The sequence below is a fragment of the Triticum urartu genome, chromosome 4A (genome assembly GCF_056163025.1).
Source record: "Triticum urartu cultivar PI428250 chromosome 4A, HENAU_Tu73, whole genome shotgun sequence".
NCBI classification, from domain to species: domain Eukaryota; kingdom Viridiplantae; phylum Streptophyta; class Magnoliopsida; order Poales; family Poaceae; genus Triticum; species Triticum urartu.
In genome coordinates, this window is record NC_141876.1 from 258,637,329 (window position 1) to 258,781,507 (window position 144,179).

Here is a 144,179-nt window from a genome sequence, read left to right on the forward strand (position 1 = left end):
TAACTTGCTGCTTTCATCTCCATGTGTGAGGCTTTCTTGGGTTGTCGACCCCATTGGGGACTCTTCAAACACAACTTTACCTGCCGTTCTCAATCGGTCAAGAAGGCTAAGTCGAGTGACGAGAGGACGCAGGTGATCCAGCTATGCGGGGGCCTGGCGATCCAGACGAGGGGGAAGAGTTGTTTTCCATCTATCACCTTCCCGGAGTCGGTCCGTGGCTGGCAGTCGACCTAGTTCTACTGCAAGGACGAGGCGACCCCCGGGCAGTCGACTGGTCTTCCTCCTTTTTCCCTCGACCGAGCCGAGAAGCCTGCCTCTCTGAAAGTCGCGCCGGAGGAAAACGCCCAAGTCAAGGTGTTGGCAGGTCGAGTGGTTGAGCTTGTCCGCGAGGGCATGACTGGTATGGACCTGCTGGAGGTCTTTCTTCAAAGGCGCATCCAACCGCTCCAGGCCCGCGACCACCCGATGTGGCTGTATTCGGGTCTTGACGACACCACTCGGGTCCACCCGGAGGAGGTCACCGACAAGATGGTGGAGGGGTGGCTGTCGAGCATCACGGGGAACAAAGACAACCCCCGAGGAGCCAGGAGGGTAACCCCACTCGACAACTCGTATGAGGTGGACCAGTCTTTGTGCTCCCGACTGATATCTTGTCTTCTGTATTGGTCTTTTTTGAATAAGTCGATTGACTTTCGTCTTGTCTATTGTTTTCCAGGCGACCACCGAGATGTACTCGACGCCCAACGGGGCACAGGGGTCGACTGAGGAAGGGGAGGCGAGCGAAGGCGAGAGTGGGGACGACCAAGGCGAGTGGGAGTCCGACGGTGAGGGAGAGGGAGGCGACGACATCTTCTCCAGCGAAGGGGAGGAGGAGGAGGTTGAACCCCCCCCCCCCCCCCCCCCCGTCCGGAGGGGCGATCCAAGCTCAGCCACGATCCAGCGCGGGAATGTGGCAAGGCGACTGCTCCTGTTGGGCAGTCGTCGAAACGCCCTCGGACTTCTTCTCCTCCGCCGACTGGGAGGGCTCCCAAGCATCCACGAGCGACGCCATCCAAGCCGCCCAAGGCTTTGCCCAAGATGAAGATAGCTGTTCCTACCATTTCCGGGTAATAATAAGACTTGCTTTCCTTTGTCGGCCGTGGACGGATCCTTGGTCGATTCTCTGAGCCAACTGATTGACTTTCGGGATTTGCAGCGGTGCTACTTCTGAGGTCTCCGCCAGGAACGACGACCAAGAGATGGAGGACGCTGTTACCTCCAACCCTGGTACGATTGTTGACGTCCTGCCTTTGAGTCGACTGAACCTTTATCGCGACTCTATTCGATTGAATGTTTTCCTTGTAGCTCCTCCTCATGTTATCAACCTCCCAGACGATGAAGACAACGAACCGTTGAGAGTGACGAGGCACAAGAGGGCGTCGACTGACAAGACCCCCCACCAATCCGCTCCGGCGTCCGAGGCCGAGGCTCGGGATGGTGGTGACGCCACTCGGGCTTCAGTGACCTTCGCCGTTCCTCTGGCGAGTGAGCGGCCCTCGTCGTCGACTGCGGATCCGTCTTCACTTTTTGCCACATACCCAGTCCCTGAGGACCAAGCGGCTGCTGCAAAGGAGGCTATACGCCAGGCGGGGATCATGATGGAGCAAGTGAAGATGGCTCGGGATGCCAGCCAAGCAGCCTATGACACGAGTTCGGCTCTTCAGAGCAACGTCCAGGTCAGTCGACTCAACACTTGGTCTGTTATGATATGCTGTTTGGAGAGTCTCTTTTCCGAAGATCTTTGTATATGTACACCCGCTGGGTGTGTCTGCCAATCCTTGGACAAGTGGGGGCACGCTAAGTGCACCCACTGGGTGTAGTCCCCGAGACTACGGTGGACTGCTGGCAGTCGACTGTAGTCTTTACATTGTGTTGCTGTAGCTGTATTTCTTCACTCGGTTTGGTCGGGCCAGGTCGACTTTTTCTCTCTTTTTTTTAAAAAACCAGTGGGGGCACGCTGAGTGCACCCACTGGGTGTAGTCCCCGAGACTACTGTCGAATGTTTTTGATTCGGCTGTGGTCTTAGAAACATCATCATTGTCTCTGAGTTACTCGGAAGCAACTTATCTTGGACGTCTGTCGACTGATTTTTCTTTTTGTAGAAATCCTGCGAACTTGTAGCTCGCTATACTGAGTTGGAGAATCAGCAGATCCAGCTCAACCTTAACTTGCAGCTTGCTCAGGAGAATTTGAAGAAGGCGCAAGAAGAGGCAAAAGGTATGGCTGGTGAGGTTCTCCATTCTTAACAGGTGGCTTTTCTTTCCTGTCCATTCTTGATGTTGGTTCCACTCGACGCGCCGCAGATAAACTGGAGGAGGCTCTGAAGAAGAAGGATCAAGACCTTGCAGAAGCGCTGAAGGAGGCCTCGAGCAAAACGAAGCTCGCAGAAGAGAAGCTGGCTTCGGTCGGGACTCTTGAAGAGGAGAACTCCAGACTGAAAGCTGCTCTTGAGACAGCTAATCGAGATGCCAGTCGACTGAAGGAGAAGATGGCTCTGCACGACAAGGCGGGCGAGCTGGCGGGGAAGGCGAAAGATCTGGAGGCTTATCTCGGAGGGCTCGCCAAGAAGCTGTTCGTCATGCTCGAAGGTAATTATTCCAACCTGACTGTCTTGTAGTTGCCGAGCCCGCATACGGCCACTGTCTTATTCTTGAATCGTGTTCGCAGAATTCAGCCAGAACTTCGAAGAGGAAACCGGTCGAGTGGAGCCAGGCTTGGATCCCGCCAATTCTCTCGTGAAGGACGAGGCTGCCATGAACGTGCTCCGACTGGAGTCTCGTGTTACCAGCGTCGTTGATTATCTGGCTTGGCTGAAAGTTGCAATGTGCGGATCGACACATCACTCTGGCCTGGGACGACGCTTCAGAACGACCTCGAGTCTCTGATGGCTCGACTTAACGAAGTCCCAGGTCGAGTGGCGGAATGGAAGAAATCTTCTGCTAGATGCGGTGCTGATGTCGCTCTCTCTCTGGTCTGCGTCCATTGCAAGGAGGAGCGAGAAGAAAAGCTGGAGGCCATCCAAGTTGCAAATACCCGAAAGCACAGCTTTCAAGACTTCATGGAGACCTTCATCGCCGTTGCCACCCGTATTGCCGACGGGATCGACTTGGATGAGTTCGTCGCCTCTTCCAGTCCTCCTCCTGAGGAGTGAAAAACTTTAAATTTACCTCGGAATGCCGAGTGGATTTGTAACCGTTAAACTCTGCCTTAAATTTGCCTCGGGATGCCGAGTGGGCTTGTAACAGTTAAACTTTGCCGAGCCGCGGGCTCGAGTACTTTGAGGTCTGGGACCTTTTAGGCTTTATCCGAAATCGATTTCTCGTTGGGCATCTTCATGGTTTGATTCGTCGAGTGGAACTTGATCTTCACTCGGAATGACCTTGTATTTGCGGCGCAATTCCGAAGGGGGAGTTAGCAGTCGACTCGCGGATTGGGTCGAGTCTTGAACTTAGGCGAGCACTGGGCTGCAGCTAAGACCCTGAGTGGGAGGTTTGCTCTCCACTTGGTAGGATTTTTAAACACTTAGGCGAGTGCTGGACTGCAGCTAAGTCTCTAAGTGAGAGAATTTAAGCGAGTGCCGGACTGCAGCTAAGCCCCCGAGTGGGAGGATCGCTCTCCACTCGGTAGGATTTTTTCAAACTTAGGCGAGTGCCGGACTGCAGCTAAGTCTCTAAGTGAGAGAACTTAGGCGAGTGCTGGACTGCAGCTAAGCCCCCGGGTGGGAGGTTTGCTCTCCACTCGGTAGGATTTTTTCAAACTTAGGCGAGTGCCGGACTGTAGCTAAGTCTCTAAGTGAGAGAACTTAGGCGAGTGCTAGACTGCAGCTAAGCCCCCGAGTGGGAGGATCGCTCTCCACTCGGTAGGATTTTTTAAACACTTAGGCGAGCACTGGGCTGCAGCTAAGCCCCCAGGTGGGAGGTTTGTTCTCCACTCGGTAGGATTTTTTCAAACTTAGGCGAAACGGATTCGCAGCTAAGTCACCCACTGGGGGATTTCGTATGTAACCAAAAGTAACAACAATTAATGGAACACTCTTGCCTTTGATAAAAACGAACTGCAGGAACTTTTCTTATTACATCTCGTCCAAGGGAGAGCTCAAGTGTAAAAGGGGCGGAGTAGTTCCGCATTCCAAGCTCGTGGCTCGTCGATCTGGCGATCAAAATTGTAGAGGTGATACGCTCCATTGTGGAGGACTCTGGTGATGATGAAGGGTCCTTCCCAAGTAGGAGCAAGCTTGTGTGGTTTCTGTTGATCCACCCGGAGGACCAAATCTCCTTCTTGGAAGGCTCGACTCTTCACATTCCGGGCGTGGAATCGACGCAAGTCTTGCTGATAAATGGTCGATCTGATCATGGCCATCTCCCTCTCTTCTTCTAGGAGGTTGACTGCGTCTTGCTGGGCCTGTTCTGCTTCATCTTCGGTGTAAAGCTCGACTCGGGGTACGTTGTGAAGAAGATCACTTGGCAGAACCGCTTTGGCTCCGTAAACCAGAAAGAATGGAGTTCTTCCAGTCGACCGGTTAGGGGTGGTCGTCAATCCCCACAGAACTGACAGAAGCTCGTCGACCCAAGCACCTGCCGCGTGCTTGAGATCACGCATCAGTCGAGGCTTTAGTCCTTTGAGAATCAGACCATTTGCTCTTTCGGCTTGTCCATTTGACTGGGGATGGGCGACCGATGCGTAGTCGACTCGAGTGCCTTGAGAGGCGCAAAAAGCTCTGAACTTGTCCGAATCGAAGTTTGACCCATTGTCAGTGATGATGCTATGCGGGACTCCATATCTGAATGTTAGCCCTCTGACGAAACTGATAGCAGTGCAAGCATCAAGATTCTTGATAGGCTTAGCTTCAATCCATTTGGTAAACTTGTCGACAGCCACAAGCACATGAGTGAAACCACTTCTGCCTGTTCTCAGCGGACCAACCATGTCTAGTCCCCAAACAGCAAAGGGCCAGACGAGTGGAATGGTCTTCAGGGCTGATGCAGGCTTGTGTGACATGTTGGAGTAGAACTGGCACCCTCCACACTTGTCGACTATCTCTTTTGCCATCTCATTTGCTCTAGGCCAGTAGAATCCCGCTCGGTATGCTTTAGCCACAATGGTCCGAGAGGATGCATGGTGGCCACAGGTCCCCGAGTGGATATCATCAAGGATCATCCGACCTTCTTCTGGTGTTATGCACTTCTGACCGATTTCAGTCGCGCTTTCTCTATACAACTGCCCCTTTATGACTATGAAGGCCCTGGATCGGCGGACGATCTGTCGAGCCCCTTCCTCGTCCTCTAGGAGCTCTTTCCTTAGGATATACGCGATGTACGGTATCGTCCAGTCGGGAATGATTGCCAAGACTTCCATGATCACGTCGACCACAGCAGGAACTTCGACTTCAGTTGGATCTGTGGCACTTTTCGGTTGTGGGGCTTCTTCTGTGAAAGGATCCTCCTGGACTGACGGCGAGCGGATGTGCTCCAAAAACACATTGCTGGGAATGGCTTCTCTCTTGGAGCCTATCTTTGCCAGATCATCAGCTGCTTGATTTTTGAGTCGGGGGATGTGATGAAGCTCTAACCCCTCGAATTTCTTTTCTAGCTTTCTCACTGCATTGCAATAACCAGTCATAGCCGGACTTCTGACGTCCCACTCCTTCATCACCTGATTAACCACCAAATCTGAGTCGCCATAGACCATGAGGCGACGAACGCCGAGTGAAATGGCCATGCGCAACCCATACAGAAGTGCTTCATACTCTGCTTCATTGTTGGAGGAATCGAAGTGAATCTGGACAACGTATCTGAGCTTATCTCCTCGGGGGGAGACTAGAACTACCCCAGCACCGGAACCATTCAGCATCTTAGATCCATCGAAGAACATGGTCCAGTGCTCCGAGTGAACTTGAGTCGGATGCTGCTGTTCAATCCATTCGGCGATGAAATCTGCGATTGCTTGGGACTTAATAGCCTTCTTTGCTTCAAACTTGATATCTAAGGGAAGGAGTTCAATCGCCCACTTGGCCACTCGACCAGTTGCATCTCTGTTATGCAGAATCTCTGACAGTGGGGCGTCGCTGACGACTGTAATGGAGTCGTCAGAGAAGTAATGTGCAACCTTCTTCGTGGTCATGTAAATCCCATATACAAGCTTCTGGTAGTGAGGGTAGCTTTGTTTTGAAGGGGTCAAAACTTCAGACAGATAATAGACTGGGCGCTGAACTCTGAAGGCCTTTCCTTCTTTTTCCCGCTCGACCGTGAGTACTGTACTGACAACTTGTCCCGTGGCCGCAATGTATAGCAGCAGAGGCTCTTTGCTGATTGGGGCAGAAAGCACCGGCTGGGTGGAGAGCAGAGCTTTGAGTTCTGCAAATGCTGCGTCAGCTTCTGGAGTCCACTCGAACTTGTCAGACTTCTTCATCAGTCGGTAAAGAGGCAACGCTTTCTCACCGAGTCGAGAAATGAATCGACTTAGAGCGGCCAAGCAACCCGTGAGCTTCTGGACATCGTGTATACGCACGGGGCGCTTCATCCGGAGTATGGTGCCAACTTTCTCGGGGTTAGCGTCGATTCCTCGTTCGGAAACGAGAAAACCGAGTAACTTTCCACCTGGAACTCCGAATGTGCATTTTGATGGATTGAGCTTGATATCATATCTCCTGAGGTTAGCAAAGGTTTCAGCAAGGTCAGTCAGTAGGTCGGAACCTTTCCGTGACTTAACCACAATATCATCCATGTATGCTTCTACGTTCCGACTGATCTGAGTGAGCAAACACTTCTGAATCATCCTCATGAACGTGGCTCCAGCATTCTTGAGGCCGAAGGGCATGGTGACATAACAGAAGCACCCAAATAGGGTGATGAAAGCCGTTTTGATCTCGTCAGGCCCATACAGACGGATCTGATGGTACCCTGAATAAGCATCTAGAAAAGACAAACGCTCACATCCCGCGGTCGAGTCCACTATCTGGTCGATGCGGGGGAGAGGGAAATGATCTTTCAGGCAGGCCCGATTGATATGTTTGAAATCAATGCACATGCGAAGTGACTTGTCCTTCTTGGGGACCATGACGACATTGGCGAGCCACTCGGAGTGGTAAATCTCTCGGATGAACTCCGCTGCTATGAGCCGAGCCACCCCCTCGCCAATGGCTTTCCTCTTCTGGACGGCGGACCGTCGAAGATGTTCTTTCACAGGCTTGAACTTCGGGTCAACTCGCAGACGGTGCTCAGCCAGCCCCCTGGGAACTCCAGGCATGTCAGAAGGCTTCCATGCGAAGACGTCCCAGTTCTCACGGATGAACTGGATGAGCGCTTCTCCCTATTTGGAGTCGAGCGTCGTCGAGATGTGAGTCGGAGCAGCGTCGGGGTCGGTCGGGTGAATGTGAGCCGTCTTTGTTTCACCGGTCGACTGAAAAGCTGACTCTGAAGCAGGCTTCTTGGCCCGTAGCAATTCAGTCGGATCGGCAGTCTTTTGGTACTCTTGCAGCTCGACTACTGCCATCTGAGCATCTGCAATCTTTGAGCCTTTCTGAAAGCACTCTTCTGCCTTCTTCCAATTGCCTGTAACAGTGATTACCCCTTTAGGGCCAAGCATCTTCAGTTTGAGGTACACGTAACATGGTCGAGCCATGAAGCGCGCGTAAGCTGGCCTGCCCAGAATGGCATGATAAGCACTTTGGAAGTCCACAACCTCGAATGTCAACTTTTCCTTGCGGTAATTCTTTGAATCACCGAAAACCACATCAAGAGCAATCTGGCCGAGTGATTCGGCTTTCTTGCCAGGAATGACTCCGTGGAAGCTCATGTTACTGGTACTCAGTCTGGACATCGGAATGCCCATTCCTTTCAAAGTTTCGGCGTATAGTATGTTCAGACCACTGCCACCATCCATCAAGACTTTGGTCAGTCGAGTGCCTTCGACAATTGGGTCGACCACCAACGCTTGCCTCCCAGGGGTGGCAATGTGCGTAGGGTGATCAGACTGGTCGAACGTGATGGTAGTCTGAGACCACTTCAGATAACTGGGTGTTGCCGGAGCGACCATATTCACCTCACGGTTGATGACTTTCAGTCGACTTTTGCTCTCGACATCGGCAAAAATCATTAGGGTGGAATTGACTTGGGGGAATCCATCGTCACTGTCTTCCTTGTCCTCAAATCTGTCCGACTCTTTTTCCTTGTCTTTGGGCTGTTTGCCCTGAAACTGCTGGATCAGGAGTCGACACTGTCGAGTGGTATGCTTTGGGTAAATGAAATTACCCTCTTCATCTTTCTTGGTGTGGATGTGGCATGGCAGATCCAAAACATCATTTCCATCTTGATTCTTGACTTTCTTGGGCTTCCAGGGGCCTTTGGGTTTTCCCTTGAAGTTTCCCTGGGCTACGGCCAGGGCCTCCCCAGGAGCGGCCGGCTCGGCCTTCCGCTTCTGTTTCCGACTGGAGTTTCCTCCGGTTTCTTGGGCGACTGCCTTGAGCTTGCCGCTTCGGAGTCGGTCTTCGTCTTCACCATTAGCGTACTTGGTGGCAATCTCCATCATCCGATTCAGAGACATCTCTCCAGTTCGGCCGAACTTCAAATTCAACTCTCTGTATTTAACGCCTTCCTTGAAGGCACAAACTGCTTGATGGTCTGGCACATTCTCAACCGAGTGATGCACTGTGATCCACCTCTGGATGTATTCCCTCAGGGTTTCGTTCGGCTTCTCCACGCAAGACTACAACTCTATAAGGCCTGCAGGTCGCTTGCATGTTCCTTCAAAGGTTATGACAAACACTCGGGAGAGGTCCTCCCAGGTGTAGATGCTGCTGGGTGCCAACTGATTCAGCCACGCCCTGACTGAGCCCTCTAACATGAGAGGCAAATGCTTCATGGCCACCTCATCGTTGCCGCCGCCAATCTGTTCAGCCACTCGGTAATCTTTGAGCCAAGTGTCAGGCTTAGATTCACCGGTGAACTTGCTGACCCCAGTCGCCAGCCTGAAATTGGGAGGAATCACTGCGGCCCTGATGGCTCGACTGAAACACTCTGGCCCTGAAACACGTGCTCTGCTGCTGGCAGGCGCATCTCTGTTCTGGCCTTCCCGATGAGCCCTGTTCCTGTCAACCAAGCCTTGAACGAGGACAAACCTCGCATCAAAGCCTGGGTCCCTGGGGTCGAATGGAATCCTCTGCCCGACACTATGAGGGCGTGTGTCATCTTGCCGTCGAGGCGCATATGACCCACTCCTCGGGGGAGGGTTTGGCACTCGACGTCGATCATCACGATCGAATCGGTGATCATACTGCTCATTCCTCCTGTACTGATCATGCCGGTCGCCACGTCCCTCACGCCTCGGGGGAGATCTCGGGCTGTGAGCCGACTCGACTGTACCCGTTGCGACGGATCGACTGCAGATCTTGTTCCGCGTCTGAGAGACAGCAGAATTCTGGTTTCCCGCCGCCCGGAGCAGTGCTCTGATCTGCAACAAGCCTCTGCCCGCCTCCGACTGGGAGGGTTGAATTGATTCTGCTATGCGGGCCGCAGCGGCCAAATTCTGAACTGGGGTTCGGTATACCTGCGGCGGTGGGAAGAGCTGACGCTGACTGGACTTGGGAGCTTGCTGACGTCGACTGGAGTGCGTCCTCCAAGGCCCGGGCCTCGGGGGTTTCTCCAACAATAGGAGTGTGGAGCGCGTCCATGTTCCGACGGTGAAGCTCCTCTCGCTGTAATGATGTGAGAGGTTCGGGTAGATACTCATCGTGGGGATGCGACGGGTCGCCCCCACCCGAGCCTCCACCAGCGCGAGGGAAACCAGGAGGACTGTGCGTCCCATCAACCGCCAGAACCTCAGCCGCTGGGTTGCAGCTGTCGCACTCGGATGCGGTCTCCGCGGAGCCAGTCGAACAGGCCGCAGAGGGATTCGTCGGGCTCGATCGCCGCGACTTGCGGGGTGGCCGACTGGCGAGCCACGGCATGTCTCACCCACCTCTGAAGTCTCGACCGACCGGAGCGCTTGCGCCGGCGGGAGGCAGAGTGGGGAGATGATACGGGGGCCGACCGATATTGGGTCGACGGTTGCCGCAGGAGGACGCCACGAACGCATGCGCGGAAATGCGTCGCACCGCGGACGGGGAGCGTGTCGATGTCGAGTGGCGCCTCCTGAAGCCAGGCGGAGTCGTCGGCGATGAACGTGAGCGCGCCGAGACTGAAGTCCTCGCGGCCCTCCACCAAAACTCCGCACGAAACCATGATCAAAGGGGATCGGAAAAATCGCAACTTCTCCAATCAGGCGCTAAGACTGCTGCCCCACGGTGGGCGCCAACTGTCGTGGTTCTAACTCTGAAAGTGATGTAGGGGGGTGAATATGGAGAGGCTAGATCTTAGCTATTGGGAAGTTGTTACACACGAGGTTTACGAGTTCAGGCCCTTCTCAGAGGAAGTAATAGCCCTACGTCTCGGAGCCCGGAGGCGGTCGACTGGATTATGCCTGTATGGATATAGGGGTGCGAACCCTTCATACTGAGGAGGGGGGTGGCTTATATAGAGTTCGCCGGCCCTCTCCTGCCCTCAGTAATGCAGGGATTAAGGTACATTTAAGGTTGGGCGTTACTGGTAACGCCCCTAGTAAAGTGCTATAATGACCATAAAGACTACTTAATACCCGACCGTTTGCCTGCGGAGTGACTTCGTCAAGTGTCTTGAACCCGTCGAGTGATAGCTTCTTGGTCGAGTGTCTTGAACCCGTCGAGTGGGATACCTTCGAGTAGAGGAAAAGGTGACTGCTCCTAGCGGTGTCCTAGGGTAAGACTCTTTGGTCAGGTCCGTGTCCCTACCCTAGGTACATGTCTTCATCATGGTGCGCCCTCGTGATCCATAGATCGATCTTGAATGCTTTTCCTTGTCCTCCAATATGTCTCGCAGGTCTGGCGTATCTCCCCATGCCTTTTTATTTGAATGGCATTGGGGTGGAGGCTCAGCTTTTGGCTGGAATGCCTCTCTATCGCGGCCACGAGGTGGCCGATCCGCCGTATCATACGCTTCTTCCTCCAGTCGGGGTAGTAACCTGCGCCTTGGGTAACTCTTGGAGGGGCGCTCGAGTTTATATTCCTTGGCCGCGAGGACTTCAGTCCATTTCTCAACTACCAGATCTTGATCATCTTGAAGCTGCTGCTGCTTTTTCTTCAGGCTATTAGCCGTGGCCATAAGCCGGCGCTTGAAGCACTCTGGTTTGACGGCATCCTCTGGGACGGCGAATTCATCGTCGCCGAGGCTTGCCTCGTCTTTGGAGGGGGGATGTAATTGTCATCCTCCTCCTCTCCATCTGCCGCTCTCTTAGGAGAGCTGGCTCCTTCATCCTCCTGCTCTAAATCTTGATGGAGGGGATTGTTGTTGTCTTCGGCACTATCCGGAGTATTATTATCTCCTGTGCTGGTATCACCACTTTTGCTTTGGCGGGACTTAGAGCGGCGCCGCTGATGTCGGTGCTTGGGTTGCTTCTTGGAGGGGTCATCCTCCGCTATCTCGTTGCCATTGCCTTCGTTGGGTGTATCCACCATGTATATGTCATATGACGAGGTGGATTTCTAGTGCCCTATAGGTGCTGGTTCATGTTCGTCTCCTACATCGTCGTCCATACCGTCGATGTCTTCGGAGTCGAAGTCGAGCATGTCGGTTAAATCATCGACAGTGGCTACGAAGTGGGTGGTGGGTGGGCGTCGAATTTCTTCATCGTCGGCATCCCAATCCTGTTGGCCATAATCCGGCCAGGGCTCTCCTGACAAAGAGAGAGATCTTAGTGAATTCAGAATGTCGCCGAAGGGCGAGTGCTGAAAGATATCCGCGGCGGTGAATTCCATGATCGGCGCCCAATCGGATTCGATTGGCAGGGGCGCGGGTGGTTCAGAATCAGAAAGAGAGTCCAGCACCTTGGAGTCACGGGCTGCGTAGAGGATTATGCTGGTGTTTGGCTCGATCGCCGTTGAGACTGCAGCCCCTGAGGCGGTGTCTAACAACCCATCCTCGATTGGCGCAGTTGGCTCTGAGCTAAGGGTCGGAGCTGATGCGGGCGCGGCCTCTGGGGTACTGTTTGGCGGCAGAGCTAGGTCATACCCATCGCGATAGTGCAGCGCGCCCGGCTGTGGCTTGAATCCGTCGAAGATCAAGTCTCCGCGGATGTCGGCCGTATAGTTCAAACTTCCAAATCCAACCTGATGGCCAGGGGCGTAGCTTTCAATCTGCTCTAGATGGCCAAGCGAATTAGCCCCAGTGCAAAGCCACCGAATACGAAGATCTGTCCGGGGAGAAAAGTCTCACCCTGGACCGCATCGCTATCGATGATAGTAGGAGCTATCAAGCCTAACGGCGACGACACAGAGGAACTCTCAATGAAAGCACCAATGTCGGTGTCAAAACCGGCGGATCTCGGGTAGGGGGTCCCAAACTGTGCGTCTAGGCCGGATGGTAACAGGAGGCAGGGGACACGAAGTTTTACCCAGGTTCGGGCCCTCTTGATGGAGGTAAAACCCTACGTCCTGCTTGATTAATATTGATGATATGGGTAGTACAAGAGTAGATCTACCACGAGATCAGAGAGGCTAAACCCTAGAAGCTAGCCTATGGTATGATTGTTCTTGTCCTACGGACTAAAACCCTTCAGTTTATATAGACACCGGAGAGGGTTAGGGTTACACAAGGTCGGTTACAAAGGAGGAGATATCCATATACGTATTGCCCAGCTTGCCTTCCACGCCAAGTAGAGTCCCATCCGGACACGAGACGAAGTCTTCAATCTTGTATCTTCATAGTCTAACAGTCCGGCCTAAGTGGGTTTCAAAAAAAAAGAGTCTGGAGATCCCCGGGCAGTTTTTAGGCCAAAATTTCAGCGACGGAAAATATTTTTCCCTATCCTATTTTTAGGCTTTTCTGAGTCTTTTGAGCCACGTGCCATCACAATGATTTTTTGTTGCACTTTTTCATTGTCGCTGCCCTGATTTCCGAAAAATAGTCAAAAAAAATTCGTGCCCATCCTGTCAGTTTGACCTGGGAAGAGTTTTGAGACACTCGCCATTATAGTGATTTTTCACAAAAAAAAGAGGAGCGCAAAAAAAAGAGCACCAAAAAAACAATGCGATTTTTTTTCCGGAGTGTGCTATTCCCTTGTTTACGTGCCACGCCGTGATTTTGTTCCTGTTCTAGGCTGGCGTCTCAAGTATGGTCTAGCCTAGGACCAACACAGTACCGTCGTTGAGCGTTTATTCAACTTTGCATCTCTTAATTGATTATTGTTAACCCTCTTTGCTACCATATTATAAGCCTTCCTAGCTCCACATACATGTACGTCGTGCGTTTGACTCTCCGTGGTAATCGCTCTATCCAAGTTTTGAGAGTTTTGACTACAACGGTTGCCGATCACCGCCTGTTGCTCGGTAAGAATAGATAAGAATTTGAGATTTGCTTGACGGATTTGTGACACCCACCACCACCTCTTTGTAGTAGTCTGTAGGATCATATTCTTGTGTGTTTCTATTGCTGCTAACCATGGCAGGATCACAAGCCGACGAGATTGACTGGGATAACATGACGAACAAGGAGCTTCATGATAAGTTTCAGAAAATGATGAGTGGATAGGTGCAAGATGTGCTAAATAGATTTGAAGAAGCCACGGAGAAGATAGATGGCATGGAGAAGACGGTCGAAAAAAGCTCGATAACAAGGTTAATGAATTGCTCGCACGTCTTCCACCACCACCGGCTGGACCTAACGCACCTCTACAACAACAACAACAACATCACCATCCAAATCATGTGGGACGGGCACTGCACATTCCCCTTGGGCCTGGTAAAAATTCTGGGGCCGCTGTTGATGCTTTTGTAGCTCCTGCTACTCCTGCAGAGGTGGAGGACCATTACGAGGATGAGGTTGATCAAAATCAAAACTACGTGCAACCACCAGTGCCACTGCCACCAGGTCGTCCTCATGCATATCATCGCAATGGTAGGGCTGCACAACCACATGAGGTATGAGCTCATGACCATCTTCCTAAACTAAAATTGAATATTCCACCATTTGAGGGTAGATATGATCCTGATATACATATATATATATATATCTTACTTGGGAGTTAGAAACTGAACAATGTTTTACATGTTTACAATATCCTAAGGAGAGACGTGTTCCTGCTGCTGTTTGTGCTTTCACTAGTTTTGCATGTGTTTGGTGGTCCGAACATTGTAGATTATATCCTATTCCAGCTACTCGGGCTGCTTTGAAAATTGCTATGCATACTCGTTGGGTTCCACCATATTATCAACGTGAATTACTTGAAAAATTGCAACGCTTACGACAAGGAAAAAATTCTATAGAAGAATATTATCAGGAATTACAAACTTGCATGATTCGATGTGGTATTGTTGATGAGAATGAACCTATACTTGCAAGTTTTATGGGTGGATTAATCAGAGAGATTCGGACCATTCTAGAGTATAAGGAATATCATAATATCACTCGTTTACTCCATCTTGCTTGCAAAGCTGAATGTGAAGTGCGGGATCCACAGGCATTGGCGCGAAACTAACTTTTCTGCAGGTCGACCTTCATCATGGACACTGCATGCATCCTCTACTTCCACACGTTCTGCTGCATCGGTGTCTCCGTCAGCTGCCACCGCCAACCATGATATAAGAAAGCAGGCACAACCACCACTATCTGCCAAGAGCACACCTTCTGGGCCTGCACAGAGTTCTTCTTCACCCATGGTATCAACAGTGCAAACACATGATATTATTTCTCATTGTTGCGAGGGTGGAGGTCATTATGCGAGACAATGACCATCTAACGTGTGATGATTGTTACAGAGGATGCTGGGTACGAGTCTGCTAGTGACTATGATGAGGAGACTTTGGCTCTTATTACAAGTGAAGAACACGATGGAGATGATTATGATCATGAGACGCAATACATAGCTCCTGAAGATGCTGACAGGTATGAATGTTTAGTTATTCAACGTGTTTTGAGTGTGCAGGTTACACAAGCTAAGCAAAATCAGAGGCATAATTTGTTCCATACAAAGGGAGTTGTGAAGGAACGTTCCATTCGTTTCATCATAGATGGAGGGAGCTGCAACAACTTGTCTAGCATGGAGATGGTGGAGAAGCTATCTCTCACCACAAGACCACATCCACATCCTTACTACATCCAATGGTTCAACAACTTCGGCAAGGTTAAGGTAACACGTATTGTTCGTGTGAATTTTAGTATCTCTACATATGCTGATTATGTTGATTGTGATGTGGTACCTATGCAAGCATGTTTCGTATTACTTGGTAGACGGGCACCGGACGACCGGACCCTCGCGAGCCTCCGGACGACCGGTAACTACCGGACGTCCGACGCCTGTGTGCTGATTTCGTGTTGGGCCGAAGCCCATGTACCCCTTCGACCTCTAAGACTATATATAGACCTCCTCCTCCTCTTTTCTAGGGTTAGCGTTGTGATAGCTCATTTGAGACATAGATCCTCGCTCATCTATACGGATCTACTCCTTGAGAGAGACTGTGACCCCTCTATAGAGAAGATCCCCTTGGATTCAAGACCCCCTCTTGGGTGGCCCCATCAAGACTTCCTTTGGAGAAGGCCCGTTACCCTATGTATCGTCCCTTGTTGACTTTGGATCATGTATCTCTTATGTGTTTGAGGATCTAGCATATGTGTGATCATTCTTGTGGGTTTTAGTGGTTCCCTCGTGTTTCATCTCGTGTTCTTCGTGTTCATCACGGGATCCGCTCCTTTCGTGAAAGATCGGCGATCTAGGGTTCCACCCTACATCATCTTGGTATCTAGAGCCACGTTGATCATGATTTCGGAGCCTCCCCGTTGTGTTTTCTAGCCTTGTTTTGTCGATTTTGTCCCTAATTTGAAATTTCCCCACAAAAATAGCCTCCAGATTTATTTTTTCGTGATTTGTTGGTGTGATGAAATTTTGTTGGATTCGATCCGTGGATTTGCTTTGCCTTGAGTGGATCTAGCTTTTCCCCTTCTTCTCCACCTTTTTCATCCACAAAATCGGCTGGATTCAACGGATTTTGACCACTCCACCACGAACCCTAGCTGTTCATCCCATGCCCGAATTTCGCCCAAGTATCGGACGTCCAACAGCCTCTAGACGTCCGATGACCGGACGACCGTAAACCCCCGGACGTCTGTAGAACCCTGACAAAACTAAATCCCCCCCCCCCCCGAAAATTTTTCCACTGCCCCACTTCCGCATACGCATCCCAATACCACCACCACTTTTCCGCAACCACCATTGCTTACTCGTTTCACACTCCGATACGTTTTTGCCACATTGTGCTTTGAGAATTTGAGTTGCGGTTCCGTGTCCTATTGTGTTTCAGCTATTTAGGTATGGTTCGACATCAACATCACCGGCGCTCATCTTCGCCACAAACGCATCATCGACAACAACCACTTCACCATTTTGACACCATCATCCGTTCTTGCTTACAAACAACCAACATCGAACGGTAACATCATCTTTGGTATCATGATACATCATTCTTGCCATTACATTGATAGCCATCATAGCCTTACTTTTTGCGCCGCTTACCCATCGAGACTAGCCATTGAATATTGCCGGCAATGTGATTTTTGCACATTAGTGATCATACTTCCCATACATATCATTGGTTCATATGTTGGTATCATCTCTTGTGTCACAAAGTTGTCACCGCATACACAATTGCTATCTTGGTTCGTGAAGCATTGCATGAGAAAATAGCTCAAAAGACAAAGAGCCAAACAAGCTTTTAAGCAAAAGGGAAAGATAAGCAAAAAAGCTTTTAAGAAAGAACCATAGCATCATACAACATTAAGATTGTCATACTAGAGCATCTTGGATCATATCATCGAAACACCATACATAGAGCATACTTCGGAGAGAAATCATTCCATTTTTGCTTAGTTGGTTGTGCACAAGTCTTCGTATCCGCCTATTGTGCAATCGTGCTAGAGTCTCTCTAGTGTTGTGCAACAAGCGCATTTTCATGGACTCCACATTTTGGCTCACCCTTGGTTGCACGACCCTATTTATCTCTTTGCGTATGTGTTTCCGTGTACCATATTTTTCTATTGGTCTACTTGTTGCATTGCAAATTTGCGAATCTTTTCCAACATAATTGAAGGTCAATAACAATTGCATAAAATTTTATGCCACCATCCTAACCAAGCTCCACCATAAGCTTTTACTTGTGTAGGTGTGAGAACCGACAAGAATTGGTACCAGTTGTGCTATTTCCTTGTTCCACATTGAGTGATCATTGATCCATCTTCAACATCGGTCAAGGTACATTTGGTATAAGTTCTCCTCCTTCTCCCACTCACATATTTGTTTGGAATGATGGATAGGCCAAGTACTTCTACCAACACACTCTACATCGAACAAGACGACGACACGACCTCCTACGTCACAAAGAGTCACCTTTTTGGTGCACAACGTGCTTTGCATCAAGAGCAACAAGCAATGAGTGAACGCATCGACAACCTCGGCACCGGCTTGCGACTCTCCAAGAAACACCTATTTTTACCACAAGCTCGATGACCACAAGCAAGAGAATGACACAAGAATGTACGAGATTCGTGCTTGGTTGCTCAACCACTCTTCTTCCACTTCGTCCTCATCAAGACGGAGCCGCTCAAGTCGATACTTCGACTACACCATCTCCGGCTCAAGTACACTGACTTCCAATACTCTTTGACGTGCCACGTGCCAAGATCATCAAGCAAACTAAAACCCTCTACATGACAACAACTCTCAAGAACAACGACATCGCCAAAACCAAGCTACCTTTGCACAAGCACGGGAACGGTAACGCCAACACGAAGAGGAAGAGCGAGCGCGCCTACACCAAGATGAACAAGATGCCGAGGCACAATGTCAAGAGCAACAATTGCGAGAAGCTCAAGCACTTGAGGTGCAACAAGCCCTCCGAGATTCAAGTCGAGCCGTAGCGAACCGAGGCCGACAAGCTCGTGAGCATCAAGAAGCGCTCCTTGATGAAGTTCACGAACGAATATATCGAGCTCGCGTGCATCGTCAAGCTCGACAAGTTCCTCCACAAGCTCGCCAAGAACATCAAGTTCAACATGAGTAAGAAGACATTAGAAATCCTCCACGACAAGAGCAAGTTGTGAGACATGATCCTCCTCGTCAAGGACGTCATCATCCCCGACCCAAACACAATGAAGAGCAATGATGTAGCAAGTTAAAGTTCACCATGCCCAAGTTTAATGGAAGTAATGATCTTGAAGAGTACCTTTCATGGGAATTGAAGGTCAACAAAATATTCCATTTGCACAACTATGAAGAAGAGAATAAGATCGCAATGGCATCCCTTGAGTTCCAAGACTATGTCCTCATTTGGTGGGAACAAGTCACTGAGCGCCGAGGGGCAAGGTGAACCACCCATCACTACTTCGGCGCAAATGAAGGATGTCATGAGAGAACGCTTCATGCCATCCTACTACAACCGCGACCTCTTCAAGAAACTCCAACTCCTCAAGCAAGGAACAAAGAGCGTAGAAGAATACTACAAGGAAATGAAGATTGCCATGGTACGAGCCAATGTCACGGAAGATGATGAGCAAACTATTGCACGTTTCTTGAATGGACTCAATCACCCTATCAAGAAGATCGTGATTTCCAATGATACTCGAACCTCATCGATCTAGTGCATCAAGCCACCAAAGTGGAACGTCAAGTGCAAGATGACTTCAAGTATGCCAAGTTCTCATCCAAGTCCTAGGGCTTCTCCAACACCCAAGCTTCAACGACTCCAACACCGTCTACTTCAACCAAGCCTTCTACAAGCAACGTCGACAAGTCGATTTACAAGAAAGCTTCGACAACCTCAAGTCATCTTCCTACAACAAGCAACTTCAGTCCAAGAGCTTCATCATCTTCTACCCAACCGATGAGACCATCAAGAAAAGTTCCTTCAAATGCTTCACATGCGGAGGCCGAGCCCACAAGTCCTTTGAGTGTACCAACAAGCGAACCATGATCCTCATCGACGATGGTACATACGACTCCATGAGTGAAGGAGAAACGGAAACACTTGAGCAAGTCGCCATGCACCAGCAAGTGAACGATGAAGAGGATCAAGTCTTTTCTGACGAAGATTCAAGCCCCGCTCTCGTTGTCTCCAAGGTCTTGACTCTTCAACATCAACAAGAAGAAGACCAAAGATGCCATACCTTTCATACAAAGGCCGACATCAATGGAAGGTCCGTCAAGGTCATCATCGATGGAGGGAGTTGTCATAACATAGCAAGTGAAGAACTTTGCTCCAAGCTCCAATTTCCCAAGACGAAGCACCCACATCCCTACAAAGTTCAATGGCTAAGCGACTCAGGCACTATCCAAGTCGATCATAGAGGTCAAGTCTCCTACAAAATCGGAGCTTACGAAGTCAGTTTGGAGTGTGATGTCGTTCCAATGACCGTTTGCCACCTTCTTCTCGGACGACCATGGCAATTTGATAGAGGTGTCATCCACAACAGCCGAACGAACCACTATATCTTCAAGATGAAAGGAAAGGAGTACGTACTTCGCCCTATGTCTCCAAGCCAAGTGATCGCCGACAAGCAAGCCACCCATTGTGGAGAGAATAGTGAGAGAGGGAACCACAAAAATGAGAGTGAGCGCCACAAGCCCAAATCGAGTGCCTCCACGATGAGCGAAAAGAATAACTTATTTCTCTTTGCCACCAAAAGTGAGATAAGAGAAGTGTGTGAGAACCCATAAAGTGTCCTGCACTATGTCCTTTTGTGCAAGAACGAGGCACTAAAAGCTAACACCTCTCACATTCTACCTATAGTGTTGTCTTCTCTTTTGCAGGAATTCCAAGATGTTTTCCCCGATGAGCTACCTGCAGGTCTACCTCCACTATGAGGCATTGAGCATCGAATCGACCTCATCCCCAGAGCTCCCCTTCCTAACAAGGCCCCCTACCGCGTCAACCCTGAAGAAACCAAAGAAATACAAAGGCAAGTAAAACATCTCATAGACCATGGACATGTGCATGAAACTTTGAGTCCTTTTGCCGTTCCGGTCATTCTTGTGCCAAAAAGAGATGGCAGCTTTCGCATGTGTTCCGGTTGTAGACCCATCAATGCTATCACCATTCGCTATAGGTACCCCATTCCACGCCTTGATGATATGCTTGATGAACTTAGCGGTGCCACTATTTTTTCAAAAATTGATCTTAAAAGTGGTTACTATCAAATCCACATACAAGAGGGTGATGAATGGAAGACCGCTTTCAAAACAAAGTTTGGTTTGTATGAGTGGTTAGACATGCCTATGGGTTTATTTGAAGCACCGGGTACTTTCATGTGTCTTATGCATTATGTGTTTTGCCCTTACATTGGTGAGTTTGTTGTGGCCTACTTCGACGATATCCTTGTTTTTGGCAAATCTCTCAAAGAACATGTCACCCATGTTCAAACATTTTTGCAAACTCTTCAAAAAGATCGCCTCTATGCTAACATGGAAAAATACCTTTTTGGCATTGATAACCTCGTTTTCTTGGGTTTTGTTGTGTGCTCTAAGGGTGTTCATGTTGATGACTCTAAGATCAACGCTATTAAAAATTGGCCACAACCAACCAACATGCAACAAGTGCATAGCTTCCTTGGCTTAGCTGGTTTCTATCATAGATTTGTGAAGTACTTTAGCACCATTGCTTCCCCTTTGCATGCTTTGAGTAAGAAGAATGCGCCTTTTGTTTGGGGACCATCCCAAGATACCGCATTCAATGAGCTTAAGAATTTTCTTACCCATGCTCCCGTGCTTGCATTACCCAACTTTGACAAACCCTTTGAGATTCATTGCGATGTTAGTGGTAATTGCATAGGAGGTGTTTTAATGCAAGTTAAGCGCCCCATCGCATACTTTAGCGAAAAACTATCCGGAGCGCAACTCAATTACCCCATCTGTGACAAAGAGCTATATGCTTTAGTGCGAGTTTTGCGTGAATGGGAACATTACCTTTGCCCTCATGAATTTGTCATCCATACCGACCACGAAACGCTTAAATACCTTAAGGGTCAAACTAAGTTGAACAAGCATCATGCTAAATGGAGTGAATTCATTGAGTCTTTTCCTTATATCATCAAGTACATTAAAGGCAAGGAAAATGTTGTGGTGGACGCTCTTTCCCGCATATGCAGGCTTGTTACTCAACTTGAATTGGATGTCATTGGCTTTGAGCACATAAAACACATGTATGCGCATGACCTTACTTTTGCTATTCCTTATGCCAAGTGTTTGACGCATACCTCTTCGGATCGCTATTATATCAAAGATGGTTATCTTATGAGAGACAACAAACTATGCATCCCTGAGTCTTCTCTTCGTTTGTTGATTTTGCAAGAATCTCATGGAGGACTAATGGGGCATTTTGGACGCGACAAGACTTTTGCTACGCTCTCCAAGAACTATTATTGGCCCAAGATGTTCCGCGACGTCAACCGCTTCACCAACCGAGGCTCTACATGTCGCAAAGCTAAGTCTAAAGCTCAATCCCATGGTCTCTATATGCCTCTTCCAATTCCGTATCAACCATGGGAAGATATTAGCATGGATTTTGTGCTTGGTTTGCCTAGAACTAGAAATGAAAAGGTTTCCATGTTTGTTGTGGATAGATTCTCAAAACTGGCACATTTCATACCTTGCAACAAGACAGATGACACTTCACATGTTGCCAATCTCTTTTGTAGGGAAATACTTCGCCTACATGGAGTGCCAAAGACAATTGTCTCGGACCGTGACGTCAAGGTCTTGAGTTACTTTTGGAAAACCTTATGCGCCAAGCTCGGAATCAAGCTACTCTTCTCCACGGCTTACCATCCACAAACCGACGGCCAAATGAAGGTGACCAACCGCACACTCTCCGCTCTACTTCACGTGCTAATCAAGAAGAACATCAAGGAGTGGGGGAGTGTCAACCTATCGCCGAGCTCGCCTACAACCGCGCAAGACACTCAACTACCAGCAAGTCCCCCTTCGAGGTCATCTACGGATTAAACCCATTGTCCCCATTGGACATTCTCCCTCTACCACTACAAGAGCACATCAATATGGACGCAAGTGCAAGTGTGAACCATCTCAAGAAGGTGAGTGAAGATACAAGGCACACCATCGAGCGCCAAGTACAACGACTTGCGACCATGCTCAACGTCAACAAGCACCCCTTGGTATTCAACATTGGAGATCTTGTGTGGCTACACCTTCACAAGGACCGCTTCCACAATGAACGCAAGTCCAAACTTCTACCACGAGCGGATGGACCCTTCAAGGTGCTTGCACGCTACAACAACAATGCTTACAAGATTGACCTCCCGCACGACAACTACAACGCGAGTGACATCTTCAACGTCAAGGATCTCTTGCCCTACCATGGTGATGAAGATTTTGATCCGAGGTCGGATATTTCCCAAGGGAGGGGAGATGATGCGTAGCATCCCAAGGTCATCCCCATCGACCTACCAACATCTCCCATGACACCACTTGGACTAATGAAAAGAGCACGAGCCAAGGCTATCGAAGATAAGGTGAACTAGCTCCTCTCCGACCTACCACTTTCTATGCATGAGACATGGCTACTACCTCAAACGGAAAGCCTATGTGTGATCAGGTACATGGAGGAAAGCCACGGATCAGCTATAGCCAACAAACAAGACAGTGAGGACACCAAGCTCAATGGACAATAAGAAGGACTGCTCGAAACTCCCAGTCACTGGACGACCGGCGAACCTCGGACGTCCGACGAACTCCAGGCATTGGACGACCGACCCCCTCCGGATGACCGGCGCTACCACACCCGAGCCAAAACACCGGATTTGCAAATACCACCGGACGACTGACGCCCCAGACATCCGACCCTGACCGGACGTCCGGCCAAAGCACATCCGAGCCGAATCTATGCACGCCCGATGAGCACCGGATGTCCGGACCCTCGCGAGCCTCCGGACGACCGGTAACTTCCAGACGTCCACGCCTGTGTGCTGATTTCATGATGGGCCGAAGCCCAAGTACCCCTTCGACCTCTAAGACTATATATAGACCTCCTCCTCCTCTTTTCTAGGGTTAGCATTGTGATAGCTCATTTGAGAGATAGAGCCTCGCTCATCTATACGGATCTACTCCTTGAGAGAGACCGCGACCCCTCTACGGAGAAGATCCACTTAGATTCAAGACCCCCTTTTGGGTGGCCCCATCAAGACCTCCTTTGCAGAAGACCGGTTACCTTATGTATCATCCCGTGTTGACTTTGGATCATGTATATCTTATGTGTTTGAGTATCTAGCATATGTGTGATCATTCTTGTGGGTTTTAGTGGTTCCCTTGTGTTCTTCATGTTCATTGCAGGATCCGCTCCTTTTGTGAAAGATCGGCCATCTAGGATTCCACCCTACATCAACTTGCTACACATTTCTTTTGGACAAAGATGAGACTGGATGTTGACCGTTTTGTTGCTCGCTGCACTACATGTCAAAAAGTTAACTCATGACTCAATCCTCATGGGTTATATATGCCTTTGCCTATACCTAGTGTTCCTAGGGAGGATATATCTATGGAATTTATTTAGGTTTACCTCGAACAAAGAAGAGGAGGGATAGCATATTTGTTGTTGTGGATAGATTCTCTAAAATGACACACTTTATACCATGTCATAAAAGCGATGATGTTGTTAATGTTGTTGATTTTGTCTTTCGTGAAATTATTCGCTTGCATGGTGTGCCAAACACTATTGTTTCAGATCGTGATACAAAATTTCTTAGCAACTTCTGGAGATGTTTATGGGCTAAGTTGGGGACTAAATTGCTTTTTAGTACTACTTGTCACCCCAAACTGATGGACAAATTGAAGTAGTCAATAGAACATTGTCTACTATGCTTAGGGCTGTTTTGAAGAATAATAAGAAAATGTGGGAAGAATGCTTGCCTCATATTGAATTTTCTTATAATCATTCATTGCATTCTACTACTAAGATGTGCCCTTTTGAAATTGTGTATGGTTTCCTACCTCGTGCATCTATTGATTTTTTGCCTCTTCCATCTTCGGAGAAGGTTAATTTTGATGCTAAACAATGTGCTGAATTGATTTTAAAAATGTATGAGTTAACTAAGGAAAACATTGAGCGTATGAATGCTAAATATAAGCTTGTTGGAGATAAGGGTAGAAAATATGTTGTGTTTGCACCTGGGATCTGGTTTGGTTACATTTGCGTCAGGATATATCCTCCCCGCCGCCCCACGCCGCCGCCGACCGCCGCCACCGACCGCCGTCGCCGGAGCACCACCGCCGCCCGCCGGATCCGTCGCTGGAGTTGCCGGAGGTAGTTTTTTTAGTCGCCGGTGTTTCCCGAAAAAACCGTTCGGTTTTCCGACGGTTTTGCTCATTATTTTAGTTTCGGTTTTTTTAAATAAATCGGTTTTCTGGTTTATTTAAATAGCGAGCGTTCATCCATTCGTTCGTTCTAGCGAATGTTCGTCATTTTTCTTTTCTCGGATTAACTCCGCGATTTTTCTGATCGCGATTTTTGATCCGATTTTTGTTTTAGTCTAACTTTTCACTCGTTTATTGGAATCAGGCAATTCAAGCGCCTGGAGTTTCGTCTCGAAACCCTCTTTCCGATTAACCAACTTAAACAAGTTTTTGACACTGTAAAAATTGCTTTAGATTCATCATAGTAAACGAAGCCTGTCTCTTTTGCCGTTTGTCTTTCGTTGCTTCGTTCGATTTGACTCTTTTTGCCAACCAGAGTTCTTAAGTTGAACTTTCTGGTTTGATCTCTTATTTGAGTTTTACCTGTGCATTAGTTGAGTACTTATTGTATGCTTGTTTGTTTGTGATCGAGTACCCGGAGTGCGCCGCTTGCTACTTCGAATCGCTAGGTTTCCCGGATCATCAGCAAGGCAAGTAACACTTTGATCATGCTTTCCCACTACCCAGTTTTATTGCATTAGATCAATCCTCACACATTGCATGATTAGGATCTAATTAAATTGTGGGTTTGGGAAGTAGTTGAGGTAGTACCTATTACCTGTTTATTATCAAACCTTTGGGAGTTACTTCTACGTTGGCTTATTATGCCATGCTATGCTAGTAGACGTGGATTGGGTGAGTGTATCCATGACAGATGTGAGATTCTTAATTAATGGTTTACTTAAGGTGGCAACCTAAACACACATCTGGGTGGATTGAGGTACCTGGGTATTCCAGGATTGCCTATTTTTTTTATGGACCGCCACCCAGGCTCAAAGGGATCATGAGATTATTCATGCTAGAAACTTCCGTGTGTAGCCACAAGCTATTATGGGCTCTAGCATAGTTGATTAAGTTGTGCGAACTCTTACAGTGGTAGACTAGCAGATGTAGGGGAAAGTAGGTGTAACGGTCTAACCGATCGTAAGGTGCTAGCGCTTCTGAAATACTATGTCTCGGTCATCCGTCTTCTCAAACACCATGTAGTGCGAGAAACCAAACGGAGGCGATCAAGTCTTGTGGGTAAAAGTGCCCAAACCTCTGTAGAGTGTATAAACTAATCATGATTAGCCGTGTCCCCGGTTATGGACATCTTGAGTATCTAGTACCTGGATTATCATGTGAATCTCAACATGTTACTCTAAAATTAATTTGGCTGGGTTTTGTTTAATGATGATGCTTAATTGGGATTGAGAATGCTGTCAACCATTCTCAATGTTTAACAACTACTATGATAGTTAAATAAAATTTATTTCTTTGCAGTATGGAAAAATTGGCTTTACGCAAAACCGTAACCATAGAGCTTTCCACTAGCCAAATATGCATATAGAATAGCCTATTTCATTCCATTACTCTCTATGTGTTACTTTGCCAGCATATTCCATGTGCTGACCCGTTTCGGGCTGCAATGTTAATGTTGCAGACTTTTCAGACGACGATTAAGGAGTTTTTAGGTCGTGGTTCTATACTCAGTGTTGCCGTTGGAGTTGATGGACTCACTTATCTTCCAAGCCTTCCGTTGTTATCGTTATTATATGGCCTTGAGCCATATTTATTGTAATAAGTTTTGTTTTGAGACACTCGATGTAATAAGTGTGTGATTGCTACTCTGTTATAAATCCTTCAAGTACTGTGTCGTGTCAGCATTACTGATCCAGGGATGACACCGGAGCACAAAGATTGGACCGTTTGAGGTCTGGTCTCTACAAGATGGTATCAGAGCACACGCTGACTATAGGACACGCCACTAAGCTAAAGACCTAGATCACTACTCACTCTCTACTCTTTCTGTCTTCTCATCTTTTCTACTCTTTTAGGATGGCGGATGCAAGGAATAGGTTCACTCAACCGGATGAAGATACACCCTTTGGACGTCATTTGAAGGAAGTCACTAGATATCTGAACATAGGAGTACCAAGCTTCACCGGAACCTACAACGCCACTTTACCTGAAGAAGAGCGCTGGATGATTCAAGTTCAAGTTCCAGGAAGGATGTTCATGCCAGTCACTGAGCCCATAGAGTTTTCTTTTGATGCACCAACTTGGAGTCTAGGAATGAGCATGGCAGCTCACATCGCCATTGGACGCATTGGAGAAGTCTACCGTAATGATCTCAAGGATACTATCTACCAGATTTGTGGGCGCCGAGATGAGCACTGGGAGATGATCAGCACCAGGAAGGATAGATCAATTGCAGCTTTTATCCAGCACATTCGACGTCAGGAGAACCAGATGTGCGCCGACATGATAGATCTGAAGAAGGCAAAGACAAGAATCAAGGAACTAGAGGAAGAACTCAAGGATACTCGTGAAGATTATGAAGAGGAAATTGAAGTATTAGTGGATAATAATGACGACCTAACAATGAAGATTGGAATATTTATGGGAGGCCCTACACCAGTAGAAGAAGACGAAGAACCCAAGGAGATTCGCCCGGAAGACTACATCATCATCGACGACACCAACTCGGATCCAGATGATAGCGATGATGACTATGTTGATGAAGCTGGAGCAGATATCTTGGAGTCTGCAACCGAAGAATATTTCTAGTAGACCACCTCATAAGTAGTAGTAGTCCACCATGTAAATATAGTAGTTCGAGCACTTTTGCGATAGATTAGATCGATTGTATGCCCTTGTTTGATTGATTGAATGAAGTGAATTGTTTGCTTTTGCCTCATGTGCATATGGGTAGTGTTTTCTCTTTAGACCCCCCTCTATTCTTAAATCTCATCTTTTCTAAAACCTCAGATGCCTCCGAGACGTGACCCCGGATTTACCTTCCCACCAGAGCTCACCCAGTTGATCCAGCAATAGAACACATTGATGCAGTTGCCAGTCCAGAATCAGAATCAAGGGAACAACAACAACAACCCACCACCACCACCACCTGTTGACCACTTAGCCTGTTTTCTTAGGCTGAATCCGCCGGTGTTTTCCAGTAGCACCGAGCCAATAGTAGCAGATGATTGGCTCCGCAAGACAGCTAGAGAGTTGACCACATCAAGATGCACAGATGCGGAGAAGTTGAAGTTTGCCTCACATCAGCTTGAAGGACCAGCGGCATCATGGTGGGAGAATTTCACAGCCACTTTCCCTGTCGACACTGTCACGTGGGACCAGTTTCAGCAGGCTTTTCGAACTGCCCATGTTTCAGCTGGAGCTATGGCCATGAAAAAGCGAGAGTTTCGCATCTTGCGCCAAGGAGGACGGATAGTTGGCCAGTATGTAGAGGATTTTAGTAAGCTAGCACGTTATGCCCCAGATGATGTTGCTACTGATGCAGCAAAGCAGGAGAAGTTTATGGAAGGACTGAATGATGAGTTGAGCATGCTGTTGATGGTAGACACTTTCAACAACTACCAGGAGTTGGTAGATCGTGCCCTCATGATTGAAGGGAAGCAGCAGCAGATTGAGAACCACAAGAGGAAGTATGGATAAGGGAAGCACACTTCAGGAGCTCAACAGAAGCCACGTTTTACCCCTATACCAGGAGGACATTTTCAGCATACCCAAGGAGGAGGTAGCTCGGACAATCACAATGGCACCAAGAATGGTAATGGTAATGGAGGAAGCAACGGCCAGAACCGCACCAACCCATCGACCCCAGCCAAGAGAGACCTGAGCCAAGTTGCTTGCTTTAAGTGCCAGAAGACCGGACATTATGCCAATGAATGTCCGGAATCACAGAATGGAAATGGCAATGGAAGCTCTGCGAAGAAGCCGAACCCTTTCAATAGGGGACAGGTGAACCACGTTAACATGGAGGAGGTTGAAGAGCAGCCGGATGCAGTAATCGGTAAGTTTTTGGTTAAGTCATTTACTGCACTTGTTCTTTTCGATACTGGTGCATCACATTCATACATATCAAGGGGATTTGTGGATAAGTATAACCTGCCCACCAAAGTACTTAGAACACCTATGTTAGTAAGCTCACCAGGAGCGGAATATATGGCCAGCCAAGGATGTTTTCAAGTGCCATTAAGTATAGGTAGGCATGTGTTCCCCTCAGATTTGATAATATTGGAATCACAAGGTTTGGATGTAATTCTGGGTATGGATTGGTTGTCGATGTATGGAGGAAACATCGATTGCGCCAGTAAGTCAATCTTGCTTACCGCCCCAGAAGGGAGAACGATCAAGTATGTATCCCAACATGTGCCGAAGAGGATTCAAGTCAATTGTTTAACAGGAGTTGTGCAGGAGGAAGTACCAGTAGTGAAGGATTTCCCTGATGTATTTCTAGAGGAATTGCCAAGCATGCCACCGGATAGAGATATTGAGTTTTTGATTGAGCTTTTTCCAGGCACCGGGCCAATATCAAAGAGACCATATAGGATGACTGCAAAGGATTTGGTGGAAATTAAGACGCAAATTAAGGAGTTACTGGATAAAGGATACATTCGCCCAAGTTCATCGCCTTGGTGATCGCCAGTACTTCTAGTGGAGAAGAAGGATGGATCATTAAGGATGGTTGTTGATTATCGAGGATTGAATGAAGTAACCATCAAGAACAAGTACCCACTATCGATGATCAATGATCTATTTGATCGATTGCAAGGAGCTAAGTTGTTTTCCCAGATTGATCTGCGATCAGGATACCACCAGTTGAAGATTCGAAAACAGGATATACCCAAGACGGCTTTTACCACCAGGTATGGGCTGTACGAGTATACCGTTATGTCATTTGGTCTGACTAACGCACCTGCATATTTTATGAACATGATAAACAAAGTGTTTATGGAGTTCTTGGATAAGTTCGTTGTAGTGTTCATTGATGATATCCTGGTTTACTCGAAAAATGAAGAGGAGCATCAGGAGCATTTGCGTTTGGTTCTTGGAAAGCTCAGAGAACATCAATTATATGCCAAATTTAGAAAATGTGAGTTTTGGTTGAAAGAAGTTGGATTTCTCGGACACGTTATATCCGGAGAAGGTATAGCAGTAGATCCTACTAAAGTTGATACTGTGACCAAGTGGGAAGCACCAACAATAGTTGGAGAGATCCAGAGTTTTCTTGCACTCGCAGGATACTACCGGAGGTTTATTGAGAATTTCTCAAAGATTGCGAAGCCTATGACGGAGTTGTTGAAGAAGGATACCAAGTTCAAATGGACTGAGGAATGTGAGGCTAGTTTCCAGGAGTTGAAGAAACGTTTGGTTACCTCACCAGTGTTGATTTTGCCAGACCAGACCAAGGATTATGAGGTGTATTGTGACGCTTCACGTCGAGGACTTGGAGCAGTGCTTATGCAGGAAGGAAGAGTTGTTTCATATGCCTCACGACAGCTTAAGCCCCATGAGTTGAATTATGCTACGCATGATTTGGAGTTAGCAGTCGTAGTGCATGCACTGAAGACTTGGAGACATTTTCTGATTGGAAACCATTGCGAGGTGTACACATATCATAAGAGTTTGAAGTATATATTCACACAGAAGGAGTTGAATCTCAGACAAAGGAGATGGTTGGAGCTCATCAAGGATTATGATATGAAATTGCATTATCACCTCGGAAAGGCTAATGTAGTAGCTGACGGTTGAGCCGTAAGAGCCACGTCAACACCTTAATGACGGGAGATTTACCAAGGGAGTCAGCCGAAAATATTCGAGAGCTTTGTTTGGAAATAGTTCCGAGAGGCTATGTAGCAGCATTGGAGATTGCTGAGATAAAGGAGAAGCCCAAAAGACTGATAAGGAGATTGCTGAGATAAAGGAGAAAATGAGCAAAGGAAAAGCTAAGGGATTTCATGAGGATGAGCACGATACCTTATGGTTTGAAGACCGTGTTTATGTGCCAAATGATCCGGAGATCAGGAAGTTAATTTTACAAGAGGCCCATGGTTCACCATATTCGATTCACCCAGAAAATACCAAGATGTATTTGGATTTGAAGGATATTTTCTGGTGGACCGGAATGAAGAAGGATATTGCAGAATATGTAGCAGTTTGTGACGTATGTCAGAGAGTAAAGGTAGAGCATCAGAATCCAGCCGGATTGCTACAGCCATTGCCGATACCCGAATGGAAGCGGGATAAGTTAGGCATGTATTTTATTACAGGATTTCCTAGAACATGTTCAGGCTATGACTCGATATGGGTTGTAGTCGATCGTTTGACAAAGGTAGCTCATTTCATTCCAGTGAAGACTACCTATACCAGTGCAAAGTTGGCAAAGATATACATGACCAGAATCGTTTGTCTGTATGGAGTTCCAAGGAGCATAGTATCAGATAGAGGAACCCAGATTACCTCAAAGTTCTGGAATCGGTTGCATGAAACTTTGGGAACCAGACTGGAGTTCAACACAGCTTTCCACCCGCAGACAGATGGACAGATTGAGAGAGTCAATCAGATTTTGGAGGATATGCTAAGAGCTTGTGCACTAGATTACGGATCTAGTTGGGACGAGAATTTGCCGTATGCAGAGTTCTCTTACAACAACAGCTATCAATCCAGTTTGAAGATGGCCCCTCTCGAAGCCTTGTACGGAAGGAGGTGCAGGACCTCATTGTCCTGGGATGAAGTTGGAGATCGCCAGTTGTTTGGACCGGATCTGATAAAGGAATCTGAACAGAAAGTAAAATTAATTCACGACAGGCTGAAGGTAGCTCAATCCAGGCAGAAGAGTTATGCAGATTCTAAATGCAAGGAGATAGTTTACGAAGTCAGAGACCGAGTTTATCTTCGAGTATCACCACTTCAAGGAGTTAAGCGCTTTGGAGTTAAGGGAAAATCAGCGCCACGTTTTGTAGGCCCATACAAAGTTTTGGAGCGTATGGGAGAAGTAGCCTACAAGTTGGAATTGCCCGAAGGATTGTCGGGAGTTCACGACGTGTTCCACGTATCCCAGTTGAAGAAGTGCCACGCAGATATGGCTGACATACCGCTGAGAGATACGGTACCACTGGAAGCAATTCAGTTGGATAGTGATTTGACCTATGAGGAGAAACCAGAAAATATTCTAGAGTATGCCAGTGGAGTCGCCCGCAGCAAGGTTATCAAGTTTTGCAAGGTTCAGTGGAGCCACCACACGGAGGATGCAGCCACCTAGGAACGAGAGGAAGAATTGCTGAAAGACCACCCTCACCTATTTTCTAGCCAACCCGAATCTCGAGGGCGAGATTCATCTTAAGGGGGGTAGGTTTGTGACATCCCAAATTTTCAATTTGGAATGTTATACACTAGATCATCATTGCATATCATATTTATTGCATTTTGGTTGATCCTAGAAATTTCACGCAACTCAAGGACCCTCGGAGAGAGTTGGGGATTTCGTTATTTTCATATTTGAGTTGTCTCAAATTTTGAAAATAGGATCATTTGATTTTATTTATTTTATCTTCAATTATTTCTATTACAAAAATATGAGAGAGGGAATAAAATGACTTTCCCAAAATAAAGAAATATTGAGGATTTAATAAAAAAACCAAATAAGATTCATTTTGGTTTTATTTGTTATTTTGTTTGAATTTAGGAAAAATGCGCGTTTTTCAAAATTGCATTTAGGCCCCAAATAAATGTTCATCTTGTGCGCCTTGATTTTAGAAGCCGGGAAAAATTTATTTCGGGACATTTGGAGTCCGTTTAGTATTCCTTTTGTTTTTTTTCTAAGCGTAATTTTAAAAAAAACGCAACCGACCTACGGGTCGTGTCCGACCCGGACACTAGGCCCGTCCAGGCTTTATAAACCGGGGAGCCCCGCCCGGGGCCTCCCAAACCCTAGCGCCCCAGCCCCCGCCGCCCTAGCGCCGCCGCCGCCGCGTTGCGCCGCCCCCGCCGCTGCGCTGCGCCGCCTCGCCGCCCCACGCTGCCGCCGACCGCCGCTCGCCGGATCCGTCGTCAGAGTTGCCGGAGGTAGTTTTTTTTAGTTGCCGGTTTTTCCTGAAAAAACCATTCGGTTTTCCGACGGTTTTGCTCGTTTTTTTAGTTTCGGTTTTTTTAAATAAATAGGTTTTCTAGTTTATTTAAATAGCGAGCGTTCGTCCGTTGGTTCGTTCTAGCGAACGTTCGTCGTTTTTCTTTTCTCGGATTAAATCCGCGATTTTTCTGATCGCGATTTCTGATCCGATTTTCGTTTTAGTCTAACTTTTCGCTCGTTTATCGAAATCAGGCGATTCAAGTGCCTGGAGTTTCGTCTTGAAACCCTCTTTCCGATTAACCAACTTAAACAAGTTTTTGACACTGTAAAAATTGCCTTAGATCCAGAATAATAAATGAAGCCTGTTTCTTTTATCGTTTATCTTTCGTTGCTTCGTTCGATTTGACAGTTTTTGCCAACCAGAGTTCTTAAGTTGAACTTTCTGGTTTGATCTCTTATTTGAGTTTTACCTGTGCATTAATTGAGTACTTATTGTATGCTTGTTTGTTTGAGATAGAGTACCCGGAGTGCGCCGCTTGCTACTTCGAACCGCTAGGTTTCCTGGATCATCAGCAAGGCAAGTAACACTTTGATCATGCTTTCCCACTACCGAGTTTTATTGCATTAGATCAATCCTCACACATTGCATGATTAGGATCTAATTAAATTCTGGGTTTGGGAAGTAGTTGAGGTAGTACCTATTACCTGTTTATTATCAAACCTTTGGGAGTTACTTCTACGTTTGCTTATTATGCCATGCTATGCTAGTAGACGTGGATTGGGTGAGTGTATCCATGACAGATGTGAGATTGTTAATTAATGGTTTATTTAAGGTGGCAACTTAAACACACATATGGGTGGATTGAGGTACCTGGGTATTCCAAGATTGCCTGTTTTTTTATGGACCGCCACCTAGGCTCAAAGGGATCATGAGATTATTCATGCTAGAAACTTCCGTGTGCAGCCACAAGCTATTATGGGCTCTAGCATAGTTGATTAAGTTGTGCGAACTCTTATAGTGGTACACTTCGGTAGACTAGCAAATGTAGGGGAAAGTAGGTGTAACGGTCTACCCGATCGTAAGGTGCTAGCGCTTCTGAAATACTATGTCTCGGTCATTCGTCTTCTCAAACACCATGTAGTGCGAGAAACCAAACGGAGGCGATCAAGTCTTGTGGGGAAAAGTGCCCAAACCTCTGTAGAGTGTATAAACTAATCATGATTAGCCGTGTCCCCGGTTATGGACATCTTGAGTATCTAGTACCTGGATTATCATGTGAATCTCAACATGTTACTCTAAAATTAATTTTGCTGAGTTTTGTTTAATGATGATGCTTAATTGGGATAGAGAATGCTGTTAACCATTCTCAATGTTTAACGACTACCATGATAGTTAAATACAATTTATTCCTTTGTAGTAGGGAAAAATTGGCTTTATGCAAAACTGTAACCATAGAGCTTTCCACCAGCCAAATATGCATATAGAATAGCCTATTTCATTCCATTACTCTCTATGTGTTACTTTGCTAGCATATTCCATGTGCTGACCCATTTCGGGCTGCAACGTTAATGTTGCAGACTTTCCAGACGACGATTAAGGAGTTTTTAGGTCGTGGTTCTATACCCAGTGATGCCGTTGGAGTTGATGTACTCACTTATCTTCCAAGCCTTCTGCTGTTATCGTTATTAGATGGCCTTAAGCCATATTTATTGTAATAAGTTCTCTTTTGAGACACTCAATGTATAAGTGTGTGATTGCTACTCTGTTATAAATCCTTCAAGTACTGTGTGGTGTCAGCATTACTGATCCAGGGATGACACCGGAGCACAGAGATTGGACCATTTGAGGTCTGGTCGCTACAAGGATGACGATAACGAATAGTGATATAATTAATGCCTCTACAATCAACACACATACGCAACATACCATCCTTTTTTGGCACTAGTATAATAGGAACAACACAAGGACTAAGAGATTCATGTATATAACATTTGTCGAGCAGCTCTAGTACTTGGCGCATAATCTCCTTCGTCTCCTCTGGATTGGTACAGTATGGCACATGGGTTGGCAGCGAGGCACCAGGAATTAAGTCAATCTGATGCTCAATCCCTCAAATAGGTGGTAATCTCGGTGGCACGTCTTGTGGAAAGACGTCAGTGAACTCCTGGAAAATGTTAGTGACAGCAGGAGGCAAAGAGGAAGGTACATCCTCGAAAGAAAATAATTCCTCTTTGCACACAAAAGCATAGCAAACAGATTTGCTGAAATCTAGATCATCAATATCAGATTTGGTGGCAAGTAAGCATGCACTTTTCAATGTAATTTCAGAAGCAACACTGGATGGTTTATTATTAGGCTTCATTTGTTCCTCAAATTCTTTTGTCACAATCTGATTTTCACTCTTATTTCTCTCCTCTTTTGCTTTATTAGCTCTATTAATATCATCTTTCAAAATGGAATCAAGAGTCATAGGAAGCAAAGTAATATTTTTATCCTTATGAACAAGAGTGTACTGATTGTTTCTACCATGGAACATGCTTGCATAGGTACCACATCACAGTCAACATAATCAGCATATGTAGAGATACTAAAATGCACACGAATAGTACATGTTACCTTAACCTTGCTGTTGATGTTGAACCATTGGATGTAGTAAGGATGTGGATGTGGTCTTGTGGTGAGGGATAGCTTCTCCACCATCTCCATGCTAGCCAAGTTGTTGCAACTCCCTCCATCTATGATGACACGAACAGAACGTTCCTTCACAACTCCCTTTGTATGGAACAAATTATGCCTCTGATTTTCCTCAGCTTGTGTGGGCACACTCAAAACACGTTGAGCAACTAAACATTCATAACCTTCAGCGTCTTCAGGAGCCATGCATCACGTCTCATGATCACAATCATCTCCACCGTTTACTTCACATGTAATAAGAGCCAAAGTCTCCTCATCATAGTCACTAGCGGACTCATACCCACCATCCTCAGTAGAAATCATCACACACTTAGATGGGCATTCTCTCACATAATGACCTCCACCCTTGCAACAACGACAAATAATATCATGTGTTTGCCCTATGGATGCCATTGATGAAGAAGAGCTCTGTGCGAAACTGGAAGGTGTACTCCTGGCAGATGGTGGTGGTGGTGCCTATTTTATCGTATCTTGGTTGGAATTGGCGGCTGAAGTCAGTGGTGCTGCAGTAGGACGTGTGGGAGTAGAGGATGCACGCGGTGTCCATGATGAAGGTCGACCTGCAGAAAAGTTAGTTCATGCCAATGCCTGTCCATCCTGCACTTCACATTCATCTTTGCAAGCAAGATGGAATAAACGAGTGATATTATTATACTCCTTATACTCTAGAATGGTCTAAATCTCTTTATTTAATCCACCCATAAAACATGCAAGCATAGATTCATTATCCTCAACGATACAAAATCTAATCATTCCAGTTTGTAAGTCCTGATAATATTCTTCTACAGAATTGTTTCCTTGTCTTAAACACTGTAATTTTTGAAGTAATTCACATTGATAATATGGTGGAACCCAACGAGTACGCATATCAGTTTTCAAAGCATCCCAAGTAGCTAGAATAGGATATAATCTACAATGTTTAGACCACCAAACACATGCAAAGCTAGTGAAAGCACGAATAGCAGCAGGAACATGTCTCTCCTCAGGATATTGTAAACATGTAAAACGTTGTTCAGTTTCTAACTCCCAAGTAAGATATATATCAGGAACATATCTACCCTCAGACGGTGGAATATTCAATTTTAGTTTAGGAAGATGGTCGTGATCTCGTACCTTAGGTGGTGGTGCAGTCCTACCGTTGCGATGTTATGCATGAGGACTACCTGGTGGTGGTGGTGCTGGTGGTTGCACGTTGTTCTTATTTTGATCAACCTCATCCTCGTAATGGTCCTCCACCTCTCCAATAGCAGCAGGAGCTACAGAAGCATCAGCAGTAGGTACAGCGGCACCAAAATTTTGACCAGGCTCAAGGGGAACGCGCAATGCTTGTCCCACTTGATTTGGAAGGCGATGTTGTTGTTGTTGTTGTTGATGTAGAGGTGCGACTGGTGTGGCGGGCGGTGGTTGTGGAAGACGCGCGAGTACTTCATCGAACTTTGCGTCCAACTTGGTGTCAATTGTCTTCTCAACGTCATCAATCCTCTCAAGTGCCTTTCCGAATATGGCCATGACGTCTTCCACCTGTTGACTCAACATTTGCTGAAATTTATCATGAAGCTCCTTCGTCATGTTCTCCCAGTCAATCTCACAGGCTTGTGGTCCTGCGATGGTTAGCAGTAATAGAAACACACAAGAATATGATCCTACTAACTACTAGAAAATGGCAGTGTGTCACAAATCCGTCAAGCAAATCTCAAATTCTTACTAGTAATTACCAGGCCGCAGATGGTGATTGGCAACCGTTGTAGTCAAAACTCTCAAAGCTTGGATAGAGCAATTAGCAGGGAGAATCAAACGCACGACGTAGATGTATGTGGAGCTGGGAAGGCTTATAATATGGTAGCAAAAAGGGTCAGCAATAATTAATTCAAGGACGCAAAGTTGAATAAATGCTCAATGACGGTACTATGCTGATCCTAGGTTAGACCATAATACAGACGCGAGCCTAGAACACTAACAAAATCACGGCGCGGCACAGAAACAAGGGAAAAGCCCACTCTGGAATTTTTTTTCGCTCCTATTTTTTTTGTGAAAAATCACTATAATGGCGAGTGTCTCAAAACTCTTCCCAAGTCAAATTGACAAGATAGGCACAATTTTTTTGGGAAATCAGGGCAGCGACAATGAAAAAGTGCGAGAAAAAATCACTATGATGGCGAGTGTCTCAAACAACTCAGAAAAGCCTAAAAGCATGATAGGGAAAAAATATTTTCGCCTCCCAAAATTTTGGCCTAAAAACTGCTCGGGGGTCTCCAGACTTTTTTTTCGAAACCTACTCAGGCAAGGAAACAAAAATTGGAAAATAGATGGATCTCGAAAACAAACCTAATATGAAAAGAACTCGGATTGGTGGTAGATATATGGTGGCAGGATATGGCAGCGGTGGTGGTATATGGAAGTGTTGGTGGGATATGGCAGCGGAGGTGGTATATGGTAGCGGTGGTATGATATGGCAGCGGTGGTGGTATATGGCAGCATTGGCAGGATATGGCAGCGGTGGTGGTATATGGTAGAGGTGCTGGGATATGGCAGCGGTGCTAGTATATGGCAGCAGTGACGAAGATGGTGTGGCGGTGGCATGACAAACTGTGACAGAACTCGAAACTCTAAAGGACTAGACGCTAAGACCAGCAACTAGACACGATGATGCAACCGCAAATTCAACAAAGCAAAACCCTAAAAAGATTATGCAAAGGCTCAGATTGGTTCGGATATGATGAACTAACCCTAAATTTTTTGGCTTTTGCGTGGACTGTAGGTATGAAGAACAAACTCGATCTAAACTACGAAAAACTATAAAACCTCACCGAGTAACTTGGAAATATGATACCACTTGATGGAGGTGGGGGAGTCCCGATGTTTCGATGAGATAGCTATTGTTTTCTATGGGAGTTGACCTTGACGATCCGACTACGACGTGCGAGACGTCGCACCTTAGCAATCGCTAAACCAACTTCCGAGGGGTTATTGACCATGCAGGAGCACGATCAACCTGACCATGAGGGTCTATTTCATACAAGCAAATGAAGAACAAGCAAGAAACTATGATTGCAATCTGGATGTTGCGAATATAAGATGAAAGCTTTATTGATCAAGGTGCGGTTCTGTGACGTCTTTGTCTGGTCGTTGAACACAAACGAAGTACGCGAAGTTGCAGCTATGGCGAACTTTTAATCTAAACAAAGCCCACAATCTAAACGATGCCCTAAGGGTTGTATATATGGAGGAAAGAGAGGGGAATTTCATGGCCCTTGTAGGAGGGATCCGAAACCAACCCTAACTCTTGTTTCCCCACAAATACGGACTCTGAAAATAGCCTATAATCAAGTATTTCAAAATTACATGGGCTTGGCCAAAAAATAAGGTGACGCAGCACCTAGAATAGCTTCTAGACGAAATTTATGAAGTGGCATCTTGTATATTTCGTCCAAGGCTTCATGCACTCATTATGGTGGCATCAAAGTCCTGGAATCATCACTTGTAACTCCGTTCTTGTTCCCCTTGCGGATGCTATCATCTCCATGCTTGAACTTGCTCCAATGTTCATCTTTCTTGTCCAAGCTAGGCCCTTCATTTGTAAGAAAAACAAATTTATCCAATTTAGGCAGCATCATATTCTCACGAACATTAGAATCATTACCAAGAAATGAAAGTACCTGGTAATTCAATTGACGTGCACGAGCTCTATTAATTGGTCCAGTAGCAGGGGTTGTGGGTATAACAATGGTATTGATGTCCTCATCACATGGTTATTTCCATTTATGTTTCTCTCTTATATGACCACCCATATGACCAGCTTTGGTCGTATGTTTCGCCGTCTTTTCCTCTGTTGGTCTCTTTGTCAACTTCTTCCTTCCAATTTTTTCCTCCCTGAAAAGTTAGTGACGAAAACCCCCAGCTATGGACAGAAACTTCAATGATTCAGTCGCGAGATTAAACATGTCTAATTCAACAAAATTAGATTCTAAGCCAATATTTACATCTACAATACAATAGTACTCTTTCACAACTCTAGTTTTCTCCTCAGAGATCCGACTTCATCGATCATAATGAAACTTACCTCTTCCACTTCCCACTCTTCTCTTTGTTCATCGGCAAGGTATAGCTTCAAAAGTTGTCCATTCATTATCCAAGGTCCATCGTTTCCCCTTTTCAATCAACCAGCTTTGGAATTATAGACATATTCAATCACATAACGACCTTCCCAGCGAGACTTGAGTCTCCCTGGAAAGATTTAAATAGGAGGAATTTTCCTCCCCAGAAAATGTTCGTTTCAATATCTTGTGATTGTGGCACATCTCAACCTTCTCTTTAAACAACCGGGCACTCTCTTAGGCATTGTTCTGAAGCTCTCCTATAGTATGTATATCTAACAGTCTTTTCTCTCCTGCTTCCTTAGGATTAAAATTTATATTTTGACTGCCCAATAAACCTTATGTTCTAATTCTAAGGGAAGATGACATGCCTTACCATAAACCATCTTGTATGGTGACATACCCATGGGGTTATTGCAAATGATGCGATAGCCCAAACTGTTTCATCCAACTTCCTTGCTCAGTATTTCCCGGAGTTTGCACCATCTTCCGTAATATTGTCTTTATTTCCCGGTTTGAGAGTTCAACTTCACCACTTGTTTGAGGATGATAATTGGAAGCTATTCAATGAGTTGCTCCGTACTTATGGAGTATCCCCCGAAAATTTCCCGTAAAAAATGTGATCCACCATCAGTAATGAGAACTTTAGGAACTCCGAACCAGGGAAGGATAATGTCCTTTACCATCTTCAAGAGTTAGCTGCATCTACGTGATTAGTTGGAATGGCTTCAACTCTCTTGCTGACATAATCTACAACTACAAGAATGTGAGTATGCTCATCAGAGACAGGGAATGGTCCCAAATACTCCAGGCCCCAAACATCAAAAGGTTCACAAACTAGGCTAATATTCATAGGCATTTTTTGTCTTCTACCTATATTACCTGTGTGTTGACACGTGTCACAACTTTTAACAAACCTGTGCACATCTCTGAAGAGTGTGGACCATTTAAATCCTGATTGAAGTACCTTGGTAGTGGTTCGGTCGCCTACGTGGTATCCTGCATATGGGCTGCTATGCCACTTATCAAGTATAGCATTAATCTCATGCACTCGGACACAATGCCTAATCATGTCATCTGGCCCATGCCGATAAACAAAAGTATCATCCAAAAATAATATTTCAACTCAGTGATTTTTTCCTCTAATAATCATGTCATCCGGCCCACCCCCATAAAGGTGGCACGTTATTTCCTAAAAGAAAGTTAGTGTCATCTACAAACTAAGGCTCTATCTTTTTAATCATAGCCAAACTCTCACCTGGAAAGCATTCATTTATTGAAAAAGGGTCATAAGGTATTTTTTCCATGCGCGACATGTGATCTGCAACTGGGTTGTCCTCACCATTACGATCTACTATCTACAAGTCAAACTCTCGAGGTAGAAATGTCAATCGCATCAAACGAGGCTTATCTTCCTTCTTGGCAAGAAGATAACATAAGGCACAATGATCCATGTGAACTATTACTTTTGAGTTAATAATGTAAGGTCTAAATTTATCACAAGCAAAAACAATGGCAAGTTCTTTTGATCTTCATCAAAACTTGTTCTATCATAAAACACAACATTATGTTTTTTATCATCTTGCTTCCCTAAGGCAGCTCCAATAACATAGTTGCTAGCGTCACACATTATCTCAAATGGCTCATCCCACTTTGGGGGTGGACAATCGGAGCCGTGATTAATGCATCTCTCTATTTTGCACAAGCCTGGATACAACTCTTGTCAAAAGAATACAGTACATGTTTTTGAAAAAGGTTTGATGCGGAGCATCCCATGGTCATCCCCATGGACACTACCTTGACTATCCAAGCTTCAAGTGGACCCATGACAAGGGCAGGAGCTCGTGCTTATTCAATCCGAGGTGACATCACTCCTACTTGAGTTCCCCTTACCTTCGAGTGAGACGTGGCTACTGCCTAAGTCCGAGATGCTATGTGTGATCAGGTGCAACATACAAGCCACGGAGCCGAGAGTTCAAGAAGAAGAGACAGGCGTCAAGTATCTGTCCTGCCCGGAACTTCCGGCCAGAGCTCAGAACTTCCGCCCCCCGAAACTTCCGGCTGATCCGGAGCTTCTGGCTTCTGGCTTCCGACGACCGAGACCAGCTCGGGTGTGCCAACTCTTTGGCTAGCCTGGAACCAGCCTGGACCATCCGTCCCCCGGAACCTCTGGCCCGCCTGGACCTTTCGGCCCTCGTACGCCAGCCCAACTTCTCCCGTGCCAACTCTCTGGTTAGGCCAGACCCTCCCTAGAACCTCCGGCGCCCGGACCTTCCAGCCCTGCCTGCGCGCTGATGTAGGGTGGAACCCTATTCGGCCGATCTTTCACGAAAGGAGCGGATCTCGCAAAGAACACGAAGAGCACGAGGGGAAACACGAGGGGACACGCAAGGGGAAACACGAGAGAATCACTTGAACCAACAAGAATGATCACACATATGCTAGATCCATGTACACATAGATATCACACGATCCAAAGTCAACAAGGAACGATACATATGGTAACCGGCCTTCTCCAAAGGAGGTCTTGATGGGGCCACCCAAGAGGGGGTCTTGAATCCAAGGAGATCTTCTTCATAGAGGTGCCACGGTCTATCTCAAGGAGTAGATCCGTATGGATGAGCGAGGTTCTATCTCACAAATTAGCTATCACAACGCTACCCTAGCTAGGAGGAGGGAGATGTCTATTTATAGTCGTAGTACAAAAGGGGGTAAAGTGAAGGGGTACATGGGCCTCATCCAGCAATTGGACACAGCCAGGGGCCGGACGTCCGTAAGGTGTCGGTCGTCCGGAGGCTCGTGGAGGTCCGGACGTCCGTAGATCTTCGGACTTCCGTAGATTATGTTCTGTCACTGTGGCATCAGACGTCCATTGGAGTCCGGTCGTCCAGTCTTCCACGGACTTCCACATTTCCGTTCGGTTGGGGTGGCGTCGGTCGTCTGGGGCGGTGCTGGTCGGACGTCCGGCCGCTATAGCTTTCTTTGGCCTGATTTCCTTAGGCTTGATGCTTGGTGTCCTCGTCGTCTTGCCTTATGGATGTAGCTTCTCCATGGATCTCCTCCAAGTACTTGATCACAGATAGTGTTTCCGCTTGAGGTAGCAGCCATATCTCATGCGTAGAAAGTGGTAGTTCAGAAAGGAGCGAGTTCACCTTATCTTTGATAGCCTTTGCTCGTGCTCTTGTCATTGGTCCAAGTAGTGTCATGGGTGACGTAGGTAGGTCCATGGGGACGACCTTGGGATGCTCCGCATCACGAGCAGTGACTTGGGCCCAGGCTCGTGTACCCTTTCACCCCGAAACTATATATACTCTTCTCCAACCTACGTTTTAGGGTTAGCAAAGTAGTAGCTCATTGATAAGCTTTTCTCTCCACTTGATCCCCTTCTCCTTAGGAGTTCACAACGTCAACGGAGAAGATCCCCCAAGTGGATTCAAGAGCCCTAATGGGAAGACCTCAAGACCTCCTCACGGAGAAGAATGTGTTACCTATGTATTGTCCTTTGTTGATCATGGATCTTGTATCTCCTTTTGTGTTTCGAGGATGTAGCATATCTGTAACCGAATCTTGTTAGTTTGATTGATTTCTCCCGTATTTCTCTCGTGTTTCCCTTGTGTTTTCCCTTCGTGTTACTTGCGGGATCCGCTCCTTTCGTGCAATATTGGGCATCTAGGGTTCTACCCTACATCATCTTGGTATCATGAGCCATGTTGATCACGATTTCGGAGCCTCCCTCTTTGTTTTCTAGCCTCATTTTGTTGTGATTCGTCCCAATTTTGAAAATCTGCACAAAAATAGCCCTCCCAATTTTTTTGTGGTTTGTTGGTGTGATGAAGTTTGGTTGGATTTGATCCACGAATTTTGTGTGTGCCTTGTAGATATAGCTTCCCCACCCATCCATCCGCCTAATGTTTTTTCTTTTCCCCTTCGGATTTGGGTTTTTCCTGAAGTTTTTCCGCCCAAAACTACGATCCCCAACTTCCTATTCTTGCAGTATCGCGACCCCCGGAACTTCCAGCCTCGCCCGGACCTTTCGGCCTCACCCGGAACCTCCAGAACCCGGACCTTCTATCTTGCCCGGAACTTTTGGCCTAGACAGAAAGTCTACACATCTTCGTCGACTTCCGCTACTTCGATAATGGTGCAGCGGCATCTTCGCCAATGTACTGAAGACCGTGCACTACGACACCGACAACACTCACATCATTTTGACACTCTCAACCGTAAGCAAGCATGGTAACCTTGACGACACTTCGTGTACTTCTTTTCATTGCATTGATAACCCCTTAGCCTTCCTTTTGTGTCGCTTACCCATCGAGACTAGCCTTTGAGTATTGCCGGCGACGTCACTTGTGCACATTAGTGATCATCATCTCATTGCATATATCATATCATCATTGGTATCCATATCTTGATATCATATCTTATGCCACAAGGTTCTCATAGCATATACACAATTGCTATCTTGGTTCATCAAATTTTGCATGAGAAAGAGCTCGAAAGAGAAAGAGCCAAACAAGCTATTAAGCAAAACAGGAAAGATAAGAAAAGAGCTTTTAAGAAAGAACCATAGCATCATACTACATTAAGAATGTCATACTCGATCATCTTGGATCATATCGCAGAAATACCATACATATAGCATAGTTGGGATAGAAGTCGTTGCATGTTTGCTTTATAGGTTTGTGCACAAGTTTCATATCCGCCTATTATGCAATCATTCTAGCACCTCTCTAGTGTTGTGCAACAAGATCATTTTCATGGATGCCACATTTTGGCTCATTCCTTGGTTGCACGACCCCTTTTATCTATCCGTGCGTGGTTCCATGTACCATATCTTGCCGTTGGTCTACTTGTTGCATTGCAAATTTTCGAATCTTTTCCAACATTATTGAGTCTCACAAACAATTGCATCAATTTTGTGCCACCATCCTAAAAGGGCTCCACTATAAGCTTTATTTGTGTAGGTGTGAGAACCGACAAGAATTGGTACCAATTGTGCTATTTCCTTGTTACATCATTGAGTGATCTTTGATCCATCCTCAATGTCGGTCAAGGTACATTTGGTAGAAGTTCTTCTCGTTCTCCCACTCACATTTTTGCTTGGAATCATGGATAGGGCAAGTACTTCTACCAACCCACTCTTCATCGAGCAAGACAACGACATGTCTTCCTACGTCACCATAAGCCACCTCTTTGGTGCACAACGAGCTTTGCATCAAGAACAACAAGCAATGAGTGACCGCATCGACAACTTCGCCACCGACTTACGTGATGTAGGGTGGAACCCTAATCAGCCGATCTATCACGAAAGGAGCGGATCCCGTGATGAACACGAAGAACACAAGGGGGAAAACGAGGGGAAACGCGAGAGGAAATGCGGGAAAATCACTAAACCAACACGAAATAGTCACACATGTGCTAGATCCTCGGGTACATAAGAGATCACACGATCCACGGACAACTAAGGATGATACAAAGGTAGCCGGTCTTCTCTGTGAGGAGGTCTTGATGACCTTCTCCGCAAGGAGGTCTTGAATCCAAAGGGGTCTTCTTCGAAGAGGGGTCGCGACCTCTCTCGTGGAGTAGATCCGATGTGGATGAGCAATGCTCTATCTCTAAAATGAGCTAAACCAATGCTAATCCTAGATAGAAGGAATAGGAGGTATATTTATAGCCTTAGTGCAAAAGGGGGCGACGTGGGGGGTACATGGGATGCGGCCCAACTCATGGCAGCACACAGGCGCCGGACGTCCGGGAGTCACCGGTCGTCCGGAGGCTCGTGAGTGTCCGGACGTCCGGTGACCATCGGACGTCCGAAGATTTGGCTCGTGTGGACTTCGGTCGGACGTCCGGAGCCTGGAGGTCGTCGGTCGTCCATAGCGCTTCGGAAGTCCGTAGTTTTGGCTCGGGTATGGAAGTGTCGGTCGTCCGGAGCCTGGAGGTCATCGGACGTCCGGGGTTCGTCGGTCGTCCGGAGCCTGGGGATTTCGAGCAGTTCTTCTTCTTGTCTAGTGAACTTGGCATCCTCATCATCTTGTCCGTTGAATGTAGTTGGTCCATGGCCTTCCTCCAAGCACCTGATCACACATAGGGTTTCCACTTGAGTCAGTAGGCAATTCTCATGCATGGAAAGTGGTAGTTCGGAGAGGAGTGAGTTTACCTTAGTTTCGAGAGCTCTTGCACGTGCTCGTGTCATTGGTCCGCTAGTCACTTGGTGAGATGATGGTAGATCCATGGGGATGACCTTGGGATGCTCCGCATCATCTCCCCTCCCTTGGGGAAGATCCATTCTCAGATCAAATTCCTCATCACCATCGAAGGGCGAGAGGTCCTTGATATTGAAGATATCACTCACGTTGTACTTGTCGCGGAGGAGGTCGATCTTGTAAGCATGGTCGTTGTAGCATGCAAGCACCTTGAAGGGTCCGTCCGCTCGTTGTCGCAGTTTGGACTTGCGTTCTTGGGGAAAACGGTCCTTGCGAAGGTGTAGCCACACGAGATCACCAATGTTGAAGACCATGGGGTGCTTGTTGATGTTGAGCTTGGTCACAAGTCGTTGTACTTGGTGCTCGATAGTATGTCTTGTATCTTCATGCACCTTCTTGAGATGAGTCACACGTGCACTTGCTTCCAAATTGATGCGCTCTTGGAGTGGTAGAGGGAGGATGTCCAATGGTGACAATGGGTTGAATCCGTAGACGACCTCGAGGGGGACTTGCCAGTTGTTGAGTGTCTTGCTCGGTTGTAGGCGAACTCGGCGATAGGTAAGCACTCCTCCCACTCCTTGATCTTCGTATTGATGAGTACTCGAAGTAGAGCGGAGAGTGTGTGATTGATCACCTCCATTTGGCCATTGGTTTGTGGATGATACAACATGGAGAAGAGTAGCTTGATTCCGAGCTTGGCGCATAGGGTCTTCCAAAATTAGCTAAGGAACTTGACGTCGTGGTCTGAGATTATCGTCTTCGGTACTCCGCGGAGGCACAATATTTCCCTACAAAAGAGATTGGCAATATGTGAAGTATCATGTATCTTGTTGCAAGGAATGAAATGAGCCAGCTTAGAGAATCGGTCCACAACAACAAATATGGAATCCTTTCCATTTCTAGTTCTAGACAAACCAAGCACAAAATCCATGCTAATATCTTCCCATGGTTGATACGGAATTGGAAGGGGCATATAGAGACCATGGGATTGAGCTTTAGACTTAGCTTTGCGACATGTAGAGCATCGGTTGGAGAAGCGGTTCACATCGCAGAACATGTTGGGCCACAAATAGTTCTTGGAGAGCGTAGCAAATGTCTTGTCGCGTCCAAAGTGTCCCATTAGTCCTCCTCCATGAGATTCTTGCAAAAGTAACAAACGAAGAGAAGACTCGGGGATGCAAAGTTTTTTAGCTCTCATAAGGTAATCATCTTTGATTTAATGGCGTTACCAAGATGTATGAGTCAAACATTTGGCATAAGGAATAGCAAAAGTAGGATCATGCGCATACAAGTCTTTTATGTGCTCAAAGCCAATGACATCCAATTCAAGTTTGGTGACAAGCATGCATATGCAGGAAAGTGCATCCGCCACAACATTTTCCTTACCTTTAATGTACTTGATGACATAAGGAAAAGACTTAATGAACTCACTCTATTTAGCATGACGCTTGTTCAACTTAGTTTGACACTTAAGGTATTTAAGTGTTTTATGGTCGGTGTGGATGATAAATTCATGAGGCCAAAGATAATGTTCCCATTCATGCAAAACTCGCACTAAATCATATAGCTCTTTGTCATAGATGGGGTAATTAAGTTGCGCTCCAGAAAGTTTCTCACTAAAGTAAGCTATGGGGCGCTTCTCTTGTGTTAACACACCTCCTATGACATTACCACTAGCATCGCAAAGAATCTCAAAAGGTTTGTCAAAGTTTGGTAATGCAAGCACGGGAGCATGAGTAAGAAAATTCTTAAGCTCATGAAATGTGTTATCTTGGGATGGTCCCCAAACAAAGGGTGCATTCTTCTTACTCAAAACATGCAAAGGTGAAGCAATGGTGCTAAAATCCTTCACAAATCTACGGTAGAAACCGGCTAAACCAAGGAAGCTACACACTTGTTGCAAGTTGGTTGGTTGAGGCCAATTCTTAATAGCATTGATCTTAGATTCATCAACATGAACACCCTTAGAAGACACAATGAAACCCAAGAAAACAAGCTTGTCAACACCGAAAAGGCATTTGTCCATATTAGCAAAAAGGCGCTCTTTTCTAAGAGTTTGTAGCAAGGTCCTAAGTTGTGTGTCATGATCTTTGAGAGATTTGCTAAACACAAGAATATCATCGAAGTAGACCACCATAAATACACCAATATAAGGTCAAAAAACAAAATGCATGCATCGCATGAAAGTACCGGGTGCTTCGGATAAACCCACTGGCATAACAAGCCATTCATATAAGCCAAACATGGTCTTAAATGCAGTTTTCCATTCATCACCTTCTTGGATGCGTATTTGATAGTAACCACTCTTAAGATCAATCTTAGAGAAATGGGTAGCTCTGCTAAGCTCATCAAGCATATCATCTAGGTGTGGAATAGGGTAATGATAACGCACGGTAATAGCATTGATAGGACGACAATCGGAACACATGTGATATGTACCATCTTTCTTGGGAACAAGGATTACCGGGACGGCATAAGGGCTCAAACTTTCTCGTACATGGCCGTTGTTGATGAGTTGTTGTAATTGCCGTTGGATCTCCTTAGTTTCCTCAGGGTTGACGCCGTAGGGAGCCTTGTTAGGAAGAGGAGCTCCGAGGATAAGGTCGATTCGGTGCTCGATGCCTCGTAGAGGAGGTAAATCTGGAGGTAGCTCGTGAGGGAAAATATATTGGAATTCCTGCAAAAGAGAAGATAGCACTAAAGGTAGATTGTGAGAAGTGTTAGCTTTTGGTGCCTCGTCCTTGCAGAAAAGGACATAGTGCATGACACTAGATAGGTTCTCACACACTTCTTTGATCTCACTTTTGGTGGCAAATAGCACTAAGTTTTTCTTGTTACTCATCATGGAGGCACTCGATTTTGGCTTGCGGTGCTCACTCTCTCGCTCTCTCACTATTCTCTCCATGATGGGTGGCGTGCTTGTCGGCGATCACTTGGCTTGGAGACATAGGGAGAAGTATGTACTCCTTTCCTTTCATCTTGAAGATATAGTGATTCATACGGCTGTTATGGATGACACCTCGATCAAATTGCCATGGTCGTCCAATAAGAAGGTGGCAAACGGTCATTGGAACGACATCACACTCCAAAGTGTCTTCGTAAGCTCCTATTTTGAAGAAATATGCACCATACTCCAATTGGTCTAGATGAAGCACCCACATCCCTACAAAGTTCAATGGCCAAGCGCCTCCGGCACTATCAAAGTTGAGCATATGGTGCAAGTTTCCTTCAAGATCGGAGCATGCGAAGAAACTTTGGAGTGCGATGTCATTCCGATGTCCGTTTGCCATCTACTTCCTGGACGACCATGGCAATTTGACCGAGGTGTCATCCACAACGGGAAAGGTGTATGTGCTATGTCCTATGTCTCCTAGCCAAGTGATCGTTGAGAAGCAAGCCACCCATCGTGGAGAAAATAGTGAGAGAGCGCACCACCAAAAAGAGAGTGAGCCACAAGCCCAAATCCACGATCAGCGACAAGAACTTAGTCCTATTTGCCATGAAAAGTGATAAGAGAGAAGTGTGTGAGAACCCATCAAGTGTTATGCACTATGTCCTTTTGTGCAAGGACGAGGCACCAAAAACTAACACCTCTCAGAATCTACCTTTAGTGTTATCTTCTATATTGTAGGAATTCCAAGACATTTTCCCCGATGAGCTACCTCTGGGTCTAGCTCCACTCCGAAGCATCGAACACCGAAACGACCTCATCTCCGGAGCACCCCTTCGTAACTAGGCTCCCTACCATGTCAATCCCGATGAAACCAAGGACATCCAACGACAAGTATGATAACTCATCGACAACGGCCATGTACGTGAAAGCTTGAGCCCTTGTGCCGTCCTGGTAATCCTCGTTCCCAAGAAAGATGGTACATATCGCATGTGTTCCGATTGCCGTCCTATCAATGCTATTCCCGTGCGTTATTGTTACCCCATTCCACGCCTAGATGATATGCTAGATGAGCTTTCGGAGCCGCCATTTTCGCTAAGATTGATCTTAGAAGTGGCTACTATCATATACGCATCTAAGAAGGTGATGAATGGAAAACCACATTTAAGACCAAATTTGGCTTATATGAATGGCTTGTTATGCCAATGGGTTTATCCAAAGCACCCAGTACTTTCGTGCGACTCATGCATTTTGTTCTTCAACCCTATATTGGTGTATCTGTTGTGGTCTACTTTGACGATATCCTTGTTTTTAGCAAATCTCTCAAAGATCATGTCACCCACCTTAGAACCGTGTTGCAAACCCTTAGGGAAGAGCGCCTATATGCTAATATGGACAAATGCCATTTTGGTGTTGATAAGCTTATTTTCTTAGGTTTCGTTGTGTCTTATAAGGGTGTTCATGTAGATGAATCTAAGATCAATGCTATTAAAACTTGGCCCCAACCAACAAACTTGCAACAAGTGCATAGTTTTCTTGGTCTAGCCGGTTTCTACCGTAGATTTGTGAAGGATTTTAGCACCATTGCTTTAAGTTTACATGCTTTGAGTAAGAAGAATGCACCCTTTGTTTCGGGACCATCTCAAGATGCTGCATTCAATGAGCTAAAGAATTTGCTCACACATGCTCCTTTGCTAGCTTTACCCAACTTTGATAAACCTTTTGAGATACATTGTGATGCTAGCGGTTATGGCATAGGAGGCATGTTAATGCAAGAAGGACGCCACATAGCCTACTTTAGTGAAAAACTTTCTAGAGCGCAACTCAATTATCCCATCTATGACAAAGAGGTACATGCTTTAGTAAGAGTCTTGCATGTTTGGGAGCATTATCTCCGACCTCATGAGTTCATTCTTCACACTGATCATGAAACAATTAAGTACCTTAAGGGTGAAACTAAGTTGAACAAGCGTCATGCTAAGTGCATCGAAGGTAAGGAAAATGTTTTGGCGGATGCTCTTTCCCGCATATGCAGGCTTGTTACCAAACTTGAATTGAATGTCATTGTCTTTGAGCACATAAAAGACTTGTATGCGCATGATCCTAATTTTGCTATTACATATGCTAAATGTTTAGCGCATACATCTTGGGAGCAATACTACATCAAAGATGATTATCTTATGAGAGCTAACAAACTATGTGTTTCGAAGTCTTCTCTTCGTTTGTTACTTTTACAAGAATCTCATGGAGGACTAATGGGACAGTTTAGATGCGACAAGACATCCGCTATGCTCTCCAAGAACTACTTTTGTCCCAAGATGTTCCGTGACGACTCATGCTTCACCAACCGGTGATCTACATGCCGCAAAGCTAAGTCTAAAGCTCAATCCCATGGTATTTATATGCCACTTCCTATTCCATATCACCCATGGGAAGATATTATCATGGATTTTGTGCTTGGTTTGCCTAGAACTAGAAACGACAAAGATTCCATGTTTGTTGTTGTGGACCGATTCTCTAAGATGGCTCATTTCATTCCTTGCAACAAGATAGACGATGCTTCACATGTTGCAGATCTTTTTTGTAGAGAAATCTTGCTCCTGCATGGAGTCCCAGAGACTATTGTCTCGGACCGCGATGTCAAGTTTTTGAGCTATTTTGGAAGACTATGCGCCAAGCTCGGAATCAAGCTTTTGTTCTCTTCGGCATACCATCCTCAAACCGATGGCCAAACAGAGGTGGCAAACCGAACACTCTCCACTCTACTTCGCATGTTGATTAAGAAGAACATCAAGGAGTGTGAGGAGTGTCTACCCATTGCGGAGTACTCCTACAACCGGACAAGACATTCGACTACCGCCAAGTCCCCCTTCGAGGCCGTCTACGGTTTCAACCTGTTGTCCCCATTGGACATTATTGTCCTACCACTACAAGAGCGCATCAACATGGATGCGAGTGCCCGAGTGAACTACCTCAATAAGATGCATGAAGATACAAGGAACACCATCGAGCGCCAAGTACAACGACTCGCAACCAAGCTCAACGCCAGCAAGAAACCCATGATATTCAACATTAGAGATCCGGCCACGGAACCTCCGGCCCGCTCAGACCTTCCGGCCACGGACGCCAGCCCAGCTTCTCCCGTGCCAACTCTCTGGTTAGGCTAGACCCTCCCCGGAACCTCCGGCACCCGGACCTTCCGGCCTCACCCGGAACTTCCGGCCCTTCCTACGCGCAGTGACTAGACCGAGGCCCGTGTACCCTTTCGCCCCGAGACTATATATAATCTTCTCCTACCTATGTTTTAGGGCTAGCAAAGTAGTAGTTCATTGAGAAGCTTTGCTCTCCACTTGATCCCCTTCTCCTTAGGATTTCACGACCTCTACGAAGAAGATCCCCCCAAGTGGATTCAAGACCCCTAACGGGAAGACCTACTCATGGAGAAGAACGTGTTACCTATGTATCGTCCTTTGTTGATCATGGATCTTGTATCTCCTTTTATGTTTCGAGGGTCGAGCATATGTGTGACCGAATCTTGTTGGTTTGAGTGATTTCTCCCGTATTTCTCTTGTGTTTCCCTTGTGTTTTCCCTTCGTGTTCTTCATGTTCCTCGCAGGATCCGCTCCTTTCATGAACGATTGGGCATCTAGGTTCTACCCTATATCAAGGTTAGTCAAAGGTTTTGATAATTTAGAGAAGTCCTTAATGAATCTTCCATAGAAACTAGCATGACCAATGAAAGTTAGCATACCACTTATATCTTGAGGGCAAGGTAAGTGTAGGATCGATAGTATGTCTAGAGGAGGGTGATTAGACTACTTGACCAAATAAAAATCTTTCCTTTTCCCAATTTTAGTTGTGGGAAGATTTTAGCAATTATGACAAGTCAAGCAATCGACCTACACATGCAATTCTAAGAGTATAGCAGCGAATGTAAAACATTACATATGAAGGTAAAGGGAAGAGTTTGGAGAAGGCAAATGCAATGGAGACATGAATATTTTTGGTGTGTTTCTGATAGGTGGTGCTATCATACATCCACATTGATGGAGACTTCAACCGATGAAGGGTAACAGCTGTGCGAGTCCACGAAGGGCTCCACCCACGAAGGGTCCACGAAGAAGCAACCTTGTCCATCCCACCATGGCCATCGCCCACGAAGGACTTGCCTCACTCGGGTATATCTTCATGAAGTATGTGATCTCCTTGCCCTCACAAACTTCTTGGTTCAACTCCACATCATGTCAGAGGCTCCCAAGCGACACCTAACCAATCTAGGAGACACCATTCTCCAAAAGTGTCTTGATGATGAACTCCTTGATCTTGTGCTTCATGTGATAGTCTCCTCAACACTCAACTCTCTCTCACAGATTTGGCTATGGTGGAAGAAGGATTTGAGTGGAAAGCAACTTGAGGAAGGCTAGAAATCAAGGTTAAAATGGTAGGAATGGAAACTCTTGATCTTAACACATGAGTAGGTGATCCTCTCTTAGAAAATGAATGGTGGAAGTGTAGGCACGTTCTGATGGCTCTCCCCAATGAGGATGAGGGGTGGAGGGGTATATATAGCCTCCACACAAAATCCAAGCATTACACACTTTTCACCCATCTCGGTGGCACCGATTAGAAAACTCAGTGGCACCATTCTGTGTAAAAATATGAGCGTTAGGAATCTCGGTGGGGCCGATGGGAACAACTCGGTGGGACCGATGTGCTAGGGCTTAGGGAAAACCTCATCTCGGTGGCGCCGATTGCATCATCTTGGGGGGACCGAAGTGAAGCAACAAGGCAACAGAGAATCAGTCAAGCCATCTCTGTGAGACTGATTGCAACATCTATCTGGGACTGAACTAGTTGCAACAAGCAACAAAGAGCTGGCAAGGCCATCTAGGTGGGACCGAGATCCATGTCAGTGGAATCGAATTTTTAGGGCTTTGGGAGTGGCTAGTTTGAGATGAACTCGGTGGCTCCGGGTAGGAAATATTGGTGGGCTCTACTTGGGAATTAGGTTTGGACATATTTGGATAGAGAAAGTGGTTGAGGATTTTGGAGCAATATCACTAGGCACTTGAGCAAATAGATCATTAAGAAACACCTCATCCCCTTTTAATAGTATTGGGTTTCCTATGGACTCAATGTTATATTAAACAAAAATGTAGAGTCTTGAGCTTTTGCCAATCCTTGTCCTTAGCATTTTGAGGGGTCCACATCTCTAGTTCATGTCATGCCAATCATTGAACATCCTGAAATATTTATCTTGAATAGATATTTGTTCAATGAGATATATGTTGTTATGAATTAGCAAAACCACCCGGGGATTAGTTGCACTTTAAGTAAGTTTTCTATTACCTCAATTTTTCTTGATCTATTTTGATGCTACGACATGAGACTCTATGTCCCAAACGCTATTCCTACAGTGACAATGAAGTGACTTTTCTCCCAATTTAGCGCCAAACCTATTTCTTCACATATCTGCAAAACCTTTTTGAGATTATAGATACAATGATCAAAGGAAGTTCCCTAGAATAAAAGTGTCCATAAACACTTCAACAATTTTCTCCACAAAGTAAGGAAATATTTTAGAAATGCACTTCTGAAAAGAGGGTGGCCCATAACAAAGGCCAAAGGGCATTCTATGATATGCATATGTACCATAAGGACAAGTGAAAGTTGTTTTCTCTTGGTGTTCAGGTCGGATAGGTATTCGTGAGAATCCAGAATATCCATCAGGATATCAAAAATAAGAATTGTTAGCCAAGATTTCCAATATCTCATCTCTGAATGGTAGTGGTTAGTGACCCTTCCGAGTCCATTTATTCAATTTCCTGAAATCAACGAACACTACCGCAGGATGCTGCTAATGCGACACTACGATCAGCGATCCTTTGACAAAACTGTGTGTGATGCATTAATCGCAAACGGTGATGTAAAAAAACAATCAAAAAATATGCAAACTGCTTGTGATGAAGGATACATCAAACCCGGTTTAGATTTTAGTTGTGTGTGCGATGCGGGGCATACGGTTAATCGATACGAACTGTTTGTGTTACACGAACAATGGAAATGGGCAACAAGATCAATGTGTGTGTGTGATATATGGCATACAGTTCGCTCCGATGAACCGTTGGCGATGATCGAGTTGAACACAAATGATTTGGCGTAACAAGATCTGTGTGATACCCGGCAAATAGGTCGGTAATCGTTTGTGTTACACTAGGGCACACAGTTCAAAAAACCAACATGTGGACGACGATGTAGAATAACCCTGTTGAATACGTATTACTAACTGTCTGCGATGAGATTGACAGGATAAACAGAGATAACGAATTAATATGAGCGAACGGAAATAGAGATATATACAGTCTGCTTAATTTAGTCCTTTTTCTTGTTGTCATTGTTGGATGGCCCCGTGACATCGTCTTGGCGAGGACGCATCTTGCCACTAACCGTTGGCTTTTCATTGCCGCCGTCGTCGTCATCATCATTGTTGTCATTGTCGCCGTCCTCCTCGTTCGACCATTCCTCATCACCGTCATCGATGTCCTCTTCTTCGTCCTCCGATGGCTCCTCGTCCATCTGGTTGTCGTCTGACGACTCCAAAGGCGGTGTCCCTTCCATGTTCCGGATATAATTGAGGTCTGGGCTCGACGCTGGACTCATGGAAGATGAGCGGGATGATTCCGATGTTGACCTATCATCAGGTGCCAGACTGCTGGCCGAACTGTCATCCTCGCTGTCTCTCGACATGGATGCGGTCGTATAAAAACCACGAGAAAGCGAGATTGCAGAGTGTGTGGAAGTGTGTAGCGCGGCCTGCCAGGGACTATGAAGATCGTGGACACTTAAGCGGGGTATGGAGAGAAGAGGAATGCCAATTGAAGCAGGGGTTGACGTATTATCTAACCGTGGATATAATCAACCGCAATTATTTGTACCCAGTTGCTCCAAATTCCTTGGGTTTCATAGTTCTCAATATGATAATTAAGTACGCACACACGTTGGAGCGTCCAAATATGAAAAAAAAACATTTTTTGTAGTACTTCTACTACCTTCATACCGGCGACCTAGGTGGGAAAAAAATGAGAGAACATGATGATTATTTGGTAATCAATACCACTGCGTGCAGAGAATTGACCATTTCATGCATGTTATGCTAAGTAGTCAGAAGTAATTGAATGAATACTAGCCGCATGACAACTATTGGCTGATTTCTTTTTTTAGGACAAAAACAAAGAACGAGTTATGGGATTATGCACTGGTACCGGTACGAACGGAGTAGGACAGTTGGCAAGAACTAAATTAAGCTCTTCTTATTGATCAAGCCAGTAATAATCAAACTACAAAGGAAAAGAAAAAAAGACAAAGGAAAATATCTACACGAATCTTCATGTAACATCAATGGCATAGGACCTAGATGTGAATTACTTAGAGCACATCTAGATGTGCTTTAGCAATCCTCTCAAACAAAACCACTAATCATCATTGCAAAACAGCGCATAGAACATGGCTAATGCGACAACCACAATTGCACATGCTAGTTCCTTCTTGATGTACGGTGGAACCCTATAGGCCGATCTTTCACGAAAGGAGCGGATCCGGCGATGAACACGAAGAACACGAAGAGGGAAACAAGGGGAAAATCACAAGGGGAACACAAGAGAACACTGAAACCAACAAGAATGATCACACATGCGCTAGATCCATGAACACAAAGGAAGATAAAAGATCCAAGGTCAACAATGGATGATACAAAGGTAGCCAGTCTTCTCTGTGAGGAGGTCTTGAATCCAAAGGGATCTTCTCCGTAGAGGCCGTGGTCTCTCTCGTGGAGTAGATCCGATGTGGATGAGCAATGCTCTATCTCTAAATATGAGCTAAACCAATGCTAACCCTAACTAGGAGGTGGTGGAGGTATATATAGTCTTGGTCGACAAAGGGGTAAGTGGGTCGTGCGCACGGGGTCTAGGGCCAGTGGGCATGGGATCCCGTGCGCATGGTACACACATCGAGGGCACGGGGTCACCTGGGACACGTGTGTTTGGCGGAGTTCTTCGCGATCTGGGCTCCAGATGGATGGATTTTGTTGCTGGGGTTTAGCTGGGGTATGGGGATGGTATGGGAGGGTGGGGGGGATGAAGGGGCAGCGGCGAAATCGCACTAGAGGGGTCATGCGCACGGGTTCTGCGAAGCCCGTGTGCACGAGGCCCGTGTGCACGGGGTGCTCTGCGAGCGGACGAACTGCTCTGGCTCCGTGGGTAATCTCGAATCTGAGGTCAAATCGACGGATGGAAGGTAGGGGAAGGTGGAGGAATGCTAGATCCACTTGAAACCAAGCAAATCCATGGATCAAATCCAACAAAAACTCCTCAAACCAACAAATCACAAAAAAAATTGGGGCTATTATTGGTGTGGAATTTTCGAAAATGGGACAAAATCAACAAAACTAGGCTAGAAAACAAAGAGGGGGGCTCCAATTGCATGATCAACGTGGCTCTAGATACCAAGATGTTGTAGGGTGGAACCCTAAGTAGGTATCTTTCATGAATTGGAGGGGGAATCCCCAAGAACAAGAAGAACACAAGAGAGAAAACAAGAGGAAACACTCAATTGATGAGATCCAATCACACATATGCTAGATCCAAGAAACACAAGAGGTCACAATGATTCAAGAACAATAAAGGAAATATACAAGGTACTAGTTCATCCCAATCCTATGAGGAGAGAGGTCCTGATGATCCTATGATGGGGATCCTTCCCACATGTGGGGGTCTTGATATCCACATGTGGGTCTTCTCCCTTAGGAGGACATGATCTCCTAGAGGAGTGGGTACAAGGAGAAAAGCTCACATAATCATCTCGTATAATTTGCTATCCCTAACAAATGGTCTAGGTATGGAATATATAGGTGGCTGGAGGTGAGGGATGAGGTGGATGAAGAGAAGGCCCAAACAACAATCACAGTCGTCCATCCTGTAGGGCCCGTGCGCACGGGGGTCCCGTGGGCACGGTACAAGCCCGTGCGCACGGGGTGCTCCAGCGCCAGCTCCCTGTGTAGTCCATGCGCATGGGGTCTTCAAGGCCCATGGGCACGGGGTCGCCTGGGAGGTGTAGAGTTGATCTTATTGCGCTCCTTCTTCCTCCTTGTGGCGTTGGAGTCCTTCTCCTTGGCCTCCGGGATGCTCCCCAATTGCTTGGTGGCGGTCGTCCTCGTACCTAGTGATGCACAATGATCCATGGTGAGGTAGCAACCAAGTCCTATGGATATATTCATGTAAATCTTGAAGAGGAGCGGGTTCACCTTAATTAAGTCCGGCAGGTCCACTTGGGGCTTGATGTGCTATGAAGGTGTACATGGTGATGTCCGTAGGATGCTCCGCATCAATAAGCTTTACTTTGTAGGTGTGAGTGAACAAGTCCGGTACCAATTCCACTATTCTTTCATCTCACATTGAGTGAAACGAGATACATCCTCAACTTTGGGAAAAGGTAACTTGGTATTGTTTATCTCATTTCCTACTCACCTCTACTCGGGTCTTGTGATGGATAGGCAAGGCATTTCACCCTCGGTCTACAACAACAACGACGAGTTCTATGCCACGAACAACAACATCGACGCCAAGATGCAAGCTCAAATGGAGGAGATCAAATCCCTCAGCAAGTCCTACAAGCGATCTTCCTCATCTTCGAGAAGACGCTCAAGAGCACATACCTCCGAGCTACCATCTCCGGCAAGGTCACATCGGCATCGACACCATCACCACCATGAGCGTGAAGGTCAAGATCTCAACACCAACAACCGCTCAACGCCTTCACCATCTCCATTGGAATCTTTGCCAAGCGACTTCAAGGCATCTTCTCCTTCAGATATGCGACATCTTCGCCAACAACCACCTCAAGATTATGCTCAAGAGAAGCTCCCCAAGCTCAAGCCCACGACTTCCACGAGCTACTACGACCTCGACATCAACCATGAGATTCCTTTCTACGGAACTCTAGAACCCGAGGAGTATCTCGAGTGGGAGCGTTTGATGGACGACAACCTCAAGCTACATCAAGTTGCTCCTGAAGATCAAGTGAAGTGCGCCACAAGAAATTTCCACGAGTACGCGTCCACATGGTGGCTTCACACACCTTCGGAGACCTACAACATGAGTTGTCCCAAGACGAAGAGAGCTATGCGGTGAGGGTTCGTGCCTCCAACCTACTCGGAACAACTTCAACGCCAATTGGAGAACATCATCCAAGGATCCAAGTCCATCGACAAGCACTTCAAGGAGATGAAGATTGCCTTACGACGAGCCGGCGTGGACAACTCCATTTCGATGAAGTTCTACTTCATGATGGGATTGAACAACGACATCTCCAAGACTATCTTCCTCGAGAACTACAAGTCCCTCGACGACAACTACATTGGTGCTCTCAAGGCGGAACAAGAACTCATGAAGGCCAAAGCTTCTCCACCCCAAGCTCACTTCGCGACGACCAAGCTCCATGAGAACGAGCATGAGGCTAGTACCACCAAGATGTCTAAGCCCAACGAGATCCAAGACAATGTTCCCAAGTTCGACTTCACCGCCATACCTCTTTGTGGCATTGATATGTCGAGTCCTGCATGACTCTTTTTCAAGATGGTGCGGCGATGAGTACGACTACAGAGACCATCAAGGACTAAGATTTGGAGGCGAACGACATGGTGACGAGCAAGGATGATGCTTCCATCTTTGGAGGCTAGAGTGATGATGTGCCATCTTCGGCTTTCATCCATGGCTACGGCGATGAGATGGTTGAGTATTTCACCTCGACCACGGCGACGTTTGATGACTTGAGTGACTTGTGCCACCATATTGAGAGTAAGAGTGACTTCACCACTAGCCCCATATATGACGAGTTGGCCCAATTGCCATGTGAGGGGAGCCACAACCCCCACCACTTGAGTGAGATGAGTGACTCCGCCATACGTGAGATTGAGTGCACCTACCTTGAGGGAGTGAGTGAACCACCACATAGAGAGAGTGAGATAGTTGACAGGTCATGTGAGGCCACTTTCAACACTAATGACTTGACCTCTACCTCTATTATGTCTTCTCATTTGGTGCTAGGTCCCATATATGATGACGCGCTGATTCGCGATGACTACGTCCTACCTTTGGACAAGATGACGACCATGGTGGAATATGATGCACCCCCACATGGTTCCATCAAGTTGATGATGATGACCACCATTTTGTCTTTCCCACCTCACCTACACCACTTGAGTGGAATGAACAAGGTAACATAGGTGAAGGTGATTCTCTCGTCCCACTAGTGTACATTCTTGACATTGATTGCTTGCATGATGTTGATCAACCTATTACCATGCTTCATGCTGGTGCGATTTCCCCATGCGATGATTTACCCACTTATGATGAGTATGATGATTCTAATGTGGAGTCTATTAGTTGTGATGCCATGCTACCTAGGATTTCTTGTGACAATTCTCTAGGTCACATCATGTTTGACAATCTGCTTGAATTGTCATATGCTATGCATGAGATCAACAATATGTCATATTTGCAATCTCATCGTATTGACTATGCATATGCCATTCAAATTAACCAAATTTGCACTTGTGGCATAGATGACAAGCCTATGGTTATTGGCATTTGTTTTTCTTGTGATGATATTGATATGCTCCCGTTGCATCATTTATCTCATATGTCATGCCATGACCACCTAGCATCGGATATGCATTGTTTTGGATGCTGCCCATTTTCTCCATATTATGTTTCCAATATTGCTCATCAGGAGACCCCCATAGTTTCCCCATACATGTTAGGAGATTTTGAATCGTCCCACTCATTGCATGATCCCAATACTTGTGTGCACAATATGCTCCCCATGAATAAAAATGCTATTGTTGTGCCACACACTCGCTATACTTGTATGCTCAATTTGCGCCCCCATCGTGTTATACATAACAACTATTCTTTCATGATGGATGACATGTTCTTATACCATGCATCAAATTTCTTTGAGCAATGCTTACCTTGTGCAAAGTCACACGTGCACATACACATCATGATGGATGATGTGTATATTTACCACACACACAATTTCTTTGGTTTGTATTTCTTTTCTGTAGGTACCCATGAATACTTGTCAACCTCGCAATCCCACAAGTTGACAAAATGAGCTCTAGAGATCAATGATGACTTGGGATCCCATGGATTGTCTTTCCCACCGCTCTCTTCGCGCAAAGGCTTCGCGCATTCATTCTACATGGTCCTCACATGGTTATGGGTTATCATGCATTACATATTATATGCCCATCTTGCCATGTTCACTTGGGATGATATGCTCATTACTATGGCTTTGCCATGCATTCGTGACCCATGCTTTGCATTACACATGATGATTGATTCTCATACTTGTATGTGTATTTGCAAGCTTGGTGAAGATATTGCTTGTCATTGCCATGTTTGCTTTGTGCGCCATTCATATGATGATACTATGATCATGCTTTGCATTCGTGCTTGCGATATGTCATGTGCATTGTCTATGCCTATTATTTGCTCACATGACATGATTGCCATGATTTCCTCTAGTATGTTGCATCTTCTCACTACTAGCTTGCACGACTTGATTACTATGATTGCTAGACTTGTTGCATCACCGATGATTCATACTTGCTCCTTTCATGCGATTGATGACAACCACTGACATGCTTTGAACATGATTGTTATTTCTTCTTGTCATATCTCTCCATATGCTGCCTCTCCCATCCTAGATGATTTTCCATGTATTTAGTGCAATTATGCTTTCATTCTTGATAATGAGTTTGCCCCCATAGCATTCTTGCATATATTTGGAGATTTTGACATATTTCTTGTGAAGCATGTTTGTCTTACCTCTTTGCACCATATACCCAGTGCCATGAATATTGCCATTGTTGCATCATATTATGCATGCACTTGTGCTTCTAATGGTTATGTGCAAGAGAAGAGAACCATTATGATGGATGATGTGTTTAGCTACCATGCACATACGTTCTTTGTTTTGTTTTGTTGCGTGCATGTGTAGGATACTTGGACTTTGTGTCAAGATCCACGTCACATGAGTTGACAATTCGAGCTCTTGAGAGTGAACCACCTCCTACCACGACGATTCTACATCGCACTTGCTTGTACTTCGGCATTGTGAAGGACGCACGAGGACAAGCTTTCAAGGTGACATCTTTCTTGAGCATGGATATTGCGGATCATACTACTTGTGTTGCTTGCACCATGAGACTTATTGTTCATCTTGGACCAATTGATTGCACATATATTAGAGATCTTGCTTCGACTTGTCATTTTCACCATTCCATGCATCATGATATATATGCCTTGTGTCTTGCATCCAATTCTTGGATTACTTGCTCCTCTCATATGTTTGGTTGCAACAATGTCATCACTTCACATATGCCATGTCCCATTGATTGCTACATGCTTGCCTTGATTGCCGCACACATGATGAACAATTGCTCTTTCCATCGTGTTGAGTGCCACACGATATTCACTACACCCCATGCACATTATGCTTGGATTGTCTTGCACTTGACCCGTGTGTTTAGACACTTCATTCTATTTGGTGTTTATGCCTACGATAGACCTTTGATTGAGCGCTTTGCCCATGCTTGCTATGACTTTGAGGTGGATGCTTATTTTCTTGTTACACATATTTGCATCACTACCTCACATTTACATGCTTGTTCCCATGATATCTTTACTTGTGCTCGATTGATATGCTTACATGCCATGTCACAATCCTTTGTCACACCATATGCTTTGCATGATGACGACACTTGTTTGGTGACTCACCTCTTGAATGCTTGGTTTTGTACTAATGCCAACCACATTTGTTTTTCCAAGTGTTTGTTGTCCTTACTCCTTTTGAAGGAATCACAAGATGGTGCGACATTGGAGAGTGCCCATTTCGAGCTTCAAGATGACAAGTACTTTGTGAACGTCCACTTCTACATGGCCAAACCATCTCTTTCCCATGGTGATTCGGTTCTCGATCCGAGATTGGATCTTTCCCAAGGGAGGGGCGATGATGCGGAGCATCCTATGGACATCACCATGTCAAGAGTCCGTTCGGTGAGTGACACGTGCGACATCTACTTCACATACACAAAGGTGAATCATCTCCTTTACACGTGCTCATTTGACACCTTCGAGGATGGTATACTACTTGACACTCCATTCGTGTGCATGCATAGGTATTGTCGGAACACTACGGATGAGGAGGAGGAGGAGGAGTGCAAGCGCCAAGGAACAAGTACACCATTCGCGAGGGATGCCGGGAAGCGACGACGGAAGAAGACGAAGCTGCTGAACCTACAGCGGCCGGACATCCAGTGCCCGGGCAGCCTGCAAGATTTGCCCCAACAGACAGCCAACGACATCAGCAGCCAGACATCCGGTGCCCCGCCAACTGCCGGACATCTGGCCTCTCCCCCGGAAATCCGGCATCGACGACAGAACGCACTAGAAGTTTGGCCACTTCAGCCCGGACATCCGGCCCAAGCCTCGGACATCCGGCCCCCAGCCCGGACATCCGGCACCTGCGTGTGCACAGCCGGGCCAGAGACCCATGTATCCCCTCCTCACTTACCCTTTTGTGGCCTTAGACTATATATACTCCTCCACCTCCTCCTAGTTAGGGTTAGCAAAGTAGTAGCTCGTTTAGAGATAGAGCTTTGCTCATCCATTACGGATCTACTCCACGAGAGAGACCGTGGCCCCTCTTCGGAGAAGATCCACCTTGGATTCAAGACCCCTCACGGGAAGATCCCCTCGTGGATTCAAGACCTCCTCATGGAGATGAACCTTACCTTGTATCTTTCCCTTTGTTGTTCATGTACCTTGTAGATCTTGTGTGTTTGATTGTCTAGTGGATGTGTGATTGGACTTGTTCTTGAGTGTTTCCCCTTGTGATTTCTCTCTGTTATTCCCCGTGTTCTTAGTTGCGATCCGCTCCTGTCATGAAAGATCGGCCATATAGGGTTCCACCCTACATCACGAATTTGCTGAGTTGGACCCGATGTTACTCTTTAAGTTACTCACATTGTGGTTAGTTTAGAGCATGGTTAATAGTACAACCAGCTGTTGGCTATAAGATCTTGTGGGGTTTGGAGAGGAATGGAGGGGAATTTGGCGTGTACATGATTTAATCCCCCACAATCCCCGTTAATCCTCGTTAAAACCCCTTGAACCGTACATGCCATTAAGGCTAAAAATGACCGGGATTATAGAGAACAGGGTACAAGCTTCAGGGATTTAAGGTGAGGGTTTGTTTCCAACTAGCTCTACAACCTCAAGGTTTATAAATCAGACTTCTCCGCCCCCTTGTCATAGGAATGGACCTGACAGTGGATATGGGGGTATGTAGGAGAGGGCAGAGCCTAGCTATGGCGAGGTTGTACACTCGGATGTACAAGTTCAGGCCCCTCTCGGAGGAGGTAACATCCCTACATCTCGGTGTTGCGGAGGCTTTGTTGATTGGAGTGTTGAGTTACAGGGGGTGCGAACCCTTGTGCCAGAGGGGAGGGGTATATTATATAGAGTACGCCGACCACTCACAGTCCTTAGTTATGCAAGGGTTCAATGAGAGAATAAAGGTACGAACGTTAGTGATAACGCCCGTGTTTAATGATCTTTATGATGACGGAGTGAATGTCCGACCATTTCCATCCTGGGGTAACTCTAGTTCTTCTGTCCTTGGAGTGAAATCTTGTATTCTGAGTGAATAACGATGGTTGCGTGGAAGTGGGATATCCAAGAGAATATTACCTCAAGTGAGTTTCACTTTCCAATAATTTCAGTCAGTATCTTCTTTCTATCTTTGTAGGTCTTGGCCTCTTGTGTAGTGTCCTTGGGTAGGGTATGTAGGTCAGGCCTAGAAGCCTACCCTAGGTACATGTCATCATCATTAGCCCTCGAATTGATCAAGGAGCGAGTGAAGAAGGATTGAAGTTGATTTCAACCCGACTCGATGTCTCAGAGACACTTTTTGGGAGGTCCGAAACCATGTGAGTTGTTTAATCCTCCGTTAGTCGCCTTGATCGATTCTAGCTTCTTGAGTATCCGAGTGACACAAACAACATCGAGCAGACTGGATTTGGATATCTCTGACGCAATCGACCGATTCGCTGGACCCGGGTTCTTTGGGATTTCGAAATTTGGAGAAGTGCATGGGCCGGCCGCAGCGTAGTATGTGGGGCAAGTGGGGGTGGACTCGTCGATCTTCGCTCCGCCTTTTTCTCCATGAATCTAGCTGGCGCCGGTTGTGGGATGCGCTGAGATTGCGCTAGCCCACCATTCAGCCACTCATACGGGCGGGTATAAAAGGCGATGCGGCCGAAGTTTGCAATAGTGTCCACAACTTTTCCCTTTTTCCCTCGTCTCTCTCCTTCGCCCACCTCAGCATAGTGCCGCCCCGCTCATTCCCATTGACCAACGCGGAGATGCCGAAATACAAGATGAAGGCACTCGAGCACGCCAAGAAGGTGGCCAAGGGAAAAAAGGGGTCAAGCTCGCGGCCCACTCTGCCGCCGGGCTGGATCCAAGGAGATTACATCCTCTTGTCGGTCACGGAGGAAGATCTTGAGGGACTCACCGCCGATGGTCCGCTGGCTCTTGGCTCCTGGAGACTATTGGAGGGGGAGTTCGAGCCTGCTCCACACCCCGGAGAGTGGGTTCTTCTCCTCAATCATGTAGAGAGAGGTTTTTCTTTGCCTCCCCATTAATTGTTTCATGGTTTCTTGAGCTTCTTTGCCTCAAAATCCACCTCCCACCTTGCTTATTTTGTCTCAATGTGTTAGAATTTCCTGGGCTGCCGTCCCCACTGGGGTTGTTCAAACACATCTTCACCTGCCGCTCCCAGTCAATGAAAAAAGCAAATTCGATTGATTCAAAGACCCATGTGATTCAGCTGTGTGGGGGCTTGGGTGTCCAGATGAGAAGTGGAAGTGCCTTTCCTTCTATGACCTTTCCCGAGTCGGTCAGGGGTTGGGAGTCGACCTATTTGTACTGCACTGACTTTCCAACTCCTGGTTCGTCGACTGTACTCCCCCTTACACATGGAGAGGCTCAGAGCCCCACGCTCGCTAAGAATGGACGAGGGAAAAAAGCTCAAGGGGGGATCCTGGTAGACGCGGTGGTCGAGTTGATCTGGGGTGGAGTGACAGGCATGGACTTGATGGAACTTTTTCTCAGTCGACACATCCAACCTTTGCAAGCTCACGACCAGCCCATGTGGTTGTATTCACGTGCAGACGACACCGCTCGGACCCACACCGGAGGATGTCTGATGAGGACATCAATACCATTGTTACACCCACAGCCCCTACTGTTACATATACTGGACCAATTACTAGAGCTCGCGCACGCCAATTAAATTACCAGGTACTTTCGTTTCTTGGTAATGATTCTAATGTTCATGAGATTATGATGCTGCCTAAATTGGATACATTTGTTTTGCTTTCAAATGAAGGGCCTAGCTTGGAGAAGGATGAACATTGGAGCAAGAACACGCATGAAGTTGATGGCATGCGCAAGGGGATCAAGAACGGAGTTACAAGTGATGATTTCAGGACTTTGAAGCCGCCATAAGGAGTGCATGAAGCCATGGACGAAATATACAAGATGCCACTTCATAATATTCGTCCATAGGCTATTCTAGGTGCTGCGTCACCTTATTAATGGGCCAGGCCCATGTAATTTCGAAATACTTAAGTATAGGCTATTTTTAGAGTCCGTATGTGTGGGGAAACAAGAGTTAGGGTTGGTTTCGGACCCCACCCTCAAGGGCCACGAAATTCCCCTCTCTTCCTCCATATATACAGCCCTTAGGGCGTCGTTTAGACTTTGGGTTTTGTTTAGATTAAAAGTTCTCCATAGCTGCAACTTCGCGTACTTCGTTTGTGTCCAACGACCAGACCAAGACGTTACAGAACCCCACCTTGATCAATAAAGCTTTCATCTTATATTCGCAATATCCAGATTGCAATCTCAGTTTCTTGCTTGTTCTTCGTTTGCTCGCAGGAAACAGGCCCTCGTGGTCAGGTTGATCGTGCTCCGGCGTGGTCAATAACCCCTCGGAAGTTGGTTTAGCGATTGCTAAGGCGCGACGTCTCGCACGTTCGTAGTCGGATCGTCAAGGTCGACTCCCACAGAAAACGATAGCCACCATCTCATCGAAACATCGGGACACCTTTGCCTCTATCAAGTGGTATCAGATTTCTAGGTTGCTCGGTGAGATTTTACAGTTTTTCGTAGATTAGATCGAGTCTGTTCTTCATACCTACAGTCCACGAAAAAGCCACACAAAAAAAAATTAGGGTTAGTTCATCACATCCGAACCAATCTGAGCCTTTGCATAATCTTTTTAGGGTTTTTGCTTTGTTGAATTTGCGGTTGCATCGTCGTGTCAAGTTGCTGGTCTTAGAGTCTAGTCTTTTAGAGTTTCGAGTTCTGGTCATAAGTTGTCACGCCGCCGCCGCACCATCATCATCGCCCATCTACCACTTTTGCTTATCCGCCACCGCTCTGAATCCTTATCCATATACCACTACCAATCCGTATCCATATACCACTACCAATCCGTATCCATATACCACCATCAATCTCTATCCATATACCACCACCGCTACCATATACCACCACCGCTGCCATATACCACAACCATATATCCACCACCAATTCGAGTTCTTCTCATATTAGGTTTGTTCTTGAGATCAATCTCAATTCCGATTCGTGTTTCCTTGCCTGCGTAGGTCTCGAAAAAGAAAAAAAGGTGAAAAATATTTTCACGGGCAAAAATATTTTTTCCCTATCCTATTTTTAAGCTTTTCTGAGTCTTTTGAGCCACGTGCCATCATAGTGATTTTTTGTCGCACTTTTTCGTCGTCGTTGCCCTGATTTCCGCAAAAAACAAGTGAACAAAAAAATTTTCGTGCCCATCTTATCAGTTTGACGAGGGAAGAGTTTTGAGACACTCGCCACTATAGTGATTTTTCGCAAAAAAAAAAAAGAGGAGCGCAAAAAAAAAGAGGAGCGCAAAAAAAAAGAGGAGCGCAAAAAAAACGCGAAAAAAAAAGTTCCAGAGTGTGCTTTTCCCTTATTTACGTGCAGCACCGTGATTTTTGTTAGTGTTCTAGGCTCGCGTCTCTAGCACAGTCTAGCCTAGGACCAGCACAGTACCGTCGTTGAGCGTTTATTCAACTTTGCATCTCTGAATTGATTATTGCTGACCCTTTTTGCTACCATACTATAAGCCTTCCCAGCTCCACATACCTCTACGTCGTGCGTTTGACTCGCCCTGGCAATCGCTCTATCCAAGCTTTTGAGAGTTTTGACTACAACGGTTGCCGATCACCGCCTGCTGCTGGGTAAGAACTGGTAAGAATTTGAGATTTGCTTGACGGATTTGTGACACCCGCCACCACCACCTCTTGTTAGTATTCTGTAGGATCATATTCTTGTGTGTTTTCTATTGTTGCTAACCATGGCAGGATCACAAGCCGACGAGACTGACTGGGAGAACATGACGAATCAGGAGTTGCATGATAAATTTCAGCAAATGATGAATGGACAGGTGCAGGATGTGCTAAACAGATTTGAAGAGGCCATGGAGAAGATAGATGACATGGAGAAGACGTTCGAAACAAAGCTCGATAACAGGTTTAATGAATTGCTCGCGCGTCTTCCACCACCACCACCGGCTGCACCTAACGCACCTCTACAACAACAACAACGACGACTACCTACACATCGTGAAACAGCCCTCCGCCGAGCGAGCCGTCTCCCTCTTGCACCTGGCCAAACTGTTGGTGCTGCTGTTGCTACTTCTGTGGCTCCTGCTGCTGATGCGGGGGAGGATGATTTTGCTAGCGATTACGAGGATGAGGTTGATCAAAATCAGAACTACGTGCCACCACCAGCACAGCAACCATCAGGTCGTCCACATGCAAATAATGGCAATGGTAGGGCTCACCCTCAGGTACGAGATCATGACCATCTCCCTAAACTAAAATTGAATATTCCACCATTGGAGGGTAGATATGTTCCTGATATATATCTTACTTGGGAGTTAGAAACTGAACAACGATTTACATGTTTACAATATCCCGAGGAGAGACGTGTTCCTGCTGCTGTTTGTGCATTCACTAGTTTTGCATGTGTTTGGTGGTCTGAGCATTGTAGATTATATCCCATTCCTGCTACTTGGGCTGCTTTGAAAACTGCTATGCGTACTCGTTGGGTTCCACCATATTATCAACGTGAATTACTTCAAAAATTGCAGCGCTTAAGACAGGGAAAAAATTCTGTAGAAGAATATTATCAGGAATTACAAACTGGCATGATTAGATGTGGTATTGTTGAGGAGAATGAAGCTATGCTTGCATGTTTTATGGGTGGATTAAATAGAGAGATTCAGACGATTCTAGAGTATAAGGAGTATACTAATATCACTCGTTTATTCCATCTTGCTTGTAAAGCTGAACGTGAAGTGCAGGATCGACAGACATTGGCGCGGACTAACTTTTCTGCAGGTCGACCTTCTTCATGGACACCACGTGCATCATCTACTTCCACACGTTCTGCTACACCGGCGCCTCCGTCGGCTGCCACCTCCAACCGTGATACAATAAAGCAGGCACAATCACCACTATCTGCCAAGAACACACCTTCTGGGCCTGCAAAGAGCTCTTCTTCATCCATGGCATCAACAGGGCAAACACATGATATTATTTGTCGACGTTGCAAGGGTGGAGGTCATTATGCGAGAGAATGCCCATCTAAGCGTGTGATGATTGTTACTGAGGATGGTGGGTATGAGTCCGCTAGTGACTATGATGAGGAGACTTTGGCTCTTATTACACGTGACGAACACGGTGGAGACGATTCTGATCATGAGACGCAATACATGGCTCCTGAAGATGCTGACAGGTATGAATGTTTAGTTGCTCAACGTGTTTTGAGTGTGCAGGTTACACAAGCTGAGCAAAATCAGAGGCATAATTTGTTCCATACAAAGGGAGTTGTGAAGGAACGTTCTGTTCGCGTGATCATAGATGGAGGGAGTTGCAACAACTTGGCTAGCATCGAGATGGTGGAGAAGCTATCTCTCACCACCAGACCACATCCACATCCTTACTACATCCAATAGTTCAACAACAGCGGCAAGGTTAAGGTAACACGTACTGTTCGTGTGCATTTTAGTATCTCTACATATGCTGATTATGTTGATTGTGATGTGGTACCGATGCAAGCATGTTCCTTATTACTTGGTAGACCATGGCAATTTGATAAAAATTCTATTCACCATGGTAGAAACAATCAGTATACTCTTGTTCATAAGGATAAAAATATTACTTTGCTTCCTATGACTCCTGATTCCATTTTGAAAGATGATATTAATAGAGCTAATAAAGCAAAACAGGAGAAAACTAAGAGTGAAAATCAGATTGTGGCAAAAGAATTTGAGCAACAAATGCAGCCTAATAATAATAAACAATCTAGTGTTGTTTCTGAAATTAAATTGAAAAGTGCATGTTTACTTGCCACCAAATCTGATATTGATGATCTAGATTTTAGCAAATCTGTTTGCTATGCTTTTGTGTGCAAAGAGGCATTATTTTCATTCGAGGACGTGCCTTCCTCTTTGCCTCCTGCTGTCACTAACATTTTGCAGGAGTTCGCCGACGTCTTTCCACAAGACGTGCCACCGGGATTACCACCTATTCGCGGGATTGAGCATCAAATTGACTTAATTCCCGGTGCATCATTACCCAACCGGGCACCATACCGTACCAATCCAGAGGAGACGAAGGAGATTATGCGTCAAGTACAAGAACTGCTCGACAAAGGTTATATACACGAATCCCTTAGTCCTTGTGCTGTTCCTATCATTTTAGTGCCGAAAAAGGATGGTACGTCACGTATGTGCGTTGATTGTAGAGGCATTAATAATATTACTATTCGTTATCGTCATCCTATTCCTAGGCTAGATGATATGCTTGATGAATTGAGTGGCTCTACAATATTCTCCAAAGTTGATTTGCGTAGTGGTTACCATCAAATTCGTATGAAATTGGGAGATGAATGGAAAACAGCATTTAAAACTAAGTTTGGATTATATGAGTGGTTAGTCATGCCTTTTGGGTTAACTAATGCACCTAGTACTTTCATGAGGTTAATGAACGAAGTTTTACGTGCTTTCATTGGACGATTTGTGGTAGTTTACTTTGATGACATATTGATTTATAGCAAATCTTTGGAGGAACATTTGGAACATTTACGTGCTGTTTTTATTGCTCTACGTGATGCACGTTTGTTTGGTAACCTTGGAAAGTGCACCTTTTGCACCGACCGAGTATCTTTTCTTGGCTATGTTGTTACTCCACAGGGAATTGCAGTTGATAAAGCCAAGATTGAAGCTATTGAGAGTTGGCCGCAGCCCAAAACGGTCACACAAGTGAGGAGTTTCCTTGGCCTCGCTGGTTTCTATAGGCGTTTTGTGAGAGATTTCAGCACCATTGCTGCACCTCTCAACGAGCTTACAAAGAAGGATGTACCTTTTGTTTGGGGTACCGCATAGGAAGAAGCCTTCACGGTATTGAAAGATAAGTTGACACATGCTCCTTTACTCCAACTTCCTAATTTCAATAAGACTTTTGAGCTTGAATGTGATGCTAGTGGAATTGGATTAGGAGGTGTGTTATTACAAGATGGAAAACCTGTTGCATACTTTTCTGAAAAATTGAGTGGGCCTAGTCTGAACTATTCTACTTATGATAAAGAATTATATGCTCTTGTTCGGACCTTAGAAACATGGCAACATTATTTATGGCCCAAGGAATTTGTTATACATTCTGATCATGAATCTTTGAAACACATTAAAAGTCAAGCAAAACTGAACCGTCGACATGCTAAATGGGTTGAATTCATTGAGACTTTCCCTTATGTGATTAAACACAAGAAGGGTAAAGAAAATGTTATTGCTGATGCCTTGTCTCGTCGTTATACTATGCTTTCACAACTTGACTTTAAAATATTTGGTTTGGAGACCATCAAGGATCAATATGTTAATGATGCTGAATTTAAAGATGTATTGCAGAATTGTAAGGAAGGGAGAACTTGGAACAAGTTCGTTCTTAACGATGGATTTGTGTTTCGTGCTAACAAGCTATGCATTCCAGCTAGCTCCGTTCGTCTTTTGTTGTTGCAGGAGGCGCATGGAGGAGGATTAATGGGACACTTTGGCGTCAAGAAGACAGAGGATATACTTGCTACACATTTCTTTTGGCCAAAGATGAGACGGGATGTTGAGCGTTTTGTTGCTCGCTGCACTACATGTCAAAGAGCTAAGTCACGACTCAATCCTCATGGTTTATATATGCCTTTGCCTGTACCTAGTGTTCCTTGGGAGGATATATCTATGGAATTTGTTTTAGGTTTACCTAGAACAAAGAAGGGGAGGGATAGCATATTTGTTGTCGTGGATAGGTTCTCGAAAATGGCACACTTTATACCATGTCATAAAAGCGATGATGCTATTAATGTTGCTGATTTGTTCTTTCGTGAAATTATTCGCTTACATGGTGTGCCAAATACTATTGTTTCAGATCGTGATACTAAATTTCTTAGCCACTTTTGGAGATGTTTATGGGCTAAGTTGGGGACTAAGCTGCTTTTTAGTACTACTTGTCACCCCCAAACTGATGGACAAACTGAAGTAGTCAATAGAACATTGTCTACTATGCTTAGGGCTATTTTGAAGAATAACAAGAAAATGTGGGAAGAATTCTTGCCTCATATTGAATTTGCTTATAATCGTTCATTGCATTCTACTACTAAGATGTGCCCTTTTGAAATTGTGTATGGTTTCCTACCTCGTGCACCTATTGATTTGTTGCCTCTTCCATCTTCGGAGAAGGTTAATTTTGATGCTAAAGAACGTTCTGAATTGATTTTAAAAATGCATGAGTTAACTAAGGAAAACATTGAGCGTATGAATGCTAAATATAAACTTGCTGGAGATAAGGGTAGAAAACATGTTGTGTTTGCACCTGGAGATCTTGTTTGGTTACATTTGCGTAAAGATAGATTTCCTAATCTGCGCAAATCAAAGCTAATGCCACGTGCTGATGGTCCTTTTAAGGTTTTAGAGAAAATAAATGATAATGCATATAAACTTAAGCTACCTGCAGATTTTGGGGTTAGTCCCACTTTTAATATTGCAGATTTGAAGCCTTATTTGGGTGAGGAAGATGAGCTTCCGTCGAGGACGACTTCATTTCAAGAAGGGGAGGATGATGAGGACATCAATACCATTGTTACACCCACAGCCCCTACTGTTACATATACTGGACCAATTACTAGAGCTCGCGCACGCCAATTAAATTACCAGGTACTTTCATTTCTTGGTAATGATTCTAATGTTCATGAGATTATGATGCTGCCTAAATTGGATACATTTGTTTTGCTTTCAAATGAAGGGCCTAGCTTGGAGAAGGATGAACATTGGAGCAAGAACACGCATGAAGTTGATGGCATGCGCAAGGGGATCAAGAACGGAGTTACAAGTGATGATTTCAGGACTTTGAAGCCGCCATAAGGAGTGCATGAAGCCATGGACGAAATATACAAGATGCCACTTCATAATATTTGTCCATAGGCTATTCTAGGTGCTGCGTCACCTTATTAATGGGCCAGGCCCATGTAATTTCGAAATACTTAAGTATAGGCTATTTTTAGAGTCCGTATGTGTGGGGAAACAAGAGTTAGGGTTGGTTTCGGACCCCACCCTCAAGGGCCACGAAATTCCCCTCTCTTCCTCCATATATACAGCCCTTAGGGCGTCGTTTAGACTTTGGGTTTTGTTTAGATTAAAAGTTCGCCATAGCTGCAACTTCGCGTACTTCGTTTGTGTCCAACGACCAGACCAAGATGTCACAGAACCCCACCTTGATCAATAAAGCTTTCATCTTATATTCGCAATATCCAGATTGCAATCTCAGTTTCTTGCTTGTTCTTCGTTTGCTCGCAGGAAACAGGCCCTCGTGGTCAGGTTGATCGTGCTCCGGCGTGGTCAATAACCCCTCGGAAGTTGGTTTAGCGATTGCTAAGGCGCGACGTCTCGCACGTTCGTAGTCGGATCGTCAAGGTCGACTCCCACAGAAAATGATAGCCACCATCTCATCGAAACATCGGGACACCTTTGCCTCTATCAATGTCAAAGAGAGGGCAGTGGCACATCGGCTCCAGAGCATCACTGGAATCAACGACAATCTGCGTGGAGCAAAACGGATCTTGATATTCGACGCGTAGCATCCTCCAGGAGATGTGAGACATGACTTGTCGAGTGTTTTATCTTTTGTTTTTGATATGCAACAGAATTGAGGACCTACTGTGATGTAGGGTAGGAACCCTAGGGGCTGATCTTTCACGAAAGGAGTGGATCCCGTGAAGAACATGAAGAAGACGACGAGGGAAACGAGGGAAATCACCAGGGGATAACACAAGAGGAACACTCAACTAACAAGAACAAGTCTCAAAAGTGCTAGATCCTCAGATACATGGAACGATATATGGTACACGATCAACTAGGGACGATACAATGGTAACGGTCTTCTCTATGAGGAGGTCTTGAGTTCTTCCCTAAAAAGGGGTCTTGAATCCGCTTGGGGGATCTTCTCCGGTGGAGGCTCGAATCTCCGTGGAGAAGGTAACCAAGTGCATGAGCAAAGCACTCACACAAGCATGAGCTAATGTTTTGCTAACCCTAGCTAGAAGGAATAGGTGGAGTATATATAGTCTTAGTGCAAAAGAGGGGGTGAAGGGGTACATGGGCTATGGCCCAACACGCATCAGCGCACAGGCGTCGGACGTCCGGGGGTCACCGGTCGTCTGGAGGCACGCGAGGGTTCGGAAGTCCGGTGCCTGTTGGACGTCCGTAGTTTCGGCTCGGGTGGTCTTCGGTCGGACGTCCGGTCGGGGTCGGACGTCCGGGCGTCGGTCGTCCGTTGGGCGTCGGATGTCCGTGGGTTTTGGCTCAGGAGTGGAAGCGTATGTCGTCCGAAGGGCGCCAGGCGTCCGGAGCTTGGAGGTCGTCGGACTTCTGGTGTTCATCGGTCGTCCGGAGCCTAGGAACTTTGAGAAGTTCTTCTTCTTCGTCTTCACATCCATCTTCCTCTTCTTCTTCTCCTCGCTCCTTAGCTTCTCCAAGGTACATGAGTATGCACAGAGTGTCCGTATGAGGTAGTAGCCATGTCTCATGTGCATCAAAGTGGAAATGTTAGAGGAGAGATGTCACCTCGGTTTCAAGAGCTCTTGCACGTGCTCCTGTCATGGGTCCAAGAGGTGTTAAAGGAGATGTAGTTGGATCCATGAGGATGGCCTTGGGATGCTCCGCATCATCTCCCCTCCCTTGGGGAAGATCCGTCCTCGGATCAAATTCTTCATCAGCATGGAAGGGAGAGAGATCTTTGAGGTTGAAGATGTCGCTCACGTTGTACTTCTCACGTGGGAGGTCGATCTTGTAAGCATTGTCATTGTATCGTGCGAGCACCTTGCAAGGTCCATCCTCTCATGGTCACAGCTTGGACTTGCGTTCTTGTGGAAAGAGATCCTTGCGAAGGTGTAGTCACACGAGATCACCAATGTTGAAGACCATAGGTTGGTTGTTGACGTTGAGCTTGGTCGCAAGATGTTGAACTTGGCGCTCGATGGTGTTTCTTGTATCTTCATGCACCTTCTTGCTATGTGTCCCTCGTGCACTTGCGTCCAAATTGATGCGCTCTTGGAGTGGTAGAGGAAGAATGTCCAATGGTGACAATGGGTTGAATACTTAGACGACCTCAAAGGGGACTTGCCGGTTGTTGAGTGTCTTGCCCGGTTGTAGGCGAACTTGGCGATAGGTAGGCACTCCTCCCACTCGTTGATGTTCTTCTTGATGAGTACTCGAAGTAGAGCGGAGAGTGTGCTGTTGGTCACCTCCGTTTGGCCGTCGTTTTGAGGGATGTAAGCCATGGAGAAGAGTAGCTTGATTCCGAGCTTGGCGCGTAGGGTCTTCCAAAAGAAGCTTAGGAACTTGACGTTGCGGTCCGAGACGATCGTCTTTGCCACTCCATGTAGACTCAATATTTCCCTACAAAAGAGATTGGCAACATGTGAAGCATCGTCTATCTTGTTGCAAGGAATGAAATGTGCCATTTTAGAGAAACAGTCCACAACGACAAATACTGAATCCTTCCCATTTCTAGTCCTAGGCAATCCAAGTACAAAATCCATGCTAATGTCTTCCCATGGTTGATATGGAATTGGTAGAGGCATATAAAGGCCATGGGATTGAGCTTTGGACTTAGCTTTGTGACATGTAGAGCATTGGTTGACGTCGCAAAACATCTTTGGCCAAAAGTAGTTCTTCGAGAGCATGGTGAACGTCTTATCTCATCCAAAATGTCCCATTAAGCGTCCTCCATGAGATTCCTACAAAAGAAACAAATGAAGAGAAGACTCGGGGATGCAAAGTTTGTTAGCTCTCATAAGATATCCATCTTTGATGTACTAGCGTTCCCAAGATGTATGCGTCAAACACTTGGCATAAGGAGTAGCAAAGGTAGTATCATGCTCATACAAGTCTTTGATATGCTCAAAACCAATGACGTCCAATTCAAGTTGAGTAACAAGCATGCATATGCGAGAAAGAGCATCCGCTACAATGTTTTCCTTACCTTTGATGTACATGATAACATAAGGAAAAGACTGAATAAATTCACTCTATTTAGCATGACGCTTGTTCAACTTGGTTTGGCCCTTAAGATACTTGAGTGTCTCATGATCGGTATGAATGATAAACTCATGGGGACGAAGGTAATGTTCCCATCCATGCAAGACTCGCACTAAAGCATATAGCTCTTTGTCATAGATGGGGTAATTGAGTTGCGCTCCAGAAAGTTTCTCACTAAAGTAAGCTATGGGGCGCTTCTCTTGCGTGATCATACCTCCTATGCCATTACCGCTAGCATCACAATGAATATCAAAATGCTTGTAGAAGTTGGGTAAAGCAAGCACGGGTGCGTGAGTAAGCAAATTCTTAAGTTCATTGAATGCGGTATCTTGAGATGGTCCCCAAACAAAAGGCGCATTCTTCTTGCTCAAAGCATGCAAAGGCGAAGCAATGGTGCTAAAATCCTTCACAAAGCAATGATAGAAACCCGCAAGGCCAAGAAAACTACGCACTTGATGCAAATTGGTTGGTTGTGTCCAAGTATTTATAGCGTTGATCTTGGACTCATCAGTGAACACCCGTAGAGGAAACAACAAAACCCAAGAAAACAAGCTTGTCAATGCCAAAAAGGCATTTTTTTCCATATTAGCATAGAGGTGCTCTTTTCGAAGAGTTTGCAAAACGGTTCGAACATGGGTGACATGATCTCTAAGAGATTTACTATAAACAAGGATATCATCAAAGTAGACCACAACAAATATACCAATGTAAGGGCGAAAGACATGATTCATAAGACGCATAAAAGTACCAGGTGGTTCCGAAAGACCCATAGGCATAACTAACCACTCATACAAGCCAAACTTGGTTTTGAAAGCGGTTTTCAATTCATCACCCTCTTGTATGCGTGTTTGATAGTAACCACTCCTAAGATCAATTTTCAAAAAGATAGTGGCACCACTAATCTCATCAAGCATACCGTCAAGGCGTGGAATGGGATACCTATACCGAACGGTGATAGCATTGATAGGTCTACAATCGGAGCACATGCGAAAGCTACCATCATGTTTTGGCACAAGAATGACCGGGACGGCACGAGGGCTCAAACTTTCACGCACATGTCCATGGTCTATGAGATGCTTTCCTTGCCTTTGTATTTCTTTGGTTTCTTCGGGGTTGACGCGGTAGGGAGCTTTGTTTGGAAGTGGTGCTCCGGCGATGAGGTCGATGCAGTGCTCAATGCCATGTAGTGGAGGTAGTCCCGGAGGTAGCTCGTCGGGGAAAACGTCTTGAAATTCATGCAAAAGAGAAGACAATACTAGAGGAATAGTGTGAGAAGTGTTAGTTTGTGGTGCATTGTCCTTGCACACAAGGACGTAGTGTAGGACACTAGATGGGTTCTCACACACTTCTCTTATCTCACTTTTGGTGGTAAATAGAACTAGGTTCTTCTTTTCGCTCATCGTGGAGGTGTTCGATTTGGGCTTGTGGCGCTCACTCTCTTTTTGGTGGCTCGCTCTCTCACTATGATCTCCACGATGGGTGGCTTGCTTGTCGACGATCACTTGACATGGTGACATTGGACGGAGGACGTACTCCTTGCCCTTCGTCTTGAAGATGTAGTGGTTCGTTCGGCCGTTGTTGATGACTCCTCTATCGAATTGCCATGGGCATCCAAGGAGAAGATGGCAAACGGTCATTGGAACGATGTCGCACTCCAAGGTGTCTTCATAGGTGCCAATTTTGAAGGAGACTTGTACTCGGTGCTCGACTTGGATGGTGTCGGAGTCGCTAAGCCATTGCACTTTGTATGGATGTTCATGCTTCGTCTTGGGCAATTGGAGCTTGGAGCAAATTTCTTCACTTGCGAGATTATGACAACTTCCTCCATCGATGATGACCTTGACGGATCGTCCATGGATGGCGGCCTTGGTATGAGAGATATGGCATCTTTGGTCTTCTTCTTGATGATGTTAGAGAGTCAGGACCTTGGAGACAACAAGGGCGGGACTTGAATCTTCATCACAAAAGACTTGTTCCTCTTCATCGTTCCCTTGCCGGTGCATGGAGACTTGCTCGATGGCGTCCATTTCTTCTTCACTCATTGAGTCGTAAGTGCCGTCGTCGTTGAGGATCATGGTGTGCTTGTTGGTGCACTCGTAGGACTTGTGGCCTCGGCCTCCGCAAGTGAAACACTTGAAGGAACTCGTCTTGACGGTCTCATCGGTTGGAGTTGATGATGATGAAGCTCTCGGCATGAAGTTTCTCACAGTAGGAGGATGACTTGGAGTTGACGAAGCTTTCTTGGAACTTAACTTGTCGATGGTGGTAGTAGAAGGCTTGGTAGTTGGTGTTGTAGTCGTTGAAGCTTGGTTGTTGGAGAAGCCGTATGACTTGGATGAGAACTTGGCATACTTGAAAGCATCTTGCACTTGGCGTTCTGCTTTGGTAGCTTGGTGCACTAGCTCGATGAGGTTCGTGTATGGTTGGAAGTCGGCGATCTTCTTGATAGGATGGTTGAGTCCATTCAAGAAACGTGCCATTGTTTGCTCATCATCTTCCGTGACATTGGCTCGTATCATGGCAATCTCCCTCTCCTTGTAGTACTCTTCAACGCTCTTGGTTCCTTGCTTGAGTAGTTGGAGTTTCTTGAAGAGGTCGCGGTTGTAGTAGGTAGGCACAAAGCATGCTCTTAGGACATCCTTCATTTGCGCGCAAGTAGTGATGGGTGGTTCACCTCTTGCCTCTCAGCGCTCTATGACTTGTTCCCACCAAATGAGGACATAGTCTTGGAACTCAAGGGATGCCATCGCGATCTTCTTCTCTTCTTCATAATTGTGCAAACGGAAGATTTTTTCGACCTTCAATGCCCATGAAAGGTACTCTTCGGGATCGTTGCTTCCGTTGAACTTGGGCATGGTGAACTTGAGCTTTCCATAGTGTTGCACTTCATTGTGTTGGGGTCGGGGATGATGGCGCCCGTCTTGTAGGTGATTGTCAAGCTCGTGTCGCTCTTAGTGAGGAGGGTTGTCAACCTCATGTTGCTCTTGTCGTGGATGATTTCCATTGTCGTCATGCTCTTGATGAACTTGATGTTCTTGGCGAGCTTGTGGATGAGCTTGTCGAGATCAAGGATGATCTTGAGGAACTTGACGATGCACGCGAGCTTGAAATCTTCGTTCTTGAATTTCTTTGCGAAATTCTTCTTCTTGTTATCGAGCTTGTCGGCCTTAGTTGGCTACGGCTCTACTTGAATCTTGGAGGGCTTGTTGCGCCACGCGTGCTTGAGCTTCATGGAGTTGTTGTTCTTGGCGTTGTGCCTCGGCATCTTGTGCAAATTGGTGTAGACGCGCTCTCTCTTCCTCTTCATGTTGGCGTTGTCGTTTCCGTTCTCGTTCTAGCGCAAAGGCCTCTTGAGTTTGACGTTGTCGGTGCTGTTGAGGTCGGTGTCACGTAAAGGATTGAGGCTTGCTTGATGCTCGTTGCGCGCGGCACGGCAAAGAGTGTTGGATGTCGGTGTACTTGAGCCAGAGAGGGTAAAGTCGGAGTGGCAACTTGAACGGCTCCTTCTTAAAGTGGAAGAAGAGTGATTGAGCAACAAAGCATGAATCTCGTCCATTCTTGCGTCATTCTCTTGCTTGTGATCGTCAAGCTTGTGGTCGAAGTAGTCCCTTGTACGTTGCTCGAAGAGTCGCAAGTCGGTGGCGAGGTTGTCGATGCGGTCACTCATGGCTTGTTGCTCTTGATGCAAAGCACGTCGTGCACCAAAGAGGTGACTCTTGGTGACATAGGAGTTCATGTCGTCATCATGCTCAATGAAGAGTGGGTTGGTAGAAGTACGTGGCCTATCCATCATTCCAAGATAAACAATGTGAGTGGTCTAAAGAGAAGAACAAATACCAAATGTACCTTGACCGAAGTTGAAAGTGGATCGATGATCACTCCAATGTAGGACAAGGAAATAGCACAATTGGTACTAGATCTTGTCGGTTTCTCACACCTACACAAGTAAAAGCTTTTGGCGGAGCTTGGTTAGGATGGTGGCACAAAATTTCATGCAATTGTAAGTGAGCTTCAATAATTTTGGAAAAGATTCGCAAGATGCAATGTAACAAGTAGACCAAGCATATAAGGTACATGGAAACACACACACGCAAAAAGATAAGTGGGGTTGGGCAACCAAGGATGAGCCAAAATGTGGAATCCACAAAAATGCTCTTGTTGCACAACACTAGAGAGATTCTAGCATGATTGCACAATAGGCGGATACAAGAACTTGTGAGCAACCTACTTAGCAAAAATGAAACAACTTCTATCCCAAGTATGCTTTATGCAAGGTGTTTCTATGATATGATCCAAGATGATTGAGTATGACAATCTTAATGTTGTATAATGTTATGGTTCTTGCTTAAAAGCTCTTTGCTTAAAAGCTTGTTTGGCTCTTTGATGATGGAGCTCTTTTCTTATGCGATGCTTGACGAACCAAGATAGCAATTGTGTATGCGATGACAACTTTGTGACACAAGAGATGATACTAATATATGCAATAATGATGTATGTATGCTATGGGAAGTATGATCACTAATGTGCACTAGTCTTGTTGCCGGCAATACTCAATGGCTAGTCTCGATGGGTAAGCAACACAAAGGAGTAAGACAATGATGGGTATCAATGTAATGGCAAGAGTGATATGTCCAATACCAAGATGAGATTACCGGTCTTGCTTACGGTATGGTGTCAAAGTGGTTTGTCGAATACCAAGATGTAGTTGAGGTGGTCTTTGTTGATGACGTGTCCGTGGCAAAGATGAGCGGCGGTGATGTCGATGTCGAACCATACCTAGATAGCCGAAACACAAAAGGATACGGTGCCGCAACTCAAATTCTCAAAGCTCGAAGTGGCAACACTTGTCGGAGTGCAAAACGGTCCAAAATGGTGGTGGTATGCGGAAGTGGTGATGGTGTAATGGTGGTAGGAGTGCGTATGTAGAAATGTGGGGTGGTGGTGGTGACTATATTGAAAAAAATTCAGTTTCGTCAGGGTCGTTCGGACGTCCGGGCTGGGCCGGTCGTCCGGTCGTCGAACGTCCAGGCTGGGTCAGACGTCCGGTGCCTGGGCGAAATTCGGGCACGGGATGAACAACTAGGGTTCGAGGTGGAGATGGCGAAAATGGTCAAACCCGGAGGATTTCGTGGATGGAAAGGGTGGGGAAAGGGGGGAAAAGCTAGATCCACTCAAAACAAAGCAAATCCACGGATCCAAACCAACAAAATCTCAACACACTAACAAATCAAAAAAAAATTTGCGGCTATTTTTGTGGGAAAATTTTCGAATTAGGACGAAAAACAACAAAACAAGGCTAGAAACACAATGGGGAGGCTCCGAAATCGTGATCAACGTGGCTCATGATATCAAGATGATGTAGGGTAGGAACCCTAGGGGCCGATCTTTCATGAAAGGAGTGTATCCCGTGAAGAACACGAAGAACACGAGGAGGGAAACGAGGGAAATCACAAGGGGATAACACAAGAGGAACACTCAACTGACAAGAACAAGTCTCAAAAGTGCAAGATCCTCGGATATATGGAATGATACACCGTACACGATCAACTAGGGACGATACAATGGTAACGGTCTTCTCTGTGAGGAGGTCTTGAGTTCTTCCCTAAAAAGGGGTCTTGAATCCGCTTGGGGGATCTTCTCCGGTGGAGGCTCGAATCTCCGTGGAGAAGGTAACCAAGTGGATGAGCAAACCTCTCACACAAACATGAGCTAATCTTTTGCTAACCCTAGCTAGAAGGAATAGTGGAATATATATAGTCTTAGTGCAAAATAGGGGGCGAAGGGGTACATGGGCTGCGGCCTAACACGCATCAGCGCACATGCGTTGGACGTCCGGGGGTCACCGGTCGTCCGGAGGCTCGCGAGGGTCCGGACGTTCGGTGCTTGTCAGACGTCCGTAGTTTCGGCTCGGGTGGTCTTCGGCCGGACATCCGGTCGGGGTCGGACGTCTGGGCATCGGTCGTCCGTTGGGCATCCGATGTTTGTGGGTTTTGGCTCGGGAGTGGAAGCGTCGGTCGTCCGGAGGGGGCCAGACGTCCCGAGCCTGGAGGTCATCGGACGTCCGGTGTTCGGTAGTCGTCCGGAGCCTGGGATCTTTGAGCAGTTCTTCTTCTTCATCTTCACGTCCATCTTCCTCTTCTTCTTCTCCTCGCTCCTTAGCTTCTCCAAGGTACCTGAGTATGCATAGAGTGTCTGTATGAGGTAGTAGCCATGTCTTATCTGCATCAAAGTGGAAATGTGAGAGGAGAGATGTCACCTCGGTTTCAAGAGCTCTTGCACGTGCTCGTGTCATGGGTCCAAGAGGTGTTGAAGGAGATGTAGTTGGGTCCATGGGGATGTCCTTGGGATGCTCCGCATCATACTGACTTTGACATCTGTGTTCTGGAGGTGTTCACAAAGATGTATTCACCTATATCGAATGGTAACCTGTTGAAGGAATGGAGAGCCGCGCCAGTAGTGCTGACATCCGGGCGAGAGGCCGGACATCCGGCGCCTGTGCAGCCACCCAACTGCCGAACAAGCCTCAGCGTCCGGACATCCGGCGCCAACCCCGGATATCTGGTGCCTCCCGACAGCCCGGACATCCGGCACTGACGTATCCAGAGAGCAGCTGAGCCTCCACTTCAGCCCGGACATCCGGCCGCGACCCCGGACATCCGGCTCATCCCGAAGCCCCGGACATCCGGCCCCCAGCCCGGACGTCCGGCACCTGCGTGTGCCTACCCGGGCCAAAGGCCCATCTACCCCCTCCTCATTTACCCCTTCGTGGCTCTAGACTATATATACTCCTCCACCTCCTTCTAGTTAGGGCGAGCGCTGTGATAGCTCATTTGAGAGATAGAGCTTCGCTCATCCATATCGGATCTACTCCACGAGAGAGATCGCGGCCCCTCTTTGGAGAAGATCCACCTTGGGTTCAAGGCCCCCCCATCAAGACCTCCTCACGGAGAAGAACCAGTTACCCTATGTATCGTCCTTTGTTGGATTCGGATCTTCTATTTCTTTGTGTTTCAAGGATCTAGCACATGTGTGATCATTCTTGTTGGTTTTAGTGTTTCCCCTCGTGATTCTCCCTGTTTCCCCCCTCGTTTTCTTCGTGTTCATCGCGGGATCCGCTCCTTTCGTGAAAGATCGGCCGTATAGGGTTCCACCTTACATCATCTTGTTATCTAGAGCCACGTTGATCACGATTTCAGAGCCTCCCCTCGTTGTTTTCCAGCCTAATTTTGTTGTGTTCTTCCCCAAATTCGAAAATCCCCTCGAAAAATAGCCCCAATTTTTTTTCTGATTTGTTGGTTTGATGAGGTTTTGTTCGATTTGACCCATGGATTTTCTTGGTTTCAAGTGGATCTAGCATATCCCCAAGTTTCCTCACTTTCCATCCACGAAATCCCATCAATTTTGCCCCCAAAATCATCAATTTCTGCCCCAAATCGAGTGTTCAAGTCCAAATCCCGATCTGGAATCGTCGGGCCGGACATTCGGCTCCTGGAGCGGAAAATCTACACGGTTCTGGACATACACCCCCGGATATTCGGCCCCTATACATTTTAGCTTTCCCGTTTCACTGTTTTGTCCATAACTAATTCATCCGGAGTCCGTTTTTGACGTTCTTTAGCTCGTTCAGAAGCTCTTGACATCCTCCTTCCCAAAAAAATACTACCATAACCATTTGACTCCATCAAATTTTTGGAACTTTGGCATCTTTGCCTAGGGCTTCCACCATATCATCCACATAACCACCACCGACTTCCGCAACCTAAACCATTTTGGTCCTTGTCGGTGTCAAAACCGGCGGATCTCGGGTAGTGGGTCCCGAACTGTGCATCTAGGCCGGATGGTAACAGGAGGCAGGGAACACGATGGGCACCAGACGCTCCTCCGACAGAGGATGCGGACAGGCTGTCTGCCACAAATTCTGAAATGGAGAGTGCCATGAACCACAGGCATCGCCGGACAATTCTACGCGACGCTTGTTTCTCCCAAGAGGCTTTAGATGCCTTTAATTCGGGAGATGCGTACCTCCGTGCCGCTCAAAATGGTTTAGCCAGAGCCACGGAGCAGTATGTAAAAGACATACGGGTAAGAAAATTTTGGTTAAATATATATATATGCCAGTAGCCCCCGAGACTTGAAGCAGTTAGAGCAACTGATTTAAGGATCATTTAATATGCAGCTTCTTACAGAGAAGAATACCGTACTGTCCCAGGAGCTGGAAAAGTGCAAGGCCTAACTAGAGGCCGCACTAGCCGCAGCAGGGGAGCCCAAAGAGACCCCCTCAGGTAAGATACACTTCGAAAGATTAGTATTGTGCGGTGTGGGTGCAAAGCTGACAAATCATATTGCAGATGGCGTCAGACTCGATCCGGACAAGCAACAACTCTTACGCCAGCTAAAGGCCGGTGAGAGTACGTTGACAAAGGTGAGGCGAGAGAAGAATGATCTTCAGGATGCCAACACCAAGCTGGACGTCGAACTTAAAGATGTTTGTGGCCAGCTGTCGGACTCCACGAAGGAGAATCAGCGGCTTCGACGTGGCATTTTTAGTAAGTGCTTGAACGAACTTTGAAGAAAGAGTTCGACGAGGAAGTCGACTAACAGAATAATGTTTGTAGGTATGCTCACAGGTCGTCCTGCAGAGGAGATGCCCGGTTCTACGGGTGACCTTCTTCCCGAACTCTTGCAACTGCACGAGCGAATTCGGCAGGCGATGCGGGGTATTGCCCAAGACTTATGGCCTGCCCACTCCGTGCCCGAGGGCCTTGGAGAGCTTGCGGAGAAGCTGAAGGGAGCTCGGCGGCACTTCCGGTTGTGGAAGATATCGGCCTGCCGACAAAGCGCTAGGGAGGCCTGGGCCATGGTGAAGACCCATTTTACGAAGTCTGACCCAAACCATATGGCTGAGGTCGGACCAGTGGGGCCTGACGGGAAGGAGATCCCTGTAAGCTTAGTATACGGCCAAGTAGAGTTGGCCGCGAAGTATTCCCAGCAGGACTGTAAATTAGACAGCCTATTAGATGGTATAGAAGAGGAATACAATCAGTCAGAATGACTGTGTAATTTTGAATTGACATGTGTAATGCCTTCTAGCCGGATTGTAGATCGTTTGTCGTTGCCGACCTTTTCACTTCAACCTCGGGACCTGACAGTCTGGAGTGTGTCCGAATGCCCTAGCGGTTATATAAGAACCGGGGTATGCGTGGAGACCAGGCGTAGGGGTCATCAGTGCTTTATCAGACAAGTGCCCAACTAGTTATGTTATATTACATGGTTAGTAAGAAACATCTTCCAGAGAGAATAGTTCCATTAAGGGTTTCTTTCGCTGGGAGGCATGCCCTAAGGTGCATGTCCGGACTGCGTGAAGAGACGCAAAAAAAAAGCATCTGGGGGCGCATAAAATGAGTAAAAAGATCATCTTTTATTTCACCGACCGAATATTCCCTTAAGAACGCTAGCTTTCGGCTTCACCCAGTCTGAGGTACACATCCGGCTGACCCGGCAGTAACAATCGCAGAGGTGCTCCCTTTACCGCCTAGCCGAACAATCGGCAATGTACCGGTAAGCACAGGAGCCAGGCAACCCAACTTGGCCAAAACTTAAGTCATATCGATGCATATAATGGTGAAGAAAAAAGGTACATGCGGAAGTTTGACGCATGTGTTGGGCGTGAAGACCGTATAAATAAGCTTCTGTTAAAGAAGCCCCCAGGTTTAATGAGCGCGAGTGGCGCGTCACTAGATGAGCCTTTAAGGGCTATGAAATAAAAAAAGGAAGGAGAGAAATGTAAGACAGAAAAATACAAAAAGGGATGGACAGAGGAAGGAGACGAACACAGAGTCCGGCGCTAGGCATAGAATCTTCGGAGACGGGTGGCGTTCCACGAGTTCGGCTCGAGTCGGTTGTTCGACGCATCTCGCAGGCGGTACGCCCCACCAGTTAGGATTTGGTCGATTATGAATGGACCTTCCCACTTGGGCTTGAGTTTGTCCTTTTTCTTATCCGGCAGGCGTAGAACTAGTTCGCCAACATTGTAATTTTTGGCCCGTACTTCTCTGCTTTGATATCTTCGGGCCTGCTGTTGATAAAATGCGGAACGGGCTTTTGCCACATCGCGCTCCTCCTCCAAGGCGTCCAAGTTGTCCTGCCGATCGAGCTCGGCTTCTCTTTCTTCGTACATGCGCACTCTAGGTGAGTCATGAATTATGTCGCAGGGAAGAACTGCTTCTGCGCCGTACCCCATAAAAAATGGTGTGTACCCGGTGGTGCGATTTGGCGTGGTCCGCAGCCCCCATAGCACGGACTTGAGCTCCTCTACCCAGTGCGTGTTAGATTCCATGAGGGACCGCACCAGTCTAGGTTTAATGCCGCTCATGATAAGACCATTTGCATGTTCGACCTGGCCGTTGGTTTGTGGGTGATAGACGGAAGCATAATCGAGCTTGATGCCCATGTTTTTGCACCAGAGTTTTACCTCGTCAGCGGTAAAGTTTGGACCGTTGTCGGTTATGATGTTGTGGGGGACGCCATAATGGTGTACAACCCCGGATATGAAGTCTATCACAGGTCCGGATTCGGCCGTTTTAACAGTCTTGGCTTCTATCCATTTGGTGAACTTATCCACCATGACCAGTAAGTATTTTTTCCTATGTGTTCCACCTTTAAGGGGTCCGTCCATGTCAAGCCCCCAGATCGCAAAAGGCCAGGTGATGGGTATAGTTTGGAGTGCGGTGGGTGGCATATGCCTTTGGTTGGAAAAAAGTTGGCAACCAGTGCATCGTTGGACTAGGTCCTGAGCGTCTGCTCGGGCCGTCGGCCAGTAAAAGCCTGTACGGAAAGCCTTTCTAACAAGGGACCGAGATGCGGCGTGGTGACCACCGAGTCCGGCATGAATTTCAGCCAGGAGGTTCCGCCCTTCCTCTTCGGAGATGCACCTTTGAAGAACTCTGGTAGTGCTTTTCTTATAAAGTTCTCCCTCATGGACTCTGTAGACCTTAGATCACCGCACTATGCAGCGGGCCTCGTTTTGGTCCTCTGGGAGTTCCTGCCTAGTAAGGTAGGCTAGGAATGGTTCTGTCCACGGGGCGATAACCGCCATTATTACGTGGGCTGAAGGTGTAATTTCGTTGGCAGAGCCTCCAATTGTGTCAGATTGTTCGGCATCGAGTGGTGCAGCTGGGTTCGGGCTGTTATTTGCGGGTTCCCCCTCCCATGCTACGGATGGCTTGAACAATCTTTCCAAAAAGACGTTGGGGGGGACTGCATAGCGTTTTGCTCCGATGCGTGCTAGGACGTCCGCCGCTTGATTGTTTTCTCGGGCTATATGGTGAAACTCCAGCCCTTCAAACCGAGCTGACATTTTTAGGACGGCGTCATGGTAAGCTGCCATTTTTGGGTCCTTGGTGTCGAAGTCTCCATTTATTTGGGATATCGCGAGGTTTGAATCCCCGCGTACCTCTAGGCGCTGGATACCCATGGATACTGCTATCCAGAGGCCATGTAGGAGGGCCTCATATTCGGCTGCATTGTTGGAATCCGTGTACATGATCTGGAGCACATATTGGATTGTGTCTCCTGTGGGGGACGTCAGGACGACGCCAGCCCCCAGTCCGGCCAACATTTTGGAGCCGTCGAAATGCATAATCCAAGTTTGAATATGTGTAGTAGACCGGCCTTTGAACGGGGAATTTGTGTCCGTCCGCTTCCCGCTCGACAACGAGCACTGCGCTGACAACTTGGTGTGTTGCTGCAATGTACAATAACATTGGTTCGCCGGTGATTAGCACGGCCAGGACTAGGTTTGTTGCCAATATGGCTTTTATTTCATCAAGTCCGGCCGTGGCGGCATCCGTCCACTCGAAGTGTTCGGTGCGCCGAAGGAGGCGATAAAGGGGTAGTGCCTTTTCTCCCAAGCGGGAGATGAAGCGGCTGAAAGCCGCCATGCACCCAGTTAATTTTTGTATTTGTTTAAGGTCCTTTGGGACATCCAATTTTGACAAAGCTCGGATCTTGGCTGGGTTTGCTTCAACTCCTCTACCGGATACAATGAAGCCCAAGAGCTTTTCGGCTGGAACGCCGAAGACGCATTTTTCTGGGTTGAGCTTGATGTCATATTTTCGGAGGTTATCGAAGGTAAGCCTCAACTCGTTTACTAGGGATTCGACATGTCTTGATTTGAGGACCACATCATCCACATATGCCTCCATTGTTTTGCCGATCTGGTTTGCCAGACATGTCTGGATCATGTTCTGATATGTTGCGCCGGTGTTTTTCAGCCCGAAGGGCATTGTGTTGAAGCAGAATGGGCCGTATGGTGTGATGAATGCTGTTGCAGCTTCGTCTGATTCTGCCATCATGATTTGATGGTAACCGGAGTATGCGTCGAGGAAACACAACAAATCGTGTCCTGCGGTGGCATCGATAATTTGATCGATACGGGGGAGGGTGAAGGGATCCATTGGGCAAGCCTGGTTAAGGTCTTTAAAATCGACACACAGGCGCCAGGATTTGTCCTTCTTTGGTACCATCACCAGGTTTGCTAGCCAGTCCGGATGTTTTATGTCTGTGATAAATCCGGCCTCTAATAGCTTGGCTAGCTCCTCTCCCATAGCCTGTCTCTTGGGTTCGGAAAAACGCCGAAGGGCTTGTTTGACAGGTTTAAATCCTTTTAGGATATTTAAGTTGTGTTTGGCCAGCCTGCGTGGGATCCCTGGCATGTCTGAAGGGTGCCAGGCGAAGATGTCCCAGTTCTCTCATAGGAACTCTCGCAGTGCGGCGTCTGCATCAGGGTTCAGTCGTGCCCCGATGGAAGCTATTTTATTGGGGTCCGTTGGATGGACCTGGAATTTGACTATTTCGTCAGCTGGCTTGAAGGATGTGGATTTGGATCTCTTATCGAGTATCACATCATCCCTGTTAACCGTGGAGCGCAGCGCAATCAGTTCCTCGGCCGCTAAGGCTTCGGATAGTGCCTCAAGGGCTAATACGGCTGTCATGTTTTCGGCGCGGAGTGCTATGCCGGATCACTAGCTAGAGTGATAATTCCATTCGGCCTGGGCATCTTAAGCTTCATGTACCCGTAATGGGGTATTGCTTGGCAGATTGTGAATGCTTCCCGCCCTAGTAAAGCGTGATATCCGCTCTTAAACGGGGCCACCTGAAACGTGACTTCTTCGGACCTGTAATTATCCGGCGTGCCGAACACCACATCTAGTGTGATTTTTCCTGTGCAGCGCGCTTCCCGACTGGGGATTATTCCTCTAAAGGTTGTGCTGCTTCGCTTGACGCGGTTCCAGTCTATTTCCATTTTTTGAAGGGTTTCCTCATAAATGAGGTTCAGTCCGCTGGCTCCATCCATGAGCACCTTGGTGAGGCGAAAGCCGTCCACTATGGGACTGAGGACCAATGCGGCTGGTGCTCGGGCTGTTCGGAATCTAGGTTCATCACTAGCATTGAAGGTAATGGCAGTGTCGCTCCATGGATTTGTTGTTGCAACTTAATAGACTTTGGCGAGGCTGCGGAGTGTTCTTTTTCGCACACTGTTTGATGTGAAAGTCTCGAAGACTGTGAGAACGGTACTGGTGTCCTTGGGCTGGCTTTCTGCGACCTCCGAAATTAAGAGGTCCTCGCTGATTTTGGCCACCTGCCGGAGTATCCAACATGCTCTAAGGCTGTGAGTTGGTGTGGCGTCCTCTATACTGTGAATTCTATAGGGTCCATCAAGCCATCTTTCCAGTACGGTTCCATGCCCTGTAGAAGGTTTTGGCTTTTTGGTGTTTATCCCGGGTGTCCTGTGATGATGCGCCCTCTTAGTTCGGACGGGATTACTATTCAAGGCCGAATTATCCCAAAAATTTATTTCGGTTTTCCAGGTGCTTTCCATCGCACAGTATTTTTGTACTATGGACGCCAAGTCAGCGAAGCATGTGATTTCACGACGACTTACGGCGTTAAGGATTCCCTTGTCCGTGCAATTACTGCAGAAAATTGAGATTGCGTCTTCCTCGCGGCAATCCTTTATCCTATTCATAACCAGGAGGAATCTGGCCCAGTAATGATGTACTGTTTCCTCGGGCCTCTGCCTGATTTGGGAGAGATCGCTTATGATTGGGTGGGCGAGTGTCGTTGAATCTGAAACCTCACCCAATCCAAGATTTGGAGGCCGAAGAGTTTCCGAACTCTGAAGTTCGGATTCTTGGATGTTGTCCAGTGAATCTGGCCCGTTGCGTGATCCTATGCTCAGGTCTTGAGTTACATCTCCCCCTCCGCGGGTATCCGGATTGGAGAGGTCGGGAATTCGGACGTAGCTAGTCCTTAAAATAGATGAAGGGCCGCCGCACTGCGTCTCTACCACGTCAACGTGGTGGGTGACTAGGGGAGAGTTAATTTCTCTTAGATCGGGTTTAAGCCCAACCTGGTCGTAATCCGTAGCGACCCCCAGGGCGGCGATGCGATCCAAGAGCTCGTTTACGGAAGAGAGCTCCATTGGATCTAGCTGCTCGACGAGCTCCGAGCTGACGTGTAGGTTGCTTTTGATGACCCGAGAGGTCACCGTCGGCGCAACAGCCGAACAGGCGGTCATGAGGAAACCACCTAGCCGGAGGGTTTGGCCGACAGCCAAGGCTCCCTTAGCAACGGCGCCATCTTTAAAGACGGGAGGAGGCATCCTTCCTGATCATGACGGCACAGAGGAACTCTCAATGAAAGCACCAATGTCGGTGTCAAAACCGGCGGATCTCGGGTAGTGGGTCCCGAACTGTGCGTCTAGGCCGGATGGTAACAGGAGGCAGGGAACACGATGTTTTACCCAGGTTCGGGCCCTCTTGATGGAGGTAAAACCCTACGTCCTGCTTGATTAATATTGATGATATGGGTAGTACAAGAGTAGATCTACCACGAGATCAAGGAGGCTAAACCCTAGAAGCTAGCCTACGGTATGATTGTTGTATATGGAGTTGGTTGCCTACAGACTACAACCCTCCGGTTTATATAGACACCGGATAGGGTTAGGGTTACATAGAGTCGGTTACAATGGTAGGAGATCTTGAATATCCGCATCGCCAAGCTTGCCTTCCACGCCAAGGAAAGTCCCATCGGGACAAGGGACGAAGTCTTCAATCTTGTATCTTCATAGTCCTGGAGTCCGGTTGAAGGTATAGTCCGGCTACCTGAACACCCCCTAATCCAGGACTCCCTCAGTCCCCTTAGCATTAGTGATTGTTTGAGCTGTGATTTGAGTCTCCTAAGGTGTTTAGGCTACTTAGGGATGATTGCTGCTTCATCAACCGCCACCACCACCATAACTTCCGCATAGGCTTGCCCACCATACACTTCCACCACCCCAACTTAACCCAATTTTGTTTGTGTTGTGAGTTGTGTCTCCTAAGGTGTTTCGGCTACTTAGGGACCGTGCTTCCAACTCCGACACTGTGTATAGTCCACCACCTTACCCTCCATTTTCGCATTGCGTACTCCACAACCCATCATTGCCATTTCGCAATTCCATTGAGCTTCCACAAAACAACCACCACATTCCCGCTACCACCATTTGACATTTGAGATTTTGATTTCGCGGTTTTTCCATTTCCTAAGGTGTTTTGGCTACTTAGGGACGAGTCTCCATCATCTTGGTATCTCCATCAAGATCACCACCACTCCTCATCACCGCGGACGGTAACGTCCATATGATCTTGTTATCATGGTATCCCTCCATTGTATATTCCTCTGCCATTGTATTGTTAATCCCTAGCCCATTTTGCGTTACTTGCCTATTGAGACTAGCCATTTGAGTATTGCCGGCAACGTTACTTGTGCGCATTAGTGATCTACACCTTCCATTGCATAGATACCATACCATTTCATATTGGTATCATATCATCCCTTGTGCCCCAAGTTTGTTCCCATATATACCCAATTGCTATCTTGGTTTGTGCATTTCGCATTGTGGCCATATACAAAAAATAATAATAAGCTTTTAAGTAAGTGAGAAAGAGCAAAGAAATTTGTAAGGAAGTGCCATAGCATCATACCCCATTGCATATAAGATTGTCATATCCGATCATCTTGGATCATACCACCGGAACATCATACACATAGCATACTTGGGATAGAAGTTGTTACAATTTGCATCTTATAGGTTGTGCACAAGTGTCGTATCCGCCTATTGAGCAATCGTGCCAGCGTCTCTCTTGAGTTGTGCAACATAAGCGTTTTCCATGGATTCCACATTTTGTGCTCATCCTTGGTTGCACGACCCCATTTATCTATCCGTGTGTGCGTTTCCGTGTGCCATTCATTGCTATTGGTCTACTTGTTTCACATGCGAATTTGTGAATCTCTTTCAACATTATTGAATCTTGCTAACATTTTGCATCAAATTTTTGTGCTACTATCCTCACCGAGCTCCACGATAAGCCTTACTTGTGTAGGTGTGAGAAATCGACAAGATCGGTACGAATTGTGCTATTTCCTTGTTATATATTGAGTGATCTTTGATCCATCTTAAACATCGGTGAGGGTACATTTGGTATAGTTCTTCTCCTTTCTCCACTCACATTTGCTCCATTCATGTGATGGATAGGCAATGCATTTCATCTTCGGTCTACAATAACAACAAAGAGTTCGATGCCATGAACAACTCCAACGACGCCAAGATGCAAACTCAAATGGAGGAGATCGAAGCACTCATCAAGTCCTACAAGCGGTTTTCCTCATCTTCGAGAAGATGCTCAAGAGAACATGCCTCCAAGCTACCATCTCCGGAAAGATCACATCGGCATTGACACCAACACCAGAAAGAACGTGAACGTCAAGAGCTCAACACCAACAATCGCTGAACGACTTCACCATCTCCATTGGCATCTTCGCCAAGCGACTTCAAGGCATCTTCGCCTATGGACATACGGCATCTTCGCCCACAAGCACCTCAAGAGAAGCTTCCCAAGCTCAAGTCTGCGACTTCCATGAGCTACTATGACCTCGACATCGACCACGCGATTCCTTTCTATGGGACTCAAGAACCCGAGGAGTATCTCGAGTGGGAGCGTTTGATGGACGACTACCTCAAGCTACATCAAGTTCCTCTCAAAGATCAAGTGAAGTGCGCCACAACGAACTTCCACGACTACGCGTCTACATGGTGGCTTCACACACCTTCGGAGAGCTATGACATGAGTTGGCCCAAGACGAAGAGAGCTTTGCGACGAGAGTTTGTGCCTCCAACCTACACACAACATCTTCAACGCCAATTGGAGAACACCATCCAAGGATCCAAGTCCATCGACGAGTACTTCAAGGAGATGAAGATTGCCTTGCGACAAGCCGGCATGGACGACCCCATTTCAATGAAGTTCTACTTCATGATGGGATTGAACAACGACATCTCCAAGACTATCTTCCTGGAGAACTACAAGTCCCTCGACGACAACTACATTGGTGCTCTCAAGGCGGAACAAGAACTCATTAAGGCCAAGGCTTCTCCACCCCAACCTCACTTCACGACGACCAAGCTCCATGAGAACGAGCATGAGGATAGTACCACCAAGATGTCCATGCCCGACGAGCTCCAAGACGATGCTCCCAAGTTCGACTTCATTTCCATACCTCTTTGTGGCATTGATGATTCCGAGTCCTCCATGACTCTTTTCCAAGATGGTGCGGCGATGAGTACGACTACGGAGACCCTCAAGGAACAAGCTTTGGTGGCATGTGACATGGTGACGAGCATGGAGGATGCTTCCATCTTAGGAGGCGAGAGTGATGATGTAACATCTTCGGCCTTCATCCACGGCGACGATGACGAGATGATCGAGCATGGGATTTTCCCTTCGGTCATGGAGGAGAGTGATGATGTGCCATCTCCGGCCTTCATCCACAGCGATGACGACAACATGGTTGAGCATGGGATTTTCCCTTTGGCCACGGCGACGTATGATGACTTGAGTGACTTTTTCCACCATATTGAGAGTGAGAGTGACTTCACCACTAGCCCCATATATGATGTGTTGCCACAATTCCCATGTGAGGAGAGCCACAACCACCACCACTTGAGTGAGATGAGTGACTCCACCATACGTGAGACTGAGTGCACCAACCTTGAGGGAGTGAGTGAACCACCACATAGAGAGAATGAGATAGTTGATAGGTCATGTGAGGCCACTTTCAACACTAACAACTTGACCTCTAACTCTATTGTGTCTTCTCATTTGGTGCTAGGTCCCATCTTTGATGACGCGCCGATTCGCGACGACTTCATCCTACCTTTGGACAAGACGATGGCCATGGTGGAATATGATGCACCCCCCACATGGTTCCATCAAGATGAACATGACCACCATTTGGTCTTTCCCACCTCACCTACACCACTTGAGTGGAATGAAAATGGTAACATAGGTGACATTTATGCTCTAGTCCCACTAGTGGACATTCTTGACATTGATTGCTTGCACGATGTTGATCAACCTATTACCATGCTTCATGCTAGTGTGACTCCCCCATGCGATGATTTGCCCATTTATGATGAGTTTTTTGATTGCCATGTGGAGTCTATTAGTTGTGATGCCATGTTGCATAGGATTTCTTGTGACAATTCTTTAGGTCACATCATGTTTGCCAATCCACTTGACTTGTCATATCCTATGCATGAGATCAATAATATGTCATATTTGCAATCTCTTCATAGTGACTATGCATATGCTATTAAAATAAACCCAATTTGCACTTATGGCATAGAAGACAAGCCCATGGTTATTGGCATTTGTTTTTCTTGTGATGATATTGATATGCTCCCTTTGCATCATTTATCTCATATGCCATGCCATGACCACCTAGATTTGGATATGCATTGTTTTGGATGTTGTCCATTTTCTCCATGTGATGTTTCCAATATTGCTCATGAGGAGACCCCCATAGTTTCCTCATATATTTTAGGAGATTTTGATTCATCCCATCCTTTGCGTCCCAATACTTGTGTGCACAATATGCTCCCCATGAATAAAAATGCTATTGTTGTGCCTTCTACTTGTATGCTCAATTTTCATCCCCATCGTGTTATACACAATAACTATTCTTTCATGATGGATGACATGTTCTTATGCTGTGCACCAAATTTCTTTGAGCAATTCTTACCTTGTGCTAACTCACACGTGCACATACACATCATGATGGATGATGTGTACATTTACCACACACACAATTTCTTTGGTTTGTGTTTCTTTTGTGTAGGTACCCATGAATACTTGTCAACCTCGCAATCCCACGAGGTGACAAAACGAGCTCTAGAGAGCAATGATGACTTGGGATCCCATGGATTGTCTTTCCCACCGCTCTCTTTGCGCAAAGACTTCGCGCATTCATTCTACATGGCCCTCCCTTGGCTATGGGTTATTGTCCATTACATATTCTATGCCCATCTTGCCATGTTCACTTTGCATGATATGTTCATTACTATGCCTTTGCCATGCATTCTTCACCCATGCTTTGCATTACACATGATGATTGATTCTCATACTTGTATGTGTATTTGCAAGCTTGGTGGAGATATTCCTTGTTATTGCCATGTTTTCTTTGTGCCCCATGCCTATGATGATACTATGATCTTTCTTTGTGTTTGTGCTTGCGATATGTCATGTGCATTCCCTATGCCTATTATTTGCTCACATGACATGATTGCCATGATTTACTCTAGTATGTTGCATCTTCGCACTACTAGCTTGCACAACTTGATTACTATGATTGCTTATGTTGCATCACCGATGATTCATACTTGCTCATTTAATGCGGTTGATGACAACCATCTACATGCTTTGCACATGATTGTTATTGCTTCTTGTCATATCTCTCCATATGTTTCCTCCCTCATGCTAGATGATTTGACATGTATTGAGTGCAACAATGCCTTTAGTCTTGATAATGAGTTTGCCCCCATAGCATACTCACATATATTCGGAGATTTTAACATATTCCTTATGAAGCATGCTTGTCTTACCTCTTTGCACCATATACCTAGTGCCATGAATATTGCCATTGTTGCATCATATTGTTCACGCACTTGTGCTTCTAATGGTTACGTGCAAGAGAAGAGAACCATCATGATGGATGATATGTTTATCTACCATGCACATACGTTCTTTCTTTTGTTGTGTGCATGTGTAGGATACTTGGACTTCGTGTCAACTTCCACATCACGTGAGTTAACAATCCAAGCTCTTGAGAGCGAACCAACTTCTACTACGACGATTCTACATCGCCCTTGCTTGTACTTCGGCATTGTGAAGGACACACAAGGACACGCCTACAAGTGTTTGTTGTCCTTGCTCCTTTTAAAGGAATCACAAGATGGTGCGGCATTAGAGAGTGCCCATTTCGAGCTTCAAGATGACAACTACTTGGTGAACGTCCACTTCTACACGGCGAAGGCATCTCTTTCCCATGGTGATTTGGTTTTCGATCCAAGGTCGGATCTTTCCCAAGGGAGGGGAGATGATGCGGAGCATCCTATGGACATCACCATGTCAAGAGTCCATTCGGCGAGTGACACGTGTGACATCTACTTCACATACACAAAGGTGAATCGTCTCCTATACACGTGCTCACTTGACCCCTTCGAGGATGGTATACTACTTGACACTCCACTCGTGTGCATGCATAGGTATTGTCGAAACACTATGAACGACGAGGAGGAGTGCAAGCGCCAAACAACAACTACACCATCCGCGAGGGAAGCCTGGAAGTGACGACGGAAGAAGACGGAGCTGCTGAAGCTATAGCGGCCGGACATCTGGGCCAGAGGCCGGATATCTAGCGCCTGTGCAGCCGCCCAACTGCTGCACCAACAGTCGGCTGAACAAGCCTCAGCGGCCGGACATCTGGCGCCAACCCCGGACATCCGGCGCCTCCCGCCATCCCGGACATCTGGCATCTCCCCCAGAAATCCGGCACCAACGTATCCAGAGAGCAGCTGAACCTCCACTTCAGCCCGGACATCCGGCCGCGACCCCGGACATCCGGCTCGTCCCGAAGCCCCGGACATCCGCCCCCCAGCCCGGACATCCGGCACCTGCGCGTGCCTAACTGTGCCGAGGGCACATGTACCCCCTCCTCACTTACCCCTTTGTGGCTCTAGACTATATATACTCCTCCACCTCCTTCTAGTTAAGGTGAGCGTTGTGATCGCTCATTTGAGAGATAGAGCTTCGCTCATCCATATCAGCCCCTCCTCGGAGAAGATTCACCTTGGATTTAAGACCCCCTCTTGGGCGGCCCCATCAAGACCTCCTCACGAAGAAGAACTGGTTACCCTATGTATCGTCCTTTGTTGGATTCGGATCTTGTATCTCTTTGTGTTTCGAGGATCTAGCACATGTGTGATCATTCTTGTTGGTTTTAGTGTTTCCCCTCGTGATTCCCCTCGTTTCCCCCTCATGTTCTTCGTGTTCATCACGGGATCCACTCCTTTCGTGAAAGATCGGCCGTATAGGGTTCCACCCTACATCACTTCATGTTTCTGCTGACCGAGTGGAGTTCTGAACTCTATGGCTGCTACCTCTGCAACATCCCGCATGGAGATTGATGACGAGCATGCTGAAGCGGACACTGAGGACGCAACCACTTCTTGGGTAGGTATGGTCAACTCACATTCTGCTCTGTCTTGCTAATTGTCCTGATGGTCGACTGAAATCTTTCTGTCGAGTGACCGCAGCACCAACAAACGTCATCCACCTTCCAGACGATGACGAGGAGGAAGAGGTAGAACTTCTACCACCTCATGAAGCTTCACCAAGAGAGTGCCTTCAGGCCAGACGTCTCATACACCGCCTGAACCTCCTCTTCAAGAGCCATGTGGTTCGTCTCGAGCTGGTGTTTCTTTTGCCACCCCTTCGTCGATTGCTCAGCCTCTAGTGTAGACTGCTCCTGCCTCGGGTCCAACTAGACAACCACAAGTGTTGATCCCTCCAGCTGCGCCACCAACTCTTGCATCGAGTGCGTTCACTCTACATCATGTCCCAGAGGACCAGACTGGTGCCAGCAAGGAGGCCATGATTCAGGCTTGCCTGATGATGCAGCGGCTAAAGGAGGTGTATGAAGCCAACCACTCTGCTTATGACGCCAGTTCGGCCCTTCAAGCCAATGTCTGAGTAAGTACAATTGCAAGTTGATTTCCAATTGGATTTTGTCTGTCTTTAATTTATACACCCGCTGGGTGTTTCCTTTTTACTCTGTAGTTCTTCCACTTGAACCGGTCAGGAAGTGCTAAGTGGGAAACTGATCCAGTGGGAGCACACTGAGTGCACCCACTGGGTGTAGTCCCCGAGACCGACGTTCGATGTTTGATTCCGAGGGGGTATTAGAATATCTTTGCTTGAAGCTCTTCAATCGAACCGGTCAGGCCGTGTCGAGTGGAAACGTATCTAGTGGGGTCACATTGAGTGCACCCACTGCGTGTAGTCCCCGACACCACCATCCAATGTTTGATTCGGCGGGTGAGGGAGTCCTGGACTAAGGGGTCCTCGGGTGTCCAATCTATTGGATATGGACCGGACTGATGGGACGTAAAGATAGAAAGACCGAAGACTCTACCCGTCTCCGGATGGGACTCTCCTTGGCGTGGAAGGCAAGCTCGGCGACGAAATATGAAGATTCCTTTCTTCGTAACCGACCTTGTGTAACCCTAGATCCCTCTTGTGTCTATATAAACTGGAGGGAAGGGTCCGTAGATATATCCTCATAATCATAGTCAGGCTAGACTTTTAGGGTTTTAGCCATTACGATCTCGTGGTATATCAACTCTTGTAATACTCATATTCATCAAGATCAATCAAGCAGGAAGTAGGGTATTACCTGCATAGAGAAGTCCTGAACCTGGGTAAACATTGTGTCCCCTGCCTCCTGTTACCATCGATCCTAGACGTACAATTCGGGACCCCCTACCCGAGATCCGCCAGTTTTGACACTGACATTGGTGCTTTCATTGAGAGTTCCACTGTGCCATCGTCAAGAGGTTTGATGGCTCCTTCGATCACTTGCAACGACATTGTCCAAGGGGAAGTCTTCCTTCCCGGACAGATCTTCGTGTTCGGCGGCTTCCCACTTCGGGCCAACTCGCTTGTCCATCTAGATTAGATTGAAAGCTACGCCCCTGGCCACTAGGTCAGATTTGGAAGCTTGAACTACGTCACCGATATTCGAGGAGAGTTGATCTTTGACGTATTCAAGACCACGACAGCCGCTCCCTGCCACCACGATGAACATGACGTAAATCTGTCATTGATGCATACGCAGGAGATAGTACATGTAGCTGCTCTAGCCATAGATCCGGAGCAGATCACGCCATTCGAAGACGGGAAGCTCAACCCCGCCGCGGAAGCCGCAAACTCAGCGGCGTTGGAGCCCCACACAGATTTAACTTCAAGTGACATCTATGTCACCGGAGCTACGGACTCGTCTCCGGCTACAGGTTCTGAACCTTGTGCGTCCGTGTACATCAAGCTTGATCGGTCATCGATCGTCGAATTCAACTCCACGGACATCTTCCGACACTCGCCTTTGGGCGACGTGCGGAACTCGTTAAGAGCACTATCTTTAGCGTGGGGCTCACAGCCGAATTGTGTCCAGTTCGAACCGGAGGCTGATGATGGAGAATTTCACTTCCCACCCACCGCCCACTTCATAGCCACTGTCGAATACTTAACGGACATGCTCGATTACGGCTCCGACAACATCGACAGTATGGACAATGATGCCGGAGAAGAAGAGGCCTAGAATCCGCCGCTCACCGGACGCTGGACGACCAAATCCTCGTATGATGTATACATGCTGGATGCACCAAAGGAGAATAGCGGCGATGACTAGGAAGATCCAGTTGAGGATAAACCTCCCGTGATAAAATCAAAGCGCCGCAGTTAGCGGCGCCGCTCTAAGTCACGCCACAGTAAAGATAGCAACACCGGCACAGGAGAAGATAACACTCCGAAAGGTGCCAAAGATAACGAAGACCCCATTGATGCAGCTACTGAAAAGGATGAATGGGAAGATGGGCAGGTTAGCCCGGGTAAACAGGCCACGCACGAAGACTCGGAGGACAGTAATTATCTTCTGCTCTCCGAGGATGAGGTGAGCCTCGGCACTGAGGATTTCATCATGCCTGAGGAACCACTTGAGCAGGAGCGCTTCAAGCGCCAGCTAATAGCCACTGCAAGGTGCCTGAAAAAGTAGCAGCAACAGCTTCAAGCTGACCAAGATCTGCTCAACGATAAATGGACCAATGTCTAGCAGCCGAAGAATACGGCCTCAAGCGCCCAGCCAAAAGCTACCCGAAACGCAAATTGCCACCTCAGTTCGACGACGAGGCACCGGAACACATACCACCATCGCGCAATGCGGCTAACCGACCACCATGTGGTCGGGATAAAATGACAACTCAAGCCGAATACCAGCCCACCCCGCCTCATCGCAAAGGCAGAGGTAAATCAGCTCGTGGTCATACATATGACCTTCGGCAGGACTTGAACAATAAAGCAGGACATACCAGATCGATCTACGGATCGCGACGACGTGCCCCAACACACGACGACGGCCATCCATTCGGACGTGACAAACCTAGTCATGTGCGGGATGAAAGCCGCAGACGGACTCCATCAGAGCTATGTCACGATATTGCCCAATATAGAGGCACCGCACACCCTCATTGCATCACCGACGAAGTCATGGAACATGAATTCCTAGAAGGGTTCAAACCCGTGAATATAGAATCATATGATGGAACTAGAGACCCCGCGGTATGGATCGAATAATTCATTCTCCATATTCATATGGCCCGCGGCGATGACCTTCGTGCCATTAAATACCTCCCCCTAAAACTCAAAGGACCAGCCCGGCACTGGTTGAACAGCCTGCCTGAAAATTCCATCGGCAGCTGGGAGGACTTGGAAGAAGCCTTCCTTGATAACTTCCAAGGTACATATGTTCGACCTCCGGACGCTGATGACTTAAGCCATATAGTTCAACAGGCCGGAGAGTCTGCCAGGAAATTTTGGACTAGGTTCTTAACTAAAAAGAACCAGATCGTCGACTGTCCGGACGCCGAAGCCCTAGCGGCCTTTAAACACAGCATCCGCGATGAATGGCTCGCCTGCCACCTCGGCCAAGAGAAGCCAAAGTCCATGGTGGCCCTCACGGCACTCATGACCCGCTTTTGTGCAGGCGAAGATAGTTGGCTGGCCCGTAGAAAAAACAATGCAAGCGACGCCGGCACCCCTGAAGCTAAAAATAGCAACGACAAGTCTCGACGCAACAGATACAAGCGTCGAAACAACAATGACAACACCAAGGATATGGCGGTCAATGCCGGATTTAGTGGCTCTAAGTCCGGTCAGCAGAAGAAGCCATTCAAAAAGAACAATTCGGGCCCATCTAGCTTGGACCGCATACTTGATCGTCCGTGCCAGATTCACAACACCCTAGACAAACCACCCAATCATACCAATAGAGATTGTTGGGTTTTTAAACAGACCGGCAAGTTAAATGCCGAAAGCAAGGATAAGGGATTGCAAAGCGAAGACGACGACGAGGAGCCCCGGCCGCCGAACACAGGGGGACAGAAGAAGTTTTCCCCTCAGGTCAAAACGGTGAACATGATATACGATACCCACATCCCCAAGAGGGAGCGCAAGCGCGCGCTCAGGGACTTCTACGTGATAGAGCCAGTCACCCCAAAATTTAATCCATGGTTGTCATGACCGATCACTTTTGATCGCCGGGATCATCCGACCAGTATCAGTCACGATGGTTCAGCCGCACTAGTCCTAGACCCAATAATTGATGGGTTCCATCTGACGCGACTCCTGATGGACGGTGGCAGTAGCCTCAACTTGCTCTATCAGGATACAATGCACAAAATGGGCATTAACCCATCACAGATCAAGCCCACAGAGACTACCTTTAAAGGAGTCATACCGGGCGTAGAGGCCCGTTGTATGGGCTCAATCACACTAGAGGTTGTCTTTGGATCTTCCGACAACTTCCGAAGCGAGGAGTTAATCTTCAATATCGTCCCCTTTCGCAGCGGCTACCACGCACTCCTCGGACGAACCACATTTGCTCGATTCAACATGGTGCCAAACTATGCTTATTTCAAGCTCAAGATGCCCGGACCACGCGGCGTCATAACAGCTAATGGAAACACGGAACGCTCCCTCCGCACCGCATTAGCGACAGAGCTATATGGCGGCCTTTTCAAGCAGAACCTCAATTCGGCGGCCGATCCCCCGGACACTATCAAGAGAGTCCGAACCATGCTGCAGCAGGACAACTCGGCTCGTCAAGAGCTCGACTAGCAATTTGGCCTCCGTCCCAGTCCGGACCAAGTGGCGGCAATTGTACCGCGTGTACATAATTGCGCACTAAAAGTACCATGGACACGGATGGACGCATGACTAGCTTGTGATCCGCAATACGGCTCGACCGCCCCGGACACACATACTTTCACTATTTTCCCTTTTTTCTTTTTTTCTTTCTTTTATCACAGGCCTTTCCTGAAGGCTTGACCATCGATTCCTTTCAGAGGATAAAAACATCAAGACGACAAGAAGCATGGACGTACTGGGGAACCATTAGGTGGTTTGTTTATCGATCCCTTTACCTATTTTCAGGACCCACACGCAGCTCTCCCTTGGTTAAGGCATAGTAAATAGCTTTCTGCTTATTGCACTACTTGTATAAATGCGCTTTAATGCACCAACGAAATTATAATATAAGCAGTTTGCGGCCCAAATTTTGTGGCTCTAGCTTACCACTTGTTCTTCTTTTTCTTCCTTTTTGTCTTTTATTTTCTGGTAACTCTATCAGATAACACCCGTACACTCTGGTGCGTATCAATTTGCCAGGGGCTTCATAACACCCCCCAACATGGCAAGAAAAGTCCAAACAGTTGTACAGTATAGTTCGGCACCCCGAATTTAGCACTATATGCATTGGCTCTGAATCATGTCTTTGGTCAATAGTTGGGTCGCCCGGCTCCTGTGCTTACTACCCTACACTCCGCTGTATCGGCTAGGGTAGTAAAGGGAGAACTACTGTGATTGTGCCCTGGTTTACCCAAGTGAGCACATCAGTTGAGAAAGCCGAAAACTGACTGTCATGATGCGACGAGAGCCAGTCAGCTCTTCGAAGGTCTCAAATCCTTAGAGCTTTTTTTAGCATTACGTGAGGGATTGGTACTTACTCGATCAAGTGTTTACAACATCCTAGTCCGGATACTAGGGGCTGCGCCTATATCTCTATTGTCAAACTCCTATCTCTACGTGAGGGTGCTAAAGCCGCATAGTCCAATTGCCTGGTTCGATGCGCTAAACACCTCCTTCAAGGACCAAACAATTGGATCAAGAGTGTTTGGATTACATCCCAAACACCCCCGTATTTCCTACATGGGGGCAGAAGATGACGACTGGCCAACTCTCAGATTTCACATAACACGGCCGCACAGGAGGAGAAATTGTTTAACAAAACATTATATTACATAACGATTTTGTTTCATCATACAAGGTAAAGACAACATGAATGTATTCATTTGAAAATAATGTCTTGCGCACATTGCGTAGCTACAACGTGAGACCCCTCCAGGACATGGCAGCCCCTCGGTCATCAGCTTGACGGTGTCCATCTTTGCCCACCACACCTTCACACGGGATAAGGCCATGCACGCACCTTCAATGCAGGCCGATCTCTTAACGACGTCTAGCCGAGGACAGGCATTCACCAGCCGCTTTACGAGCCCAAAGTAGCTGCCGGGTATAGCTTCGGCAGGACACAGCCGGATTATCAAATCCTTCATGGCTAGTTTGGCCACCCTATGCAGCTCAACCAGCTGTTTCAGCTGATCGGTGAAGGGCATGGGATGCTTTGGCGCAAGGTACTGCGACCCGAACAGCTTCTCCGTCGAGCTCCCTTCTTCGGCTTGGAAGAACTCCGCAGCGTCGGACACACTGCGCGGCAGATCTGCAAACGCCCCTGGAGAACTCTGAATCCGGGTTAGTAAGAAATACTTCTTCTTCACATACTTGCTTTGCATACTAAATGCCTTACCCGCCGCGATCTTCTTGGCCTCCAGGATCTCCTGGAGGGCACCCTGGGCTACAACCCAGACCGCTTCCGCGCTTTGACAAGCCTTAGCGAGTTCGATCTCTCGGGCCGAAACATCTCCCTCCAAGGCCTCATACTTCTTCACATCGTCCTGGAGCTCTTACTGGACATCGTTCAGTTGGGCCTTAAGCTTCTCACGAGCGGCGTGCTCCTTGACAGCTTTCCCCTCGGCTTCGGCCAGGGCCTTTTTAAGGGCCTCGACCTCGGTCGTCGCCCCTACACATATCATGACACTGCGGTCAATATACATTGTTTATTCTTTCCGGATGTATAGCACGTCATTACATACCTTGCTGGTCTTCCAGCTGCTTCCTCGCTTGGCCAAGCTCCTCCTCTGCCCGCTCTAGCCTCTGCATTACGCTGGAGACTTCGGCAGTGTGTGAGGTCGCGGCCAGCAACGAAGCCTGCGTATTCACATCAAACACATTTTAGTTAGTTTCCTATGGAATTTCATTGATCCTCTGTCCGGCTTTTCTTTCCGAACACCGGACAGTGTCTCAGGGGTTACTGTCTATATTGGGATTTTCCCTGTTACGTTGCTTACCTCAAAACCTGTCAGCACGCCGCTGCAGGATTCGGTCAGTCTGTTGTTGATGGACTGAACCTTCTCAATCACCGTACCCATAAGGATACGGTGTTCTTCCACAATGGAAGCGCCTCGTAGCGCTTCCAGTAGATTATCCGGTGACTCTGGTTGGACAGAGGTCACCGGTGGAACAGGCACACCCCCTTCTTTCGAAGGAGGTTGTTTGCCAGATTCCGGAGCCGCATGGGTCTCTAGAATCGTATTCGGCTGGGGGCCAAACTGATCGAGGCCCCTAGTCGCCATGGGGATCTGCTCCCCCATGTGTCCGGAAGTCGAGGTCTTGCCTCCTGGCGCCACCATGATGGCCTCCTCAACCTCTCCCTGGCCTGGGAAGGTCCTTTGGGACAACACCTCATCATCTCCCTTGGCCTTGGGAGAGTAAGCGATCGTCGGCGTCTCGCTGGCCATGGCCTTTGAATCCAATGAGCCTCTTGATGAGGATCGTTGGGAGCTGTCATGGGTCGGACTGTAATAACATGATTAACCATATTAATATTATAGAGTGGAGAGGTAGGATAAATAGACGAGTGCGGGTTCTTAGTACTCACGATGCAGCCAGGGGCTTGTTCCGGGGCCTTCGCTCCGTGCTGCTGTCGACTTCCTAGGCGGAGTTATCCGCGAGAGGGCCTTTCCCCCTCTTGGGCGCCTCCGCCTCCAGATTTGTGGAGGCCACCCTCTTCCTCCTCCCCCATCAGGGGGAGAGTCGCTATCCTCCTCCTCCTCCTCATCGTCGTCGTCTTCGGCAACGGAGGGGCAGGTCTTGTCTTCAGACGTCACGTCCGAAGTGCCCTTGCGGTGGGGCCCACTCTGGACCCCCTTGGTCTTCTTCTCCGGTGCCTTATAGGACGTCGGTACCAGCATCTTCGCTATACGTGGGATGACTGTTTCCTCAGGTAGCGGAGCCGGAGACCAAATCCGCTTCGGCCTCTCCATCCATTCCTGAAGAAGCAATGATAATAAAAGTTCAGATATCATCCTTGAAACAAGCAAGTAGAGGATGCGTTAAAAAACTTACCTCGTTGGCAGGGTGGTTAATGTCATGCCCACAGTTCGAGTTTGTGGCTGGCGGTGTCTCATTGCCCTTGAAGAGCAACTTCCAGGCATCTTCGTGACTGGTTCCGAAGAGCCTCTCCAAGGTTTGGTGCTTCTTCCGATTGAACTCCCATAAAGGGCGACTTCGGCTTTGGCATGGGAGGATCCGGCGAACCAGCATCACCTGGATTACGTCGACGAGCTTGATGTTTTATCCACCATGCTTTGAATGCGCGTTTGCAGCCCTATCAGCTCGTCTGACGAGGACCAATTTGGGCCCTTATCAACCCAGGAGGTGAGTCGCATTGGAGCGCCGGAGTTGAATTCGGCAGCCGCGGCCCAGGTGGCGCCGCGGGGTTCTGTGATGTAGAACCACAGTTTCTGTCATTCCTTGAGAGTCTCCACGAAAGGACCTTTTGGCCAAGAGACATAGGTCAGTTTGCTCACCATAGCGCCTCCACATTCCGCGTGCTGGCCATCCACCACCTTCGGCTTAATGTTGAAGATCTTGAGCCTCAGCCCAAAGTGGGGTTGGATGCGGAAGAAGGCCTCACACATGACGATGAACGCTGAGACATTGAGGAAAGAGTACGGGGCTAGATCACGGAAGTCTAGCCCGTAATAGAACATCAGCCCGCGGATGAAAGGGTGGAGTAGAAACCCTAGCCCATGGATGAAATGAGGGATGAATACCACCCTCTCGTTGGGCTTCGGTGTGGGGACGACTTGCCACTTGGGTGGAAGACGGTGAGCGATTTCCTTCGCTAGATACCAGGCCGCCCGAAGCTCGGTAATGTCCTTCTCCTTGACGGAGGAGGACATCCACTTGCCTAGACCTCCAGATCCAGACATGGTTGAGCGCTTGCTCGAGTGGGGACAAGATGAGAACTTTGGCGCTAGAGGTTAAGAGTGGAAGGACAGAGGAGGAGAGAAGGCGTGGTAGAAGAAGGGGAATCATTATCCCCTTTATAAATGCAGTGAATATCGAACGCCTCCCCACTTGCCCTAAAACTCGCCTATTCCCAAGGGCTGTGTAAACAGCGCGGTTGGATTACCCACGCCTGTATTGATGAGAATCCCGCAATAAGGGGACATGATCTCTGCTTTGACAAGACGTGCCAATGGAAACCGCATCTTGAAATGTGGAATGACAGACAAAAATGGTGCGATATAATGACCGGACAGATGTAATGTCATCTTGCAAAAAGCTGTCAGCAGATTGGACTCGTGAAATATTATATTCTCTGCAGTTGTGTGTGGTACTTGTTAGCAGATCTGAACACATTCGTTTTATTCAAAGACTATCTTGGAATAATCGGAAAGGGGAACCCGCCTTGCAATGCCGAAGACAATCTACGCGCCGGGCACCTCGTCATTGAAGCTTGGTTCAGGGGCTACTGAGGGAGTCCTGGATTAAGGGGTCCTCGGGTGTCCGATCTATTGGATATGGGCCGGACTGATGGGCCATCAAGATACAAAGACCGAAGACTCTACTTGTGTTTGGATGGGACTCTCCTTGGCGTGGAAGGCAAGCTTGGCGACCAAATATGAAGATTCCTTTCTCTATAACCGACCTTCTATAACCCTAGATCCCTCCTATGTCCTGGAGGGCTAGGTCCGTAGATATATCCTCATAATCATAGTCAGGCTAGACTTTTAGGGTTTTAGCCATTACGATCTCGTGGTAGATCAACTCTTGTAATACTCATATTCATCAAGATCAATCAAGTGGGAAGTAGCATATTACCTCCATTGAGAGGGCCCGAACCTGGGTAAACATTGTGTCCCCCGCCTCCTGTTACCATCGATCCTAGATGCTCAGTTCGAGACCCCCTACCCGAGATCCGCCGGTTTTGACACTGACAGCGGGGGGTCTGAGAACAAGTTGCTTTGTCTTTATTTTGGTACTCCACTCGGACCGGGCAGGCTGTACCGAGTGGAAACGTATACAGTGGGGGCACATTTAGTGCACCCACTGGGTATAGTCTCCGAGACCACTGTCGGATGTTTGATTCAGAAGTGGTCTGAGAATATGTTTTGGAAATAGCAATCAGGATTTGCCCTTCTCCACTCAGAAGTAGAGGAAATGCTTTGAAAAGTCTTACTCATCGTCGACTGAATCTTTTTGTGTTGATTCCAGAAATCTTGTGAACTTGGAATCTGGTATGTTTCCCTAGAGAAGGAGAAGATCCAAGTCCAACTAGATTTAGAGCTTGCCAAGAAGAAATTGAAGCTGGCTCAAGAGGAGGTGAAGACCATGGGAGGTATCACTTCACTGACTCTGAGCTTCGTCATTTTTCCTTGTCGTCCTTTGAACCGAGTGATTCCACTCAAACGGATGTGCGTAGTGAGAACCGTCAACTCCAAGCGTGACTAAAGAAGGTTATTTGTTTAGACACTATGAAGCAGGCACCAGAGAGGAAAGACAACCAACTCGCAAGGGCACAGAAGGTGGCTCGAGAGAAAACATTCGACAAGCTTGAAGAGGAGAAACTAGCTTCAGTCCTTGACTAAGGGGTCCTCGGGTGTCCGTGCTATTTGATATGGGCCGGACTAATGGGCCGTGAAGATACAAGGTAGAAGACCTTCCGCCGTGTCCGTGTAGGACTCTCTTATGTGTGGATGACAAGCTTAATGTCCGGATGTATAATTTCCTTTCTCTGAAAATCGACTCTATACAACCCTGGGCCCCTCCGGTGTCTATATAAACCGAAGGGTTTATTCCGTAGAGGCTATCAGAATTCATACAGTTTAGACATCTAGGGTTTAGCCATTACGGTCTCGAGGTAGATCAACTCTTGTAACCCCTATACTCATCAAATACAATCAAGCAGGACGTAGTGTTTTACCTCCATTAAGAGGGCTCGAACCTGGGTAAACATCGTTTCCCCCTTGTCTCCAGTTACCTTCGATCCTCAGACACACAGCTCGGGACCCCCTACCCGAGATCGGCCGGTTTTGACATCGACAGTAACTCCGTTCTTGTTCCCCTTGTGCATGCCATCATCTCCATGCCTGAACTTGCTCCAAGGTTCATCTTTCTTGTCCAAGCTAGGCCCTTAATTTGTAAGCAAAACAAATGTATCCAATTTAGGTAGCATCATATTCTCATGAACATTAGAATCATTACAAAGAAACGAAAGTACCTTCTAATTCAATTAGCGTGCGCAAGCTCTAGTAATGGGTCCAGTATGTATAGCATCAGGGGCTATGGTTGTAACAATGGTATTGATGTCCTCATCAACCTGCCCTTCTTGAAATGAAGTCATCCTAGATGGAAGCTCATCTTCCTCACCCAAATAAGGCTTCAAATCTGCAATGTTAAAAGTGGGACTAACCCCAAAATCTGCAGGCAGCTCAAGTTTATATGCATTATCATTTATTTTCTCTAACACCTTAAAAGGACCATCAGCACGTTCCATTAGCTTTGATTTGCACAAATTAGGAAATCTATCCTTACGCAAATGTAACCAAACAAGATCTCCAGGTGCAAACACAACATGTTTTCTACCCTTATCTCCAGCAAGTTTATATTTAGCATTCATACGCTCAATGTTTTCCTTAGTTAACTCATGCATTTTAAAAATTAATTCAGCATGTTGTTTAGCATCAAAATTAACCTTCTCCGAAGATGGAAGAGGCAACAAATCAATAGGTGCACGAGGTAGGAAACCATACACAATTTCAAAAGGGCACATCTTAGTGGTAGAATGCAATGAATGATTATAAGAAAATTCAATATGAGGCAAGCATTCTTCACACATTTTCTTAATATTCTTCAAAACATCCCTAAGCATAGTAGTCAATGTTCTATTATTACTTCAGTTTTTCCATCAGTTTAGGGGTGACAAGTAGTACTAAAAAGCAATATTGTCCCCAACATAGCCCATAAACATCTCCAAAAGCGGCTAAGAAATTTTGTATCACGATCTGAAATAATAGTATTTGGCACACCATGCAAGCGAATAATTTGATGAAAGAACAAATCAGTAACGTTAATAGCATCATCGCTTTTATGACATGGTATAAAGTGTGCCATTTTCGAGAATCTGTCCACGATAACAAATATGCTATCCCTCCCCTTCTTTGTTTGAGGTAAAACTAAAACAAAGTCCATAGATATATCCTCCCAAGAACACTAGGTACAGGCAAAGTCATATACAAACCATGGGGATTGAGTCGTGACTTAGCTTTTTGACATGTAGTGTAGCGAGCAACAAAATGCTCAACATCCCGTCTCATCTTTGGCCAAAAGAAATGTGTAGCAAGTATGTCCTCCGAATTCTTCACGCCAAAGTGTCCCATTAATCCTGCTCCATGCGCCTCCTGCAACAACAAAAGACGAACGGTGCTAGCTAGAATGCATAGCTTGTTAGTACGGAACACAAATCCATCATTAACGACGAACTTGTTCCACATTCTTCCTTCTTTACAATTCTGCATTACATCTTTAAAATGAGCATCGTGCACATATTGATCTTTGATGGACTGCAAACCAAAAAATTTGATGTCAAGTTGTGAAAACATGGTATAGCGACAAGACAATGCATCAGCAATAACATCTTCTTTACCCTTCTTGTGTTTAATGACATAAGGGCAGTCTCAATGAATTCAACCCATTTAGCATGTCTACGATTGAGTTTAGTTTCACTTTTAATATGTTTCGAAGATTCATGATCAGAATGTATGACAAATTCTTTGGGCCATAAATAATGTTGCCATTTTTCTAAAGTCTGAGCAAGAGCATATAATTCTTTATCATAAGTAGGATAATTCAGACTAGGCCCACTCAATTTTTTGGAAAAGTATGCAACAGGTTTGCCATCTTGTAATAACACACCTCCTACTGCAATTCCACTAGCATCACATTCAAGCTCAAAAGTCTTATTAAAATCAGGAAGTTGGAGTAAAGGATTCAATACCGTAAAGGCTCCTTCCTATGCAGTACCCCAAACAAAAGGCACATCCTTCTTTGTAAGCTCATTGAGAGGTGCAGTAATGGTACTGAAATCTCTCACAAAATTCCTATAGAATCCAGCGAGGCCAAGAAAACTCCTCACTTGTGTGACCATTTTGGGCTGCGGCCAACTCTCAATAGCTTGAATCTTGGCATTATAAACTTCAGTTCCCTGTGGAGTAACAACATAGCCAAGAAAAGATACTCGGTCGGTGCAAAAGGTGCACTTCCCAAGGTTACCAAACAAATGTGCACCACGTAGAGGAATAAAAACAACACGTAAATGTTCCAAATGTTCCTCCAAAGATCTGTTATAAATCAGTATATCATCAAAATAGACTACCACAAATCGTCCAATGAAAGCACGTAAAACTTTGTTCATTAATATCATGAAAGTACTAGGTGCATTAGTTAACCCGAAAGGCATGCCTAACCACTCATATAATCCAAACTTAGTTTTAAATGCTGATTTCCATTCATCTCCCAATTTCATATGAATTTGATGGTATCCACTACGCAAATCAACATTGGACAATATTGTAGAGCCACTCAATTCGTCAAGCATGTCATCTAGCCTAGGAATAGGATGACGATAACGAATAGTAATATTATTATTGCCTCTACAATCAACACATATACGGGACGTACCATCCTTTTTTGGCAGTAGTATAATAGGAACAACACAAGGACTAAGAGATTCGCGTATATAACCTTAGTCGAGTAGCTCCTGTACTTGACGCATAATCTCCTTCATCTCCTCTGGATTGGTACTGTATGGCGCACGGTTTGACAGCGAAGCACCGGGAATTAAGTCAATCTAATGCTCAATCCCTCGAACAGATGGTAAACCCGGTGGCACGTCTTGTGGAAAGACGTCAGCGAACTCCTGCAAAATGTTAGTGACAGCAGGAAGCAAAGAGGAAGGTACATCCTCGAAAGAAAATAATACCGCTTTGCACAGAAATGCATAGCAAACAGATTTGTCGAAATCTAAATCATCAATATCAGATTTGGTGGCAAGTAAACATGCACTTTTCAATTTTATTTCAGAAGCAACAGTAGATGACTTATTATTAGGCTTCATTTGTTGCTCAAATTATTTTGACACAATCTGACTTTCACTCTTATTTTTCTCCTATTTTGCTTTATTAGCTCTATTAATATCATATTTCAAAATGGAATCAGGAGTCATAGGAAGCAAAGTCATGTTTTTATCCTTATGAACAAGAGTATAGTGATTGTTTCTACCATGGTGTACAGAATGTTTATCAAATTGCCCTGGTCTACCAAGTAATAAGGAGCATGCTTGCATAGGTACCACATCACAATCAACATAATCAGTATATGCAGAGATACTAAAGTGCACACGAACAGTACGTGTTACCTCAACCTTGTCGTTGTTGTTGAACCATTGGATGTAGTAAGGATGTGGATGTGGTCCTGTGGTGAGAGATAGCTTCTCCACCATCTCCATGCTAGCCAAGTTGTTGCAGCTCCCTCCATCTATGATGACGCCAACAGAACGTTCCTTCACAACTCCCTTTTTTACGGAACAAATTATGCCTCTGATTTTTCTCAACTTGTGTGACTTGCACACTCAAAACATGTTGAGCAACTAAACATTCATACTCGCCAGCATCTTTAGGAGCCATGTATTGTGCCTCATGATCAGAATAATCTCCACCGTGTTCTTCACTTGTAATAAGAGCCAAAGCCTCCTCATCATAGTCACTAGCGGATTCATTCCCACCATCCTTAGTAATAATCATCACATGCTTAGATTGGCATTCTCTCGCATAATGACCTCCACCCTTGCAACGACGACAAATAATATCATGTGTTTGCCCTGTTGATGCCATGGATGAAGAAGAGCTCTGTGTAGGCCTAGAAGTTGTGGTCTTGGGAGAGAGTGGTGGTTGTGCCTGCTTTCTTGTATCACAGTTGGAGGTGGCAGCTGACGGAGGTGCCGGTGCAGCAGAACGCGTGGAACTAGAGGATGCACGTGGTGTCTATGATGAAGGTCAACCTGCAGAAAAGTTAGTTCGAGCCAATGCCTGTTGATTCTGCATTTCACGTTCAGCTTTGCAAGCAAGATGGAATAAACGAGTCATATTATTATACTCCTTATATTCTAGAATGTTCTGAATCTATTTATTTAATCCCCCCCATGAAACGTGCAAGCATAGCTTCATTTTCCTCAACAATACCACATCTAATCATGCCAGTTTGTAATTCCTGATAATATTCTTCTACATAATTTTTTCCTTGTCTTAAACGCTTCAATTTTTGAAGTAATTCGAGTTGATAACATGGTGGAACCCAACGAATACGCATAGCGGTTTTTGAAGTAGGCCAAGTAGCTGGAATAGGATATAATCTACAATGTTCAGACCACCAAACACATGCAAAACTACTAAAAGCACAAACAGCAGCAGGAACACGTCTCTCCTTAGGATATTGTAAACATGTAAAACATTGTTCAGTTTCTAACTCCCAAGTAAGATATATATCAGGAACATATCTACCCTCAAATAATGGAATATTCAATTTTAGTTTAGGAAGATGGTAATGATCTCGTATGTTAGGTGGTGGTGCAGCCCTACCGTTGCGATGATATGCATGAGGACGACCTGGTGGTGGTGGTGCTGGTGGTTGCACATAGTTCTGATTTTGATCAACCTCATCCTCGTAATGGTCCTCCACCTCTGTAGTAGCAGTGGGAGCTACAGAAGCATCAACAGTAGGTATAGCGGCACCAGAATTTTGACCAGGCTCATGGGGGACGCGCAATGCTCATCCCACTTGATTTGGAAGGAGATGTTGTTGTTGTTGATTTAGAGGTGCGACAGGTGCAACGGGCGGTGGTTGTGGAAGACGCGCGTGTACTTCATCGAACTTGGCGTCCAACTTGGTGTGAATTGTCTCCTCAGTGTCATCAATCCTATCTAATGCCTTTCCGAAGGTGGCCATGACGTCTTCCACCTGTTGACTCAACATTTGCTGAAATTTATCATGAAGCTCCTTCTTCGTCATGTTCTCCCAGTCAATCTCATCAGCTTGTGGTCCTGCCATGGTTAGCAGAAATAGGTACGACGATGGTGCGGCGGCGGCGTGAAAAACTGTGACACAACTCGAAACTCAAAAGGACTAGACGCTAAGACCAGCAACTAGATACGATGATGCAACCACAAATTCAACAAAGGAAACCCCTAAAATGATTATCCAAAGGCTCAGATTGGTTCGTATATGATGAACTAACCCTATTTGTTTTCCTTTTTCCATGACTGTAGGTATGAAGAACGGACTCGATCTAAACTATGAATGTCGGCATTTTAGGAACGGGGGTCCCCAGACTTGCCTATGTGTGGCCCACGGCGTGGCTCCACCAGCGGCCCTGTGCGGCCCATCTTCACAAGCAAGCACTCAAGACCCTCACGAGGGGCCAAGCCTCGCGTGGCGTATGATGCAAGACCTCCTCGGGGGCAGCCACACTAGGCTGGCTCGCGAGGGTCGGAGAGATCAAGGCAAGGGAGACCTCGTGAGGTCCCCGTGACGTATGCCATGACGACCAAGGCCAGGCGGGCACCACGCGGGCATCAGCGCGCACGGTGTCCTCGTTTCCTCTTTGGTGCTAAAGAGGCAAGTTCAGGCGTGGAGTCCCGAGGCATCAAGCAAAGGTTTCCATATCGGTGCAACAAGACCAAGACCAGAAGGACGGCAGGACGGAGGTCCCCATGGATCCCAGGACAGCGTCACCACCAGAGCCTTTGGCAGGCAAAGAATACTTTTGTCAGGATAACTTGTACTAGCTGTCACCCTTCAAACTTGGTCGTTGTGGGATGCCTTCCTGCTCAATATTTGGGAAGAGGACCAGGGCCTCTATAAATAGGATTAGCCACCACCTTAGCAAAGGGGAAAGGATCATTCAGACCACCAGACACCACACAAGCTCGCCAGGCACAAGAACACCTCTCCTCAGGAAGCCATTCTTCCCCTTGTAACTGTTCATCCTCAGCCCACGAGGCAATCCATCACACCACACTGGAGTAGGGTATTACACCACAACGGTGGCCTGAACCAGTATAAATCTTGTGTCCTTTTGTTCTGCATGTTCGACGCGCTAAGACTTGAGATTGTGGTGAGGGCGAGAGCTATAGGGGGAGAGATCTTCGTGCGCATCCCAGTGTCCGAACCTCAAGGGTTTTGCCGAAACCCGAAATCTGACATTTGGCACGCCAGGTAGGGGTGCATTGAAGCTTTCCTTCACCTGATGCGCGTCGCTTTGCTCATCAAACCCATGTCGGACGCGAGCTGAGCCCATGCCAAGCGCCGGGCCACCCTTGCCGCCCGTGCCGCTCAGACGGCCCCTGTTGGCGGGCCTCCCCGTCGTTCTCCATCCCGTGTTGCCAACGCTGCCACCTTCCCTGTGGCAAACGAGCAGCAGGGCTCCTCACTGCACCCCTCCATGCGGCGGGACGGCCGCACCGCCACCCCGTCGCAGACTTCGGCTGAATCATCGTCTCACGCTCGCCGCCCACCCACATACGTGCAGGCCACGCTGCTCATGGCACACGAGCTCCCGCGTTACCTCCCGGTCGACGACCTCTACGAGGACTGGTTGGACCGCATCGCCGAGCTCGTCGGCGCCATTGGAGGCTCTCCTGCACCATCCCTCTCGCTGCCTTGCGGACCTCTAGCTGCGAGCGATGTAGCTCACGGAGCGCCTCCGCCTCCTCCGCGTCAAGACGGCGTCCCACGGAGTGACCCACCGCGCCGTGTGCCCCCGCACGAAGAAGGAAGCTGCCGAGAGGTTCCCCGTCTACAAGGAAATGTTCCAGTGCTCCTGGCACCACGACAAGACCGCGTGCCGCGGCGGTGCGTGGGCATCAAGGGCAGGCTCCGCCCCTGCAGAGGGCCCCGGTGGCCACCGCAGGCTGCCGGGCACTCGTTCCTGAGCTGCGTAGTGTCGTCTGGCCAGGCAAGTTCAAGCCGGACCTGCCTCCATGCTACAATGGCACCCCTGACCCCGCAGAGTTCCTGCAGCTTTACGAGCTGAGCATCAAGGTGGCCAACGGCAACGAAAAGGTCATGATGAACTGGTTTCCCATGGCTCTCAAGGACGGTGCCCGCTCGTGGCTCCTGAACCTGCTTCCAGGCTCGATCTCCTCCTGGGGGTGAGATGCGTGACCACTTCGTCGCCAACTTCCAGGGCACACGCGACCGACCTCCAGGAAGCCAACAAGCTGGACGGAGCATCTTGGCGATCCAGGAAGCCAGGCATCACGCTGTCCTGGCGGAGATGGAGACAGTCCTCAGGAGGCCACCTGAGCCCCTAGAGCCTCCCGAGGCTCAGGGTCTCGACGGCTCGTGAGGAGCGACTTCTTCAGCGCGCGCCTTCAGCTACCCCAACACTCTTTCGACAACCAAACCAGGTGACATTTTCGAAGTTCATTCAGCCGGGAGCGCCCCTCGGGCTGCATTATTCCCAGGTTGCATGGGCCTGTCCCTGTGGCATGTATCCACTTGCATCTTTACTTTAACTTGCTGGGGGCGCCCCTCGGGTTGCACCTTCCCCAGGCCACTCGGTTCCAACCCTGTGGCATGTATCATTCTTGCATTTACCTCAGCTAGTTTGCTTTCCATGCATAAGCTACCTATCGTCACTACCTGCTTGATTGCCGCCCACTGAGGGAGCCGCGCGCCGATCGTCTTTCTTCAGGATCCTTCGCATAAGAAGGCTAGGCACGTCGTTTGTGCTCGGGTCCGTCCCTGCAGCGTCGATAAATCCAACGGCTGAGCTCTGTCTGGCGGGCCGGCCCTGTTCAAGTCACCTCATGGGGTCGTTGGTGCTTGGCCTTCTCGTGCGATAACCTTAGGAGATTCGATCGGTGCAGGTTGTCTAACCATCTTGCAGGACCATCGTAGTCAACAAGAACCAAGACCAGGTGCAACCCGCCTTGAGGTAGGGCCTCGTGAGTCCCGCGCTGGCTCACGAGTGCCCAGACACATCTCCTCTAGCCCTACCGTGCAAGCCATGTGTGAGGGCGGAGCTGTACAAGCCCCGTGGGCTCTCCGCAGTAGGGAGTCCCCTCCCACGTGACAATGGAAGCACCATGCTCCGCGCTGGCAGTCGACACTACCGAGGAGCGGCTATGCCTAGTCAAGTACAAAAGCGCTATGGTCCGCACTGGTGATAAACAACCGAGGGCGGCCTCACGGCCGTACCAACCTCAGGGAGCCTCCGAGCTCTGTGTCTGGCCTCATCGCAACACCTCCCCTCGGGAGAGTCGCGCGAGGGGGCTGGGCACGGGGGCTGCACTATGGTCAAGCCCAAGCATACGCCACCCCGCCAGATCCCTCGGACCTGGTCGTTGCGTGCCCTCCCAAGCGGAGCTAAGGTACGAAAGTCGTTTGAACGTTAAGGGGGACTCTTGAGCATCGCGACTCTGGAGCCTAACTAACCACGTAGCCCCTCACTCCTTGGTCCATCCTGGTGATCCAGATGGCCCAATGGCGGCTGAGGTATGCGCGGGATCGGGCCCTGCCGACGTAGAACACTAGGCCTACTCCCAGATCTCCATTCTATAGGCTGTTTGCGCGTCAAGGGGGACTCCTGAGCATCGCGACTCAGGAGCCTAACTGACCACGTAGCCCCTCACTCCTTGGTCCATCCTAGTGATCCGGACGGCCCAATGGCGGCTGAGGTATGCGTGGGGTCGGGCCCTGCCAACGTAGAACGTAAAGCAAATGGAAAGGAAATCGCAGAATTTCAAAGCAAATATTACAAGACATATTGTTCTCCTGAATCCAAACGTGAGTTGAACGCCTGCATGAAGCATGGTGTGTATTGCAGAAACTAAACAAGAATGGAGCCGTCAGCAAGTCATCTCACCATTCCCGGACGCCGCCGTCGGCCACAAGGGATGCTTCTCCTGTGGCGGTGTTGCCCTCGCCTGCACCACCCGCCGGAGTTGCAGGATCGCCAGCACCGCTAGTTGAAGGCACAGGACCGAAGGCACGGAACCTCTTCAGCAGGGCCTCCACCTGGCTCTTCACAGCTTCGGCAGTAGCTGCGTAGTGCTTGGCGTCCACAGGTTCCAATAGCTCATCAAGGTGGGCGGTGGGATCGCGAAGATGGAGGCGGCTGAAGATGCGCGTCAACGCGGCTGAAGAAAGAATGCGGGCTTCTTCCTCCACCAAGGGGCCGACACTGCTCACGACTTCCTCAAGCACCTCGACCAGATAAGGAAGCAGCTGGGTGGGGCCCTTGTCGGTGGTGGCCTGCGGCTCCTCCAAGCCCTTCTTGTAGAGAGACCGCAGCGCCTTGCGGGACCTCTCCTTGAGGAGCTTGAAGGCCGCGCGGTCCTCGACCAGGACCTTCGCCTTGGCATCAAGCTCGGCTTTCTCTGCTTCCATCTCCCGCTTCAGCTTTTCCAGCTGGCTACGCTCCACGGCTTGCATCTTCCCCAACTGCTCTAGCTCGGTGTCGCGACCCCTAACGGCGTCCTCTCGGGACTTCAATCTCTCCTCCTCCGCCTTGCGGCCACGAGCTTCTTCCACACGCTCGTTGCGCAGAGTCTTCAATTCGGCCTCCAGCAACTGGCAGCGATCCTGGGTGGCCCCAACATCTTTCAGCGCCACCTCGCGAGCGGCCATGGCTTGAGCGGCGGCCTGCTTGTCCTTCTTGGAGGTTGCCGCCGCCTGGCTTAGCGCCGCCCGAATGGACACGTCTGAGTGAAGCCAGCAAAAGACCAGTACCAGGCGCCCGGCTAGGGTTGGTGCCCCGAAGATCTTCTCGCAGCAGGGTCATCGCAGAAAGAGTGTGCTCCAAGATGTCAGAGGAGGTGAAAGGACCCGGAGATTTTGGTGCGGCAGGAGGGGGAGGAGGCGACATCGTCACCACGGCCTGGGAGGCCAGAAGCTCCTAAGCTTCATGGACCCTAGCGCCCGGGCCGGACGTTGGCACCTCCGGAGCCAGCGAGGCCACGGGGGCTGACTCCTCCCGAGGATGCTCTCCCAAGACTCGCGAGGATGATCGGGCCGGAGAAGTGCGAGAACCATCGCAGCCCTTTACCACGGAGAAGGGTGTGGCCGCCGTAGGAGATCTAGTCCCGAGCAGCACTGCCTCTTCCTCCTTCCTCTTCTTCGCCGCGGGCGATAGCCTAATCAAGGAGCAGAGAAGCGTGAAGGATAAGCAGCGGAAGCAAGAACAAGACAGGACAAGAACACTTACTGGTCCACCACGACGTAGTTCCTCCGCTTCTTAAGCTTCAAGCCTGAGAGCCTCGCAGCCTGAGGCGCAGGTGCGCGGGCTCCAGGGGCGGAAGTGGGGGTAACAGATGGACCGGAAGCAGTCCCAAGCGGTGTCGGGGCAGGAGCGTCGCCTCGGGAGATCAGTGCCGACCTGCCCCTCATCGGAACATCGACCGGTGGCCTCCTCCAAGGGCTGGCCTTGGGCCTCGAGGAGCCCCCAGCCACGGGTGCCTCCTCCCTCTCTGGGGGGACATCAGCCTCGTCATCATCATCAGGCAGGGTGCGGAGGATGTCGGGCTTGCGTAAGGGGGAGGTCTCCCTCGCCCCTTCACAGGTCGCCTCCGAGTCGCGCTCCTCCTCTCCCTCTTCTTCCTCCTCACCCTCCTCACGGGACTCGCCCGAAGACATGACCACCGGAGTTGTCGCCACCAGGATGTCGGTGGGTGCTGGCGGCACGAGCCCACGCTCGTCGAAGGCAGGCAGAGCGGCGACGACCTCCGCCCCATCCGGGCGGTGGTACAAGGGAACAAGGCCATCAGGCGTGTACTCTTTGTCATCGGAAAGGAGCTCCGGGCGCAGGCGGAGGTCGTCCCCTCCTTCTCCAAGTTTCCACAGTGGGCGGGGACACGACTAGAGTGGAGCCACGCATTGCGCCATGAATTCATGGGCAATCATGGCCCCCGTGAGCTTCACTGTCCTCGAATCGCCGGGCTTCAGGTCGGCGGTCATCCTCTCCAGAACCCGTGTCACCTACGGGTCGGTGAGCTTCGTGCGAAGCCACCCCTCATGGGACACAGGCATCTCCGACGGCAGCACCAGCCGGGGGTGGACACGCTTGGTGTCCATCAGGACCCGTTTGCTCCTGAAGCCCACGGCCTTCTTCCCGGCCTTCGAGATGGCATTGGTCTTGTTGGCTGCGATGAAGCCAACACACGCTGAACAGGGGCCCTCCTTAAGCCGGAGAAAGAAGAAGTGGCACAGTTGCACCACGGACGGCATCACCACGACGTATGCCTCACATTAGAGGGCAAAAATCGACAGAAGAAGGATGGAGTTGGGATCAAGATGAAGGGGTGGATCTTGTAGTGACTAAGGACGGAGTAGAAGAAGTTGGAGAAGGTGGGAACTAACCCGGCGATGATGCTACTCGTGAAGAAGGGGTAGAATGTGCTACCAGAGTATCCAGGCTCGGCGGAGCTGGCCCGGAGCACAGTCTTACTCTTCTCATCACCCTCCGCCATCATCAAGCGCACGGTGGCCAGGCTCTTCTCCGGCACACTCGGCGCCTCAAGCGCGGGCTCGTACCAGGATGGAGAAGGGGTAGCACGGGCTTCCTTGGGCACCATTGACGACAAGCTCGAAGGTCTGGGTGGATCTGGAGTCTCTGGAAGAGAAGGGCAAGAATGGGGATCTGGACCAAGACAAAGGAAAGCAATGAAGGCAAATGTAGCCTGCGGCAACCTTTTGTTAGGCGGGCAGTTGCCGAGGCAGCACGGGGAAGCGGAGACGCCCACGTCCAATAAACCGCCACGCGTCAACCGAGGTCGCATGCTGTTAGGGCCCGCAGCGCCCCACACTTGCCCCTTGGCTTCGCCTCGAAGCCAAGTCCGAGCGCGCCTTGGACCCGGGGGCTACTCTCGGCATTCTAGGAATGGGGGTCCCCAGACTTGCCTTTCCTGCGGCCCACGGTGTGGCTCCACCAACGGCCCTGTGCGGCCCATCTTCACAAGCAAGCACTCAAGACCCTCTCGAGGGGCCAAGCCTCGCGTGGCGGACGATGCAAGACCTCCTTGGGGGCAGCCTCACCCGGATGGCTTGCGAGGGGCGGAGAGATCAAGGCAAGGGAGGCCTCATGAGGTCCCCATGACGACTAAGGCCAGGTGGGCACCAGGCGGGCGCTAGTGCACGCAGTGTCCTCATTTCCTCTTTTGTGCTAAAGAGGCAAGCTCAGGCGCGGAGTCCCGGGGCATCAAGAAAAGGTTTCAATATCGGTGCAACAAGACCAAGAGCAGCAGGACAGTAGGACGGAGGTCACCGTGGAGCCCAAGACGGCATCAACACTAGAGCCTTTGGCAGGCGAAGACTACTTTTGTCAGGATAACTTGTACTAGCTGCCCCCCTTCAAACTTGGCCGTTGTGGGATCCCTTCCCGCTCAATATTTGGGAAGAGCACCATGGCCTCTATAAATAGGACTAGCCACCACCTTAGCAAAGGGGAGAGGATCATTCAAACCACCAGACACCACACAAGCTCGCCAAGCACAAGAACACCTCTCCTCAAGAGGCCGTTCTTCCCCTTGTAAATGTTCATCCTCAGCCCACGAGGCAATCCATCACACCACACTGGAGTAGGGTCTTGCATCACAATGGTGGCCCGAACTAGTATAAATCTTGTGTCCCTTTGTTCTGCGAGTTTGACGCGCTAAGACTTGAGATTTTGGTGAGGGCGAGAGCTAGAGGGGGAGAGATCTTCGTGCGCACCCCAGTGTTCGAACCTCAAGGGTTTTGCTGGAACCCAAAATTCAACAATGAACAACTGTAAAATCTCACCGAGCAACCTGGAAATCTGATACCACTTGATAGAGGAGAAGGTGTCCCGATGTCTCGATGAGATGGTGGCTATCATTTTCTGAGAGTCAACCTTGACGATCCGACTACGAACGTGCGATACGTCGCGCCTTAGCAATCTCTAAACCAACTTCCGAGGGGTTATTGACCATGCGGGAGCACGATCAACCTGACCACGAGGGTCTGTTTCCTGCGAGCAAACAAAGAACAATCAAGAAACTGAGATCGCAATCTGGATATTGCGAATATAAGAGGAAAGCTTTATTAATGAAGGGGAGGAAAGCTATATTCTGTGACGCCTTTTGTCTGGTCGTTGAACGCAAACGAAGTATGCGAAGTTGCAGCTATGTCGAATTTTAATCTAAACAAAAACCCAAAGTCTAAACGATGCCCTAAGGGCTGTATATATGGAGGAAAGAGGGGGGAATTTCGTGGCCCTTGGAGGAGGGGTCCGAAACCAACCCTAACTCTTGTTTCCACACACACACACGGACTATATAAACAGCCTATAATCAAGTATTTCAAAATTACACGGGCCTGCCCAAAAATAAGGTGACGCAACACCTAGAATAGCCTCTGGACGAAATTTAGGAAGTGTCATCTTGTATATTTCGTCCAAGGCTTCATGCACTCATTATGGTGGCTTCAAAGTCATGGAATCATCACTTGTAACTCCGTTCTTGTTCCCTTTGCGCATGACATCATCACCATGCTTGAACTTGCTCCAAGGTTCATCTTTCTTGTCCAAGCTAGGCCCTTCATTTGTAAGCAAAACAAATGTATCCAATTTAGGCAGCATCATATTCTCATGAACATTAGAATCGTTACCAAGAAACGAAAGTACCTGGTAATTCAATTGGCATGCGCAAGCTCTAGTAATTGGTCCAGTATGTATAGCTGCAGGGGCTGTGGGTGTAACAATGGTATTGATGTCCTCATCAAGTGCAAGCATGGAAGAAATCAACTATCCGCTGTGGAGCCGATGTGGCACTCTCACTTGGTCGTGGCCACTTCAAAGAAGCTAGGGAACACAACCTGAAGGCTCTTCAGGTGGCAAACAAGAAGAAGCTCTAGTTTGCAACCTTCATGGAGACCTTCATTGATGCAGCCACTTGGATCATAGATGGCATTGATCTGGATACCTTTGTTGAGCCCGGGAGTCCTCCTGGTGCATGAAAAAACTTTATGAACCAAACTTACTTGCCTCAGAATGACAAGTGATCCTGTAAGTGTTAAACTCTTTTCGGTCTGTCGCCCGAGTACTTTTTCTTGCGTTTCTGAACTTGATAGATTTATCTAAAAATTGCTTTCCAATTTCCTACAAGTTCCGAGTGAACTGGTTTGTTTTAATTAGACAAGAACGGGCTCGCGGCTAAGCCTCCAAATGGGAGGGATGCTCTAACTCGGAGAAGTTTATTAACTTAGGCCAAAACAGGTTCGCGACTAAGTCCCCGAGTGAGAGGGATGCTCTCACTCGGAGAAGTTTTTTAACTTAGATGAGGACGGGTTTGCGGCTAAGTCCCCGAGTGAGAGGGATTCTCTCACTTGGAGTAGTTTTTTAACTTAGGCGAGGATGGACTCGTGGCGAAGCTCTCGAGTGGCAGGGATGCTCTCATTCGATGTAGTTTTTTAACTTTAGGCAAGGACGGGCTCACGGCTAAACCCCCGGGTGGGAGGGATGCTCTCACTCGGAGAAGTTTTTAACTCAAATGGCAAAAATAGGTTTCATAGCTGAGGCACCCACTAGGGCTTTTGAACACATGCTTATGCGAGAGAAATCATCATGGGACTGCGAGAGTCATGTCTTGATAAACAATCTAAAAGTACTCTTATTACATCTCGACAATCCGAGTGCTAGGTACAAAATCGGTGGTGAAGATCTACATTCCAAGTGCGTGGCTCATCGACCTTCTTCTCGAGGTTGTAGAGGTGGTAGTCCCCATTGGGTAACACCTGGGTGATGCTGCAGGGGCCTTCCCATGCGGAAGCAAGTTTGTGTGGCCGTTGCTGGTCCACTCAGAGCACTAGGTCTCCTTCTTGGAATGCTCAACCTCTGACATTCCAGCCGTGGAATCGACGAAGATCTTGCTGATAAATAGTCGATCGAATCAGCGCCATCTCACGCTCCTCTTCCAAAAGATCAAGGGCATCCTGCCATGCTTGCTCTGCCTCATCTTCCGAGTAGAGTTCCACTTGAGGTGCGTTGTGGAAGAAATCACTAGGCAGCATGGCTTTAGCTCCATACACCACGAAGAAAGGAGTGCGGTTAGTGTACCGGTTTGGAGTCGTCCTTAAACCCCATAGGACGGATGGCAGTTCAGTCACCCATGCTCCAGCTGCATGTTCAAGGTCGCGCATGAGTCGGGGTTTCAATCTTGAAGGATAATGTCGTTTGCCCTCTTAGCTTGACCATTTGACTACGGGCGCGCAATGGATCCGTGATCTACCCGAGTGCCTTGGGTGGCACAAAAGTTTCTGAACTCTTATAAATTGAAGTTCGAGCCATTATCTGTGATAATACTATGTGGAACTCTGTATCTGAATACCAACTATTTTAGGAACTTGATGGCTTTCTTTGAAACTAACTTCTTGATAGGCTTGGCTTCGATCCACTTAGTGAACTTGTCGACTGCTACAAGCAGATGAGTGAAGCCACTTCAGCTGGTCTTGAGTGGTCCAACCATGTCCACCCCCACACCACAAATGGCCAGACAAGTGGAATGGTCTTCAGGGCAGATGCGGGCTTATGAGACATGTTTGCGCAGAACTGACACCCTTCACACCGTTGAATGATCTCCTTTGTAGCTTCATTAGCTCGCGGCCAATAAAACCCAGCTTGGTATGCGTAGACCACAATTTTCTGAGAGGACGCATGGTGACCACAGGTCCCCGAGTGGATCTCTTCCAGAATCAGTCAACCCTCTTTTGGAGAAATGCATCACTGAGCTACACCAGTAACACTCTCTCTATGGAGCTATCCATTTATCACTATGAACGCCTTGGATCTGCGGACAATCTGTCGTGCTTCAACTTCGTCTTTTGGGAGTTCCTGCCTGAGCAAATACGCAATGTACGACACCGTCTAGTTAGGAATGATTACTAAGATCTCCATAACCAGGTGACGACGGCAAGGACCTCAATTTCAGTCGGATCAGTAGGGCTTGTTGCTTGGGGAGTGATAGAGGCAAAGTGATAGAGGAGAAGGTGTCCCGATGTTTCTATGAGATAGATATCGTTTTCTGCGGGAGTCGACTTTGACAATCCGACTACGAACGTGCGAAGACGACACGCCTTAGCAATCGCTAAACCAACTTCCGAGGGTTATTGACCATGACGGAGCAAGATCAACCTGACCACGAGGGTCTATTTCCTGCGAGCAAACGAAGAACAAGCAAGAAACTAAGATTGCAATCTGGTTATTGCGAATAAAAGAGGAAAGCTTTATTAATGAAGGTGGGGTTGTGTGACGTCTTGGTCTGGTTGTTGGACACAAACGAAGTACGTGAATTTGTAGCTATGGTGAACTTTTAATCGAAATAAAATCCCAAAGTCTAAACGATGCCCTAAGGGTTGTATATATGGAGGAATAGGGGGGAATTTCGTGGCCCTTGGAGGAGGGGTTCGAAACCAAGCCTAACTCTTGTTTCCCCACACTTACGAACCCTAAAAGCAGCCTATACTTAAGTATTTCGAAAATACATTGGCCTGGCCCAATAATAAGGCGACGCAACACCTAGAATAGCCTCTGGACAAAATTTATGAAGTGGCATCTTTTATATTTCGTCCAAGGCTTCATGCACTCCTTATGGTGGTTTCAAAGTCCTGAAATCATCACTTGTAACTCTGTTCGTGTTCCCCTTGCGCATGCCATCATCTCCATGCTTAGTCTGGTTCTAGTGTTCATCCCCCTTATCCATGCCAGGCCCTTCATTTGTAAGCAAAAGAAATGTATGTAATTTAGGCAGCATCATATTCTCATGAACATTAGAATCATTACCAAGAAACGTAAGTACCTGATAATTTAATTGGCGTATGCGAGCTCTAGTAATTGGTCTAGTATATGTATAAGTAGGGGTTGTGGGTGTAACAATGGTATTGATGTCCTCATCATCCTCTCCTTGAAATGAAGTCGTCCTCGATGGAAGCTCATCTTCCTCACCCAAATAAGGGTTCAAATCTCCAATGTTAAAAGTGGGACTAACCCCAAAATCTGCAGGCAGCTCAAGTTTATATGCATTATCATTTATTTTCTCTAACACCTTAAATGGACCATCAGCACGTCGCATTAGCTTTGATTTGCGCAAATCAAGAAATCTATCCTTACGCAAATGTAACCAAACAAGATCTCCAGGTGCAAACACAACATGTTTTCTACCGTTATCTCCAGCAAGTTTATATTTAGCATTCATACGCTCAATGTTTTCCTTAGTTAACTCATGCATTTTCAAAATCAATTCAGCACGTTGTTTAGCATCAAAATTAACCTTCTCCGAATATGGAAGAGGCAACAAATCAATCGGTGCACGAGGTAGGAAATCATACACAATTTCAAAATGGCACATCTTAGTAGTTGAATGCAATGAACGATTATAAGCAAATTCAATACGAGGCAAGCATTGTTCCCACATTTTCTTATTATTCTTCAAAACAGCCCTAAGGATAGTAGACAATGTTCTATTGACTACTTCAGTTTGTCCATCAGTTTGGGGGTGATAAGTAGTACTAAAAAGCAGTTTAGTCCCCAACTTAGCCCATAAACTTCTCCAAAAGTGGCTGAGAAATTTAGTATCATGATCTGAAACAATAGTATTTGGCACACCATACAAGGAATAATTTCATGAAAGAACAAATCAGCAACATTAGCAACATAATTGCTTTTCTGACATGGTATAAAGTGTGCTATTTTCGAGAATCTATCCATGAAAACAAATATGCTATGCCTCCCCTTCTTTATTCAAGGTAAACGCAAAACAAAGTCCATAGATAGATCCTCCCATGGAACACTAGGTACAAGCAAAGGCATATATAAATCATGAGGATTGATTCGTGACTTTGCTTTTTGACAAGTAGTGGAGCGAGCAACAAAGCGCTCAACGTCCCATCTCATCTTTGGCCAAAAGAAATGTCTAGCAAGTACATCCTCCGTCTTCTTCACGCCAAACTGTCCCATTAATCCTCCTCCATGCACCTCCTGCAACAATAAAAGATGAACGGAGATAGCTGGAATGCATAGCTTGTTAACACAAAACACAAATCCATCTTTCATGACAAACTTGTTCCATGTCCTCCCTTCCTTTACAATTCAGCAATACAACTTCAAATTCAGCATCATCCACACATTGATCTTTGATGGTTTCCAAACCAAATATTTTAAAGTCAAGTTGTGAAAGCATAACATAACAACGAGACAATGCATCAACTATAACATTTTCTTTACCCTTCTTGTGTTTAATGACATAAGGGAAAGCCTCAATGAATTCAACCCATTTAGCATGTCTACAATTTAGTTTTGCTTGACTTCTAATATGTTTCAAAGATTCATGATCAGAATGTATAACAAATTCTCTGAGCCATAAATAATGTGGCCATGTTTCTAATGTCCGAACAAGAGCATATAATTATTTATCATAAGTAGAATAGTTCAGACTAGGCCAACTCAATTTTTCACAAAAGTATGCAACATGTTTGCCATCTTGTAATAACACACCTCCTAATCCAATTACACTAGCATTACAATCAAGCTCAAAAGTCTTATTAAAATCGGGAAGTTGGAGTAAAGGAGAATGTGTCAACTTATCTTTCAATACCATGAAATCTTCTTCCTGTGCAGCTCATTGAGAGGTGCAGCAATGGTGCTGAAATATCTCACAAAATGCACATCCAAACAAAAGGCACATCCTTCTTTGTGAGCTCATTGAGAGGTGCAGCAATGGTGCTGAAATCTCTCACAAAATGCCTACAGAAACCAGCGAGGCCAAGAAACTCCTCACTTTTGTGACCGTTTTGGGCTGCTGCCAACTCCCAATAGCTTCAATCTTGGCTTTATCAACTTCAATTCTATGTGGAGTAACAACATAGCCAAGAAAAGATACTCGGTCGGTGCAGAAGGTACACTTCCCAAGGTTACCGAACAAACGTGCATCATGTATGGCAATAAAAACAACACGTAAATGTTCCTCCAAAGATCTGCTATGAATCAGTATATCATCAAAATAGACTACCACAAATCATCCAATGAAAGCATGTAAAACTTCATTCATTAATCTCATGAAAGTACTAGGTGCATCAGTTAACCCAAAAGGCATGACTAACCACTCATATAATCCAAACTTAGTTTTAAAAGCTGTTTTCCCTTCATCTCCCAATTTCATACAAATTTGATGGTATCCATTACGCAAATCAACTTTCCAGAATATTATAGAGCCACTCAATTCATCAAGCATATCATCTAGCCTAGGAATAGGACGACGATAACGAATAGTAATATTATTAATGCCTCTACAAACAACACACATACGCGATGTACCATCCTTTTTCGGTACTAGAATAATAGGAACAGCACAAGGACTAAGGGATTCGCGTATATAACCTTTGTCGACCACCTCCTGTACTTGACGCATAATCTCCTTCGTCTCCTCTGCATTGGTACGGTATGGTGTACGGTTAGGTAGCGATGCACCGGGAATTAAAGTCAATCTAATGCTCAATCCCCCAAATAGGTGGTAATCCCGGTGGCACGTCTTGTGGAAAGATGTCAGCAAATTCCTGCAAAATATTCGTGACACCAGGAGGCAAAGAGGAAGGCGCATCCTCGAATAAAAATAATGCCTCTTTGCACATAAAAGCATAGCAAACAGATTTGCTGAAATCTAGATCATCGAAAACAGATTTGGTGGCAAGTAAACATCCACTTTTCAATTTAATTTCAGAAGCAACATGAGATGATGGTTTGTTATTAGGCTTCATTTGTTGCTCAAATTCCATTCGACAATCTGATTTTCACTCTTATTTTTCTCATGTTTTGCTTTACGAGCTCGACTAATATGATCTTTCAAAATAGAATCAGGAGTCATAGTGATGTAGGGTGGAAACCCTCGGGCCGATCTTTCGCGATTGAAGTGGATCCCATGAAGAACACGAGAGGAGAACAAGGGGAATCACAAGAGAAAACACTCAAACCAACAAGATTCGGTTACACATATGCTACATTCTCGAAACACAAAGAGATACATCATCCAAATCCAACAAAGGACGATACATAGGGTCTCTAGTTCTTCTCCGTGAGGAGGTCTTGAGGTCTTCTCGTTAGGGGTCTTCAATTCAAGTGGATCTTCTCCGAGGAGGTGACGGTATCCCTCGGTGGAGTAGATCTGGCTGGATGAGCCAGGCTCTATCTCACATATGTCCTATTTCAACGCTGACCCTAACTAGGAGGAGGAGGAGGTCTATTTATAGTATTAGTGCAAATGGGGCCGAAGCAAAGGGGTACATGGGCCTCGGGCCCGAAACTATGCGCACACAGTTACCGGACGTCTGGTGGGTACCAGTCGTCCGGTGGCTCACGGGCGTCCGGAAGCCACCAGACTTTCGCTAATTCGGCCAGGTTGAGGTTGCATTGGATATCCGGAGATGGCCGGTCATCCGGTCGCTTCAGAAATCCGCTGATTTGCCTCAGGTGTGGTGGTGCTGGTTGTCCGGTGGAGGCCGGATGTCCGCTCGCTGGGAGGTGTGGCCGTTCGTCCGGTTCTGGACGGACGTCCGCTCACTGTAGCTTGCGTTGGCTGGGACTTGGGTAGGTTGGGGCTTCAGGTGTCGGACGTTCGGTCCCGACCGGTCGTCCGGTGGCTGGAGCTTCTTTGGTAGCTCTATTTCTTGTCCATCATCATTGGTGTCCTTGCCGTCTTGTCCGTTGGATGTATCTGCTCTATGGCCTTCCTCCAAGTACCTGATCACACATAGTGTTTCCGCTTGATGTAGTAGCCATGTCTCATGTATAGAAAGTGTTAGTTCGGAGAGGAGCTAGTTCACCTTATCTTCGATAGCCTTTGCTCGGGCCCTTATCATTGGTCCAAGTGGTGTCGTAGGAGACGTAGGTACATCCATGGGGATGACCTTGGGATGCTTCGCATCATCTCCCCCCCTCCTTGGGAAAGATCCGACCTCAGATTGAAATCTTCATCACCATGGTAGGGCGAGAGATCTTTGACATTGAAGACGTCATTCACGTTGTACTTGTCGCGCGGGAGGTCGATCTTATAAGCGTTGTTGTTGTAGTGTGATAGCACCTTGAAGGGTCCATCGGCTCATGATAGAAATTTGGACTTGCGTTCTTTGGGGAAGCGGTCCTTGCGAAGGTGTAGCCACACGAGATCTCCAATGTTGAATATCATGGGTTGCTTGTTGAAGTTGAGCTTGGTCGCGAGTCGTTGTACTTGGCGCTCAATTGTGTGCCTTGTATCTTCATGCATCTTCTTGAGATAGTTCACTCATGCACTCGCATCCATGTTGATGCACTCTTGAAGTGGTAGAGGAAGAATGTCCAACGGGGACAACGGGTTGAAACCATAGATGACCTCGAAGGGGACTTGCCGGTAGTTGAATGTCTTGCACGGTTGTAGGCGTACTCGACGATGGTAGGCACTCTTCCCACTCCTTGATGTTCCTCTTGATCAATATGCGGAGTAGAGTAGAGAGGGTTCGGTTCGTCACCTCCTTTTGGCCGTCGGCTTGGGGATGGTATGCCGAAGAGAACAAGAGCTTGATTCCGAGCTTGACAATCGTCTATGGCACTCCATGTAGGCGCAAGATTTCCCTACAAACAATATTTGCAACATGTGAAGCATCGTCTATCTTGTTGCATGGTACGAAATGTGCCATTTAGAGAATCGGTCTACAACAACAAACACGGAATCCTTCCCTTTTCTAGTTCTAGGTAAACCAAGAACAAAATCCATGCTAATATCCTCCCATGGATGATATGGAATTGGAAGGGGCATATAAAGGCCATGAGATTGAGCTTTAGACTTAGCTTTGTGACATGCAGAGCACCAGTTGGTGAAGCGTGAGACGTCGTGGAACATCTTGGACCAAAAATAGTTCTTGGAGAGCGTAGTAAATGTCTTGTCGTGTCCAAAGTGTCCCATTAGTCCTCCTCCATGAGATTCTTGCAAAAGTAACAAATGAAGAGAAGACTCGGGGATGCAAAGTTTGTTGGCTCTCATACGGCAATCATCTATGATTTAATTGCATTCCCATGATGTACGCGTCAAACACTTGGCGTAAGGAATTGCAAAACTAGGGTCATGCGCATACATGTATTTTATGTGCTCAAAGCCTATGCCATTCAATTCAAGTTGGGTTACAAGCATGCATCTACGGGAAAGTGCATCCGCCACAACATTTTCCTTACCTTTAATATACTTGATGACATAAGGAAATGACTCAATGAATTCACACCATTTATCAAGATGCTTGTTCAACTTAGTTTGACCCTTAAGATACTTAAGTGTTTGATGATCGGTGTGAAGAATGAACTCATGAAGATGGAGATAATTCTCCAAACATGCAAGACTCTCACTAAAGCATATATCTCTTTGTCTTAGATGGGATAATTGAGTTTGTCTTGCATTAACACACCTACTATGCCATAACTACTAGCATTGCAATGAATCTCAAATGGTTTGTTGAAGTTGGGTAAAGCAAGCAAAGGAGCATGTGTAAGAAAATTCTTAAGCTCATTTAATGCGGTATCTTGGGATGGTCCCCAAACAAATGGCGCATTCTTCTTACTCAAAGCATGCAAAGGTGAAGCAATGGTGCTAAAATCCTCAAAGAATCTACGATAGAAACCGGCTAAACCAAGAAAACTACACACTTGTTGCAAGTTGGTTGGTTGGTGCCATGTTTTAATAGCATTGATCTTAGATTCATCTACATGAACACCCTTAGAATAGACAACGAAACCCAAGAAAACAAGCTTATCAACACCAAAAAGGCATTTGTCCATATTAGCATAAAGGCGCTCTTTTCTGATAGTTTGCAACATGGTTCTAAGATGGGTGACAAGATCTTGGAGAGATTTGCTAAAAACAATAATATTGTCAAAGTAGACCACAACAAATACACCAATATAGGGTCAAAGAACAAAATGCAAGACTCGCATGAAAGTACCGGGTGCTTCAGATAAACCCATTGGCATAACAAGCCATTCATATAAGCCAAATTTGGTCTTAAATGCGGTTTTCCATTAATCACCTTCTAGGATGGGTATTTGATAGTAGCCACTTTTAAGGTCATTCTTAGAGAAAATGGTGGCTCCACTAAGCTCATCTAGCATATCATCTAAGCGTGTAATGGGGTAACGATAACACACGGTAATGGCATTGAGAGGAAGGGGTGATCCGGGGATGAGGTCGATTCAGTATTTGATGCCTCGTAGTGGAGGTAGACCCGGAGGTAGCTCGTCGGGGAACACGTCTTGGAATTACTGCAAAAGAGAAGATAACACTGAAGGTTGATTGTGAGAGGTGTTAGTTTTTGGTGCCTCATCCTTGCACAAAAGGACATAGTGCAAGACACTTTATGGGTTCTCGCACACTTCTCTTATCTCTCTTTTGGTGGCAAACAGGACTACATTTTTCTTGTCGCCCATCATGGAGGCACTCAATTTGGGCTTGTGTCTCTCACTCTCTTTTTGGTGGTTCACTCTCTCACTATTCTCTCCATGATGGGTGGCTTGCTTGTCGATGATTACTTGGCTTGGAGACATAGGACGTAGCACATATTCCTTTCCCTTCATCTTGAAGCTATAGTGGTTTGTACACCCATTGTGGATGACGCCTCGGTCAAATTGCCATGTCCGTCCAAGAAGGAGGTGGAAAACGGACATACGAACGACATCACACTCCAAAGTGTCTTCGTAAGCTCCGATCTTGAAGGAAACTTGTACCATATGCTCGACTTGGATAGTGCCGGAGTCGCTTAGCCATTGAACTTTGTAGGGAGGTGGGTGATTCATCTTAACCAATTGGAGTTTGGAGCAAAGTTCTTCACTTGGCAAGTTATGACTACTCCCTCCATCGATGATGACCTTGACAGACCTTCCATTGATGACGGCTGAGGGAGTCCTGGATTAGGGGGTCCCCAGACAGCCGGACTATATACTTTGGCCGGACTGTTGGACTATGAAGATACAAGATTGAAGACTTCATACCGTGTCCGGATGGGACTCCCCTTTGCGTGGAAGGCAAGCTTGGCGATTCAGATATGTAGATCTCCTCCCTTGTAACCGACCGACTCTGTGTAACCCTAGCCCCTCCGGTATCTATATAAATCGCAGGGTTTTAGTCCGTAGGACAACAACAATCATACCATAGGCCAGATTCTAGGGTTTAGCCTCTTCGATCTTGTGGTAGATCAACTCTTGTAATACTCATATTATCAAGATCAATCAAGTAGGAAGTAGGGTATTACCTCCATCGAGAGGGCCCGAACCTGGGTAAACATTGTGTCCCCCACCTCCTGTTACCATCCGCCTTAGACGCACAGTTCGGGACCCCCTACCCGAGATCCGCCGGTTTTCACACCTACATTGGTGATTTCGTTGAGATTTCCATTGTGTCGTCATCATAAGGCTTGATGGCTCCTTCGGTCATCGGCAACGATGCGATCCAGGGTGAGGTTTTCGTCCCCGGGTAGATCTTCATCTTCGGCGGCTTCGTATTGCGGGCCAACTCGCTCGGCCATCTGGAGCAGATCAAGAGCTACGCCCCGGGCCATCAGGCCAGGTTTGGAAGCTTGAACTATACCACCGACATCCGCGGAGACTTGATCTTCGACAGATTCGAACCCATGTCAGGTACGCTGCATAGTCACGATGAGCATGATTTAGCTCTACCATCAGACAGTGTTCGGGAGATCACACCTATAACTACTCTGGCCCTCAATCCGGAACAGATCGCGCCGTCCGAGGACGGGTGTATGGACCCCGCCATAGAGGCCGCACACTCAGCGGCGATAGATCCGAATACTGACTTCACCTCCTATGAGACCTATGTTGCCGGACCTTTGGATTCGTCCCTGGCCACGGTCTCCGAATCGCCTGCGTCCGTACCTATCAAATCTGATTGGGCGCCGATCACGGAGTTTTCCTCCGCGGATATCTTTCAGCACTCGCCCTTGGGAGATGTGCTAAATTCATTAAGGTCTCTCTCCTTGTCAGGAGGCCCTTGGCCGAACTGCGTTCGGCTCGAGTGGGAAGCAGACGACGAAGAAATTCGTTCTCCACCCACCACCCACTTAATAGCCACTGTCGACGACTTAACCGACATGCTTGATTTTGGATCCAAAGACATCAACGTTATGGACGACAACGTGGGAAATGAACAGGAACCACCGCATGCAGGGCGCTGGACTGCCACTTCATCACATGATATATGCATGGTGGATACACCCCAAGAAAATGATGACGAGGAATGGGAGGAAGCAGCGAAGGACAATTCCCTCGAGAAGCAACCAAAGCGACGGTGTAAGCACCGCTCCAAATCCCGCCCTAGCAAAACCGCGATAACAGTGCAAGAAAAAGTAACACCCCGGTTGACCCGAAAGGAGACAACGACCGCATGAACCCAGCGCTGGAGCAGGGTGAACCAGCGGACTGCGAACATAGTACGGAGCCGCTGTCAGGTCACGACGACCCTGAGGGTAAAACTCATCAACCTCTCTCCGGAGACATGAATAGTCCAGATGACGATGCACACATCATCCCTGAAAGACACTTGGAACAAGAGAACCTTCATAAAAGGCTCATTGAAACCGCGCGGAGCCTGAAGAACCAGAAGAAAAGGCTTAAGACCTCGCATAATACACTCAACAGCAGATGGAATAAAGTGCTTGACACGGAAGAAAAGTACGGCGGTAATCGCCACACAAAAAGCTATCCAAAGCGCAAGCTGCTGCCTGAATTTGACGATGAGGCCTTAGAGCCCACTCAGCCGGAAAATAAAACGGCCGATCAACCGGACCCACCACCCTGTGGTCGCGACAGGGCAGCTAACGATGACGTACACAAGTCAGCAAACGACCTACGTGAGGATCTACACAAAAAAGCCGGTTTGACCAGGTCCATTTACGGAACTAGGAAGCGCGTTCCAGCACAGAATCATCTCCGCCCAAATGACTATACTAACAGAATAATAGTTCGGAATCAAAACCGAACACTACAACCGTCAGACACACCCAAATATAGGGGTCCCGCGCACCCCCTATGCTTCACCGACGAGGTACTAGACCATGAATTCCCAAAAGGATTCAAACCCGTGAACATAGAGTCATACGACGGAACAACAGACCCTGGGGTCTGGATTGAGGACTTTATCATTCACATCCACATGGCTCGTGGAGATGATCTCCACGCCATCAAATACTTGCCCTTAAAGTTGAAAGGACCAGCTAGGCATTGGTTGAAAAGCCTCCCCGAAAACTCAATCGGAAGTTGGGAAGAGCTCGAGGACGCTTTCAGGGCTAATTTTCAAGGGACCTATGTCCGACATCCGGATGCAGACGATTTAAGTCACATAATTCAGCAAATTGGAGAGTCAGCCCGAAAGCTTTGGAACATATTCCTCACTAAGAAAAATCAAATTGTCGATTGCCCAAACGCCGAAGCCTTAGCGGCTTTCAAACATAGTGTCCGGGACGAATGGCTTGCCAGACACCTTGGCCAGGAAAAACAAAGCACAATGGCAGCCCTAACAAGCCTTATGACCTGCTATTGCACGGGCGGGTATAGTTGGCTGGCCCGCAGCGGCACAAACGACCCAAGCATATCCGAAGTTAGGGATGGCAATGGAAAACCACGACGCAATAAAAGCAAGTGTCGGAGCAACGGGGACAGCCCAGACAACAAGGCGGTAAACGCCGGATTCAGGGGCTCTCGACCCGGTTAACGGAAAAAGCCATTCAAAGGCAGCAGAGATGGACAGTCCAGCCTAAACAAGATTCTGGACAGATTATTTCATTCATGGCACCTCTGATAAACCTGCAAATCACTCCAACAGAGAATGCTGGGTCTTTAAGCAGGCCGACAAGCTAAACACCGAACACAAGTGGAGGGAGACATCAAGTGAAGATGAGGATGAGCCTCACCAACACAACACTGGGGGACAGAAAAAATCCCACCAGAAGTGAAAATGTGAACATGATTCACGTAACGAAGAGGAGGAGCACATGCGCATTAGGAGAACATGCCAGTTACCCCCAAGTTCAACCCTTGGTCAGCCTGCCCAATCACTTTTGATCGCAGGGATCAGTCAACTAGTATCCGGCACGGAGGATTGGCTGCCTTGGTACTAGACCCAATAATTGACGGATACCATCTCACCCGAGTGCTTATGGACGGCGGCAGTAGTCTCAATCTGATATATCAAGACACAGTCCGCAAAATGGGGATAGACCCGACAAGAATCAGCCAAAACAATACTACCTTTGATGGAGTAGTACCAGGCCCAGAGGCCCAGTGCACGGGCTCTATAGTACTAGAGGTTGTATTCGGTTCTCCCGACAACTTCCGAAGAGAAGAATTAACCTTCGACATCGCTCCATTCCGAAGCGGCTATCAAGCACTACTCGGAAGAATAGCCTTCGCTCGTTTTAATGCAGTACCGCATTACGCTTATCTTAAGCGCAAGATGCTTGGTCCACGTGGCACCATCATAGTTAGCGGAAACTCAGAGCGTTCCTTACATGCGGAGGGATGTACGGTGGCTTTCGCAGTCGAACACTGAATGACCCCCCCCAACCAGAATAAATGATCGGTCGTCAAAGACCGCGGACACGGCTAGACGAGTCCAGCAACCCCCTCGCTGTAACAGTTCAGATAAACCCGAGATTGGGTCGATGGATATACCTCCATAGGTGGCGCTATGGGCTTCCCGCACGTAAAAAGACTATAGTTTGGTTTGACCTTACTTAGATTGAATTTCAATGGTCTATTAATAATAACCAATTTTCTGCACGTAGGCTTTCACCTAGGTTTTTTTCTCTCTTGCAGATGACAATCATGCTACACCCTTCTAGGACACAGGCGTAGACGTGCAGCAGGTCCCCGCTCAAAGGCTTCTTTTCAGATTAAGACCCTGTGTAAAACTTTCTCACTGTCTCTTGTTGCTTTATGCCCTTCGGATACTTAACACAACCGAGAGGGATGCTAACGTTCATTATCAAGGGCTTTGCTCAGCCCGGTATATGTTGTCAAGTCCGAGTACCTTAGGGAGTGTTCGGCGTCACGAGTTTGGCCTTATATGCATCAGCTCCGAATCATGTCTTTGGTCAAATGTTGGGTTTGCCTAGCTCCCGTGTTTTGCTACCTTACGTTCCGCTCTATCGGCTAAGGTGGCACCGGGAGAACTACTGCGATTGTGCCCTGGTTCATCTGGGTGAGCACCTCAGTAGAGAAAGCCGAAAACTGACTGTCTTGATAAAGCCCGAGACTGGTCAACCACCTGATGAATCAGCGGAATCTTCGCCATTCCTCTGCATTAACGAAGGACTGGTTTCTCGGTCATGTATGTACGTGCACCGTATTCGGATAAGCGCGAAGGTACCAGGGGCTATATATTAGCCCCACTGTCAAACACCTATGGCTAAGTGAAAGTGTTAAAGCAATATAGTCTGATTGCCTTATTCGCCGCGCTATCACCTCCTTCAAGGACCAAGACATTGGCTCAAGTGTAAATACGTGCTTTTCCGAACACCCCCGCATTACGTGCGTGGGGGCTGAAGCCAACAACTGCAAACTTTTAGGTTATATAGATACATAAAACGGCCGCACAGCAGGCATCATAATACTTTCAGGCAAAAGTATAAACATAGCCTTTATAATCCAAATAGCATTGTTTTTACAATTGGGATACATGTCACTCGAACATAATATTCTTCGAGCACTGAGCCTCTATTAAACGAGCGCCTTCTAAGACTTCTTCTAAATAGTGCTCGGCCGAGACCCGGCCTATGGCCGGACCCTAGGTTGCAATAGCCGTGGCATCCATCTCTGCCGAGTATGTCTTAACACGGGCAAGAGCCATCCGCACACCCTCTATGCACGCCGACCTCTTTACGCCATAGATATGCTGCACATCACCAAGGAATCATTGCACTAAACCAAAATAACTATTTGGCTTTGGTCCTTCCGGCCAAATATGATCCACGACAGACCTCATGGCAAGCTCGGACAACCTATGGAGTTCATCCCACTCAGCCATTTGCTCATTTAACAGCAGCGGACGCGTCGGAGCACTGAACTACGACCAGAACAACTTCTCTACTTCGTGATCTTCTTGATCTTTGAAAAACGCAGTCGCATCAGCAGCACTCATTGCCAAGTCCGCACACGCGTCTGCAGCACTCCATAATTGATCCGGAGGGGCATACTTCGGATCTCCAAACTTCGTCCGCATCAAAAAGGGCTTCCCAGCCGTGATATCTCTGGCTTGATGGAGCTCCTCCTCTACCGCTCTGATTTTAGAATGGGTTTCCTTGGCTGCCTCCATGGCTCTCTTCAGGTCAGTCGCTCTCACTTGGCTTTCCTTTTCAAGAAATCATATCGGCCGGCGGCATCTTTCAGCTCAACAGCCATCTTGGCTATTTTATCTTTGCTCTTGCAATGAGCAGCCTGTTCGGTTCTTAAGTCTTCGACCGCCTTTAGGGCGGCCGTATCACTTCTCCTGGCTTGTTCCTTGGCTCGGGCAAGTTCCGCCCGAAGGGTCTCCACGGAGGCAGCTCCATCTGCAGTCACAACACAGATTAGATACTAGCATCATGCTCCTCATAATATCTGTTGACCACCCGAAAATACATACCCTGTGCCTCGTCAAGCCGCTTGTTCACAAGCGCAATGTCGTCAATTGCCGCGTCAAGTTGCCGGCTTAGTCCAGCAAGCTCGGCAGTATGGCTAGCCACCAGACCGTCAGCCGTCTGCACATGAAAGCAGCGCAATTATTCACCTGGGACTATGATCCTCTGTTTGCTGCCCCTGCACATCAACTAGAGTCTCAGGGGCTACTATCTGTATAGAGCACACCTAGTGTGTGCGGTACCATCAATTTTTTTATATATTACTTGGCGTACCTCAAAGCCTCTTAGCAGGCTCGCAAAAGCTTCATGCAACCCACTTTTGGCGGATGAGATCCTATCGATCACAGTACCCATTAAGGTACGATGCTCCTCTGAGATTGCCTCTTGCTCCAAAAGATTCATCAGTGCGTCCGGTTCCGCACTAGACAATCCCGGACTCTTTCTGTCGCTCCCCTTAGGAGTCGAATACTCCGGACTTTGGGTAGCCGAAGGGATACCTTCTGGACTTGGTGGATTAGTAGAAATCCTCCGTGATGACACCTCAGGGTCATCCGCCCCGGGAGGCGGGGACACAAGGGGAGCCGTTTCGCTCTCCATCATCTCCGGAAGAACATCCCCCGAAGACGAACTCTGTCAGGAAGGGCTATGATCCGGACTGCAAGACATACGTCTCGGTTATTGTCCGCGGAGATAAGGCAAAATATATTTACCAAAAGTACTTTTGTTCACTTACAGCTCGGTGGAGGGCTGACCCCCTTGCGGGTACTGGGCGGCAAGGACGCCCTCCAAGGAAGGGCTTCCTGGTGAGGGTTTCTTCTCTCGTTTGGAAACCTTTGTTTCCAAATCTTCAAGAGCGGTCCTTTTCCTTCCTTGGGAAGAGGGAATTTTGGATTCTTCTCCCCGATTATCCTCCTTCGTGGAGGTACTAATTCCCCGGGTTTGGATGAGTAATACGTGAGGCTCGCTTTCGGCTTCTTCGTCTCTCCTTTTATCTTCCCCCGAGGGCACTTGATAAGGTGCATACTCCAACATCCTGGCTAGTACAGGATCCGGCGAGACCTCGGGAAGGGGGCCGAACACCTGATCATCTTTGCCTTTCTTACCCAGTCCTGGCCAAGAGCAATTCTTTCAGAATTATGTTATGGCAAATGAAAAGACAGTGTGTTCGGTCATAGAAATACTTACCTGGGTATTTGGACGATTACAGTTGAGACCCGCATACTCGGTGGTGTACAGACACTTTATTTGTGATCCAGAGAACAATTTATACATCTCTTCGAGCGTCCCGCCGAAGAACCATTGAATAGTCCCGCCGAAGGAGCACTTTGGTCATGGGGCATCGACGCCTTTGCTTATTGTGGCAGCTCCGCATTCTGCGTGTTGCCCATCGATCATCTTCGGCTTCACATTGAAAGTCTTGAGCCATAAGCCGAAGTGTGGGGTGATGCGGAGGAAGGCCTCACATACGACGAGATGTGAAGGATGGAATCCGGAGCTAAATCATGGAAGTCGAGCCCATAAGAGAACATGAGCCCTCTGATGAAGGGATCAAGACTAAAGCCTAGCCCTCAGAGGGAGTGGGAAACAAACACGACACTTTCGTTGGGTTCGGGAGTGGGGATGACACTACAAAAAAAAGACACATCTGTGACATTTTGGGCCGAACGAAATTTTTTTCTGTCATACATATGACACTTCTATGACTATAATTGTGACAAAACCCGGTATCATCATAGATGTGGCGGGCTCCTACTTCTATGACAAAAAATCATGACAGAAAATGGGCTTTTCATCCTGGGCAGGCCGGAGACGTAGCTGCATGACATTCTTTGGGCCGTCCATGATGGAAAAAACCATGGTAGAAGCGAGGGGGAGGAAAATTTCGGGGAGTTCCCGGTTACGGTGGGAGGTCGGGGGCCGAGCGATGCTCGTTTCTCTCGTACACATACGCGCATGTGTGCGGGGCATTGGCTCTAACTGAACCCGAGTGAGGCGTTGGGCTCTAACTGAACCCGAGCGATTGCACTACAGGCTACGCGTTACTGAACCCGAGCGATTGATCAATGGCTGTTAACTGAACCCTATCGAGCGATTCCTTCTCTACTGCTGCTAACTGAAGCCGATCGATGGGATGAACAGTGAGTGTTGCGGAGGGGTTTGGATGAACAGTGAGCGGTGGCATTGCCTCTGGATGAACAGGACCCCATGGTGTGGTGGAGGGCTGGATGAACAGTAGACGGTGGAGGGGTGCCCGTGGAGGGGTGGATGAACAGGACCCCGTGGTGTGGAGGGCTGGATGAACAGTAGGCGGTGGAGGGGTGGTTGAACAGGACCCCGTAGTGTGGAGGGCTGGATGAACAGTAGACGGTGGAGGGGTGCCCGTGGAGGGGTGGTTGAACAGGACCCCGTGGTGTGGAGGGCTGGATGAACAGTAGACGGTGGAGGGGTGGTTGAACAGTAGCCGGTGGAGTAGTGTGCGGTGGAGGCTGGATGAATAGGAGCCCGTGGAGGCTGGATGAACAGGAGCCCGTGGAGGCTGGAGATGAACAGTATCCCGTGGAGTCCTGTTTTGCGGAACTCCACACCCCTCCCGATGAACAGGACCCCTGTTTCGACCGTAGCGCTCCAACACAAGTCTATTTCCTCCGTTTTGCGGTACGCCACACCCCTCCCGATCAACAGGACCCCCATTTCGACCGTAGGAGGTCCGTTTCCTCCGTTTTGCGGTACACCAGAGCCCTCCCGATGAATAGGATCCTGTTTCAAACATGGCCGGTCGAACACAAGGCCGTTTCCTCCGTTCTGCAGTACGCCAGTCCTCGTTTCCATTGCCTGTTCCGTCCAAGCCTTCCCAATGAACACGACGCATTCCATTGCCTCCCCATGAACACGACGCATTCTGTTGCCTCCCCATGAACATGACGACGACGCTGTTTCTCCATTCCGACCCAGCCATGTACACAAGCCCTCGCTGTACGTATGCACGAGTAGGCGTTCGAGACCCCGCCCGTATGTACACGTATGTGACCATATTTTCTTTCTTGCACCCTGGCTGCTGTACGTATGTGTAAATGCTACGTGCGCGCCTCCACTACGACACGTGCGTGCCTCTACTACGACATGTGCACGCCTCTACATCGACCAGTATGTACATACACGTTCATGACCAGAATGACAACGCTGCGTACGCTTCGACCAGGTGGGTCCCGACTGTCAGGCACTTCCTTGCCTGCGAATATGTAGCTGGTCGGTCCCAACAGTCAGGGGGCGAATCGTTTTTTTTGCCCGAACGCACTTCCTTGCGTGCGAAGATGTAGCTGGTGGGTCCCAGCAGTCAGGGGGAAATGTTTTTTCACAAAATACGGTGGCCTGTCCGGTGGGTCCCGCTGTCAGGTGGAGGAATAATTATTTTGCACGTAATAAGGAGGCACTTCCTTGCTGCGGTCGTGGACCCAGCTGTCAGCCTCTCCACGTACAGTCCACGTCCGATGGAAGCCGTTCCTTGACCATGTTGACCACGCTGTGCCAAGAACACCAGGGCGGTGGATGACGGCGAGGCCTAGGAAGTGGACGTCGCAGAGTCGGGGAAGACGCGGCAGTGGATGCCCAGACGTAGAGGAGTACGAGGGTTCGCTGGTTTGCTGCGGTGTGAGGCTGCCGTCGCTGCAGAATAACAGAGGGTGTGGGTGAGTAGAGGGATGGCCTGGCCAGCGGTGGGAGTAGTAGGGGGCGGTGAGGCCTCTGCCGCATCGCAGCCGGCCACGGGAGGCAGGAGCACGAGGCATGATCGTTTGGGCGGCTGGAGCAAGAAGACCAGAGGTTGAAGAAGCACTACGGCCGTCGGATGTGCATCGTACGGTCACTGGAGCTAGAATCGTGCATATTGACTAAGTTAACAAAGCCCGCCGTCCCCGTCAACTTAGTAGCCCCACAAGTCAGCCTCCCACTAAGGTGGGTCCCAGCTAGTAGGGGGTATTCATTTTTTTGAGCGTAATAAGGAAGCACTTCCTTGCGTGCGAAGATATAGCTGGTGGGTCCGAGCTGTCAGCGGCGGTAACGTTTTTTTCGCGAAATACAGAGGCCCTTTCGGTGGGTCCCTGATGTCAAGTGGAGGAATCATTATTCTGCGCGTAATAAGGAGGCATTTCCTTGCGTGCGGCCATGGACCCAGCTGTCCGCCTCTCCACGTACAGTCCACTTCAGATGTATGTCGGTCGTTGACCACGTTGACTAGGCCGCGCCGAGAGCACCAGGGCGGTGGATGACGGCGAGGCCTAGGAAGGGAACGACACGGAGCCAGGGAAGACTTGGCAGTTGTTTCCCACGCGGAGGGGAGTACAACTATACGAGGGTTTACTGGTTCATCTGTCGTCGCCGGAGAATAACAGCAGGTGTGGGTGAGTAGAGGGATGGCTAGGCCAGCGATGGGAGTACGGTGGGGCGGTGAGGCCTGCGCGGCAGTAGAGCCAGCCGCGGGGAGGAGGGAGCAGGCAGTCCTGCCAGCGCCTGTTTGAGCGGCTGGAGCAGAAAGAGCAGAGATTGAAGAAGCACGACGGCCGTTGGATGGCCATCCAACAGTCACTGCTTGTGCGTCAACCTTTTTTTAGGAAAGCCTCAAATCTGTGGAAAACATCATACAGCCCATCTTCCATTATTTCTATTAATTTACAGCCCATTTTCTAATTATTAAGGTTTTTTTGGAGCCCACATTCTTTTTCTTAGCATTACAACCCATATTGTGGCCACGGTTAAAAATTATACGAAATTTTGCATATTTCGGTGCGGTCCGAACTGTTTTTAATCCCGAAATTTCGACTCACATTCAAACTGATTTTAAAAATAAATGTATATCAATATAAAATCCAACAAATTCTCCACGCATAAAAATTAATGTAATTTCAAATCTCTAAATGAAGAAAAGATATTTGAAACTAATTGCCGGTTTGATGTGTTTTAAAAATGTACAACCCATTTCTCATTACTGATGGGCCATTTTCTTTGCCAGCCGAATGAAAGCTCTTCTCGTCTTGAAAGATTTGTAGCCCAACAGGCCTCACAAAGCGACTTACATGGCAAATCACAAAAAAATGGGCTGTGGCCGTGGACCCAGCTGTCAGCCTCTCCACGTACAGTACTCTTCTGATGGAATGTCGTTGACCATGTTGACCACGATGCACCAAGAGCACCAAGGCGGTGGACGACGGCGAGGCCTAGGAAGGGGACGATGGGGAGCCGGGGAAGATGCGGCAGTGGAAGCCCACGCGGAGAGGAGTACGAGGGTTCACTGGTTCGGCTGTGGTGTGAGGCTGCCGTCGCCGCAGTGCCTGGCTAGTGGTGGGAGTAGTAGGGGGCGATGAGGCCTCATCGGCAGCACAGCCGGCCACTGGAGGTAGGAGCAGGTGGTGTCCCGGCATTGGTTTGGGCGGCTGGTGCAAGAAGAGCAGCGATTGAAGAAGCAGCAGGACCGTTCAATTCAAATCCAACGGTTACTGCTTCTAGAATCGTTTGTTGACTAAGTTGACAAGACCTGCGTACGCGTCAACTTAGTAGGCCTATAGGTCAGCCTCCCAACCGGTGTGCCCCAGATGTCAGTGGGAGGAATCATTTTTTTCGCGTAATAAGGAGGCAGTTGATTGCGTGCGGCCAGGCCAGTGAAGGGAGTAGGGTGGGCCAGGGAAGCCTGCGCA